This window comes from Chiloscyllium punctatum, chromosome 26 (genome assembly GCF_047496795.1).
Source record: "Chiloscyllium punctatum isolate Juve2018m chromosome 26, sChiPun1.3, whole genome shotgun sequence".
Classification (NCBI taxonomy): Eukaryota; Metazoa; Chordata; class Chondrichthyes; order Orectolobiformes; family Hemiscylliidae; genus Chiloscyllium; species Chiloscyllium punctatum.
In genome coordinates this window covers 71,917,633-72,061,811 of record NC_092764.1, presented here as the reverse complement: position 1 = coordinate 72,061,811, position 144,179 = coordinate 71,917,633, and the positions used below count along the sequence as shown (strand labels likewise).

At 42.1% G+C, this 144,179-nt stretch overlaps 2 protein-coding genes across 17 annotated transcripts in view; one reads left to right on the top strand and one right to left on the bottom strand.

Moving 5' to 3' along the window:
• mtss1lb (MTSS I-BAR domain containing 2b) overlaps positions 1-53,604 on the top strand; it is a 175,356-nt gene extending 121,752 nt beyond the window's left edge. For 8 of the 16 annotated variants that reach the window (XM_072547644.1, XM_072547643.1, XM_072547638.1 and 5 more), the window contains 4 exons: positions 890-1,066; positions 1,904-2,069; positions 7,543-8,349; positions 53,026-53,604. In XM_072547644.1, the coding sequence (XP_072403745.1) occupies positions 890-1,066; positions 1,904-2,069; positions 7,543-8,306 (1,107 nt within the window). In that variant the 3' untranslated portion in view covers positions 8,307-8,349; positions 53,026-53,604. Of the gene's footprint in view, positions 1-889; positions 1,076-1,903; positions 2,070-7,542; positions 8,350-53,025 lie in introns of all 16 variants that reach the window. The other 8 variants (XM_072547633.1, XM_072547631.1, XM_072547636.1 and 5 more) reach the window with 1 other exon arrangement.
• A 21,080-nt stretch (positions 53,605-74,684) lies between these two features.
• Positions 74,685-143,631, bottom strand: il34 (interleukin 34). The gene is made up of 7 exons (XM_072547646.1): positions 143,434-143,631; positions 131,427-131,543; positions 100,079-100,179; positions 99,120-99,197; positions 85,583-85,750; positions 79,286-79,424; positions 74,685-76,172 (listed from the first exon to the last, which is right to left on the bottom strand). Exons 2-7 carry the CDS (start codon positions 131,452-131,454, stop codon positions 76,156-76,158), a joined length of 531 nt encoding a protein of 176 aa, XP_072403747.1. The 5' UTR covers positions 131,455-131,543; positions 143,434-143,631; the 3' UTR covers positions 74,685-76,155.
• Positions 143,632-144,179: the final 548 nt, after the last annotated feature.

Genomic DNA, 144,179 nt, shown 5'->3' with positions numbered 1-144,179 from the left:
AAACCTAAACAGTGGAAACCCATGCTTGATACCAATGTTCACACAACACTGTCCTGGTGCATTTTATTTAAAGGTGTCTTTGAGAGAAAGCAAATAATGGTGGTGTAATGGTAAAAGCAATGGACGACTAATCCAGTGGTCCACATTCTGCTGACATGGGTTAGAATCCCATCTCAGCACATAGTAACATTTAACTTCAATTCATAAACCTGGAATTGAAATCTATTGTCATGTTGGAGATTGTCAAAAACACTGATGTGGTTCACTAGTGTACTTCAGGAAGGAAACCTGCTATTTGGCCTGTATATAACTTCAGAATCACAGTAATGTGGATACTACTTTATCTTCTGAAACAGCCTAGCAAGCCAGTCAGTTTGAGGGCGATTAAGGATGGGGAACAAACTTTGGCCTTGCCAGTGACGTTGACATCTCATGAAAGGATAAAGAACAAAATTATGGGAGTAGGATTCTGGAAAGTGAGGAAAGCCCCAGTCAGTGAAGTCAGTTTGGAAGCTCTGCCACTGAACATGTAGTGGAGGGACAGGGTTGTACTGTGTCCAGAATGGGAGATGTTTGCAAAGGAGAGGGGAGCAGATGAAGGGATATCAGAAGAGAACAGGGATGTTGAAGTAAATGTTTTGGGAAATAGTGAAGAATGATGGATGAGCAGAACCTAGTGTAGGCAAGGACTTGGATGGCGAAGTATTGGTTATGAGATAAAAAAATTTGTGAAGCCAACTTTACATAATCCCAGAATGCTGTTTCTTTAGCCCTCAAAAAGCTGCCTCATTGTGAAATTTCAACCAAACTAAATGCTCGGCTCCCTTTAATATTGCAACCCATTACTTTCTTTTTTTTTATTCACTGGTCACTTCCCTCAACTTTCCAGGACTGGTCAAAACCTGGTCCATATGACCAGCCAATGGTGAACACTTTGCAGAGACGCAAGGAAGCAGTGGAACGCTATCGGGAGGCAGAGACGGTCTCAGGCACAGTGGTCTATGCGGGAATTGGAGTGGATGAGATACAGAGGCCCCGCATGACAGCAGCATCACTTGCTGCTAAGGTACAGTATGTGAGTGTGCCATCCTTACACATTTTCCCAACCCCCTCCTTTGCATCCCCCAGTCACTATCTGCGTGCCAGGTTATGTTCCACATCCAGGTCTTGAGATCCTGCCTTCAAGTCGAGCGAGTATCTCTCTCTCTCTCAATCTGTAATAGGAAAGGCCAGGACTATGACCAGTTATCAAAGTGGTATCACTGAATCTCCAGTACATGATTCAGCGTAAGATGGCATCTGGAAGAGAAAAAGAATGGTGTAGGCCATTCAGCCCCTGGAGTCTGTTCTGTCATTTGGTCAAGTGCCCTTTTCTTAGTGGGTACATGATAAGCCTTTACAGTACCTCTTCCTGTCATTCTTTGTATTGTTTTGCTGGTCCTAGTTTGGTCTTGGAATAAACACAAAGACCTGTTTATCTCACTGCCTCCATTGGTTCCACATGGCAACCTTTACATTGTCCAGTAGCTCTGGTGAAAAGTTATCGCACAGTCAGCAGGCTGATATTTAATGGCAATCTAAAATACAAAAGATGCCCAAAAGCAGGAAATGCACAGACCAATAGTGGGAGATCTTCAATAAAAAGGGAGGGTATTTGAGTTCAACATTGACTGGCTGGTCCCCTCTTCATCCTGACTCAATACATAGAAAAACTGGCAAAGGCCAAACTGACAGAGGAGCAGAAAGTGCCAATACATACGCCTTAGAAATAGGATGAAGGCTGATAATTGGGTAACCTCAGGCAGTGGGTTTCTCTTAATGTTAACTGAATAACTTGGTATTCTCCCTGACAGGGAGAGACATTCTGTTTGTTTGTAGTAAGCATTTGTCATTCTTTTCACAGCACGGGGAGGAAATTTCCACAGCAGCCAGTGATCTAGCCATGGTACTGACTCGTGGGCTCAGCCTGGAACACCAGAAAAGTAGCCGCGACTCTCTGCAGTACTCCAGCGGTTACAGCACCCAAACCACAACTCCGTCCTGCTCTGAAGACACTATTCCTTCCCAAGGTACTTCCATCGGGAGATCTCTCTGTGCTCCCTTTCCAGGTGTTTACCTCTGCACAAGTAACACATTCCGCACTGATCAAGAGACCATAGGTACAGAGAATCAGAAATTTCCCTTTCCATGCTGTATGTCTGACATGCATACTCTCAGTTCCTGCTCTGTCCTGTAACATACCAAAGGGAAATAAGCTTGAATTGTATGATTGAAAGCATTGTAGATTTATTTGTCTTGATACATCACAATCTGGGTATACTGACCTCTGTAATGTTGCGTGATTCTGCTGGTCACACACACAGGGTGGCTTATTATTGTGTTGTACAGTTTTTTTGTTCCAAACCCGTTGTGACTTCAGTCAGCACATGAATGAATCCCTGCTTTAATGAGCACATACGTGTGTTGCAAAAATTTGAAATAATGTAATACGCTTTTAAAAAATATTTTGAAGGAGTTCAGAAAAAGTGCAAGAGTTTATTAATGTATAAAATTGCACAGATGTTTTCATTAGACTTCCCTTCCTTGCTGAGTCTCATCAGTAGCACGTTTTTAACCTGATGATGAGAGATTATGAGATCTTAAAAAAAACAGAACCAGGAGTAAACTATTTGGACCCTCATGCCTCTTCTGCCATTAAGATCGTGGTTCAGCTCATTGTGGCCTTAAATCTACTTTCCTGCATGTCCCCGATAACCCTTGACTTCCTTGACAATCAAACATCTTTCTAACTCAGCTTTGAATAGAGTCAACGGCCAGTGTCCACTGCTGTCTGAAAAGATCTTGTAAGACAGCAAATTCCTCCTCAGCTTCTTCTTGAAGGGAAAGCACTTAACACTACACCCCTGGCTCTGGACTCCCCCACAAAGGGGATATCGTTCAACATCCACCCTGTCCAGTGTTTTCAGAATGTTTAAATTTTTCACACGAACATGAGTAGGAGTCAGCCATTGGGTTGATCTGATCACCAGCCTAAGTCCATGTTTCTGCTTACCCCAAAAAGCCATATGACACCCTCTTTAGCCAAAGATCTAACTTTTAGTAAGGTCACTTCTCGCTAAACGTCCAGAAGCCTTCCCCAACGTACTCATCGTTACCTTTATTTTTAAAATCCCTTCAGCCCAGGAATCACCCAATGAACTTATCCGAATTGCTTCTAATGCAAGTACGGAACAACTTTGATTATCTAAACGAGATGATTCAGGAGTATTTTGTTTGGATAACGTTTTTACGAGACCTTGAGATCTTGTTCAGATAATCTGAAATTCAGATAACCGAGGTTCTTCTGTATTAAGTATATCCCTCCTTGGATAACAAAGCCAGAACAGTATGTAGGACTTCTGGGTATAGACTTAACAATGCCCTGTACAGTTGCATCAAACTTTCCCTACTTTTATATTCTATCTGTTTTGCAATGAAGGCAAATATTTCATTTGCTTTTCTAATTACTTGCTGTAACTTCTTGCCCACTCAATTTGTATCCTTTTAAAGACTTTGTCCTCCTCAGAACGTTTTCTATCAATACTTGTATCTTAGCAAATTCGAATTCTAAAACTAGGGATTGTAAATACAAGATCATTCTTATTAAATTCAAGAGGGGAATAAGAAAATTCTGAACTGAATGAGTTCCTATAATATGAACTTGCTCCATTGTGGTGTGTTGATACAGATATTGCAATAATAAGCCAGAGACACAAGGTAATGCTTTGGGGACACAGATTCAAATTCCACTGTTAAATTGAACTTCATAATTAATAAAAATCTGGAACTGATAGTTTCAGTTACCTTTGTTGAGACTAGTTATCTTCAATTCTCATTTTAAAAAGACCCATCTAACTCATTAGTATTCAAGGTTTACATAAAGATTTGTAGCTCGAGTGCTGCTTGCTGTGGTTGTGGGTATGTTTACTGATTGTTGTGGTTCTGTTCGCTGAGCTGGGAATTTGTGTTGCAGACATTTCATCCCTTGTCTAGGTGACATCCTCAGTGCATGGGTGCCTCCTGTGAAGCGCTTTTGTGATGTTTCCTCCGGTGCCCAAGCACTGAGGATGTCACCTAGACAGGGGATGAAACGTCTGCAACACAAATTCCCAGCTCAGCGAATAGAACCACAATAACGAGCACCCGAGCTACAAATCTTCTCACAAACTGTGGTTACTGAGCTGTGAAGGTGATTTGCAGATGTTTCGTCCTCTGTCAAGGTGACACCTTCAGCACTTTGGAGCCGCCTGAAGCACTGCTGTACTGTCTCTTCTGGAATTTATTTGGTTCTGTTCTTGCTGCATCCGGTTGCTGATTGTAGTGGGCGGTATATTGGGTCTAGGTCTATTTGCTTGTTGATGGAGTCTGTGGATGAGTGCTATGCCTCTAGAAATTCTCTGGCTTTCCTCTGTTTAGCTTGTCCTATGATCGTTGTGTTAGCCCAGTTGAATGTTTGGTCCTTGTCATTTGTGTGTATGGCCACTATGGACAGCTGTTAGTGGCTAGTTGATGTTTGTGGATGTGGATTGCTAGTTGTCTGCCTGTTTCTCCTATTTAGTGTTTTGGGCAGTCTTTGCATGGAATCTTATAAATTACATCTGTGTTGCATATGAGGGGTATAGAGACTTTTGTTCTGGTGAGTTGTTGTCTGAGCGTGGCTATCTGTTCTGAGATGTTTTTTAATATATGGTAGAGTGGTTAGTGTGTTGGGTTGTGGCATGTTCTTGTTGCATTATTTGTCTGTTAGGCAGATGAAGTTGCAGGATATCTGTTCTTGGTGAAGACTCTGGAGAGATGTTCTTCTTCTCTCTGCATGATGGGAGTGATGCAGTGTGTTGTAGCCTTTTTGAACAGGGTCCAAATGCAGCTTCTCTTGTGTGTATTTGGGTGATTGCTGTTGTAGTTTAGGATCTGGTCCATGGTGTGGCTTTCCTGTACACTCCTGTGGTGCATTCACCATTGTGTTCTTTGTACGATCATATCCAGGAATGGGAGTTGATTGTTGGTTTCCTCCTCTCTCGTAAATCTGATACCTGTGAAAATGGTGTTGATAATCCGGTGTGTGTTCTCAATTTCTGTTCTCTTAATAATTACAAAAGTATCATCCACGTATCTGATCCATAGTTTGGGTCAGATTTGTGGGAGGGCTGTTTTTTCTGCTCTTTGCCTCTCTGCTTCTGCAATGAGCCTGGAGATAAGTGAGCACATAGGTGTCCCATTGATCTGTTCATATATTTGGTTATTGATTGTGAAGTGTGTCATCAAGCACAGGTCTAGTAGTTTGAGAATGCAGTCCTTGTTGATAATTGTGTTGTCTTTTCTGTTTGTCCAGGAAATTAGCTATTGTCTCTCTAGCTCGAGTTTTGTCATTTGAAGTGAATAGTGCCGTTACACAAAATGAGACCATTGCTTTGTCCTGGTCTGTTTATATTCTTGATGTTGTCTAGGAATTCCTGTGATGATCCACTGATAAGGTGTTTCCGTTTTTGCTAAGGTTATTTTGCCCGTTGACATGATGGGAGTTCCTGGAAGTGCCACAATGGGTCATCTTTCTTCAGTCTGGACTACTTGGTTTGGTGGATTCTTTACAACCTTACTAAAATGATTTAACATGTCACTTTGTTGCAGCAGTTAGGGATGGGTAACATAATAGCTTCATCAGAAATGACCAGTGTCAGAAAATAATTTTTAAAAATAGCTTAAGTTGATTTCAGAGGTGATTAGTTGAGTACAGGACAGAAAAAGGAACAAAAATGTTTACGGAAGGGATGAGATGAGACCGATGGAAGAGAAGTCTGGACTTGAGTGTGAACAATAACATGGTCCAGAGGGGTTGAATGGCCTGTTACATTGCTTTATATTCTGTGAGATTATAAAGGACCTGGTTGAAATCTTAGTGCATTATGGAGAAAAGAAGGATAGTCTATTCACCCAGTACCTAGTGCCAATGGTGGACTAACTAAAACTTTGAAAAGACAAGATGCAATAATCTAGTGTCTTAATGCTTCTCACAGTTCAACTTGTCTGTAGTCACTTACTGACCAAAATATTCAATATTACCAGTGACTCTTAGTTGGCATATGAGACTGTTGAATTGCCTCCAGTTTAGTAAAGGTACCAGTTTCCTTGCTAGATAATCTGACAAAATGCCAAGTATATGAAAACCAGAGACTATGCTTGATACTTGTAGAACTCTGAGTATGCTCATAGAAAGATCCTCAGATGTAACATGGTTTAGACTTTGTATTTCCATTCTTATTTTCTTGCCCCTTGAGGGTCCATTCTGTGGCACAAATCTGTATGGGCTGGGACTTCCCAGAAATGGTCCAGATATATCAAATATGAAGGAAGACAATAAAAAATAAATGACTGAGGGAATGTTAAGTGATCAATCTCAGTTCAGGATTAATAAGACCACTTGCAATTTCCCTTTCCAGTGTCTACACATCCTTGAACAATATGAGTACCTTATCACTGCCCGTTCACCTAACCCATACATCTTTAGATTGTGGGAGGAAACTGGTGCACCTGGAAGAAACCCACACAGACATGGGGAGAACGTGCAAACTCAGCACAGGCAATGTTAGTTAGCGATAAAAGTAGAGTAATTGGATAGGGGAATGGATTTGGGTGGGATAGTCTTCAGAGGGTCGGTGTGATTTGTTGGGCCAAAGGGCCTGTTTCCACAATGTAAGGATTCTAAGATCCTTAGACTGCAGAGCCAGTTGATGAAAACTGTACCTTCCTGGACTACACAGTTTTCAATGTAACACTCTGCCTGTTGAATGGATCCATTGAGGTTGTAGTGGGCTCTAGTACTCTGTCTATTCCTGGAGAACTCTTGCTGGCTGTGATTTATCAACTTGGGCGAGAGATACTTCTTTTTGCCATAGTGTAGCTTATTAAGATTAAAAGCCTCACTTAGCTTATCCTTAGGGAGTAGGAGAAAGTGAGAACTCCAAATGCTGGAGAGTCAGAGTTGAAAAGTGTGGCGCTGGAAAAGCACAGCAGGTCAGGCAGCATTCGAAAAGCAGCGGAGTCTGCGTTTCAGGCTTAAACCCTTCATCAAGCATGTGGAGGGGAAGTAATTGTGATAGGTCAGTGGGGATTGTGGAGCGGATAGGTGGGTTGAAGACTTCAGGGCAGAGATGACCTGGGAATGCAGTGGGAGAGGAGTGTCCAGTTATGGAACCTGCTGTGCTCTAGTTAGTTAGTAGACCCATTATTAAATGCTCCTCAAAAATACTTGTTCGCCCTGAAAAGGGTAAGTAAAAGACACAACCCTGCAGTCATAGGGATGTACAGCACAGAAGTGGGTGCAACTCATCCAGGCTGACCAGATATCCTAAATTAATCTAGTCCCATTTGCTAGCACTTGGCCCATCTCTCTCTCAACCCTTCCATATTTCTGTATCTGAGCAACAAAAGCTTGCACATTATTAACTGCGAGGGTGCTTGCGGTGACCTGCCTCATGTAATTAACGACGCTTTCCCTCTCCACAGTTTCAGACTACGATTGCTACTCGGTGAACGGCGACGTGGAGGCGGAACACCAGAGCGAGTTCGACCGGTCGTCGACCATCCCGCGGAACAGCGACATCGCGCAGAGCTACCGCAGAATGTTCCAGACCAAGCGGCCGGCCTCCACAGCCGGCCTGCCCTCGGGCGGCAGCACGCAGAACGTCTCCGTCACCCCGGGCGTCGCCACCATTCGGCGCACGCCGTCCACCAAGCCGTCGGTGCGGCGGGCCCTGTCGAACGCGGGCCCCATTCCCATCCGGCCTCCCATCGTGCCGGTGAAGACACCCACCGTGCCCGACGGCCCGGCGAGGGTCGGCAGCGAGGAGTGCGTGTTCTTCGGCGGCGAGGACACGTCGCCGAACGCCTCGGAGTACGCCAGGTCGTCGCCCAAACGGTTGAGCCTGCCGAACGCGGTGTGGGGGGGCGGGGGCGGGGGCGGGGGCGCAGGCGCAGTGGAGGTCTCCGTCTACCCGGCGGGCGCCACGCTCTCGAGCGAGGAGGAGCAGCAGTTGGCCGCCAACCGCCACAGCCTGGTCGAGAAGATCGGCGAGCTCGTGGCCAGCGCCCAGGCTCTGGGCGACGGACAGTTCCCCTTCCCCGCGGTGCCCGACAGCGGAGGCGGCGGCGGCGGCCTCCCCCCGCGCTCTCCCGACGACGCCCCCGAGGACATGCTCACCGCCATCCGCCGAGGGGTGAAGCTCCGGAGGACCGTCACCAACGACAGGTCGGCGCCCAGGATTTTGTGACAGCGAGGGCCCGACTCTTGAGAGCATTGACTGACTCAACCAGGTTGGTTTCCAACGCAGTGCCATGAACTACCTTTTAAACCAAGCAACTGTGGTGTGGTGGAGTGAAACATTTTAAATTAAGATACGGCAGATTTTAAAATGAGTGTACTATTGTTAGTTCTAAAGAGGAATTTAACGTTTCGTTCCTTACAGATATTCTACCGGCCATTTAACGGACTCACCTGTTTCGTGGCATTTTTTTTTGCCTGCCCTCCCCCAGCTTTTTGCGGTATTTGGTGCGAAAACAAAAAAAAATAACGTGCTGTGTGTTAGCTTCACTGAGGTGGTTTGCGCTTGACCTCGGTGTGTGTCAGTCCTCAATGTGTGTCTCTGGCCTCCTCCCCCCAGCCAGGTCCTGTCTCAGCCACAGTAACGAGAGAGAGAAAAAAGATCAGGCTCCCCAGAGCAGTGATAGAGGTTTAGAAGGGTATTTAGAAGGGTATTTAGCCGAGACGAGGGCAAGTCGGAAGGGATTCTTGGTGCATCTTGCTCCTGCTGTGTAGGTGAGTGTTACTTGCTCAAGTCGGGTTGCAGGAAGGGAGTTTTGAATTTGAGACCAAACCATTGGTGGTTATTGCTTCTCCCTCAAGTAACATTCATTTTAAGTTGAGAAGTAAACTCATGACCTAATTATCCGTACTCATTGACACCGAAGCTTCAGGACCTAACTAGTGAAGACGAATTTTGTGGGCTCTCAACTGTCCAGTCGTTCTAGATGATCTGCCATGCATACTTTTGCCACTGTTTCATCAACTGGACTATTTTTGTGACAGAATTGAATGGGTACAGGTCAATAAATAGAATGTTTATCTTTCAAAACACTAATTCGGCTACTTCAGCTGGCAAGTTTAACATCTGTCATTAGAACTGCTAAGGAGTGATAATGCTTTATTGAAAATCCTTGATAAGAGACAAACATAATCTTTGTCAATAATAGTCCAGTTAATTCCCTGTCTACGTTTCACTTTCTGCTGACCTTTTATTTGTAACTTTGAAAAATATATGTGGATAAACACTTCACGAATCACAAAATTAGACTGAAATGTGAGCTCTGTCACCTTTACTGATTCGTCCGGATACAGAGGTCATGAAATGCTACCTTGAAACACAGACCAGGAAACCTGTTGCAAGTCATATCATAGGGAAGGGCCTGAGGAGGGTAATTCAAATTCCTAATCTAGTTTAATCTACCAACCTATCTATGTGGAAGTATGAGAACCTCACCATGTAGACAATGCAATGTGGTGCTGTTTTTGCTAGAGAAATTGCAGTGTGCTCTTAGACAGTCATGGGGCTGTTTATTATATTTGTTTTCCATGAGTTTTTGGAAGGAGAATATGCTGCAGTGATGTCTGGTGATGCTTTCATTTCATTCCCTCAAACTGCTTTCACCACCACTAGTCCCAGCCTTGCAATTATCAATACTTGACGTTAGCATTAATACAGCTGAAAATCCACACTTCTCTCAACCTCATTCACTCTGCAAACACAGCCCAGCTCTAGAAGCACAGAATCTGTAATCGCAGTCTTGGGTCTGTTGCCCTACAGTTTCAAGTTTGCCCACACCCACCTCTACAGAATCCAGTGGACTGTCCTGTGAACCTAGTTGGGTTCCCCTCATTCTCTTAATATGAGAAACAACCTCTACTGAGTTTGTAATGAGATGGGGGAGTGGTGAGAAGCCATCTACAGCCCTATTTGCTATTTTGATTGTTTCTTACCTGGTATTAATTAGACAGTTGCTCAAATATAATTGGAATAAACTAAATAACTGCTGCAAACACAAAGACATTTTATTTTCTTTTTCAAATACATCAACTGATGAGCATATTTCCAAGTCTTCAAACCAATCCACTGAGAACTCCACATGGGTAAAGTTATTATTTACTAAATGGACCTACTGCCCTTGTATGGCCACATAATATGCTTACTTTAATATAAAGTGCTTTGGCACAGATTTATCAGATATACCGGCTGTCCAATCATACATCAGTCCACCAGTGGTTCACATGTTCACCCAGCACACAGTACAGGTAAACACAATCTTTGTCCCAACTCATACAACCAATTGCAGTTCGCCTCATAGATGTCTAGGGCTGTGAGAGAAGAATCCTCCCCACTGAAAATGAATTCACTTGGAAGACTCCAAAATCCTATGAGACACATTATTGTGAGTGTTGATGAGGGAACTCTTCAGAAATATTAATATCTTTTCCACTTTTGGATACTGACTGCAAGGCTTTTAAGTTTCCCATTTATTTCAGAATTCTATTGTTCACTGTTTCCACCTGCATTTGTATTATTGGTGAGTGTGTTGCCTTACTAACTGCAGGAGATACAAAAGGCTGGGAATAACTGTAATGGCAGTAATATTGGAAGATTGTTTAAAATATTGGTTTAAAAACTTGCATTTCTATAATGCCATTTGTGATCTCAGGATTTTTTTGACCTTCCCACCAAGAAGTACTTTTGAAATGTAATCCATTGTTGTAATGTAGGAAATATGGCAGCCAATTTGCACATTGCAAATTAGACAAATGGCCTTTATTGTTGATGCTGGCTAAGGGAACAGTATGGATCAGGATACCAGGAGGACCTTCTTATTCATTCTCTAATCATGTCAGAGGATCTGTTACGTCTGCCAAGATGGGAGATAGAATATCAGTTTAACATCTCTTCCTTTCACTGTCGCTGGGTCAAAATCCTGAAACTCCCTACTGGCACTGTGTTTATGTACCATAAATGGACTGCAGTGGTTCAAGGCGGCAGCTCACCATCCCTTTCTCAAGGGCAATTAGGAATGGGCATAAATGCTGGCCCAACCAGCAATGCTAATGTCTCAGGAATGAATTTAAAACAAAAGTAGAACTTCCCAGAAGTGAAACACTCTCTCAGTAAAGCACTGAAGCACCAGTTGGGTTATGTCTTTGGTGTGGGAGTTGATGCCCGTAGCTCTGGCAATTTGATTTGAATGTATGGACAAACCACACACTCAACAATGCCACTGTTGAACAGTGGGCAAGAAAATGTGCCAGTTACATAGTGTGTGAATACCTTGTATAGCTGTGTTTATGCTTATTTTCTATATTAGCTTCTCAAATTATTATTTAAGGGAAGTGAAGTGTATGTTTATTCATTACAAGTCTATGTATATGCATAGAAAATTGTCTGATTCAGCAGTTACTACATAATTGGTCCTTGTAGGGAAATGGTTTTAATCTTTCATAATATATAAATTCTTAGTAAACAAAATTTATAACTGAATAACTTTTTAGGTTTTTCAAATTCTGCCAATGAACGTTTTGACATTTATCTTTAAAGCAGTATTTTGTGCAAAACTTGAGGTTTGTTTCAATAGTCTCCATTTTTGCTTAAAGCAGTACTTTGAAAACAGACAGCTCCAGCAAGATCCCAGGATTTGGGATCCACTGCATGGTAATGGAGACACTATAAAATCTCTACCTCAAATCTGAATGAAAATGTATATGAATGATGTATAATATGGGCAGAGCTGTTCTTTGCCCTGATGGCCCCTGGAGTCAAAAGCTTTGCTGCCCTTTCCCCTATTTGGGCTGACATTTATCTGAACTATGAAAGGGCCACTGCTGTCACCAGCAATTTTAAGCCCCAGCCAAGGAACCACATGTAGAATGTGAAACATTTTAATTTTAATGTGTCACCAAGAATCTGCAAATGTTCTGTGACATTTAGTGATGTTCCCTAGCATTTGAACAGAATTTTAAAAAAATACCAGAAGACTTTTTGTGCTTTTAAGCAACCCACTGCTTCAGAAAATAACAATTACTATTTAAATATTTTTTAAAAAGCATTCAGCAGAGAGAAAAGGAGTGGATGTAAAGGAAAAATGCCTTTAAAAAGATTTAGTAATTGAGTAGGGCAGGTCTTTATGCTGTTGGGACACTGAAGACTTTTGGGAGCAGGATGAAACCAGTCATATAGAGTCATAGAGATGTACAGCATGGAAACAGACCCTTCAGTCCAACCTGGCACAGAAACAGACCCTTCAGCCCAAATCGTCCATGCCAACCAAATTTTCCAAACTAAACTAGTCCCACCTGAGAAAATAAGGACTGCATTTGCTGGAGATCAGAATCAAGTGTGGCAATGGAAAAGCACAGCTGGTCAGGCAGCATCCAAGGAACAAGAGAATTAACATTTCAAGCAGAAGCTCTTCAACTCTCCTGCTCCTCAGATACTGCCTGACCGGCTATACCTTCCTAGTGCCACTTGCCTGTGTTTGGCCCCTATCCCTCCAAACCTTTCCTCTTCATATACAGGGGAACCTTGATTATCCGAACGAGATGGGCTGGCACTATTTCATTCGGATGATCAATTATTCGTTAAATCGATTAAATGTCTTTCCTCTGGGGCTTGGAATTTTTAAAGTATGCTCCCCATTCAGAAGACTAGTAGCAGCACAAAGCACGCGAACACCCCCAACACCGCCCCTGCCTGCCCCACTCCCCAACCTCGTCGAATACCACCCCACCCGCCCTCGCCCCCTCTCCGGGGCAATTGGACTGTCCACCAACAACAAGATTGCTGCTGCCGCCTTTGTGGTGTAAGTCTCCAAATAGCGTGCGCACGCACACAGCCGCAGCCCCACACACAACTTTTTACTGCAACATTTTGACAGGTTACATGTTTGCCCTGTACAGGACAATGTTGGAGAGATTATCTAGGAAAGGGGGGGTTTAGGGTACACTCCTCTGTAGAACTCCAGGGAAAGTGTGGGGAGAGAGGGAGGGCGGGAGGTCAGTCATTTGGAGACAGTGCTTGTTTAATCACTGTAAACAAAAGACGCGATCACAGTTAGAAACGCGTCTTTGATGTAATGTTTCTGTTGGGACCTCAAAATCTCCTTTTGGATATTCTGATTTTTGAATAATTGGTATTCGTATAATCAAGTTTCCTCTGTACCTATCTAGATGTCTTTTAAATGTTGTAACTGTACCTGCATCTATCACTTCATTGGCTGTTTATTCCATATACAAACCACCCTGTGTGTGGAAAAAGTTGATCCTTAGGTCCCATTTAAATCTTTCTCTTCTCACTTTATAAATATGTCCTCTAGTTTTGAATTTCCTCACCCTAGGGAAAATACCTTTGCTATTCACCTTGCCTAAGCCCCCCATGATTTTATAAAAGTCTATAAGGCCATCCCTCAATGTCCTACACTCTAGTGAAAAAAAGTCCCAGTCTATCCAGCCTCTCCTAACTCAAACCTCCAGTTCTGACAACACCGTAGTAAATCTTTTCTAAATTTGATTGACACCCAAGTATAAAAAGAGTGAAGTAGTTTGATAGAAATTCAGACTTACAGGGTTTATTTACATGCCCTAATTTAGTAGACTATATACAATTACCTCAGTCTTTACAATATTTAATTACCTAGTTTCAGATGTTAGATAACAGTCTAATTTAGCAACAGCAGACAAGTCATGATAGGTCCTTCGCTGAAACTTACTATGAGCTTCCAAACCCATGTTAGCTCACTTTCAAACAACGCATTGTAGTGTTCTAGTTGTGCACTAATTTAAAAAATACATCAGAATGAAAAATAATTGTGAATTAATTTGAAATGGAGTGTACCAATGAAAGCACTTTAGCTCAACAGTGCAGGATTCTACCTATTTTTGTTTGAATAATTTCTCTCAAATGCCATATCTCCCACTGAGTTTAACTGGTGCTATGAAATTTGTGCACACAATCTGCCTCAAATTCAAATCAGGAATGAATGTTTGGAAAATTACCCCTAAGGGAAGTTGAGAGGAAGAACATTGGGACTTTGGAGTGGTATTGAGAAGGGCTGTGTGTGGGTTTGAAACCCCCAGTGTATCTCAGACAGAAGCAGGTACAGGGGTGGCCATTTGAGACATCGTTGAAGAGGGATTATCGAAGAGAGATGGGATTTCTGGCAGTAAGGGAAGAGAGGAGAGTGTCAGGTGGCCAGGGGAATGGGACAAAGAAGGAAAGCAATGTTTGAGATGGATGGAAGAGAATTTGGTTCAGTTGTTACGATATCCTTGTTTATTGTCTTTTTGTTATTCACATTTTGGCAAGATGCATGAAACATAGCCATTGGTTGCAGTATACAGGAAAGGGACAGTGAGACCTGCAGTAGTAAAATAAATGTAAATAAATTTTACCAAAACGATTCCTGTAAAGTTGAGTCCTTTTTTCTCAAAGACGATGTTGTTTCTATTATTTCAGTTTCATTTGAGTTTGTGAATGTGCTTGCTGTTGGATGCAAGCATGCAAAGAAGCAGGGTGGAAGGAAGTGAGATGGTATTAGAGGTTATGTTGAGATAAGCGGGCATGAAGGAGAGACAGAGGTTGCGATAGTAAAAAAGCAAAGTACTGCAGATGCTGGAAATCTGAAACGCTAACACAATCCTGGAGAAAGTCAGTTGGTCTGGCAGCATCTGTGGAAAATGAGAGAGAGTTAACATTTCAAGCCCAGTTCTTCAGAACTGTGGAATGATATCCAGGAGTTGGACATGTGCTCAGAAAAGAGCAAAACGTAATGGCAGCTAGGAAAGAAAAGAGAACTATTTTAGTAACTAATCATCAGGACAAAATCACTTAAGTGATATGGTAAATATTTCATTTGATTAACAAAGGGACTGCAGCAGTTTTTCACCAGATGTTATGGTGTCACATTGCCTTTAATAGAGTTTCCCTTTAGAAAAACTGCTAATTTTCATGAATTGAATAAGCACAATTCTGCTTTTATTCAGGATCACTAACTCTGGATTTATTTGGCCCATTGCACTTTTGGCATTTGAATTGGACATTTGGGTTTTTGTTACATGGGCCTTTAATTTGTTCAAGACATCAAGTTCTCTGAAAACAGTGATTAAGAGGTCAAGCCTCATTATAATATCATGTTATATTGCCTGTGCAGCACTGTTTGTCTGCAAGCAGTTTGCACTGTTGTATTAAATTTGTCTCCTTACTCATCTTGGAGGACAAGTGAGTGTTTAATGGAGCAAATGTTTAAATCTCTTCACCTACTAGTGAGAGTGAATATATGGACAAACATCTTACAGTTGTGTTGAAAATTGAAAAAAATGCACTGAAATAGACAGGAAGAAATACATAAATTTGAACAAAAAGTGTCATTATTTCTCTTTTAAAGATACATCTCCAAGTGGAGGGATGGGAAGATTCATCGCTGTGATCATTATTAGAACACTCCTGTTCAGATATGCTTGTGCTTGGACTGAGCACACAGACAAGTTTTGGGTTAGACTGTGATGTAGCCATGAATAATCCACAGCCACACACTGTTGAGTCTCTTGTGGGCAAAATTGCCATTTAAGGTGAAGTACCCAGAAGGGGTATACACTGTGGCATGTAGATGTCACTGGAAGACGTTAATTGCACATATCTTGAGATGGTTATGGCGAACAGTCTCCATGAACTGCAGCAGTTCAAGTGGTTTAAGGACACCACAATGCTGTAAGGGATGGGGTTCCAGGCTTTTAAAATCAGCAACATTGACGGAACAGCAGTATATTTCCAGGTCAGGTTGGTGAGTAACTTGGAGGGAGCTTGAGGGTAATGGTGTCCCATGTATCTGCTGTCCTCTCCCTCTAGATGGTGGTGTTTGTAGATTTGGAAGATGGGGTCTTGAAGTTCTGCGGTGCATCTTGTAGATGATGTACACAGCTCCTACTGGGCATCAGTGTTGGAGAGTGTGAATGGTTCAGAATGTGGTGCCAATCAAGTGGGATAGTTTGTTGTGGATGGTGTCAAGCTTCTTCAGTTTTCTTGGAGCCACACTCATCCAGTCAAATGAGCATGCTTTTACACTCCTGACTTGTAGAGTGTAGACAGCTTTGTGGAGTCTGGAGGAGAGAAGTTTACTGCAGAACTCCTAACCTGTGACTTGCTTTTTTGGTCACAATATTATACGGCTAGTCCAGTTCAGTTTTTGGACCTCAGTATGTTAGTGAGAATTTCAGTGATATTAATGTTAATGACTATTAAGAGGTGATGGTTAGATTATCTTGTTGGAGATGGTGACTACCCAGCACTTGTGTGGAACGAATGTTACTTAGGAAAGCAGAATAAAACTGAATCAGGTGGTATCACAAGGCAAATACTCCTTTTGGGGGTGAAAGGGGAAAAACAATGAGAGAGCTTTTGGGAGGCTTCCATTCTGCTGGGATCAGAGTTCACATCTCTTTGAGACTTTGGGAAACTACATACAAACCCAAAAAAAGAGTAAAGGGTCAAGCAGAACTTGAACTATCTGAAAATACAAACTTTGAAATATTCTCCTGATCTTTGTCACATCTCTATTTCTTTCTCTCTCCTGTAAGATGCTCCTTCAAACCCCTCTTTGATCAAGCTTTTGTCAGCTGTACTAACATGTTATGCAACTCCATGCCAGTGTTTATCTGATAATCCTACTTAGTAGCCTCTTGGAGCATTTTGCTACATTAAAAGCTGCTATACAAAATAATTATATTGTTGGAAGAAGAGTACCCTTGAGTGTGTTTCTTGAGTTGAGTCCAACAGGCTGAGAATCATATTTGCTGTCCACTTAGAATAATTGAAGAGTTATTTTTGGAACATGCGCTGTTTAGCATATATCTTGGATCATCTTTTCACTCGTCCTGGTTAATCTCTGACTCGATTTCATTAAGAAGAGAATGAACAACTGGGTTTGTAGGTTTTTTTTAAAGCAAAAGTTTCCTTAACCCTTTTCTCCCCCCCCCCCCCCCCCCCCACCTAAGATTACTACTTGTCGGTGTATTTTTGAGATGGGGATCTTTGGGGTTCAGCTGTTGTTTTTGAAGTATGAAAGAAAATTCTGAAAGCATGTCCATTAAGCAAAGGAAAGCAAAATTTGGGAGTAGATGGTTTGTTAAACTAAGCCATATTTAGAAATGAGAGTGAGTTAATTGGGGTTCATTGTGGCAAAGGATTGGAATCAAGTTGGACAGACCTTGCCAGGTGGCAGGCACACAGAGGCGCAAACCTCCTTTCTCACTGCACATTTCTAACCTCCACTCACCCACACCTCCCTCACTTCACTCCTTTGCAATCTCTCTGTGATGTAATCTCAAGCACTGCTCGTTCTGTGTATATAAATATATATATATTAATAAAGAGGGGAAATGATCACAAGTCGTGCAATTTTCTCTTGTTTCTACTTTTTTGTCCAGGCTTTAACAAAGAACTGAAGATTTTATTCTCATCTTGACACCCATGTGTTCACCTTTCCCCACATTCCATTTTTTGTACAGACAAAACAAATTGAGAAACGCTGAAATAATGGTCCTGGTGCTGTTGGTAACTATCATTTAATTTATTTTCAGTGCCTCTTTCCTTCCCTCCCACTTTTCTGTAATGCTATAATTCATGTATGTTTGTTTATTCTTCCACCACCTGAAGCCTCAACCACACTGTGATGTTTCCAGTATTAATAAAGCTGTACTGTTCAAAACTATCAGCCTGCGTCTCTTCTCACCCACTGATGTGCTATTTGCTTTTGTTCCAAATCCTGTTTCCTCTTTCACACTCTTTTTCATATCAGAAAACAACCACTTCTCTGGGATGAGGAAGTGTGCCGACAAGGAAATTCTGAGTCAATGTCTCAGTAACCAAACTTTGTGGAGTTGGTCAGAGCTTGGAGACTCTTTAGTTATTGAGTTTCAACATGTTCATTTTTCAGATTTATTTATTTACCATGTGATTGAATGAACATCTGAAGAATGGGTGGATTGACAGATGTATGTTTTCCCCTGACTCTTCATGAGATGGATCCATTGGCATTTCCTGTGCTAGGTTCAAGTGGAGGAGTTACAGTTATCTTGAGGAATAGTTGGACAGGTTGAATCTGAATCCATTGGAGTTTAGAAGAATGGAGGTAATCTTATTGAAATGTGTAAGATCCAGAAGGAACTTGACAGGGTTGATGCTGAAAAGATGATACCCCTTATGAGAGAGCATAGAACCAAAGGACTCATTAAAAATAAGATGATCTCCCATTTGAGATGAAGGTGGGAAAATGTTTTTTCTTTCAGACTTGAATTTCCCCAGAAAGCAGCTGGCATGGTTAAGGCAGAGATAAGTCTTAAACAAAATCAGAAATTGCTGGAGCAACTCAGCACATGTGGCAGCACCTGTGAATATAGAGTTAACATTATTGAGGAATTGTGGCAAAACTAAACATAATGGGCACTGGGTAAAATCCACTGCAGGTTGGAGTCCTATCTAGCACAAAAAAAGTAGATATAGTTGTTGAAAGTCAATCATCTCAGTCTCAGGGTATTGCTACAGAAGTCCTGAGTATGACGTCTTAGGATTCCTGAAGAAGGGCTCATGCCCGAAACGTCGATTCTCCTGCTCCTTGGATGCTGCCTGACCTGTTGTGCTTTTCCAGCAACACATTTTCAGCTCTGATCTCCAGCATCTGCAGTCCTCACTTTCTCCTATGACGTCTTAGGCCCAACTACCTTCAGCTGTTCCATTAATGACCTTCCTTCCATAATAAACTTGAAAAATGGGAATCATTGTTGATGATTGCACAGTTTTAAGCATGACACACAAGTCAAAATATACTGAAGTGGTCTGTATTCATATGCAGTAAGACCTAGACAATGTTACACTTGAGCAAAGATCTGGTAAGTAACATCTGTCCCACACAAGTGCCAGGCAAAGCCATCAACAAAAAGAGAATGCAAGCCCTGCCCCTTGGTATTAATAGCATTACCATCACTAATTCCCCTATTATCAACATCTTGGAGTTACCATTGACCAGAAACTAAACTAGAACCAAGACATGTAAACGCTGTAGTTCCAGATGGTGCAATGGTAATTAATATCCTGAGGCCCAGGCAAAAGATATGTTGTCATGGGTTTGAATCTCACCATTGCTGCTAGTAAACTTTAGATTCAAGTAATAAATCAGAATATAATGCTAGTCTCAAAAATGGTAATAACAACCATGACAACTATCATTGAATGTTGTAAACGTTCATCTGAGTGAAAGAAATCTGTCATCTTTACCCAGTCTGGCCTACATGTAACTCCAAACTCAAAGCAATGTGGTTGCCTCTTGCTGTCCTTTGAAATGGTTGAGCAACCCACTCAGGAGGATTTAGGGATTGGCAACAAATGTTGGCCTTGTCAGCATCTTTCATTCAGATGAAATAATAAAATAAAAGTGTGGTAAATAACTCATCTACTCTTTTCCAATGCAGTTCATCTACAAGAGACAGGGTAGGAGTGTGATGAAATGCTCTCCACTTGTCTGGATGAGTGCAGACAACACTGAAGCACAATATCTCCCATCACTGGTCAGAATGGACTTGTATGGGCCGAAGGGCCTGTCTCCATGCTGTAAGATTCTATGACTCTCTATGATATAGTCCACTTGATTGGGATCTTCAGTATTCAAACCCTGCACCACTGACCCCCAGTAGTATCAGTGTGTACCATCCACATGGTGCATTGCAATAACTCACCCAGGTTTCTCCAAAAGCACTGTCCAAACACACAACATCTACCTAGAAGAACACTGAGAAAAGAAACAATTTGAAAACATCAGCATGCCTTCACTATTTTCCTCCTTAACAATATTGTGGGTGCTCCTACACCAAATGGACTGCAGTGGTGTTCAGGAAGGCAGCTCACCCTCACCTTCAAAGGCAATTAGGGATGAGAACAAATTTTTAAAAATCAATTAGTATTGACTGGTACTGAGGTGTATCCGTTGGGGCTGACTGTTTCTACTTTAGAAGAATGTGAGGACTGCAGATACTGGAGATCAGAGTCGAGTGTGAGATGCTGGAAAAGCACAGCAGGTCAGGCAGCATCTGAGGAGCAGGAGTATCGATGTTTCAGGCATAAGCTCTTCATCAGGAATCTTGATAAAGGGCTTATGCCTGAAATGTCACTTCTCCTCCTCAGATACTGCCTGACCTGTGCTTTTCCAGCATCTCACACTTGACTCTGTTACTACTGTAGATCCTTTGGGATTGATTGTTACTGGGAATAACTTATTAGCGGTGAATCCATTATACTTGCATTGACACAGGTTTGCCTATGGGGGACACGAACTGGCTATTAGAATCATAGAGATGTACAGCGCGGAAACAGAACCTTCGGTCCAACTTGTCTAGACCGACCAGATATCCCAACCTAATCTAGTTCCACCTGGCCCATATCATCCCAAACCCTTCCTATTGATGTACTCATCCAGATACCTTTTAAATGTTGCGTTGTACCAGCCTCCTCCACTTCCTCCGGCAGCTCATTCCATACATGCACCACACTCTGCATGAACATGTTGCCCCTTAGGTCTCTTTTATATCTTTCCCTTCTCACTCTGAAGCTATGCCCTCTAGTTCTGGACTGGCACACCCCAGGGAAAAGACTTTATCTATTTATCCTATCCATGCCCTTCATTATTTTATAAACCTGTATGAGGTCACCACTTGGCTGCCGATGCTCCAGGGAAAACAGCCCCAGCCTATTCAACCCCTCCCTATAGCTCAAATCCTCCAATCCCGGCAGCATCCTTGTAAATAGTTTCGGAACCCTTTCACGTTTCACAATATCCTTCCGGTAGAAAGGAGACCAGAATTGCATGCAATATTCCAAAAGTGGCCTAACCAATGTTCTGTACAGCCGCAACGTGACCTCCCAACTCCAATACTCAGTACTCTGACCAATAAAGGAAAACAGACTAAACACCAATTCGAGTCATATAGATGTACAGCACAGAAACGGACCCTTCAGTCCATGCCGACCAGATAACCCAACCCAATCTAGTTCCACCTGCCAGCACCCAGCCTATATCCCTCCAAACACTTCCGATTCATATACCCATCCAAATGCCTCTTAAATGTTGCAATTGTACCAGCCTCCACCACTTCCTCTGGCAGCTCATTCCATACACGTACCACCCTCTAGTTCTACGCTCCCCGCCCCCAGGGAAAAGACTTTGTCTATTTATCCAATCCATGCCCCTCAATTTTGTAAACCTCTCTAAAGTCACCCCTCAGCCTCCGACACTCCAGGAAAACAGCCCCAGCCTGTTCAGCCTCTCCCTATAGCTCAAATTCTCCAACACTGGCAACATCCTTGTAAATCTTTTCTGATCCCTTTCAAGTTTCACAACATCTTTCTGATAGGAAGGAAACCAGAATTGCACAAAATATTCCAACAGTGGCCCAACCAATGTCCTGTAAAGCCACAACATGACCTCCCAACTCCTGTACTCGATACTCTGAGCAATAAAGGAAAGCATACCAAACGCCGCCTTCACTATCCTATCTACCTGCGACTCCATTTTCAAGGAGCTATGAACCCGCACTCCAAGGTCTCTTTGTTCAGCAACACTCAGAGGACATTTTACATTGTGTAGAAGCCCTGCTAAGATTTGCTTTCCCAAAATGCAGCACCTTGCATTTATCTGAATTAAACTCCATCTGCCACTTCTCAGCCCCTTGGCCCATCTGATCAAGATCCTGTTGTAATCTGAGGTAACCTTCTTCGCTGACCACTACACCTCCAATTTTGGTGTCATCTGCAAGCTTACTAACTATACCTCTTCTGCTCGCATCCAAATCATTTATATAAATGAAAAATGTAGAGGACCCAGCACTGATCCTTGTGGCTCTCCACTGGTCATCGGGGTTCAGTCTGTAAAACAACCCTCCACTACCACCCTCTGTCTTTTGCCTTTGAGCCAGTTCTGTATCCAAATGGCTAGTTCTCCCTGTATTCTGAGAGGTCTAACCTTGCTAACCAGTCTCCTATGGGGAACCTTGTCGAACGCCTTACTGAAGTCCATATAGATCATATCTACCGCTCTGCCCTCATCAATCCTCTTTGTTACTTCTTCAAAAAACTCAATCAAGTTTATGAGAGATGATTTCCCACGCACAAAGCCATGTTGATTATCCGTAATCAGTCCTTTCCTTTCCAAATACATGTACATCCTGTCCCTCAGGATTCCCTCCAACAACTTGTGCACCACTGATGTCAGGCTCACTGGTCAATAATTCCCTGGCTTGTCCTTACCACCCTTCTTAAACAGTGGCACCACGTTAGCCAACCTCAAGTCTTCCAGCACCTCACCTGTGACTATCGATGATACAGATATCTCAGCAAGAGGCCCAGCAATCACTTCTTTACCTTCCAACAGAGTTCTAGGGTATACCTGATCAGATCCTGGGGATTTATCCACTTTTATGCATTTCAAGACATCCAGCACTTCCTCCTCTGTAATATGGACATTTTTCAAGGTGTCACCATCTACTTCCCTACGTTCTATATATTCCATATCCTTTCCACAGTAAATACTGATGCAAAAAACTCATTTAGTATCTCCCCCATTTTCTGCGGCTCCATACAAAGGCCGCCTTGCTGATCTTTGAGGGGCCCTGTTCTCTCGCTAGTTACCCTTTGGTCCTTAATGTATTTGTAAAAACCCTTTGGATTCTCCTTAAATCTGTTTGCCAAAGCTATCTCATATCCCCTTTTTGCCCTCCTGATTTCCCTCTTAAGTATACTCCGACTGCCTTTATACTCTTCTAAGGATTCACTCGATCTATCCTGTCTATACTTGACATATGCTTCCTTCTTTTTCTTAACCAAACCCTCAATTTCTTTAGTCATCTAGCATTCCTATACCTACCAGCCTTTCCTTTCACCCTAACAGGAATATCTCTGGATTCTTGTTATCTAATTTCTGAAGGCTTCCCATTTTCCAGCCATCCCTTTACCTGCGAGTATCTGCCCCAATCAGCTTTTGAAAGTTCTTGCCTAATACCGTCAAAATTAGCCTTTCTCCAATTTAGAACTTCAATAGAATTATGGTCACTGGCCCCATATTTCTCCCCCACTGACCCTTCAGTCACCTGCCCTGCCTTATTTCCCAAGTTTTGCACCTTCTCTAGTACGTACATCCACATACTGAATCAGAAAATTCTGTTATACACACTTAACAAATTCCTCTCCATCTAAACTCTTAACACTATGGCAGTTCCATTTTATATTTGGAAACTTAAAATCCCCTACCATAACCACCCTATTATTCATACAGATAACTGAGATCTCCTTACAAGTTTGTTTCTCAATTTCCCTCTGACTATTAGGGGGTCTATAATGCAATCCCAAAAAGGTGATCATCCCTTTCTTACTTTTCAATTCCACCCAAATAACTTACCTGGATATATTTCCAGGAATATCCTCCCTCGGTGCAGCTGTAATGCTATCCCTTATCATACTCCCCCTCCTCTCTTGCCTCCCTTTCCATCCTTTCTGTAGCATTTGTATACTGGAACATTAAGCTGCCCATCCCTGAGCCATGTTTCTGTAATAGCTACGATATCCCAATGCAATTTAATTTATTAGCCTTACCTTGTCCCTGCCTGGCCTGACTCCTTGAATCACTTCTGTTCTCAACTGTACCAGCTTCAGATTGATTTCTTTCCTCAATATCTTCCTGGGTCCCCACCCCACCTTACTAGTTTAAATCCTCCCGAGCAGCTCTAGCAAATCTCCCTGCCAGTATATTAGTCCCCTTCCAATTTAGGTGCAATTCGTCCTTCTTGTACAAGTCACTTCTACCCCAAAAAGAGATTCCAATTATCCAAAAATGTGAATCCATCTCCCATACACCAGCTCCTCAGCCATGCATTCATCTGCTCTATCCTCCTATCCCTGCCCTCACTAGCTCGTTGCACTGGGAGTAATCCAAATATTACTACTCTTGAGGACCTTTTTAAATTCCTGCTAACTCTCTGTAATCTCCCTTCAGAATCTCAACCTTTTCCCTTCCTATGTTGTTGGTTTCAATGTGGACAATGCCCTCTAGCTGGGCCCTCTCCCCTGTGAGAACATTCTTCACCCTCTCTGAGACATCCTTGATCCTGGCACCAGGGAAGCAACACACCATTCTGATTTTTCGCTGCTGGCCACAGAAATGTCTGTCTGTACCTCAGACTAGAGAGTCCCCTAACACAATTGATCTCTTTGAACCCAACGTATCCCTCATTGCATTAGAGCCAGTCTCAATACCAGAAACTTGGCTGTTTGTGCTACATTCCCCTGTGAATCGATCACCCCCTATATTTTCCAAAATGGCATACCTGTTTGAAATGGGGATAGCCACAGAAGCCGCATACCTTTCCTATTTTTTCTGGAGTTAACCTATCTATGTGACTGTATCTGCGCCCCCGCCCCGCGCTTCCTATAACTGCCATCCATCACATACTATTGCTGTTGCAAATTCCTCATTGCCTCTAATTGTCTGTAAAACCGATCCATTCAATCTGATAGGCTTCGTAACCAACAGCATTTATTGCAGATATAATCCGCAATAACCCTTAAACTCTCTTTAAACTTCCACATCTGACAAGAAGTGCATATCACTCTATTAAAGGCCATTTTTGCTCCTTCACTGTCTACAGATCCAGACAATAATACCGTCTTATTCCTCTACAAAACACTGCTTAGGTTAAATTAATAGTTATGGCTTATATTTTAAGTTTAATCAAGAGACTTATCTCCAAACACACATAATAAAGAAAGAACCCACTTACTCACTACTACAGACTTTCTGTAGGCCACACTTAAAACAATTCACATATTTGTTTCTGTGATGTGAACTTCGCCCAAACAGTTCCTCCAAGACCAGTTGTGAATTTCACTGTTTGTTAATTTTCCCAGGCACAGTCTGATGTCCAGCGATACATGAATTAAAACAGCAAAAGCAGTAACTGTGCAGGTACACTGTGGTGTCAGTTTCTTTCTCCTGCACTGACCTCTCCATGTGCTTCCTTGTCTGTTCCTCCTCCCTTTTAAAACTGCTGCTGTTTTGACATTTTTTTTCCCAAAGTTTACATGCAACAGCATGTAAAACAGTAATTGCTGCTCCTGGAATTCGAGGAAATCACCCCTAACACCTAAAATACCTCAAAAAAAGGAGCAGCTGTGAAAGCCAGATATTTTTCCCATCCTCCATCTTGGAATACCTAGAATTCAGTTGTTAATGTTAAACTGAGAATGTAATTTTAAAAAAAAGTTTTGTGATTTACATATGAAGGAAGTGAAACTAACATGGTCATTCTAACAGATGAGAGACTTGACAAACAATCAAGGTGTTTTTCAATGTATAATTTAAATTACATCACATTGTAAACTTTTCCTATAAATTCTGTGTCTTACAATTGTGTATTCCACAACGGCATGTGGAGCAGTGCTCCGAAAGCTAGTGCTTCCAATTAAACCTGTTGGACTATAACCTGGTGTTGTGATTTTTTAACTGTTTACAATGACTGTCACATTATTTGCTTTCAAGACATGTAGCAATCATTCAACAGTCCTCAGGTTTTAAAACAGTTGTTTCAGTTAAGTCTACAATCAAAATACAGAAAAATCAAGGCGATCTCTTTACACAAGAATGGAGAAGCATGAACACATTTCCTACTTCACTTCAGATGTGATAGAAACGGGTAAAAAATTCCATCCTTTTAACTTTAACTGCTGTTTAATTAAAAATGATGATCTGCATCTTATCTTCAACCACCAACTTTATCTCCATATCCATCGTTACCACTAGCTATCAAAAATGTTTCAATATCAGATTTATAATTTAGGGGCGGCATGGTGGCTCAGTGGTTAGCACTGCTGCCTCACAGCGCCAGGGACCCGGGTTCAATTTCCGCCTCGGGCAACTGTCTGTATAGTGTTTGCACATTCTCTCCGTGTCTGTGTGGGTTTCCTCCGGGTGCCCCGGTTTCCTCCCACAGTCCAAAGAACTGGTGAATTGGCCATGCTAAATTGCCTGTAGTGTTAGGTGGATTAGTCAGGGGTAAATATGGGGGGGGGGGTTCTCTTCAGAGGGCCAGTGTGGACTTGTTAGGCCGAAGGGCCTGTTTCCACACTGTAGGTAATCTAATCTAATCTAATAATGACTAATTTAGCTAGTATCTACTTCATTTTGTGGGATATAGTTTAACACCTAACTCTTCATGCAAAGAACAATTTATTTCCTAACTTCTCTCCTGAGAATAGCTTGGCTGTGATTTTAAGGTATGTCTCTTTGTCTTTCCAGTAGCGTTCAATGGTTTGATTGATCTATATTTGAGCAGGATTGTCTCTGATCTGTATTCACAGTACTTAATCGCTTAAACCTGTGAGTGGAGCTAGAGAACTTAGATAACACCATGCTGAATGTCCCAGAATCTAGGCTGAGAGCATGTGTGGAAATCCTGTAATTGAAACGATATTTTGAAGTATTGCAAATAAATGTCGACATCACTGCATGCAATCAATCAAATATAATGGAAAATATACAACACTGGCCTCATGTCTAGCCAAATGCAGTATATTGCTCAATCTACTATATTAATTCTTTTCTGAAAATCTCAATTAAATCATCCTCTACCCATTTATATTCTGCGAAATACAAATCTAGTTTATGTAATTTCTTTTCATAATCTACACCATCAAGCCCCGGATTACATCCAAATGAATGTGTGCTGCAAACATCTGGAGACTAATATATCCCTTGAACAGAGTTGTTTGCTAAGCTGTTGCAGAAGACAAGAGTCAACCTCATGGTTGTGGGTCTGAAATCACATATGTGTCAGACCATAAGAATGGTCGGTGTCCTGCCTTAAAATGGATGTTAATGAACCAGATAGGTTTTCATAGCAATTGATAGTAGTTTTGTAGTACAATTATGAAGACTAGCTTTCAATTTGAGATTTAAACGTATTGAATTTAAAATTTCACCAGCTGCCATGTCAGAATCACAGAAGTGTCACAGTGCAGATGCATTCAGCCCATCATATCTACACCAGCTCTCTGAATGAGCATTATGCCTTCGTGTTTATTCTTCTGCCCTCTCTCCAAATCCTTGCATATTGTTTCTATTCAAAAACTTCTCCAATGTTGTCTTGAATGCCTCAATTGAACCTACCTCGTCCACACTTTGAGTTAGTGCATTCTGATCCCAATCCACTCGTCATGTGACAGATTTTTTTCTCATCACATTTGCTGCTTTGGCAAATCACTTTAAATCTGTGTCCTTTAATTATTGATTCTTTTTATGTCTGGGATAGTTGCTCCCAAATCTATTCTATTCAAACCTGTTGGTGCTTTTGAGAACTTCTATTAGATCTCTTCATCATCTTCTCTCCAAGGAGAAGTCCCAATCTGTCCTCATGACTGAAGTTTCCATTGCCTGAAACCGTTCCTGTAAACATCCTTCCAATAGTAAGCTGAAATCTAACAAGTGTTTTGTCTACGTTCTGTGGAATCTCCTTGCTCTTGTAGATTATGTCTTTATTAACAAAACCAAGAACATTATATGCTTTATTAACTGCAGTCTCAATTGTCCTGCCACCTTCAATGATCTGTGCACATATACACTAGGTCCTTCAACATCTGCATCTTCTTTAGAATTGTGCCCTTTATTTTATATTAACTGTATCTGTTCTTTAATACCAAAATGCATCACCTCACACTTCTTTGCATTGAACTTCATCTGCCTACTCCACTAATTTCTCTATGTACTTTTGGAGTTGTATGCTTTCTCCTCCATTCACAATGCTCCGAAGTTTCATATCATTCGTAAATTTTGAAATTGTTCCCTTCATCAAAATACAGATCATTAATATATAATCAGGAATAGCAAGAATCCCAACGCCAACCCTTGGGGAACTCCACTGCAAACCTTCCTCCACCCCATCTAATACCTATTGACCATGACTCTGTTTACTCTCACTCTTAGTCTCAAATTTCTATCGCTATTGTCCGTTTTATCACATGAGCTATAACTTTTCCCACAAGTTTATTGTCTGGCACTGTGTTGAGCACCTTTTGAAAGTCCATATGCACAACATCAACGGTGTTACCCTTTAAGTTAATCAAATACATAGTTGTAGAATCTTGTTCAAATAACGACCAAAATCTGTGAGTGGCAAAAGTAGCCTCTTTTAGTCATCGACCACAGTAGCAGAAGTTTGCGATGCAATAGAATCCTAAAATACTGTTCTTACTCTAAGGTTTTTTTAGACCCATTTTTTCATTTTAAAATTCCATTACTATGGTGTTACATTGTTTTATCTATACTTGCAAAGGTTTGAGGGGTTTCTGTCCCAGGAGACAGGAGATGGGTTATAATGTGTGCTAATTAGACAGAGAGGAATTTCAGTATGTGGATGTACCCACTGAAGAAGGTGCAAAACTTGATCTGGTCAAGAAATAAGGTGGGGCAAGTGACTCAGGTATCAGTGGGGGCGCATTTGGGGCCAACAACCATAATTCTATTAGTTTTAAGATAGTGATTGAAAAGGATAGACAGGATCTAAAAGTTAAACTTCTAAATTGGAGGAAGACCAATTTTGGTGGTATTAGGCAAGAACTTTCAAAAAGGTTGATTGGGGGAAGATGTTTGCAGGCAAAGGGTGGGTGGAAAATAGGAAGCCTTCAAAAAAATGAAATAACGAGAGTCCAGAGACAGTATCATCCTGTTAGGGTGAAAGGCAAGGCTGGTAGATGTAGGAAATGCTGGTTGACTGGAGAAAATGATGTTTTGGTTTAAAAAAAACAAGGAAGCATATGTCAGGTATCAACAGCAGAGATCAAGTACATCTTTTGGTGAGTATAAAGGCAATAAGAGTATACTTAAGAGGGAAATCAGGAGGGTAGAAAGGGGACCTGCGATAACTTTGGCAAATAGAGTTAAGGAGAAAGGGTAACTAGAGAGAGAATAGGACCCTTCAAAGATCAGCAAGGCAGTGTATGTGTGGAACCACAGAAGATGGGGGAGATAGTGTTTACTGTGAAGGAGGACATGGAAGAGACAGAAAGTGGGGAAATAGATGAAGACATCTTTAAAAATATCCATATTACAGAGAAGGTAGTGCTGGATGTACTAAAATGCATAAAGGAGGATAAATCCCCAAGACCTAAACAGGTGTACCCTAAAACTCTGTGGGAAGCTAGGGAAGTGATTGCTGGGTCCCTTGCTGAGATATTTATATCATCGATAGTTACTGGTGCCTGAAGACCGTAGGTTGGCTAACACGGTGCTACTATTTAACAAAGGTGATAAGGAAAAGCCAGGGTTCTAAACAAGGATCACCAGACCCAAAACATTAACTCTGATCTCTCTTCACAATTGCTGCCAGACCTGTTGAGCTTTTCCGGTAAATTCTGTTCTCGTTTCTGATTTACAGCATTCACATTTCTTTCCGTTTTTACTTGTCATAAGTCATTACTTGTCATATTTATCCCTATTTTAATTTCTACCTCTTTTTCCATCCAGAGCACTCTGGATTTGTTTGCCCTACTTTCCTCATTTAAGGGAATTTACCTTGACTGCACCCAAACCATCTCCTCATTGAAGGTAGCCCATTTTTCAGATATCTTTTTTTCTCCTGTCAAAATCTTTTGTTCCAGTCTGTCCAGCATAGCTCTGCTCTTGCCCTTTTGCACCTGTCCTTGTGTCATTGTCATTTGAGTGCACCCATTATCTCTATTTTTCACTGTATAATTAATTTCCTAAACAGGTAAATGGTTTGCCATTAGTTCTAGGATTTTAAGTCTCCCATGTGGAACCTAATCACATGCCTTCTGAAAGTTCTTATAAACAATATCCATGGATTTCTCACTTGCTACTTCCACAAGGTATTCAATTAGATTCTGTGAACGTGACCTATCTTTTAAAACTTATATCACTTCTCTTTCTGATCAGCTCTAAGCACTATTGGCCCTCAGACTTTGAATGATAGATTTTAATGATCTCCCCACAACAATTATTAGACTAACAGGTCTATAATTGCTTCAATTTCTCCCTCACCTTAAAAAAATAGTGGAGTTACATTTATAATTTTCCAATCTCAAAAGTGACCCTTCCTCATGCAAGAGCACTTGGAAGATTACATTTAATACATATTCAATTTCCATACTTACTTTAAAACATTGGTCCCCCATCTGTTTTTAAAAGGGTAAATTTATTATCCTTGACAACTCTCTCTTTTTAATATTATTGTACAAATCTTCTTATATTAAAGTCCCTCAAGTTTATTTTCATCTTCTGCACATTGTATTATCTTTCTTTGCTGTGCTATGTATTTTGCCCAGATCACTAGATAACTAGATAGTGATCCTAGATCACTAAGGTCTAACAAGAAATGATGCAGGGCTCGACCTAAGTTTGGAGAACAAGCCAGACAGATGGTTGAGGTGGCAGTGGGGAAACATTTCATTTCATTTCAGTGACCATAAAATATCATTAAAATTTGTTAAGGAGAAGGAAAAAAATGATCTGCCAAAAAGAGCTTTGGATTGGTGGAAGGCAGATTTCAGTAAAATAAAGCAGGATCTGACCAAATAGTGATAAAATAGTGGTGGGTAAAATTAAGGAGAATCTCAAGCTATTGTATAAGTATGTTAAGGGAAAGAGGATGACCAGGGACAGTAGGCCCATTAGAGATGAAGGGAGCAATCTGTGTTTAGAGTGGAGGATATTGGTGGTTGTTAAATAAATACTTCACTCTTCATTTGAGAGAAAGAGGATGTTGGAACAAAACTCAGAGTGGGACTGTGAAGTTCTTTAGCAGATTGACATAGGGACTGAGGAGATATTGGAGGTTTTGACAGGCTTAAAAGTGGACGGATCCCCTTGTCCAGATGGTGGTATCCCAGGCTATTGTGGGAGGTGAAGGAGGAAATTACAGAGGCTCTGACCTAAATTGTTAAACTTTTCTCTGCCCACAGGGGAGATGCCAAAGTACTGGAGAACAGCTAATGTGGTTCCACTTTTCAAGATGAGTGGTAGGGATAAACTAGGGAATTATAGACTGATGAGTCTCAAATCTGTGGTAGGGAATTATTGGAAAAAGTTCTGAAGAAGAGAAATATTCACCCCTTGGAGAAGCAAGGTTTGATCAGGTATAATCAGCATGGCTTTGTTAAAGATAGGTCATGCCTCCCGAATTTGATTTTGATATCATGAAGGTGATCAGGAACAAAGATGAGGGTTGTGCAGTTTATGTGGATTTCAGCAAAGCCTTTGATAAGATTCCACTTTTGTTCATCTATAATCTTATTCAATATTATTTTGACCAGTTTGCACTTGTCAGTCTCTATTTAATCCCATTACAGTTAACTTTGCTAAAACTTTGAATCTCAATTGTGTTAAACTTCTAGTTGTCAAATTCAACATTGAATTATTACAGAGAATGTAAAAATTTGCACACTAGAAGAGATATTGACAATGTTACTACTGTAGAACCACAGTCCACAGTAAAGCCGCTTTTACATAAACGAGCATTACAGTCAGAAAGCGAAGATAACACATAAGGGTGTAGGAGTTGCTAGTTGTGTACGCATGTAACACTATCTAGCAGTAGACAAGCAATTAAAGAGAATGTGGTTGCAGGACTAAGTTAGATGTTTGGAGCAAGAGGGAGTCCAATTTGCAACCCTTTGCACCATATGGATTACTCAGCTACATTATATAAATAAAGTTTGTTCCAAACACTAAGGCTTCTTGTGTGTTGACTCTTAAAGTTTGATGCAGAGGAAAAGATGTTGTCAACAATCACGTGGAATGGTGCCAGGAGAGTTGCCAACACAGTGCCATTTTCAGATATAGTTAAAGCTATTTTCACAATCATCATTTGTCCCTCACGATCTGCAGTTCAAGTGTATCAATGTTTTATCCATTTCTCTGTGGACACTCAAGAAGCTCAATACATTCAGAGCAAAGCAGTCCACTTGATCAACTTTGTTAATGGTTCTCCTATATTCAGAACACAGCAAGATACCCAGTCAAATTTATTATCAGCTTAAAATATCAACTAAGAAAAATTTCAAATCATTGAAGGATCTTAGTCAGCTTTACCCCCCATTGGTCTGGATCCAGAAATGAAATGTCCTTTCACCCAGGATTGTTCAAACTAGCAAAGTTATCTACAGGTAGCATATAGCAGAAACATTTTTTAAAAATTTACCAATATCAATACTTAGAATGGGATTGCAACTTTTTATTATGGCTTATAAATATTAACTGTAAGAATCAATTCTAAATTGCATTATAAGAATGAATACTGTCATAGAATATCAAAGGTAGTTTAAATATGATTGATCTACCTTAATGTTCAAATTTATCTTAAAAACAACTGGCTTATTCAATCAAATAAGATTTAAGGAAAACTATAATCACAATTCAGTATAATTTTACACTGCCTTTGCGTTAAATTTTAAATAAAGGGAGTTCTTTTAGAATTCAACTCTTTGGGCCCTATGATGGCTGCTCACTTTTTTTCTTGTGTTGCAGCATTTCCATGGGCTTTCATTGTCCATTGTATGACTACAAAAATATGTCTTTATCATTTTGCTTATACTGGTTCATGAATTCTTATGGTTCAACTAGTCTTCTTGTCTGGCTTCTGTCAGGTATTTGTCTACGCTTCAAGGTTCCTAAAAGTCTTGTGCCTTTCTGTATGGTGTTTTTTCCGCAGGTTTTGTGGCATTTATTCAAGTACCAAATATAGTGTATCTTATTCAAAGTAATTTTTTTTAACTTAATTTAATCTGAACCAGACTGGAACTAATGTCCTTGGGGGAATTTTTGCGACTGCTGTTGGGGAGGTTTTAAATTTAATGTGGCAGGGGGCTGGGAACCAGAAGAGAAGACAAGTAGACAACGAGGTGGAAACTGGACACTGTAAGAATCATGAAGATAGCATTAATAAGGGGAAGAGTAGGCAGAGAGCAGATGAATGCAGAAGAACTGGTGGCCTGAAGTGCATATACTTTAATGCAAGAAGTATAGTGGGTAAGGCCAGATAAACTTAGGGCTTGAATCAGTGCCTGGAAGTATAATGTTATTGCAATCGCAGAGACTTGGTTCAAGGAAGGGCATGATTGGCAACTAAGTGTTCCGGGATATAGATGCTTCAGACAGGACAGGGAGGGAAGTAAAAGGGGGGGGAGGAGTTGCATTGGTAGTCAGGGATGATATTACGACTGTGCTAAAGAGGACACTATGGAGGACGAGTAGTGAGGCATTATGGGTGGGGCTGAGAAATAAGGGTGCAGTTACATTGTTGGGACTGTATTACAGGCCTCCCAACAGTAAGCGTGGGGTAGAAGAACAAATAGGTAAACAGATTATGGAAAGATTTAGAGGCAACAGGGTGGTGGTGATGGGTGATTTTAATTTTCCCAGCATTAACTGGGAAACTTAGTGTCAGAGGTCTGGATAGGGCAAAATTTGCAAGAAGCGTCCAGGAGAGTTTTCTAGAGCAGTATGTCAATAGTCCGACGAGGGAAGGGGCCATGTTGGACCTGGAGCCAGGACAGGTGGTAGAAATTGTGGTGGGGCATTTCTTTGGGAACAGTGACCACAATTCTGTAAGTTTTAGAATACTCGTAGTCAAAGATGAGAGTGATTCTAAGGGAAGAGTACTAAACTGGGCCAAGGCCAGTTATATCAAAATTAGACAGGAGCTGGGAAATGTTGATTGGACACAGCTATTTGAAGGGAAGTCCACATTTGATACGTGGGTGGCTTTCAAAGATAGTGCAGGATAGGCATGTCCCTTTGAAAGCAAAGGATAGGAAAGGCAAGGTTCGTGAACCATGGATAACAGGAGAAATTGTATGACTAGCCAAGAAGAAAAGGGAAGCGTACATAAGGTCCATGAAGCTAAGAACAGACAGGCCCTGGAGGAATATCAGAAGAGTAGGACCAGTCTTAATCGGGGAATCAAGTGGGTAAAAGAGGTCATGAAATAACTTTAGTGAGCAGAATTCAGGAGAATCCCAAAACCTTTTATTATATAAGAAGCAAGCGGGTAACTAGAGAAAGGATTGGTCCACGAAAGAATAATGAAGGAAGGCTGTGTGTCGAACCTGACAGAATGGGTGAGATTCTGAATGATTACTTTGCATCATTGTTCACTGAGGAGAGGGACATGATGAATGCTGAGACTAGAGATAGAAGTTTGATTACTCTGGATCATGTTGACATAAGCAGGGAAGATGTGTTGGCTAGGCTAGAGGTTATTAAGGTGGACAAATCTCTAGGACTGGATGGGATCTATCCCAGGTTGCTGAGGGAGGCGCGAGAGGAAATAGCTGGAGCCCTGACAGCATCAATCAACCCCACCGCCCCGTGGCCAAACATTTCAACTCCCCCTCCTGCTCTGCCGAGGATGTGCAGGTCCAGGGCCGCCTCCACTGCCACTCCCTCACCACCCAACACCTGGAGGAAGAATGCCTCATCTTCTGCCTCAGAACACTTCAACCTCAGGGCATCAATGTGGTCTTCACCAGTTTCCTCATTCCCCCTTCCCCCATCTTACCCCACTTCCAACCTGCCAGCTCAGCACCATTCTCATGACCTGTCCTACCTGCCAATCTTCCTTCCCACCTATCCGCTCCACCCTCCTCTCCAACCTATCACCTTCATCCCCACTTCCATCCACCGATTGTACTCTCAACCACCTTCTCCCCAGTCCACCCCGTCCCATTTATATCTCCACACCGGAGGCTCCCTGCCTCATTCCTGATGAAGGGCTTTTGCCCAAAACGTTGATTTTCCTGCTCCTCAGATGCTGCCTGACCTGCTGTGCTTTTCCAGCACCATTCTAGATCTTTGTAGCATCCTTAAACATAGGTGAGGTACTGGAGAGTTGCTCATGTTGTCCCCCTGTACAAGAAGAGTAGTAGGGATATCCCTGGTAACTACAGACCAGTGAGCCTGACGTCAGTGGTGGGAAAGTTGCTGGAGAAGGTACTGAGGGATAACGTATTTACATTTGGAAAAGAATGGGCTTATCAGTGATCGGCAACATGGTTTTGTGCTGGAGAGATTGTGCCTTACCAACTTAATAGAGTTCTTTGAGGAAGTGACCAAGTTGATAGATGAAGGAAGGGCTGTTGATGTCATATACATGGACTTTAGTAAGGCGTTTGGTAAGGTTTCCCATGGTAAACTAATGGGCAAAAGTAAAGTCACATAGTGTGCAGAGTGTTCTAGCGAGGTGGATAAAGAACTGGTTGAGCAACAGGAAACAGGGAGTAGTAGTTGAAGGGAGTTTCTTGAAATGGAGAAAGTGACCAGTGATGTTCCACAGGCCACTGTTGTTTGTGATATACATAAATGGAAGAGGGCACTGTTAGTATGATCAGCAGATTTGCACATAACACGAAGATTGGTGGAGTAGCAGTAAGCATAGGGGACTGTCAAAGAATACAGGAGAATATAGATAGACTGGAGAGTTGTGCGGAGAAGTGGCAGATAGAGTTCAATCCAGGTAAATGTGAGGTGATGCATTTTGGGAAGTCTAATTCTAGAGTGAATTATGCACTAAATGCAAGAGCCTTGGGGAAAAAAGTTGATGAGCAGAGAGATCTGGGAGTTCAGGTCCATTGTACCCTGAAGGTTGCAGCACAGGTAGATAGAGTGGTCAAGAAGGCATATGGTATGCTTGCCTTCATTGGACAGGGTATTGAGTATAAGAGCTGGCAGGTCATGTTAAAATTGTTAAAACAGCATTGGTTTGGCCGCATTTAGAATATTGCGGTCAGTCTTGTCGCCGCATTACCAAAGATGTGGACGCTTTGGAGAGGGTGCAGGGAAGGTTTATGAGGATGTTGCCTGGTATGGAAGGGGCTAGATATGAAGAGAGGTTGAGTAGGTCGGGTTCCTTTTCATTAGAAAAAAGGAAATTGAAGGGGGACCTGACTGAGGTCTACAAAATCATGAAGGGTATAGACAGGATAGATAGAGATAAGGTTTTACCCAGGGTGAAGGATTCAATAATGAGAGGTCATGCTTTAAAGGTAGGAGGTGAAAAGTTTAAGGGTGATACACGTGGGGAGTACTTTACACACAGGGTGGTAGGTGCCAGGAATACATTGCCAGCAGAGGTGATAGAGGCAGGCATGGTAGATTTGTTTAAGATGCGTCTGGACAGATGCATGAGTAGGTGGGGAGCAGAGGGATACAGATGCTTAGGAATTGGGCTACAGGTTTAGACAGTGGATTTGGGTTGGCTCAGGCTTGAAGGACCGAAGGGCCTGTTCCTGGGCAGTAAATTTTCTTTGTTTTTTTTGTTCTTTTTCATGCTTTATTTTCATGAAATTGATCAAATTGGTGACTCCCTTTATAGCATTTTATCCACAATAAACATTAACCACAGGATTCATGCAATACTTTGATTTATTTCTCCAGTTGTTATCACATATCCAACGTTTCCAGGACTAAATTAAAGATCATACTCACGAGAAAACAGAAATTTGAAAATCGATTTAGTTGCTGATGTCTTTATCTCAGCCATAGGCTGAGCTGAGATAGATAAGTGGCCTGAGGTATAGTCAGAGAGATGGTTTTACTTTTATTTGTTCATGGGATGTGGGTGTCTCGAGTGGGGACCAGCATTTATTACCTCTCCTTAGTTGCCCTTCAGAAGGCATTGGTGATCTGCCTTCATAAACCACTGCAGTCCTTGTGGTGTTGGGACACCCACAGTGCTTCTCAGAAGGGAGTTCCGCAACTTTAACAGTGAAGGAATGGTTAGGAGAATGATATATGAGTGAAGTGTAAAATTTAGGAAGATTCTAGCATATAGGGCTAATGACATGTTTGAAAGCTCTCAGATTGAAGCAAAGGGATTGCAGATATTCAATAGAGGCCTGAATCAATGTATGTGCTGGTATGTGGACAAGGCTGTGTAGCAGAGGTGGGGGGAAAAGGAAAACTGTGGAAGGATTTGTAGATGAGGCTAACCAATGAAAATCCCAACAGGCAGGCAGGACCTGAAAAAGGCTTTACCAGGAGCCGAGCAGAGGAGGAGAGTGTGAGGAGGATCAGGAGAAAACAAAGGTCTGACCTGTGGAGTATTTTTTCAATTCCAGATTCCCAGATGGCATCAGCAGGGCTTGGAAGAGGATGGTGGCTTTGGCAGTAGAGTTAGGAGTCTGGGCGCTGAACTCAGTGGCAGCAGCAAGTCAGCCATTGGCAACAGCAATGGTGGGCCTGGTACAGGCTGCATGGCTGCAAGGTAGCAGTTAACTCCAGGCCCATGACAAGTTGGGGAAGCCCATGGAGTGCCAGTAGAGGTAATGTTTGTGGTGAGCCACAACAAGAAGTAAATGTGAAGATGAACACTTGTTTTATTTTTTGGCTTTATATGCTTGTGTTTCAAAATGGCACCAGATAGTGGCTACACTAAACAAAACTTTTCACTGCATTTGTAATACACATGATGATAAATTAATCTAAGTTGATGCATTGGAAGCAGGTATGCAATAGCGATGTCTTGAAAAGTGTCCATATTACGGAGATGGTGGTGCTGGACATCTCAAAATGCGTAAAGGTGGATAAGTCCCTGGAACCTGAACAAGTGTATCCTAGAACTTTGTGGCAAGCTAGGAAAATGATTGTTGGGTTCTTCGCTGAGATAGCCATGGGTAAGGTGCCAGATAACAAGAGGTTGGCTAATGTGGTACTATTATTTAAGAAAGGTGGTAAGGAAAAGCCAGAGAACTATAGACTGGTTAGCCTGACATCAGTGGTGGGAAAGTTCTTGGAGGGGATTCTGAGGGACTGGATTTACAAATATTGTAAGTGGCAAGGACTGATTGGGGATAGTCAACATGGCTTTGTGTGTAAGTTTTTTGAAGAAGTGACAAAAAGGATTGAAGGAGGCAGAGCAGTGGACATAGTCTATATGGATTTCAGTAAGGTGTTTGACGAGGTTCCTCACAGTAGTCTGGGAGAAAGGGTTAGATCACAAAGATAAGAGGGAGAGCTACCTATTTGGATGCATAACTGGCTAAAAGTTAGGACACACACACACACACTCTCTCTCTCTATCTCTATATCTCTCACACATAGGTGTATAGGGTGAATTTGCACATTTGTATTTACAGATATGTTCTATTTTGTTCAAAAAACACACAATCTGTAGGCAATCAATCCATGTGACATTTTATAAATTCTTACTTTGGAAAGAGAACCAGTCTGATTCAAAACTGGAATACATACAGACTCTAATGCACTGAGCTGAGATGTCACTTTTTTTAAATAAAACCTTAAGTTATCTCAGGAATGTGACTTGAAAGAAGTTCTGGGATTTACAGATTAATGAATCAAAACCCGCAACCCAATTTAAAAGATGGAAGACTTAACAGCAATCTAGGTTTGTTCAATATGTTACATCAGTTGTATGATCTTTTGCTGTAACTTCTGTGCCCTATTATCCTGTTCCACTAGTTACCTGACAAAGAAGTAGCATGCCGAAAGCTTGTACTTCCAAATAAACATGTTAGACTATAGCCTGGTGTTATATGATTTTATTAGGTGAGGAGACAGGATGGCAGTGGAGAGTTGGTTTTTTCAGACTGGAGGCCTGTGACTAGTGGTGTGCCACAAGGATCATTGCTGGGTCCACTGTTTTATGTCATTTATATAAATGATCTGGATGTGAATATAGGAGGTATAGGGTTAGTAGGTATGCAAGTGGCACCAGAATTGGTAGTGCAGTGGACAGCAAAGGAGGTTACTTCAGAGTACAACAAGGTCTTGATAAAATGGGCCAATGAGTGGCAGATGGAGTGTAATTTAGATAAATGTGAGGTATTGCATTTTGGTAGGGTAAATCAGGATGGACGTATGCACTTGAAAGTGGAGAGTGTTGCCAAACAAAGAGACCTTGGAGTGCAGGTTCTTAGTTCCTTGAAAGTGGAATTTCAGGTAGACAAGGTAGTGAAAGTGTTTAGTATGCTTGCCTTTATTGGGAGGTCATGAAGTGGCTGCGGCTGTGGCTGTGGCTGTGGCTGTGTAGGACATTGGTTAGGCCACTTTTAGTGGTGGCCACTTTTAGCATATTGCATTCAAGTCTGGTCACCCAATTACCGGATAGATTACTTACAGTGTGGAAACAGGCCCTTCGGCCCAACAAGTCCACACCGACCCTCCGAAGAGCAACCCTCCCAGACCCACTCCCTTACATTTACCCATTCACCTAACACTGTGGGCAATTTAACATGGCCAATTCACCTAACCTGCACATTTTTGGACTGTGGGAGGAAACTGGAGCATTCGGAGGAAACCCACGCAGACACAGGGAGAATGTGCAAACTCCACATTTGCCTTAGGCGGGAATTTAACCCGGGTCTCTGGTGCTGTGAGGCAGCAGTGCTAACCACTGTGCCGCCCACTGTGAAACTTTGAAGGGTTTAGAAAAGATTTACAAGGATGTTGCCAGATTTGAACTATAGGGAGAGGCTGAATAGGCTAAGGCTATTTTCTCTGGAGCGGAGGCAGAGGGGTGACTTTAGGGAAGTTTGTAAAGTCATGAGGGATATGGATAGGGCGAATAGTCTCTGTCTCTCCCATCCCCCACCCCCCGCCCCGGTAGTGGAGTTGAAAACTAAAGGGCATAGTTTAAGGTGAGAAGGGAAAGATCAAAAAGGGACCTAAGGGGCAACTCTTTCACGCAGAGGATGGAATGAACTGCCAGAAGAAGTGGTGGAGGCTAGTATAATAACAATCTTTAAAGCCACCTGGATGAGTACATGAATAGGAAAGGTTGAGAGAGATATGGGCCAAATGCTGGCAAATGGGACTAGATTAATTTAGAATAAATGGTCAGCATTGAAAAGTTGGACCAAAAGGTCTATCTCTGTGCTGTACATCTATGACTCTAAGGCTACTGTAGAGATGATCATTTGAGAAAAACTGAGAAACAGGATGAAGGCAATGAAGTTTTAGTAATAAATCAAATCAAATAAAAATTTTGACTATCACATGAACAGAGATACAGAGAAGTATTGTTTTGCATGCTATCCAGGGAAATCATACCATACATAAGTACATCAGAGTAATGCAGCTGGTGATAGGAAACCTTAATAGGAGCTGCTTGACCCTGCTCCATTATTCACTACAAATGCGGTTGATCTTCTGTCTCAACTCTATTTCCTTTCCACTGTCCATATTCCCTTGATTTCCTCAGGGTTCAAACATCTGTCTCCTTGTTGTGAAACATCCACAATCTTCAGAATGGAGAACTGTAAGGATTAACAACAATTTAACTGAAGAGAGTTCCTCACCTCAGTCTTAAATGATCATCTTGTTACCCTGAAATCGTGCACCATGTTCAAATCTTCCCAGCCATGGAAAACTAACCTCTCAGTGTCAGGTCAATCAAACCTCTTCAAAACTTTGTTTCATTGAGATCAGTTCTCATTCTTCTAATCTGCGGAGAATACAGGCCCAATTTACATAACGTGTCATTCCCAGGGACCAATCACTGTATTGCTTCCAATGTATCTATATCTTTTCTTTGGATATGGAGACTAAGTTTACGCAAATGATTCCACTCATGTTCTTACCACATCCAGATAAACTGCAGCAAGACATTCTGGTTCTTGTATTCCAATCCTCTTGCCACGAAGGCCAACAATGCCTTTTGCATTATGTTATTATTTAAGCATTTATATGGACTTTATTTACTGATGCTCAATTACCTTTGAGCTCCCCATCTTGCCCATTCTGTTTGTCTTTAACCCAAATCCCCTCACCTTACTCGACCTCTCCTTTATAGTTTAAGACCCTATCCACAGGTCTTATTGTGGAATTTACCCAGTCTGATCCCAGCTCAGTTATGAGAATCCATCCCATCTTGTTTCCCCACTACTGGCACCAGTGCACAATGAATTGAAACCCATTCTTCCCTCCCCCCCTTTAAGGCATATTTTTATGTTTGTAATCTGTTTGATCCTATGTTAATTAATATCTGACTCATGTCACAATCCAGGGATTATAACGTTAGAGGAGGACTGGATTTCAAATTTCCCTGGAAGGGGAAGGTGATTCTAAAGTTTGAACGAGAAGTGAAGTTAGTTGTCTCCCACTGCTACAATAGCAATGAGTGATTTTCTCCACTAATAGATCATGCTATCAACCCTAACCTGTGGTGATGCAGCAACCAATTGGAATCAACTTCCTAACTAATCAACACCTTTTTTTGATGCAATATACATTGAAATTTGATGTTCTTCTGATTCTATCCTGATGAATGCAAGGCAAAAAGCTTCAACAACATGTCTGTTTCTCAGCAATACTCAAACTTTGTACTGCCGAGCAACTATGAGTATGCAATAGTTAAATATGGATATGAAGTTTTGGATAAGAGTTTCAGCAGCAGTGAGAGTTAAATGGAGATGTCTGGTGCTCCAGAAGGGAAATTCAGGGGAACCTCGATTATCCGAAAACCAATTATCTGAAAATCGGATTATTTGAAGGCGATCTCGAGGTCCCAACAGAAACATTACATCAAAAACGTGTGTCCGACACTGATCGCATCTTTTGTTTAGAGTGATTAAAAGTGCTGCCAAGAACTCCCTGGACTGATGGGAGCACTGGCTCGGTCTCTAAATGACTGACCTCCCACCTCTCTCTCGCTCTTCCCACACTTTCCCTGGAGTTCTACACAGGGAAATCCTCCCCCACCCCCACCCTTCCCTAGATAAATCTGTTTAACACTGTCCTGTACAGGGCAGAGGTGGAACCTGTCAAAAATTTACAAGGGATTGCACACGCACACTATGCTGCTGCTAGTCTCCTGAAGGGGGAGCAGACATAATGGAATAGTCCGAGCCCCAGAGGAAAGGCACTGACTCGATTAACAGAATAATCAATTATCCGAATGAAATAGTGCTGCCCATCTCATTCGAATAATCGAGGTTTCCCCTGTAGATGGTTTGACAATGACTAGGTCTTTGCAGCAGCACTTCCAGACAGTCAATCTGAAAAACATCCCCATCAAGGTCAATCTGATGCAGCTGGGAAGGGAGGGATGGAATTAAAGCCTAAAAGATGGAGACCAAGGAGGGTGCTTTCAGCTCAGTGAGCCAGTAAATTGGAGCAAAGTCATTTAGAGGTTAACTTTAGACAAATAGCTGGGCAGCAAAGTGGGAGACCTGGAATTAAGCTGAGTAGCATTTGTGTGGGTGAGTGTATATAAAATATGTTCAACATCATGTCCATCAGTGAATCTGCCAAGAAATGGAAATTTTCAAATGGTATAAACGTCAAGCCTTCTGAAGTAAGGAAATAGGAGGAGGTGCATTACAAGAGATATTCTGGTTGCACTAAACCAAGTAGGCAATGTGAGGAGTAATGAACATCTTGGGAGTACTGTTTCAATACCTTCTGGCAGTTTTTAATGCAAATTTTATCTAAGATAGAAAGTAGGTAATGTTCATTAGTGATGTGATATTGGCTGTAGAAGGAAATTAAGTGAATAGGTAGACTCTGACATTGGCTATGTAAGTGAATAAATTGATGTGTAATATTTGTTATACAGTGGAGTACATAAGGTTAATACTTGTGGTGAGTGTGATAGGTGGTTCATGCCTCCCAGGCCTGAAGCACTCCATGACAGTGACTGCTGCCCCCTAATGCTGATGCGTGGCTATCAGGATCCATGATTGGACTGTCCTGCTTAAGCTTCTTAACTCTGGAACTGACCACAATGCTTATCTGAGCAACACCAAATAAGAGAGTGTAGCTCATACAGAGGAAGACTGTGGTAAGGTACATGGCAACATTAATAAACTTGCAGATTAGTCACACAGGGGTGTGGGTCACTGGCCAGGCCAGCATTTATTGCCCATCCCTAATTGCTCAGAGGGCAGTTAAGAGTCAACCACATTGCTGTGGGTGTGGAGTCATATATAAGCCAGACCAGGTAAGGATGGTAGTTTCCTTTCCTAAACGACATTAGTGAACAAGATGAGTTTTTCCAACAATCAGCAATGGCTTCATGGTTATCAGTAGACTCCTAATTCCAGATTTTGTGACTTCAAATTCCACCTTCTGCCATATCTCCAGAACATTATTCAGGTCTCTGGATTGATGGTCTAAAGAGAATGCCACTAGGCCATTGCCTCCCCTATAATAAGTAAATAAATAGAGGCAGATGCACATTTTGGAAAGTAATTGTGCTTTAAGAACAAAAGGGATCTGTAACTACAGATACACAAGTTAATAGGAATAGTAAATAAGAGTAAAGGGTTAATGCTCAAAGATGTAACATTCCCCTATGTCAACCTTGTTATAGGTGATCATATGACATACTCCGGAGAGAATGCTTCAGTGTCAAAATTCATGCTAAGTCTCAATGTACATTGTTCACAAAACAATGAATTAAAAGGAAACTTTACACAGACCTTTAACTTGACCAGTCTCTATTAAGTCTCACCAAGAACCCAGCCTCATCTTGGTCCCATCATAACAAGAGACTATATTTCAAGACAGATGGAGTTAAAAAGTTGAAATTTGTTTTGAACTTTGCTTAAACCACACTTGGAACATTATGATCAGTTTTGGTCTCTGCATTATTGAAAGTATAGTGTTGGTTTCAAGTTATAATTTAAACTCAAATTCAAATATTTATTTGCTTACTTGACACTTTAACCATTAAGACATCAGGAGGCAGTCTGGTGAGGTAACTAAGCAAATCTTACCTAGGTTGTAAAGTAATCCATGTCAAAATAAAGCAATGACTTTGCAAGCATTCTATGGTTCTTACCTTCCAGATCAGCTTAGCTTGCAAGGTCATTGACATCTCTTAACTCCCTCCAGCACATTTGGAGTCTTCTGCACCGTAGGCTATTGCACAAAATACAGAGTTTCAGGATTGAAGGTAATTTAGCGGTTTGGATCAGAAATTGGCTAGCTGAAAGAAGACAGAGGGTGGTGGGAAATGTTCACCCTGGAGCTCAATTACCAGCGGTGTGCCCGCAAGGATCTGTTTTGGGGCCACTACTATTTGTCATTTTTATAAATGATCGAGATGTGGGCGTAGAAGGATGGGTTAGTAAATTTGCGGATGACACTAAGGTCGGCGGAGTTGTGGATAGTGCCAAAGGATGTTGTGGGTAACAGAGGGACATAGATAAGATGCAGAGCTGGGCTGAGAAGTGGCAAATGGAGTGTAATGTGGAAAAGTGTGAGGTAGTTCACACTTCCAAAGAAGAAGTACTTTGGAATGCAGAGTACTTGGCTAATGGTAAAAGTCTTGGCAGTGAAGATGAACAGAGAGATCTCAGTGTCCAGGTGCATAAGTCCCTGAAAGTTAAGAAGGCATATGGTATGTTGGTGTTCATTGGTAGGGGGAATTGAGTTTTGGAGCCACAAGGTCATGCTTCAGATGTACAAGACATTGGTAAGGCCACACCTGGAGTATTGTGTGCAGTTCTGGTCACTGTGTTAGTGGAAGCTTTGGAAAGGGTTCAAAGGGGATATACTAGAATGTTGCTTGGTATGGAAGGAAGGTCTTATGAGGAAAGGCTGAGGGAACTGAGGTTGTTTTCTTTGGAAAGAAGAAGGTTGAGAGGTGACTTAATCAAGATGTATAAGACAATCAGAGGGTTAGATCAGGTGGACAGTGAGTTCTTCGGATAGTGAAGGTTAACATGAGGGGACATAGCTTTAAATTGAAGGGTGATAGATTTAGGACAGATATCAGGGTAATTTCTTTACTCAGAGTAGTAGGGGCTTCGAATGGCCTGCTTGCAACAGCAGTAGACTCGCTGATATTAAGGGCATTTAAATGGCCATTGGACATACATATGGATAATAATGGAACAGTGTAGGTTAAATGGGCATCAGATTAATTTCACAGGTCGGCACAACATTGAGGGCTGAACAGCCTGCACTGCGCTGCAACGGTCTACGTTCTATGTTCTATGCTTCCAATTAGATAGTAGACCGTACTAACTTCAGTTTCAAATTTGGCCCATGCTTTGTCACTGAAATCTGCTGCTTAAATTCTTTCTCAGCCACAAGTCACATGATTAATTATGTCAGTATGTTCTAATTGGCCTGGGTTTCGCAAAGCTTATTTCATATTGGTTAAGGGATATATGATCAGTCTCTCGGCAGCATTTAAAGGTGATGGACATAAACTAATACCACCTTTCAAGATCTCCTATTTGTTCCTTAAGCTGTCAATAATCCATAGATCCATCCTTTTCATTATCGTTTGGAGATGCCGGTGTTGGACTGGAGTGTACAAAGTTAAAAATCACACAACACCAGGCTATAATCCAACAGGTTTATTTGGAAGCACTAGCTTTCAGAGCGCTGCTCCATCAGGTGGTTGTGGAGTACAAGATCGTTGGACAAAGAATTTATGGCAAAAGTTTACAGTGTGATGTATTGAAATTATATATTGAAAAAGACCTGGATTGTTTGTTAAGTGTCTCACCTTTTAGAAAGGCCATACTAGTTCCAGTTCTTTCATATGTAAATTCCAGACTTTTTTAGAAATTACATTCTCAAATTAACTTTAACAATAGGTGCAGTGTCGACCCAGTTAATGCATGAGGTGCCCTGTGTGAGGCTGTCTGTGTCCCAGTGCATACAAGGTATATTGACATTTTCTTCCTCTGGACCCATGGTGAGGAGTCACTGAAACAACTACACAATGATATCAATCAGTTTCATTCCACCATCAAACACACCATGGACTACTCTCTACTATCTGTCTCATTCTTGGACACATGCATCTCCATCAAGGATGAGCACCTCAGAACCTCATTCTACCACAAATCCACGGATAACCTCACAATGCTACACTTCTCTAGCTTCCACCAGAAATATATTAAAACAGCCATCCCCTGCAGACAACCCTACACATACACAGGATCTGTTCAGATGAGGAAGAACGTGACAGGCACTTGGAAGTACTCAAGGATGCCCTCATAAGAACTGGGTACGATGCTCAATTCATCGACCGCCAGTTCCGAATTGCCACAGCAAGAAACCATAATGACCTACTCAGGAGACAGACACGAGCTACAACCAATAGGATACCCGTTGTTGTCCAGTACTTCCCAGGAGCCGAAAAGCTATGTCTGTTCTTCGCAGCCTGCAACACATTATCAATGAGGATGAGCATCTCACCAAGACCTTCCCCACGCCTTCACTTTTCGCCTTTAAACAACCACCAAACCTCAAACAGATCATTGTTCACAGCAAACTGCCCTGCTTTCAGGACAATATGATACAACCTTGTCACAGTAGATGCTGCAAGGCATGTCAGTGTCGACATGGATACCACCATTACACATGGGGACACCTCCTACCATATACATGGCAGTCACTCATGTGACTCAGCCAACGTGTCTGTCTCATATGCTGCAGGCAAGGATGTCCTGAGGCATGGTACAATGGTGAGACAGAGCAGAGGCTACAGTAACGGATGAATGGACAACAATCAATAGACAAGAGTGTTCCCTCCCAGTTGGGGAATACTTCGTTTCACCATCCTCCACAGTGGACTTCGGGACAGGCAACAATACAAAGTGGCTGAGCAAAGGTTGATAGCCAAGTTTAGTACCCATGTGGATGGCCTTGACCGGGACCTTGGGTTCATGTCATACCACAGGTGACCCGACTGCACCTCTCACCCACACACACGCGCACACACACACTCTGTCTCTCACATGCACACACACTCTCACATACACACACGCACACTCTCACAGACTTATACCCCTTTGTACTCACACACATACACATAAATGCACTCTCTCATAGACACTTATACCCTCCAGCGTGCGCACACATGCACGTACATTTGTGGGGTGAATTTGTACTTGCAGAATTACATTTTATTTTGCTCAGAAAACTGTATTAATCCACGTAAGATTCTGTAAATGTCTTTTTTAGATTAGAATCAGTCTGAATATTTGGGCACAGACAGCCTTACACAGGGCACCTCACACCTTCAATGCATTATCAAGGCCAACATGGCACTTATTATTAAAGTTCTCTTGGGAATGTAACTTTAAAAAAGTTCTGGGATTTACATATGAAAAAACTGATACCAATATGCCCATTCTAAAAGATGAGAGACTTAACAAACAATCCAGGTCTGTTTCAATATATAATTTCAGTTACATCACACCGTAAGCGTTTGCTATAAATTCTGTGTCCTACGATCTTATACTCCATAACCACCTGATGAAGGAGCAGCGCTCCAAAAGCTAGTGCTTCCAAATAAACCTGTTGGGCTATAACCTGGTGTTGTGTGATTTTCATCACGATATGTTTTTGTGGCCTTTATGACATCTAGCTAAGTTAAGTGGATATTGTATGCTTTCTTTTTTACCTATTTATTTTGAGTAGGGCAATGTTTTCTGTCAAGTACCCATGATTGATAGTCTTGAACATATTGTCTCAATTTTCACTTAATTGGGAAGAGTCCCTCATTAAATCAAATGCATTATCAGCAAAGTCTTATCTTAGAGTCCACCAGCTATGTGATATGTTTTGCCCTGTTGTTGTGGATGCTTGAATCAAAGGATATAGGGGAAAAGTTATTTATAACTCCAAAACTACAGTATTAGAGTCATTCAGCATGGAAACAGACCCTTTAGTCCAACCAGTCCATGCCGACCATAGTCCTTCTACCCAAGCTTGGTCCATAACCCTCCAAACATTTCTTATTCATGTACTTACATTGTAACTATACCTGCATCCACAACTTCCTCTGGAAATTCATTCCACACACGAACCACTCTCCGTGCAAAGAAATTGCCCCTCATGTCTTGTTAAAATCTTTCTCCTCTCACTTTAAAAATACCCCACCCTAGGAATTGACACCTGCCAAACACCTTATCTATACCCCTCATGATTTCATAAACCTCTATAAAGTCACCTTTCAACCTCCTATGTATAAGTGAAAAAAGTCCCAGCCTATCCAGCCTCTTCTTATAACTCAAAGCCTCCATTCCTGGCAACCTCCTGGTAAATCTCTTCTGAAACCTCTATAGCTTAATAATATCCTTCCAAAACAGGGCAACCAGGACGGGACACAGTACTCTAGTAGAGGCCTCATCGATGTCATAGAGTCAAAGAGATGTACGGCATGGAAACAAATCCTTTGGTCCAACTCGTCCATGTCGACCAAATATCCTAACCCAATATGTTCCCACCTGCTAGCACCTGGCCCATATCCCTCCAAACCGTGCCTATTCATATATCCATCCAGATGCCTTTTAAATGCTGCAATTGTACCAGCCTCCACCACTTCCTCTGGCAGTTCAACCCATACAGACACCACCCTCTGTGTGAAAAAGTTGCCCCTTAGATCTCTTTTATATCTTTCTCCTCTCATCCTAAACTTATAACCTCTAGTTCTGGACTCCTCCATCCCAGGGAAAAGACTTTGTCTATTTATCTTATCCATGCCCCTCATGATTTTATAAACTTGTATAAAGTCACCCATCAGCCTCCGATGCTCCAGGGAAAACAACCCCAGCCTACTCAACCTCTCCCTATTGCTCAAATCCTCCAACCTTGGCAACATCCTTGTAAATCTTTTCTGAACCCTTTCAAGTTTCACAACATGCTTCCAATCAGAAGGAGACCAGAGTTGCATGCAATATTCCAAATGTGGCCTAACCAATGTACCTCCCAGCTCTTCTACTCAAAGGTCTGAGCAATAAAGACAAGCGTGCTAAATACCTTCATAACCACCCTATCTAAATGTGATCCAAACATCAATGAATTACGTACTTGAACCCCTAGTCTATCTGTCTCCCCTAGGTCTCTCAACACTACCAACCCTGTATGATAACATTACCAACGATGTATGATAAAGTAATACGTAAGTTATACAGAATGTGTATAATGAGTAAGATATCTTTATACATTGTCATGTGATGATCTATGTCTTTAAGAGGTGTATTTTGTCCTTTTTTTTGAAGAGAGACTTTGAGCTATATGTGCTAAATTGTCTATTCAAAGCTGATAATGTAAACATCTTGTGAGGTCTTGGGGTTTGTTTTAAAATTGGGACAATTGAGCAGCATGAATGGGTGGAGTCAGGCTCCCACTGCATCAGGGGTGTTAGTTTAGCTTTCATTATTTTCTGGGCTTTTGAAGCCAGTTGTGGAAGCTGATACAGCTAAAAACCTGGGTTCTATCCCTTTCTCTCTCTCCCCCAGAATTTTCTCTTGGTATACTTTCCTCCTGAACTGGAAAAACACTGCATGTGAGATCATCTATTTTATTGAGTTTGTCAAGGGTGCATTTAGGGGATGTTTTTATATTGGAATGTTTGCTCTTTAGTAGTTCAATACTCTATTATTCTATTACGTTTTCCAGTAGAGTTAAGTTATGCCAATTCTTTTTTTGTTTATCTTTTAATTGCAGGGTAAGAATGAAGTGTGTTTTGCTAAAAGTGGAGTAGTGTAACCAATCGAATTACATCTGGAACACAGCACCTTACACTTGCCTTTAAATTAGATAAAAGTGAAGGTCAAAGCTAGGGTCTGATCCATAACTGTCAATACTTAATCTTGAGTAAATAAGTTTTGATTGATTATACAGTTATGAACTTAAACACATTGGTGCAAAGTTAACAAAGGATTTAACAATCAGGAGGATGTAAAACTTCCCTTATTTAGTCTTGAAGATTACATATTCTTGAAATCTGGCTCTGGGAAATAGAAATTAACTAGGCAAGGGCCTCAGGCATTTATTTATAACTTTGAAACACGCGAGTGCGTTATCTTCATTCTGTTCACAATCACATGGTACATTAATTTGCCATGTGAGGGTAATCAGAATCATATGACATTAGAGTACTAAAATCTAAAAAGTTATAGTTAATCAGAATAATATAATAGACTAATCAATTAATATATTTTGCCTGAGTTTATATAAAATAAATTAATCATAAAATGTCAATTTCCTTTCTAGTCCTACAATATAGTGCTATTGGGAAGATGTTTAGGTTAGATTCCCTACAGTGTGGAAACAGGCCCTTCAGCCCAACCAGTCCACACTGACCCTTCGAAGAGTAACCCACCCAGACCCATTTCCCTCTGACCAATGTACCTAACACCATGGGCAATTTGGCATCACCAATCCACCTGACCTGCACATCTTTGGATTGTGGCAGGAAACCATGCAGACATGGAGAGAATGTGCAAACGCTACACAGACAGTTGCCCAAGCTTGGAATTGAACCCAGGTCCCTAGCCCTATGAGTCTGGAGTGCTAACCGCTGAGCCACCGTGCCGCCCAGGCATGTAAATTGTTTGCTAGGATGATCCCAGAACCGATAGGCTTTTTCAGGAAAGGTTGAGTAAGCTGGATAGGGCTTTTTCTCTTATAAAAGAGAAGACGAAAGACTAATCTCTTCATAGAACTTCTAGTTCTAACAGGGTTATGTTAAATTATTGCACAAAGCTCAGAAAGGCACTGTATCTTAAGGCAGCTAAATTACATTATGATATATGTGAGATATTGTGTTATGAGATATTGTGGTATCTTTATTAACTCACAAGCTCGCTTTATTCATTAATACTGGATTCCTGTTCATTCATTCATAACCCTTTATTAACCCATTATTCACAATAACACGGTTTCATTCATCCATTCATAAAACCACGCCATAAAAATGGTATTAGAATTATACAGTCCTCATCGCTTTCACTGCTACAGTCCCTCTGTTTCCCAAGGGCAACAGCTTTGTCTTCCTGAATCCCTTCCTGGATGTCTCAGGTGGTCAGGTACAAATTTTGTGTGGGCTTGGGAACCGGGGAAGAAACTGACAGCACTGTTATCTCATCCTTCAGTTAGTTGTTCCCTTTGTCAAGTTCCTGATTTTTAAGGTGAACTGTTTCCTGTTTGGATCATTCTTTCTGCAGCTGTTCACGCACTGCTTTTAATTGTTGTTTAAGTTGGGTTACTGCATGATCATGGGCTGAATGGGACATGACTTCATTTCTCTGGTGAATTTGTCACATTAATGCAAGGGACCATTTAATCCTGACTTTACTTTTTTGTCAAGTAGTTTTTTTCCCCAGACCCATTTCATGTCAACTAGGGTCCACTGTCTTTGGGGCACATCATACTTCTGGCCAATTTTGATTAGGGTCTCCCCTAACGAGAACTTCAACTCAAGGTAGTTCTGCAGCTGTCGCAGCATTTTTTCCTCAGTTATGTCAAGAGGGCTAACCTGCCTCTGGATGTTGTAGGCAGTTTCTCAGGGTCACTCAGGATGACCGTCACTCATGCGTCATGGCCAATTCCCTGCTGTGGGTAATTCCCTGCTGTAGACTATGTTAGCTAATCTGAGGTCTAGATGCAAGGGATTCAAAATGAAATATCCAACTCACAAAAGGTTCAGGATCGCGATCAGGACTAGATTACGACTCTAAGAAGAAAGCTTCTTACCCTTGTAGAACCGTCAGTGGCCGGTTGGCTAGATGCCGTCCATAGCGATCCAGCCGACTACGCCAAGTTGTGGGATTGTATTAAATAATGACCAGAATCAATGAGTGGTGAAAATAGCCTCTTTTATTCATGATTTGGAGATGCCAGTGTTGGATTGGGGTGTACAAACTTAAAAATCACACAACACCAGGTTATAGTCCAACAGGTTTACTTGGAAGCACTAGCTTTCGGAGTACTGCTCCTTCATCAGGTGGTTGTGAAGTATAAGATCTTAAGACACAGAATTTATAGCAAAAGTTTACAGTGTGAGGTAACTGAAATTATACATTGAAAAATACCTTGATTGTTTGCTAGGTCTCTCATCTTTTAGAATGAACATGTTGGTTTCAGTTCTTTCATATGTAAATCGCTGTTACATATGAAAGTTACAATCTCAAGTGAACTTTAACAATTGGTGTCATGTCAGCCCACATAATGCATTGAAGGTGTGAGCTGCCCTCTGTGAGACTGTCTGTGCCACAATGGTCAGACTGATTCTAATCTAAAAGATGGATTTACAGAATCTTACATGGATTCATGCAGTTTTTGAGCAATATAAAATGTAATTCTGCAAGTACAAATTCACCCCACAAACTTATATGTGTATGTGTGCATGCGGGTGTGTGTTTGGGGGTTGGCTACGAGTGTCTGTGAGAGAGTGACTGTGTTTGTGTAAAGGGCTATAAAGTCTGTGAGAGGGTACATGCTAGAGTATGTGAGTGTATGGGTCTGTAGGAGTGTGTGTAGGAGTGTCTGTCTATGTGTGTGCGTCTGTCTGTGTGCACATCTGTCTGTATGTGTGTATAGTGCAATGGGGTCACCTGTAGGTGACATGAGCCCAAGGTCCCAGTTGAGCCCATCCCCATGGGTACCTAACTTGGCTATCAGCCTCTGCTCGGCCACTTTTCGTTGTAGCCTGTCCCAAAGTTCCACCTTGGAGGACAGTCACCTGAAGGTCTGAGGTCGAATGTCCCAGCTCCGACTGGAAGGGAACACTCCTGTCTGTTGTCCATTCATCCATTGCTGTTATCTCTGCTTGGTCTTGCTACTGTACCATGCCTCAGGGCATCCTTGCCTGCAGCGTATGAGATAGACAACGTTGGCTGAGTCGCACGAGTACCTGCCACGTACAAGATGGGAGGCGTCCCTACGCGTAATGGTGGTATACTGTGTTGACACTCTGACACGTCTTGCAGCATCTAGCGTGACAAGGTTGGATGGCATCATCCTGAAAGCTGGGCAGTTTGCTCAAATCGTGATCTGTTTGAGGTTTGGTGGTTGTTTAAAGTTGAGAAGTGGAGGCGTGAGGAAGTTCTTGGCGAGATGCTCATCCTCATTAATAATGTGTTGCAGGCTGCGAAGAACATGGCGTAGTTTTTCGGCTCCTGGGAAGTACTGGACAACAAAGAGTACACTTTGGACAGGCAACAACGAAAAGTGATGGCCAAGTTCAGTACCCATGGGTATGGCCTCAACCGGGACCTTGGGTTCATGTCATACTACAGGTGACCACATTGCATTGTGTATGTATACACACACACACACAGACTCCGACAGACACACGGTCACGCAGACCCTCTCTTAAAAGCTCACATATACATTCCCACATTCTCACATGCACCCTCTCACAGACTTATACCCGTTTGCACTCACAGTCACACACATACACACACTCTCTCACAGACACTCCTAACCCATGTGCCCTATGAAACAGCAATTTACATATGAAAGAACTGAAACCAACATGTTCATTCTAAAAGATGAGAGACATAATAAACAATCAAAGTATTTTTCCATGTATAATTTCAGTTACATCACACTGTAAACTTTTGCTATAAATTCTATGTCTTATGATCTTATACTCCACAACCACCTGAAGAAGGAGCAGCGCTCTGAAAGCAAGTGCTTCCAAATAAACTTGTTGGACTATAATATTAATGTGTGTGTGATTTTTATTCAGCAATCACAGCCCAAGTTTGAGGTAGCAATAGAATCCCAAAATACATTTCTTACACATGTTAAAATTCCATTACTATGGTGTTACATTTTTTTATCCAGAGTACACAAAGGTTTGAGAGGCTTCTGTCCTGGAAGACAGGAGATGGGTTAAAATGTGTTAAATGCTGACTGCTAGTTCAGATGGGATTAAGAGTGCCTGTCTGGTCTGCGTACATAATTAGGAGGTGGTAGTCCTTTTGTCTTTTAAGTTGATAAATGTTAGTAAAAAAACAGGCCTATATGCTCTAAATAAATTAGAAATTGTACCTGCACTTAATAAAAGAATAAAGGATATTAAACTCATTACTGCAGCTGGGTTGTGAGATTTATTTATTATTTGCCAGTATGGGTGTCATTCATTCATGCAATTTCATGGAAGCACTGTTTGTCAGTTTTTTAAAGTGATAATGGCCCAGTTAAAAGGTATTTAGCAGGTATTTATTAATTGGGGGAGCTATTCAGGTCTGGGAGATGGTTAGTAGGAGCTAATTAATATTATAATGTTTCGTGGACACTTGATGGGGGTGGTACTATTCTGTATGTTACACTTATTCAGAGGTAAACACTGCTGGTAGCAAGGGCTGATAAGGTGTGAAAATGAGGTAATGAGTATGAAAGGGTTGTTTTAAATTTGGGTAGTAAAATATACTACAGAACCATGGTTTTATGAATGAATGAATGACACCAGGTTACAGTAAATAATGGGTTAGTAAAAGGTTATGAATGAATGAACAGGAACCTGGTATTAATGAATATAGCAAGCTGGTGAGTGAGCAAATAAGGATACATAATGCTTTATTATAAAAGATCTCCATTCTACCCTCAGTTAAATCAATTAATCAGCTATGTATGTCATGTAACAGTACCATAAATAGATATAGAACTCAAACTTTACTTAAGGGATATTATGTCTATGCCCATAGTTGGTGATATTAATCAACCTCAAAGAGTCTGCGTCAACAAGAATCCAGATTGTATGGTATTTGTTGCATGAACTAATACATACCAAATCATAGAATCTGTACAGTGTGGATGCAGGTCATTCGGCCCATCGAGTCCACCTGACCCTCCGAAGAGCATCCCACCCAGATCCACTCCCCCTATGCTAGTATTTCCTATGGCTAATCCACCTAGCCTGTACATCCCTGGACATTATTGGCAATTTAGCATAGTCAATCCACCTAACCTGCATATCTTTGGACTATGGGAGCAAACCAGAGCACTCAGAGGAAACTCACGGAGACAGGGAAAGAATGCGCAAACCCCACACAGACAGCAGCACGAGGGTGGAATCAAACCCAGGTTCCTGGTGCTGAGAGGCAGCAGTGCTAACCATAGAGTCACTAGGCTGCCTCAAAAGCGGCACATGGAGTCCAGAAATGTACAGCATGGAAACAGACCCTTCAGTCCAAATTGCCCATGCTGACCAGATATCCTAAATTAATCTAGTCCCATTTGCCAGCACTTGGCCAGTATCCCTCTTAACCCATCCAGGTGCTTTTTAAATGTTATAATAATACCACCTTCCACCACTTCCTCTGGCAGCTCATTCTGCATGAAAATGTTGCCCCTTAGGTCCCTTTTAGAGCTTTCCTCTCTCACCTTAAACCCATGCCTTCTGGTTCTGGACTCCGTCACCCCAGGGAAAGGACACTATTATTTACCCTATCCATGCCCCTCATGATTTTATAAACCTCTATAAGGTCACCTCTCAGTCTTCAACAATCCAGAGAAAACAGCCCCAGCCTATTCAGCCTCTCCGTACAGCTCAAACCCTCCAACTCTGGCAACATCCTTGTAAATTTCACCGAGATGTGCGCGGGAGGAGCGGAGGGCTGCTGAAAAGGTGAGTAAAACTGTTTAAAATACTTACCTCAGGCATCAGGGCCTCCATTTGTCGAGAGGTGCAAGGGGGGAGTGGAGGACTGGTGGGACGGTGTGTTAAAAAAAAAACAAAATTTTTTGAACAGAGTGGCGAGGAGAGAGGCCGGAGAGAAACGAGGGCTGCCAGGAAGTTTTTAAGTGGGTGAGATCTAAACCCGACACCCTACACCATAGGGCCTCTCTCCCAGCCACTTCCTCTCACCTTACTAAGAGTCTGTAAACTCGGTAAGTTTTCAGGTTTCCTTATTTTTTGAACTTTTCTCCTCTTCCTTTATTAAGTCCTGTGCGGGCTTTGAGAGTAGTGGGGTATGGATGTTAGGGCAGTTGCATGTTCCTCCTGCAGAATGTGGCAGGTGAGAGACACAACACATGTCACTGCCAACCACATCTGCGGGAAGTGCACCCAACTCCAGCTCCTCAAAAACAGAGTTAGGGAACTGGAGCTGGATGAACTACGGATCATCCGGGATGCTGAGGGAGAAATTGAGAGGATGTACAGGGAAGTGGTCACTCCTCAGACACAGGATAAGGACAGTTGGATTACAGTCGGGGAGGAAAGGGAACCCACAAATGGGGCAGGGATTCCCCTGTGACCACTCCCCTTAGCAATAAGTATACCGTTTTGGATACTGCTGGTGGGTATGACCTACCGGGGGAAGCCATAGTTGTCAGGTCTGTGGCTCAGAAGGGAAGGGGGGAGAGTAGAAAAGCGCTAGTGGTAGGGGACTCAATAATTGGACAGATTGACAGGAGATTTTGTGGTCTCCCGGAAGGTATGTTGCCTCCCTGGTGCCAGGGTCCAGGATGTCGCCGATCGGGTTTACAGGATTCTGAAGGGGAAGGGTGAGCAGCCAGAAATCGTGGTACATCTGGCACCAATGATATAGCCAGGAAAGGGATTGAGGATCTGAAAAGTGACTACGGAGAGCTAGGTTGGAAACTGAAGAGCAGGACGAGTAGAGTAGTGATCTCAGGTTTGCTACGGGTGCCATGAGATAGCGAGGCGAGGAACAGTCAGCGAATGCAGTTTAACATGTGGCTGAGAGGCTGATACAGGAGGGAGGGCTTCAGATACCTAGATCATTGGGATGCCTTCTGGGGAAGGTGGGACCCGTACATGAAGGAGGAGTTGCACCTGAACAGGAGGAGCACAAATGTCCTGGGTGGGAGATTTGCTTGTGTGGTTCTGGAGGGTTTAAACTAGTTTGGCAAGGGGGTGGGAATCAGAGCCACATGTCTCAGAGAGGGGCAGTTGTAGACGGGACAGTGACAGGATGCATGAATCTATCGGGAAGATTTCTCCCTTGATGAAACAAAGGGTTAAAGTGTATCTGCTTTAACGCAAGGAGTGTCAGAAATAAGAGTGATGAACTTAGAGCATGGATCAGTACTTGGGGCTGTGATGTTGTGGCCTTAATGGAGATGTGGATTTCACAGGGGCAGGAATGGTTGCTAGATGTTCCAGGGTTTAGGACGTTTAAAAAGAACAGGGAGGGTGGAAAAAGAGGGGTGTAGTATTGCTAATCAGAGAGTGCATCACAGCTACAGAAACAAAGGTTGTTGAGGAAGGTTTGTCTACTGAGTCAGTATGGATGGAAGCTAGGAACAACAAGGGAGCAGCCACCTCCTTGGGGGTTTTCCACAGACCCCCTAATAGCAGTAGCGAGATTGAAGAACCCATACGCCAGCAGATTTTGGAAAAATGCACATGTAGCAGGGTTGTTGTTATGGGTGATTTCAACTTTCCCAGTGTCGACTGGAACCTCCTTAGTGCAGATGGTTTGGATGGAGCTGTTTTTATCAGGTGTGTTCAGAAGGGTTTCCTTACTCAGTATGTTGATAGACCGACGAGGGGAGTGGCCATGTTGGATTTGGTGCTCGACAGTGAGCCAGGACAAATGTCAGATCTCACGATGGGAGAGCACTTTGGTGAAAGTGATCACAACTGCCTCACATTTACCATAGCCGAGGAGAGGAAAATGAGCAGTTACCAAGGGAAAATATTTAAATGGGCCAAGGAAATTATGATGATATCAGACAGGAGTTGGGAGCAATTGTTCCACAGAAAGGATACAGCAGACATGTGGAGACTGATTAAGGAGCAGTTGCGAGTGATGCACAAATTTGTTCCTCTGAGACAGGTAAGGGGGTAAGATTAAGGAATCTTGGATGACGAGAACAGAGGAGCTTCTCGTTAAAAGGAAGAAGGCAGCTTACATAAGGTGGATGAAACAAGGATCTAGCACAGCTTGAGAGGATTACAGGCTTGCTAGAAAATAGCTCAGAAATGGACTGAGGAGAACCAGGAGGGGGCACGAGAAAGGCTTGGCAGGAACAATTAGGGAGAACCCAAAGGCGTTATACGTGAGGAATAAGAGAATGATCAGGGAGAAGGTAGGGCCGATCAGGGATACCATAGGGAACTTGTGAATGGAGTCTGATCAGATGGGGGAAGCCCTAAATGAGTTTTTTGCTTCGGTCTTCATTAAGGAAAGGGACCTTGTGAATGGAAACTTTGAGGAGCTTTGATCCAGGCTTGAACAGATCAAGATTGATGAAGTTGATGTGCTGGAAATTTTGGTAAACAATAAGATTGATAAGTCCCCAGGGCCAGACCAGATTTATCCTAGGCTGCTCCGGGAAGCGAGAAAGGAGGTTGCTAAGCCGCTGGCGAAGATCTTTGCTTCCTCACTCTCCAAGGAAGTCGTACAGGAGGATCAGAAGGAGGCAAATGTTGTTCCTCTTTTCAAGAAGGGTAATATGAAAATCCCTGGCAATTACAGACCAGTCAGTCTTATGTCTGTGGTCAGCAAGGTTTTGGAAAGAATTCTGAGGGTTAGGATTTATGACTATTTGGAAAAGCATTGTGTGATTCAAGGCAGTCAGCATGGCTTTGTGAAGGGCAGGTCATGCCTCACAAATCTTATTGAGTTCTTTGAGGAGGTGACAAGACAGGTCGACGAAGGTTGAGCAGTGGATGTGGTGTATGTGGACTTCAGCAAGGCATTTAATAAGGTTCCCCATGGTAAGCTCATTCATAAATTCAGGAGGTATGGGATACAGGGAGATTTGGCTGTCTGGATTCAGAAGTGGTTGGCTGACAGAAGACAGAGAGTGGTTGTAGATGGAAAGTATTCTGCCTGGAGGTCAGTGTTGATTAATGTCCTGTGCTGCTCTTTGTAGTTTTTATAAATGACTTGGATGAGGAGGTTGAGGGGTGAGTTAGGAAATTTGCAGATGAAACAAAGGTTGGAGGTGCCGTTGATAGTATCCAGGGCTATTACAGACTGTAGCGTGATATAGACAGGATGCAGAGCTGGGCTGAGAAATGGCAGGTGGAGTTCAACCTGGATAAATGCAAAGTGATGCATTTTGGAAGGTCAAACTGAAATGCTGAATATAGAATTAAAGACAGAATTCTAGGCAGTATGGAGGATCAGAGGGGATCTTGGTTTCAAGTACATAGCACCCTCAAAGTTGCCACCCAAGTGGATAGGGTTGTTAAGAAAGCATATGGTGTTTTGGCTTTCGTTAACAGTGGGATCGAGCTTAAGAGCCGCAAGGTTTTGCTACAAGTTCCTGGTGAGACCACACTTGGAATATTTTGTCCAGTTCTGGTCGCCTCAGTATAGGAAAGATACAGAGGCTTTGGAGAGGGTGTAAAGAAGGTTTACCAGCATGCTACCTGGACTAGAGGGCTTGCCCTATGAAGAGAGGTTGACTAAGCTCAGACTTTTCTCTCTGTAGAGAAGGAATAAGAAAGGTGACCTGATCGAGGTATACAAGGTAATGAGAAGCATGGATAGAGTCAATAGCCAGAGACTTTTCCCCAGGGCAGGATTGACTGGCACGAGGGGTCATAGTTTTAAGATATTAGGAGAAAGGTATAGAGGGGACGTCAGAGGTAGGTTCTTTATGCAGAGAGTTGTGAATGCATGGAATGCGTTGCCAGCGGTGGTGATAGAAGCAGATTCATTAGGGACATTTAAGCAACTGCTGGACATGCACATGGATAGCAGTGAATTGAAGGGTGCGTAGGTTAAGTTATTTTATTTTAAATTAGGATTAATCCTCGGCACAACATCGTGGGCCAAAGGGCCTGTTCTGTGCTGTAATTTTCTATGTTCTTTTTTCTAAATCTTTTCTGAAAACCACTGAATAAAGAGATCTTGGAATGCAGGTTCATAGTTCCTTGAAAGTGGAGTCGCAGGTCGATAGGATAGTGAAGAAGTTGTTGGTATGCTTTCCTTTATTGGTCAGTGTATTGACTATAGGAGTTGGGAGGTGATATTGCAACTGTACAGGACATTGGTTAAACCACTTTTTGAATATTGTGTGCAATTCTTTTCTCCCTCTTATCGGAAGGATGCTGTGAAACTTGAAAGAGTTCAGTGGCTGTACAGGACATTAGTTAGATCACTTTTGGAATATTGTGTGCAATTCTGATCTCCCTCCTACTGGAAGGATATTGTGATGGAAGTACTCAGATCATATCAACCTGGTAGCATGTTTTATCCTCAGGAAACCACATTGATTCTTTCAGGCAGACCTAGAGTATGTGTTTCCTCTTGCAGGGGAAACTAGAACCAGAGGTCATAAATATAAGATAGTCAATAAAATCCTGAAAATCCAAGCTGAAACTGTTTGCCAGGATATATAGGTATTTGCTTCCCAATTTAATGCCTCAGACTTTCTTTTCCCCAAAAATGTGATATTGGGTTGGAGGTTTATGAATTTTGTTTTAGATTCTAAAAAAGTGGACTGAGAGTAGTGTGGATCTTGCAGCTGCTCCTGAGATTCAGGCTTATTTCTAGATTTACTTGTACATTTACATGATTAAGAATATGTGGAGGGATATGGACCAAGAGCAGGGAGGTGGGTTTAGTTTAGTTTGGGATTATGGTCAGCATGGACTGGTAGGACTGTAGGGCCTGTTTCCATGCTGTATGAGTCTGAACCTATGAGTAGGAGGGCTTCGGCTGTTGAGTTAAATGGATTAATAATGGATAATCAATGTATTTCAATTCTTAATGTAGAATAATGATATTTAATGTAATAGGGTCATGACTATTAATTGATTTTTAAAAATATTAATGTATAAGCATCCTGATTATTGAAACAATGGACAGCTCAATGGACTGCATCAATTTGACAGCAAAATGAATCATATAATTAAATAAATTAAAACTTGATTATTAATATAATAGGCTGTTGATTATTTGTGCAATATGGTCCATAATATGGACCAGACCAAACCCCCTCAAAAAGATAGTCTAGACCCTAACCTTTTACTATTTTAAAGGTAAATGTAAGATCTTGCCTTCCAGATGCAATTCACTTGGTCAAAGTACTGGATTTAAAGCAAAACACATTTTGATCATCCGCTATAGTTAAAATACAACAAAGGAAAGAAGAAATTGGAATCTGTTGGAAAACTTAACAGAACAAAAGATACAGTAACTATTATTAATTATCTGTTCCAATAGAGCAACATCTGATAAACACACCCTTGGAAAAGGCAAATTCAAAAAAACAGATTGTCTCACATGCAGTTCTCCAATCCTAGAGGAAAGAACATCAAAAGACAACTCTGATAGAGAGAGAACTCTAGCTTTCAGCTCTAATTGAGAGAGGGAAGAAGCAACTATCACTTCTTCAAGACCCCCCAAGCAACTGCTGAAAGTTAAACCCAAAATCCCTGGTTCAATGTGTGGGAGCTTCACCACATCCATTCAGGCTGTTCCAACTTTTAAAAAATATATACAAGGCTTTACAAGTTATTTATCTTCTTAGGCTGTTTGGTGCCTATCCCTCAATCTCTCTCTAAAAGTAACCAGGACAAAACACACCTCATAAAGCTATAATATTATCATATTCATTTGTATAGATTTTTGATTCCATGAAAATGAAACAAAAAAAAAGGTATCAGGAAGCAAAATGATGCAGTCAGTTCCCACTATGGTAGTACCAAAATATTAGTTCCTTGGAAAGGAGACAATCTGTAGCAGCTGATGCCATCACAGGAAGTGACTCTCAGTTGCAGGAACATCCCAATGTCCTTGACCTTGATTTCTCTCTTCCTTGTTTTCTTCATCCTTTTTCTTCAGGCCTGAAGCACCCAGGTCCCCTCCTGCTCCTACTACCTATTCAGGCCCCCATCACACAGCAGCACTGCGATGAACACGAAAGTGGATTCTGACTCCAAAGTCAAATGGCAACATAAATCCTCATCATGAAATGGGATCATTATTTTAACATTCATAGAAAAGCAGAGTGTGACCTAGGCCTTGTTGTAACTGAGCTGTCCCATTGCATGGAGGTTTCTATGGCTATAAAGACATATAAAAAAGCCATTCATTTTCTCAAGCAAACAACAAAGAAACTGTTGACTGGTAACAGCTCCAATACTTTAATGTGCAACATAATGTATTTGTACACGAACTGAAGATATTAGACCAGCCAAGGGTCTGATTGTCTGCAGATTCTTGGAACAGTTTCTTACTTGGCCTTGCAGCCAGCACGATGCCTTAAACAGCAATTGGCCTGCTCCTCTTGGCTTGCAGCTGCTGATATACAGTTTATCAGAAACCAGAGTTGTATCCATTAACATTGCAGCTAAGGAAAGAGTGATAACCCTGTCACAATATGGGGTGAACAATCACTGGCTGCAAATGGAAAACACTTTGGCTGTCAACAAGCCACCACCAACTCCTCCCTATCATTTCCATCTTGAGGCACTCTCATAATTCCTGACCTCCCTCAGCCTGGTCTACCTCTCTCGACATGACTGCTGAGGCTATGAAGCTATCAGGCCTCTTTGCTTGAAAAGCAAGTAATATCACCAAGTCATTCCTGCTGCATTGTAAATCTATAGAATTCTCTACCCTACAGTGTTGCAAATGCTCCATCATTGAATGCATTTAAGGCTGGCATAGACAGATTTTGGTTTTTTTGGGATAAGGGGGAGAGTGAAAATGTGGAATTGAGGTTAAATACACATTTCTTATGATTTTTTGGGACCCTCACTTGGACTGACATCAAAGTCCCAACTCATGGTAAAGCTTTACCCCATGTGTTCATTTCTGTTGCCCATATATACTTATCACGTATTAATGACAGAGATTTCACAATACAGAGATCCCCATTGTATTAGTGAATTTTCATATCTTTATTGGCCATTGGCTTTCCCAAGATAACTAAATGATTGGTGGCAGCTGGATCTAACTTGACGGATATAGGAGTTAGGAGGTCATGTTACAGCTGTACAGGATATTGATTAGGCTACTTTTGAAATATAATGTGCAGGTTCTGGTTTCCCTCCTATCGGAAGGATGTTGTGAAACTTGAAAGGGTTCAGAAAAGATTTACAATGATGTTGCCAGGGTTGGAGAATTTGACCTATCGGGAGAGGCTGAATAGGGTAGGGCTGTTTTCCCTGGAGCATCGGAGGCTGAGGGTGACCTTACAGAGGTTTATAAAATCATGAGGGGCATAGATAGGATAAATAGACAAGGTCTTTTCCCTGGAGTGGGCAACGAGGGAGCATAGCTTTAGGGTGAGAGGGGAAAAGTTTAAAAGGGACATAAGGAGCAACATTTTCACACAGAGGATATGGAACTAGCTGCCAGAGGAAGTGATAGAGGCTGGTACAATTGCAACATTTAAAAGGCATTTGGATGGGTATATGAATAGGAAGGGTTTAGCGGGATATGGGCCAAGTGCCGACAAATGGGACTAGATTAGGTTAGGATATCTGGTCTGCAAGGATGAGTTGGACCAAAGGTTCTGTTTCCGGGCTGTACATCTCTATGACTCTGTTCTTTTTGTAAACTGTCAGTAATAGTCAAAACTTTGGCTGATTTTTTCCTCCTGGAGCATTGTCATTGGCACAAGTACAACTGAGAGGAGAAATCAAAATCTCACGGAGAAGAGCTAAATCATTTGATAGATGGGGGAAACAAATGATTGGACCGCTGAGGAAGCCCAGAACACACAAGACTAACAGCGCGAATTAACATAAGCAGAGAGTTTACATTCAAAGCTATCAAGCATGGCTGGGTGCAGAGAGCCCTTTCCTCTGTGTCAGAAGGTTGACAGCTCCAGCCTTGCTCCAGAGATCTAAGCACACAATCCTGCCTGGAACTCCAGACTGGTACAGAGCGAGGACAGTAAAGAGGTGCCTTCTTCCAGAAGGGGCACTACACTGAGGTCCTATCCATCCTCTCTGGTGAATGTATAAGATCCCCGGCACTATTTCAAATAGCTGAAAATGGGTATATGAATAGGAAGGGTTTAGAGGGATATTGGCCAAGTGCTGGCAAATGGGACTAGATTGAGTTGGGATATCTGGTTCGCATGGACGAGTTGGACCGTAGGATCTGTTTCTATGCTGTACTTCTCTATGACTCTGGATAGGGAATCAAGAAGGTAAGGGCATAAATGTCAAATTGTATTAAGCTGTTCAGGAGTGATGTCAGCATGAACTTTGTGATTTGAAAGGCAGTGAAGATCTGGAGCCCTTTCTCTCAAGAAAGTTGTATTTGTCATGCAGTTAAAATATTCAAGATTAAGGTTGACAAGTTTTGGTTTATATTCCAGAAATATAACAGCAGTCACATTGTGATAAGCTTGAAATCAATCTAATTGAGTGATGGATCAGGCTCAAAGGCCTAAATGGTCTCCTATGCTCTTATTTTCCAGTGTTAAATCAGGGGAGCATTTTAATCAGAAATATTTCCGTTAGCTTTACCATTGATCTCAATTGAACTTAAATGTACTGCAGGATATTATGTCTATCCATCATGTTGTGTTTTATTATGCATATTAATCCTTAAACTTGGCAGCTTTTCACAAGCAACAGTCTAACAAGAATTTGTAACCAGTAGTTTCAGCTTGCATGCTGTGATGGAGAAACAAATTCAAAACAAGACAGTAATAACCCAGCTGAAATAGTAACAGTTAACTAGGAACCCAAAGCTAAATTTGTTATTGTACATCTGGGCTTATGAGACAATAACTAAATGGGCAATATTTCCTAAAGTTGTGCATGGATGGAGGGCATCAAGCCAACTTCAGATGACAACTTAAGCATCAGACCAATTCATTGCCTGTGCATAGCCTCAGGTTTTGATGTTCTAACTCTGCAGTCCACCACAGAACGTTGATAATTCCATGAGATGGTGAATCATAGAATCTTAAAGCATACAATATAGAAGGCAAATATGTGTATGGAATTCTAAGTTAGTTGCTGTTTGACCTCCAAAGAGACAGCAGGGCTACAGGCAGAGTTGACAGCCTGCCACAGACCATCCATCTCTGTCTCCAAGTTGCTACCTGGAAAAAAACCTAAACTTTGCCTGTGAGAAGGAAAACTACTGGGCCCAGCTCACCAATAAACTATTATTTGACACTGTCCTCCAGGAAGTTGTAATTGGCATGAAATGTTTTTTAATATTTCTGGAATCAGAACTTGTAAATTACCTATCCTGTCTTAATTAATTTCCTGAGTCCTTGTTTGTGTGTGTCAAGTAGTTCCTCTGCATCCTCTGTTTTGTGAATAAACTCTGACCTTGATTTCATTTTAAAGGAAATTGCTGTGTGTTTTTTAAAAATTTGGGGAACAAATTTGGCCTGCCTCACTAAAGGGCAGGAATAAACAAGGAAAGTACTTAATCAAACAAAGCCTCACTGTCTTGGGTTTAAGAGAGGAAAAGCGATCAGAATTTAAATTCACCCCCATACTATGTGACACATTGTCATGTTAAGAATCCTCATGGAACACTTCCCCATTGCCTGAATGAGTGCCACTCCACAACAATGCACAAGAAGCTCAACACCATCCAGTACAAAGAAGTCCCATTTGATTGACAACACATTCTTCACCTTTAACATTCACTCCCCGCACTCCAGCTGCACAGATGTATACTATGTACTAGATGCACTGCAGAAATTCACCAAGGTTCCTTTGACAGTATGTTCCAAGCCCATGATATCTACCATCTTGAAGATACATCGGAACATCAGTCCCTGCAACCTCTTGTCAAAGTAGTATACCATCCTGAATTGAAACTATATCATTACTCTTCTGTTGCTGGGCCAAACTCCTGAAATTCTGTCCCTAATATTACTGTGAGTGTATTTATACCACATGCACTGCAGAAGTTCAAGAAGACAGCTCATCGCCACCTTCTTAAAGATGATTAGGAATAGGCAATAAATGCTAGTCTTGACTGTGATGCTTACATTCATGCTAATGATAATGAACCATAATCCACAAGGACTTGTGGCATCTCTCTCCATTTAAGAAGATGATTATGTATAATTGAGGGGATCGCTACAAAAATGTGAAGCAAAATGAGGAGGCAGGGCCCCGATGAACTATTCCTTTGGTGATTGAATCTACACTTCTGGCTTTATTCTGCAGCACAGACTAGTCATCTAGCCAATGAGCTAACTGGCATTCATGATGAAGTAAAGTATATTGGGCATGTAGTAGTGCTTCGAACTACATAGCCTAACCTCAGTTCCCCACGGCAGACAGCATTGTAATTGTAGCACCATGGTCTGTAGCTTTCAGCATTGAAGAATGCACCATGGTTCCTGCAGATAATGGCCCATGGCATTACCTGTCCTCAGGGTTCGAGGTGAGTCTGTGTAGCCCTCTGTACCTCCATATTTACACTCATATGTATTTTCTCTGGGTTTCCAAAGCAACTAAAAAACTTGTAGGAAACTGAAAACAAACTGGTCTCGATCAGTTAGGAAGAGACTTATAGCACAGTTTGTGGCCGGGAGTAGCAATAGAGTAACTTCAGTAACCCACCTCCCCCCAAACTCTAATTGTGCCTAAAGATCTCTGCCTCACAATGATGAACCTCTATCTCCATACTACCCCCAGTCTGATCTCTTACCTCTTACACACTATGATTCAGTGCTAACATGATTTCCTTCCCTCCCCCACCCTCACATTCCACTACCCCCCACCCCACTATTATCCACAAGCGCACTTTCAGGTTGACCACAATCCTGCCACTGTTCATTGTCTCTTCCCCCACCCCTGCATTGAAAATAAATCCCCATCCGACAATCTTACAATATATCTGTTTCCCTCCCTCACTCTCTCTCTCTCTCTCTCTCTCTCTCTCTCTCTATACTTTCAATGTAAATATATTCCCGACTATTAAAACTGATACCTGAGTTTATGATGGAGTCACAATGTTCCAATTTTAATAATCAGAAAGTAAATGATTACCAGAAAAATCCAGTTTGTTACAATAGAATTAAGGCAATTTGTCAATAAAATCTCTTTGTTAATGATTTCCATCTGGAAGTCGTTTTAGGATTATTATTGGAAAGATTTCCTGATACATAATTCCATGTGTGCTTCTTAGCATTCCATTTTCATATTTCTCTTTGATCTGGTTTCTATTGCTTGTGTAAATGCTTCTTCCTTTATAGGATTACCATTCTCAGGGGTCAGGACAGGTTTTGACAATCCCGTTTAAAAAAGTGTCCATAAATCTTTGTTTGGTCAGAGTTCTCAGGACAAGTCATAGAGTCATAGATATGTACAGTACGGAAACAGACAAGTCCATTTTCCCCCACAAAGAGGGAAAGAGTGAAAACGTGAGGAAGAAAGTGTTGAGGGGAACTTGTGTAGGACCTGAACTTGTGGCTTGGAACCACAGCAACCAACAACAAGAGCAAAGGATGAGGGAGAGAATTCCTGGATGAAGTGCCATCAGATAACCCAGATTTCTGACCCAGAGTGTGACAGTTCCAGACTCACTCCAGAGACTTGAGTACAGAATCATGGCTGGCCCATCCTCATGGAATGCTGCACTAGCAGAGATGCTGTCTTTCAGATATGTTACACAGGCCCTATCCACCTTCTTTGGTGATGTAGATGACCCCATGAAATTGATCAAGAAAAAGAGCAGAGCTGTTCTGGACAATCAACCAATATAAGATTAAAATAGATTGCCTGGTCATGATCAAATGGTTGCTTGTGGGATCTCACTGTGCATAAATGAGCTGCCATATTTTGTATTAAAGAACAATGACAGCAGTTAAAGAGTATTTGGCAGGAAGGCACTTTGATATTATATGAACGATATTATAGAGAAAAACACTTGGTTTCTGCTATTAAGATGGCGGCAGAGTAAGACCCTCCAGCCAGAGCTCCTCTGCTTGCTAGCTCCTTTTCCTTCTTTTTTCCCCTCATTGCAGTTTTTCTCCCCCCATGCCCTAACTTTGTAAAGTAAACTTCTTAAAGTACCATACCTGGAGGGAATGGAGAATGGAATCCGAGATCAGTTCAGGAGATGAGTCCCAGCAGGAGCAGAGTGAGCAAGAGCCAAGTCCCAGAAGCGAATCACGGCCGGAGCAGGAGCAGGAGCAGAGCGTGTATGGGCTGAGCTGTGAGCTGAGTCACGGCCAGAATGGGTGCAGAGTGATCCAGGGCTAGCTGGGGAACAAGTCCTGGAAGCAAGTCCGGGACAGAGGCCAGCGCTTCTGAAGCCCAATGGGCATGGACTCAGTGAAAAAAGACTACAACTTGAGTACTTTAAAAATACTTTTTATTCCCATTCTGGACTTTTAAACTGTATTCCATACTAGACTTTTTTTTTACTATTTCAATTCTGTGACAATACATAAAGTATCTGTACCTAAAATATTGCTAAGAGGCAACATTATAAACTTTTCATTACACTCATTCAAGTGCACGTGACAATAAAGACTATTCGATTCTACTCTATAAATTGATCTAAACAATATAATCCTGTATTTATACCACTCGTTCAAAAGTATTCTCACTGATTATATGAAAAGGTTACATTTCTGTTGGATTTCTTTTAGTTGGACTCAACCCAGTTGGACAGTTTATCTCATATTGATATTGGGTGGAAAGGCATGGTGAAAGAGAGAGAGAAGAGTGCAAGAGAGAAACTAAGTGAAACCACAAAAAACATTTGAGAGTGAAGGAGAGAGAAAGAGAAAAAAACAGAGGATTTGGGCTAGATATGAAGGGAGGCAGTATACTGTAACCCACTCCTCCGGACACACCCACTTCTCATTCTGTTGTATAATCCAGTTGAATAATTTAATAATAAATTTGATTCAGACTAAGAATTCCACACCACCTCCCATTTACTGGCATTGTTTCAAGTTAACAAATAAAATGTGGAATGTTTCCAGATAGCATTTTTCTGCTCTTGGCTGGTGTTATTTCAGACAGGACACATTGCTTTCTCACAGATACAGAAGGTTTGTTTGCATTGCAAAGTTGGAACTGGAAAGATGAGGCAATAACTGACCAAATTCCAATTCTCAGGCTGTACGGACATGTCACATCTGCCCTCCACAATGTGCATCAGGATAATTGCCCTGATATCCTCAGCTAATGAGGGAAAATTGGGCAGATTTCCAGTACCCCAGTGTCACCTGATGATTTATTTTTTGTGTGATGTTCACAAGAACATGACTGGGCTCAATTGTGAGACCCTCCACACTTGGGATAGTTGGCCAGCTCATACATGAATAGTGACCACTTGGTCTCATGGAACTGAAGCAGGTAAAGAAAGGAGAGGGAAACAAAACTCAGGAGAGACCATCTGATGAAGAGTCACTGGACCCAAAACATTAACTCTGCTTTCTTCCCACAGATGCTGCCAGAGCAGTGAGTTTCGTCTGCAATTTCTGTTTTTGTCTCAGGAGACAAACATGGGAAATTGGTTGGCTTGGAAGTGGTTACTGGCCACAGAAGGGAAGGATGGGAAACTGTTGGTGTAGTGACAGTCCCCATTCCTATCTTGAACAGCCTGTAAAGGAGATAGACTTGTCAAACAAGAAGGAAAAGAAGGGCAAAAGCCAAAGGGCAAATTTACATCTTCCCATCAGACTCTTTCAGAAACCCTTACAGTGGCACAGACTGACCCTAGTAATAAGCCATAATTTTACCAGAGGAGAGCAAAACAACGGAGAACGCAATATGTGAAGCATCTGGCATGTAACAAAAGAACATTTTACACTGAGCCACACAGCCATTAATCATCCAGATTTCAGCCTGCTAGGCAGGCAGAGGAGGTGAAAGAATCAGCCTCTTTCTCTCAAGGAGAGGAGGTGAAGAGAGGGGAGTGAAATTGAAACCCGCTGTACTCCCAGAGGAATAGACAGCAGGATCGAGTGAATCCCTAGAAGAGTATAAAGACAGGAGGAGTATAGATTCCCTATAGCATAGAAACACGCCCTTCAGCCCAACAAATCCACACCGACCCTCCAAACAGTAATCCACCCAGACTCATTTCCCTACATTTACCTCTGACTAATGCATTGAAAACTAGGGTAATTTAGCATGGCCAATTCATCTGACCTGCACATCTTTTGGAATGAGGGAGGAAACCAGAGCAGCCGGAGGAAACCCACACTGACACGGGGAGAATGATGCAAACTCCACACAGTCGCCCAAGGCCAGAATCGAACCTGACTCCCTGGTGCTGTGAGGCAGCAGTGCTAACCAATACTTAAGAGGGAAATCAGGAGAGCAAAGAGGGCTAAAATGGTGTCACTATTTAAGAAAGGTGGTGAGGAAAAGCCAGGAATCTATAGACTAATGAGCTTGACAGTGGTGGGCAAGTTGTTAGAGGGAATCCAGATGGACAGGATTTACAAGTATTTGGAAAGGCAGGGACTGATTAGGGATAGTCCACATGGATAATCATGTCTTACTAACTTGAGTTTTTTGAAAAAGTAACTAAGTTGATTGACGAAGGCAGAGCAGTGCCTATATGGACTTCAGTAACATGTTCAACAACGTTCCTCATGGTAGACTGGTTAGCAAGGTTAGATTACATGGAACACATGGAGAACTAGACATTTGGATACTGAACTGACTCGAAGGTAGAAGACAGAGGGTGATGGTGGAGGGTTGCCTTTCAGACTGGAAGCCTGTGACCAGTGGTGGTGCGAGGTCCACTGCTTTTTGTCATTTATATGAATAATTTGGATGTGAACATAAGGGTTATGGTTAGTAGATTTGCAGATGACATCAAAATTGGGGATGTAGTGGGCAGCAAAGAAGGTTACCTCAAAGTACAATGGGATCTCGATCAGCTGGACCAAGGAGTGGCAGATGGAGTTTAACTTAGATAAATACAATGAGCTGCATTTTGGAAAGTCAAATTAGGGCAGGACTTATACACTTAATGGTTAAGTCTCAGGGAGTATTGCTGAACAAAGAGACTTGGAGTGCAGATTCATAGTTCCTTGAAAGTAGGATCTCACATAGATAGGATAGTGAAGAAGGCATTTAGTATGCTTTCCTTTATTGGTCAGAGGATTGAGTATAGGAATTGGGAGGTCATGTTGTGGCTATAAAGGACATTGGTTAGCCATCTATTGGAATGCTACATGCAATTCTGGTTTCCCTCCTATAGGAAGGATGTTGTGAACATGAAAGGGTTCAGAAAAGATTTACAAGGATGTTGCCAGGATTGGAAGGTGTGAGTTATAGGGAGAGACTGAATAGACTGAGACTATTTTCCCAGAAGTGTCAGAGACTGAGCAGTGACCTTATGGAGCTTTATAAAATCATGAATCCCCTGGAGTGGGGAATCAAAAATTAGAGAACGTAGAGTTACGATGAGAGGGGATGAATTTAAAAGGGACCTATGGGGCAACTTTTTCATGCAGAGCATGGTACATGTATGGAGCTAGCTGCCAGAGGAAATGATGGAGGCTGGTATAATTACAACATTTAAAAGGCATCTGGATGGGTATAGGAATAGGAAGCGTTTAGAGGGATATGGGCAAATGCTGGCAAATGGGAATTGATTTATTTATGATATCTGGTCGGCATGGACAAATTGGACCAAAGGGTCTGTTCCCATGCTGTACATCTCTATGAGAACCAACCATTGGTGAGTTTAACTTGTGGTTCACCACACTTCAGGCAAGGGCAAGGTAGAAAAGACAGGGCCTCCCTGTTGATTTCAGCTGATACAGGAATTGAACCTGTAAGAGTCAGTTCAAGTTCCTGCTTCTAATATCCTCCAAGTCTCCATGGCATATTTGATATTGAGTATGCGCATGGCCCATTTACAACCAATACTTATTATTTTAGTTTGTACTTGAAGAGTGGATTTTCCATGGTTCCAGCTCACTAACCAGCATTTTAAAAATTCCTCTCATTACATTCAATCCCTCGTAGCATCAATCGTTCTTTTCTCTATAGCCTCCACCAATACTACAACTGTACGAGATATCAGTTTACATCGAAGTCTTGCAGCTTGTGTTTCCCCATGGTGCCCATGTTTTCTCACTCCTAAACTTTTGAATCCCTTCACTGCTTCCCTTTCTTCTGTTAAGTCACTTCTTAAAGCATCTCTCTTTAAACAAGCTTTTAACTACAGATCTTTGTGTTTCTGTCTATGGTTTGTATTAGTGTTTGGGTGATTCCACTTTTCAGTGTTTAGCAACATTACAAACTATTACTTTTGTTGCTGAGTTAGATGTGTCCGAACCTGAACCCTCCACTTCAGCAACCGAGGGAGCGAATGTTTCAACCACCATAAGGGTTAAAGAGCAAGGTTCGTTGTTCAGACCGCATGTTAAAACGATTGTGTTAAAACTGAATGTGGAGTTTCTGCTGAGAGACATTAATCGAGTTAATCTGCACATCAGGGATTCATCATGCAAAATCAACCCATTTGGTTTCAATAACTTTGAAAATTGGGAGATGTTGCACCGACAATTAAAGAACGATTATGTCGGCTGCTATTTGTGTTTTGAATGACTAGTCAGCAGTCTTTGTATCCTGGGCTTTGTGAGGTGGCAGTGTGTGGGGGTGGGGCAGGGATAGACTGATGTCACCTCAACTAAGAGGGCTGAATAAAATCGCTAGCATTTATAAGTCTGGATTCACTCCCTGAGTTTCTGGAAAACAATTTTTTATCAATGGCAACATTTGGTGCCTTCACTTCAACAGTTCCTTCTGTGCAGAAACTCCATGTAGTATGGGAGGAGGTTCTTTGGCTCATGCCAGTGGGCTAGCTGTTTGCTAGAGCATTCTGCTGGCCCATTTCTCTCCCCTTAACTCTTTATCTTCCAATGCTTCAATTATTTATGCAATTTTATCTTTAAAAATTTTAAAAATATCTGCATCACCACACACCACACACTGTTGTGAAATATTCTACATTCCAAAAATTCTCTGCTGAAAAACTCACACTCAACTTCTCTCCTCAACCACAATGTCAACTCAAATATGATCCTCAATGAATGACTGTTGAATCAGGGGACTGAGGGCTGGCATTTCTCAGATCTATGGTGACAAATTTGGCAGGTGGACAGTTGTCATTATTGTCTAAATGCCACATCGTGTGGCGTAGGTGACCATGATCTGCCAAATTTTGCAATCTAGCAACAGTGAATTAGCTTGGGGTTGAACTTCCAGTTCATGGACTGTACTGAGGGAGATGTTGCACAAATTATGCTAACTACAGTCACTCTGTTATCTTATAAGAATTGTTTGCACTGACCATATTTGACCAGAGAACAAGCATATAAAGTGATTTCCTGCTGCTTTACTTGTGTGTGCAAAACTTGAAAAATATAAGGTCGACCAGATTGGCAGAAAAATTAGAAAAGCAAAATACTATTTAACTGGAGACATTGCAAAGTACTGCAGTTCAGAGGGATTTGGGTGTCCTAATAAATGAATCTCAAAATGTTAACATGTCTGTTCAGGAAGAAGATGGAAGACAAATGGAATGTTGACCTCTATTCACTGGTAGGTGGCATATAAAAGCAATGAATTCATGCTGCAACTATACTGTGCTTTGGGAAGGCTACACCTGGAGTGCAAGTTGATATACTTGCACTGATTGGAAGCAGTTCAGAGAAGGTTTATTGGGTTGATTCATGGGATGAAGGTTTTTTTAAAAGAAATGTTTGATCAGGTTGGAGTCGAGGAGAATGAGAGGATTTCCTAGTGGATATATTAGATTCTGAGAGGTATTGACAGGGTGGATGCTGCAAGCTTGTTTCCCCTCTTGGGGAATCAGAACTAAGAGGGGACAGTTTCAAAGTATCTCCCATTTAAGACAAGATGAAGAGGAATTTCTTCTCTCAGAAAGAGTCTTTAGTCTTTGAAAGTTTTACCCCAGTGAGCAGGAGAACGTAAGGATTGCAGATGTTGGAGATCAGAGTCGAGAGTGTATTGCTGGGAAAGCACAGCAGATCAGGCAGCATCCGAGGAGCAGGCGAATTGACGTTTCAGGCACTACCCCTTCATCAGGAATAAGGCTTGTGGGCCGGCTGCGAAATAAATGGGAGGGAAGTGAGGTTGGGGGGTTAGGAGGGGAATGTAGCTGAGAAAGTGATAGGTGAATGAAGGTGAGGGAGAAGGTGATAGGTCAGAGGGGTGATAGGTCAGAGGGGAGACTGATGGACAGGTCAGAAGACTGGTGCCGAGTTGGAGGCTTGGGACTAGGATAAAGTGGGGGAGGGGAAATGCGGAAACTGTTGAAATCCACATTTATTCTGTGTAGTTACAGGGTCTCAAGGCCCAATATGAGGCATTCTTCCTGCAGGCGTCGGGTGGTAACGGTTTGGCGGTGGAGGTGGCCCAGGCCCTGCTTGTCCTTGACAGAATGGGAAGGGGATTTGAAGTGTTCAGCTATGAGGCAGTGGGGTTGGTAGGTGCGGGTGTTCCAGAGATGTTCTCTGAAACGATCCACAAGAAGGTGTCCAGTCTCCCCAATGTAGAGGAGACCACATCGGGTATAACGATGCAGTAGATGACATTGGTAGAGTTACAGGTAAATTTCTGATGAAGGTGGAAGGATCCACTGGGGCTTCAGATGGAGGTGAGGTGTCTGGAGTGGGCGCAGATTTTGCACTTCCTGCAGTGGCAGGGAAAGGTGCAGGAGTGGGATGTGTGGATCTGATGAGGGAGTCGCGGATGGAATGGTCTGTCTGGAACACTGATAGGGGTGGGGAGGGAATATATCTTTGGTGGTTGGGTCCGTTTGGAGTGAGCAGTATGGGCTATCCCATTGAATATATTCAAGATTAAGTTACAAACTTAATCTGTAATTAAGTTAGATAGACAAGGTTTATGGGGCCAGGCAGGAAAGAGGAGTTAAAGTCACAATTGGATCAACCATATTCTTACTGACTGGTAATGCAGGCTCAAGGGGCCAAATGACCTACACACTTGCTTCTATTTCTTATGGTCATAGGTAACCATACGGCTAGTTTTCTCCAGTAAACCTCTTCGCTAGTGACCATCCAGTCATCCTATGGGACAGGTTCATTGATAGACCCTATGCGTAAACGTCCATCCAGCCATTTCACAGGAGTCAGCAGAGTATGCTATTAGAGTGGGTCTAACTCAGTACGCCATGGACAAGTGTTTCCTTGAGGTAGTATCTAGTCATAATTTTTCCTCTTGATCTGCACCTCAGATTGAAGTCACAGCTACAAAGTTTAATAGAGAATGGAATAGACCAAAAGTATTCAAACATTTATTATTGAGTGTTTTGCCTGACCACCCTATACAAGTAGGAAGAAGAATAATTAATGAAATTTTTTTAGGTCAGTTAAACATGCACACATTATTTCCTGGTCTCTGATGCCCGAGGCAAAACCTTTACGGTAGAAGTTGTAATGAGAGAGGAGTGATACAAATTTGATATCCTTATCACCATAAGATTAAACTATTTCCATGGAATTTCCTGGTTATGTGTTTAAACTTGTTGGAGGCAGTTGGGAGGGGTGGAGGCATAATAGAGATCAGTGCTGAAGAATGAATAATAAAAATAACTTCAATGCATTGTCTGATTTGTTTTTGTACCTATTCCTTAGAGATAGTTACTTCAAGTGATTGACTGTTTCCTCCATGTTGTAGCTTCTCTCCCAATAAATGATTGGGCAGGAGGGTCCTTTTTAATAAAGAGCTGCTTCATTATATGGTTGTCTTGCACTTGTCTGATCCAAGTTTTCAACATTATCCCCTCTTGGAGACAGATGCATTTCACATCCTCATTGCTTTCTTCCTTACATTGTGCACTGTAAAGATTTCAGCCACAATATGCAGCCAGATTTTTTTTGTTCTAGTTAATAATGGATATTTGGTTGGGTTTGGATGTGGTGTCGGGGGGGGTGGTTATGGTGCAGAGTCAAAGATTTCCAGCTCAATGTTCCTGGGTTATGGAAAGACATTAGCATGGACACTATCCAGATTGAACTCTCAGTAAATGGGTGCAGGAATGGGAGTAAACAGAATGGGGTGGGGGCAAAACAGGAAAAAAGGCTTCACTGAAGTCAATTACAACACGCACAGTCATGTCAGAGAGAAGTGATTAAATAGCAAGCCGGTGGCCATTGTCTGCAGGTATGCTTCAATGAGGTCCATTCTAATCCTCCAGCCAGTGGCAAGTGCATTCTACATCTCAACGCAGATGAACTGGATGAGAATGGGTGATACTGTTCCAGATGCTTCCAGTCACAAGGAAGGAGGCGCATGCACGTGGAGAAGTGGGTATTGTTGTTAGCAACAGGCGATGATGATGAAATCATTCACCATGAGTACACTGGTGATCAAGTTCTCCAGTTACCTGTAAGAATGGACCACAGCAAAGACAACCTGATCAGCAGGCAGCAAGAATTCAATTCAAATCACAGACAGTATCAAGGTCCCAGTGCTTTCAAAATGTCAACAAAATCTACTAAACAGAAAAACCCTCGAATCCACATGTTATGAACTAGGCCAGACCCCTCAAAACATTTCAAGAAGGTAGTTCAGGCCTTAACTTTGCTAGTTCTTTTAAGCAGGCGTAATGTGACTATTCCAGGAGAGATCAGCTAGTCAAATCACTTGATTATACATAAATTCTGTTTTGTTTAAAAGATTACTGAATGAAACACAAACAGAAAACAGAAGACTGAATAGCTTAACCTCTCTGGAAACCCAACACACCATCCCAATTTAATGGTGCTGTTCCAAATTCTTGCAACAATCCCCATAAACACCCCTTGGCACAAAAGGAAAGATCAAATATAAGTTCTTACAGGATAGAAGTCAGAGAGAGAGAGTACCAGCCTGAACCTGCTTCTTTGGGTCCAGCAGCCTTTTTTTTTTAGCACTACTGCAAAAAACATCCAAACCAGAGAAAAGCTGAGCTGGTAGATCTGGCCAAATCCCTTTTGTTGTACAAGTTCTTTTTTAAAACTTGAAAGCCTTCTGCCTGAGGCAGTCTCTGTTAGCTACTATTAACTTGGCCCAAAAACACTTCACCTCCAGACTTTTTGGAGGCTGTGAATTTTACAACCACTCTGAAAAAGAAGCCAAGGACAGCATAACCTTGTTAAAGGTGTAGTGTTGTTACACACAATATGGCTGCAAGCTGCACCTTCTCTTTGTTTATTCATTGCCAGCAGTGGTTTATTTGGTAGCGCTTCCACCTCAGAGCACCACTCCAGACACTCAAACACTGCAACTGGGCTGATATACCAGTGGAGTACTGAGGAAGTGCTGCACTGTGAGTGGGTGTCAACTTTCAGATGAGAATGCCTGACCTCTCAAAGAATGTAAACAATCTCATGGTACTATTTTGAAGAAGATGAGGCAAGTAATACTGGTGTCCTGGTTGTTATTATTATTCCCTCACCCAACATTGCTGCGTGGGTTTCCTCTGGGTACTCCGGTTTCCTCCCACAGTCCAAAGATGTGTAGGTTGGGTGAATTGGCTATGCTAAATTGCCCATTGTGTTCAGGGATGTACAGGAAAGGTGCATCAGTTATTGGAAATGTAGAGTAATAGGGTAGAGGAATGTGTCTGGCTGGGATACTCTTTAGAGGGCTTGTCTGGCCTTGTTGGGCCAAGTGGCCTGCTTCCACGCTATTGGGATTCTATTCCATGAAATGATCAGGTGTTTATCATAAGGCTATTTGTGGGCGCTTGCCGTGCACAGTTGGCTGGTTTGGTTCCTTCATTAAAATGGAGACTATATTTGAAGGGTAAAGAAAGGTGGTTATCCTGAGATCATAAAAATTGCTTTATAAATGCAATAGTGCTTTTTAACAATGTATTTGACTTCAGGTTTCTGTTCCCAGTTTGGTGTCAATATCCTGGATTTGCATGGAGTTTGGTGGAGGGTGAATGAAAAACTAGCTAACATTCCCATACCTGCTTCTTATGGAATATAAATAAAAATCCAAACAACTGCAAATGTTGGAAATCAGAAACAAAAACAGAAATTGCTGGGAAACTCTTGCAGCATCTAGGGAGAGAAAGCAGAGTTAATGTTTAAGGTCCAGTCACTCTTCTTCAGAACTGAATTTTCCCAGCAACTTCTATGTTTATTTCTTATGGAATATCACCTGCTGATCATGACTTATATGGACTTCAGGCACATCAGTAGCACCTCCAGTCTCCTGGGAATTTGGGCAATGGATTAATGGACCCAACAGGATTTATTGTATTAAAATGTAAAAAAATTCCAGTTCCTGTAAGAGTGTGAATTTGTATGGATCTATTTCAATAAGGAAGGAATAGGTTTGACCACGAAGCTCCCCACAGTTGAGCACCTTCATACCTTCCAGTCGTTCATGACTTGGATTTCCCAAGGTGCACAATACTACAGGATGCACCCCACTCCCACACTTTGAGTTTCTGAATACTTGGCTTTGGAAGTTTGCTACACATCTAAAGATGTGCAGGTCATGTGAATTGGCCATGCTAAATTGCTCGTAGTGTTAGGTGCATCAGTCAGTGGGAAATGCGTCTGGGTGGGTTACTCTTCAGAGGGTCGGTGTGGACTGGTTGGGCCAAAGGGCCTGTTTCCACACTGTAGGGAATCTAATCTAATCTAATCTATCATCTTTGCAAGTCTGCTGGTACGCATCATGGTTCAAATGCTTCCTTCTGCACCATAACAATTCTGTAATTCTGAAATACCACAAAAAAATGCATCAAGGACCATGTCCTCGCGCAAGATCCTATTGCCAGAAATTAATCTAACATGGAATTATCTTATTAAAGTCCCTCACTCCCCCGCTTTTACATGGAACTTACAGCCAGAAACAGGCATTTTGACCCAAAAGGCTCCATGCTTATGTGTATTTTGCAAACCAGCCATCTCCTACTAATCCCTGAACCTGCTCTGTAGTTCACCTGATCTGAATTTCATATCCTATTCTTCACTCTCTTGTGCACATAGCTAGCTTAAAAGGGTGTTTATGAAATTTGACACAACTATTCAATGAGTTGGCAAGTTGCACATTTAATACTTGCTGGGTAAAGCAGATTGTCCTGAATTCTCTATTGAATTTATTGGCAACCACCATATATTTTTGACCCTCTTAGTTTTGGTCCACCCCACATATGAAAGCATCTTCTTCATGTTTATTCTATTAAACCCCTTCCTAATAATAAAGACCTCTATCAAGCAGCCTCTTAGCATTTTCATTTATTGAGAAGGGAGCACCAGCCTGTTCAACCTTTCTGGTAGGTATTATCTCTCAGTTCTGCTTTCATCCTTGTGAATTCTTTTTCAGTGTCAGTTTATTAGCAGGAAGACCAGAACTGGATACTGAATTCCAAGTGTGGTTAAACAACAACCTGTGTGGGTTTTCAATTTTAAACACTTGGTCTCCATTTTCAGTCTTTTGAACAATAATTTTCACAAGTTAAAATGTTGGATTGAGGATAATTGCGTCACTACTTACAGTGGAAGAGTTGCTTCATGACCCGATAACAGTTATCAAATAAAGCCTTGGGCCTAATGGACTTGTTCTTACTTTGCTCATCCATGTCACTTATACGGTATAGTATTTCCTCCACTCGCTCATCTTCAATATCATCAACCTCAACATTCAATAGAAAAGACAAGGAAAGATTCACCAAACAGCAGCAGTGAAATTGAACAATATTTAAACCACACTTAAACATTGTTTTAATTTTGTTTTTTTCTCTCTCGTTGGTTTTCCAATCAAATTTACTCTTCATCACTTTTACCAGGTGATGACACATAACAATCAGATTTCAGACAAATTGGCGCCTCTTTCAATGTGCAACTGGATTTCACACTGGCACCAGCAGCAACTCCCTAACATCAGGCCCTAACGATGTGACCCATGGAGTAGTGGGACTAGATTAACAGTCCAGCCTTAGTGGTAATTAATTTACCAGCAAACTTAGCATTAAGTTCTCAAGCTCAATTTATTATTAATTTTTATTTACTAACCAGATATGTAATTATCTACATCTGGACTCCAGATGTAGCTTGTGGCTAATGTATTGGACAATACTAATGTAAACACCCAGTTCTCTTATCTTTGCAGAGTCACACACCATCAACATTCTGGAATTCCTCACAGTGGAAGACAGCAGAAGCGTACCAGAACTTCGAGAGCGTCAAAGGGCAGAGGTGAGTGTAATGGCCTTGACAGAGGAGAAAGTGCTAGGGAAACCGATAGGTCTGAAGGTGGTTAAATCACCCAGACCAGATAGACCTGAAGGAGATAACTGAGGAGATTGTGGAGGCATTGATAGTGATCGTTCAGGAATTACTGTAGTCAGGGAGGGTTGTGGAAGATTGGAAAATGGCTAATGTATAATCCCTATTTAAGAAGGGGGAGAGAGAGAGACAGACAGAAGACAGGAAATTGTCGGCCAGATAGATTGACCTCTGTTGTTGGTAAGGTTGAAAATCCATTATTGTGGATGTGATTGTAAGTACTTGGAAGGGCATGGTAAAATAATGCTGAGTCAGGTTTTGTCAAGGGGAGGGCATGTCTGAGAAATCTATTAGAATTCTTTGAGGAGATAACAAGCAAGTTAAACAAAGGCAAGCCAATGCTCGTGACTTATTTTGACTTCCAGAAAGCCTTTGACAAAGTGCCATGCAAGAGGTTGCTAAATAAGAGCCCATGGTGTTCGGGGCAAAGTGCTGGCAAAGTGTGGGAATAAAGGAGACTTTTTCAGGATGGCAGCTAGTGACTTTTGGAATTTGACAGGAATCTGTGACGGGATCACAACTATTCACTTTATTGATTAACGATCTGGATGAAGGCACTGTGGACACTGTTAAGTTTTCAGATGACACAAAGATAGGTGGAGGAGAGGTAGTATTGAGGAAGTGGCAAAAGGCTCTGGACAGGCTAGGTGAGTGGGTAAAGAAGTGGTTGGTGGAATACAACACGGAAACATGTGAGGTTATGTACTTTGGTAAGAAGGATAGAGGGGTGGACTATTTTCTAAACAGGAAAAGCCTTTGGAAAGGTGAAGCAGAAATGGACTTGGGAGTCCTGGTTCAGAATTCTCTTAAGGTTAACATGCAGGTTCAGCTGGCAAATAGGAAGACAAATGCAATGTTAGTGTTCATTTCAAATGGGCTAGAATACAAGTGCAGAAATGTACTGTTGAGGTTGGGTAAGGCACTCTTCAGACTGCATTTGGGATATTGAGAGTGGTTTTGGGCCCTGTATCGAAGGGAAAATGTGTTGGCATTGGAGGGGGCCCAGGGGAAGTTTATAAGAATGATCCTAGGTTGAAGAGCTTGACATGTAAAGAGTTGTTGAGGACTCTGGGTCTGTACTCGATGAAGTTTAGAAAGATATTGGGGGGGGGGGGGGGGGGGGAATCTCATTGAAATTTCCAGAACACTGAGAAGCTTGGATAGAGTGAATATGGAGAAGAAGTTTCCAATAGTAGGAAAGACTAGGACCAGAGAGCACAGCCTCAGAGTAAAAGGATGACCCTTTAGAACTTAGATGAGAAGGAATTTCTTCAGCCAGAGGATGGTTAATCTGTGGAAGTCATTGCCACAGAGGGCTGTGAAGGCCAAGTCATTGAACGTATTTAAGTCAGAGATAGGCAGGTTTTTGATTAGTAAAGGGGATCAAGGAAGAAGGCAGGAAAATGGTTTGTGAAGCATATCAGCTATGATCGAATGACAGAGCAGACTGGATAGGCCGAATTGCCTAAGTCTGCTCTTATATCTTATGATCTTGTTGCCTTATGGACCAGGGCCTTAACTTGACTTGGTCGTGTAAATGCAGTGACTACTAAAACACACTGTGGCCTATGATGAATGGATCACCCTCACACTTCTCAAACCCTTCTCCCACCTTCAAGCCAGGAAATTGTTGGAATGCTCTCCATTTTCTCTGGTGCTCAAGATTCTTGAGACTATCATGGAAAGCAACCTGAATGATTTTATAAATACTTTTTTTTTAGTCATCAAATGTGGATAGTGCTGGTAAGGCCTGTATTTGTAGCTCATCCATAACTGCCCTTGGGAAGATGCTTATTGTGGTAGAAATTAGATTTATGTAAATTATGATGACGTAACTGATGGCATGACTCAAACATCAGAAATGACATCAGTCTAGAATGAGTATGTGAAGTCAGAGGCCTTAGACACTAAAGAGCTGTATTTGACAACTTACCATGTACAGATATAATTAAAGCAGCATTACAATGCATAAGGGCTTGAAAGGTCTTATTAACAGGTAAGGAGAAGACAGCCTTAGGGTCAGTTTATTTTCAGATATAGTCAGTCTCACACCAGTATCTCAATGCAGAGGTAACAGTATTGGCTTAAAACACAAGACAAACCATTGGTGAGCCACCTTCTTGAACCGCTACAATCTTTGAGTTTCATGGGCATCCACAGTGCTGTTAGGAAGGGAGTTCCTGGATTATAACCCAGTTATAGTGAAGAAAGGCAACATATTTAAAGTCAGGATAATGCATGACTTGGAGGTGAACTTGCAAGTAGTAGTGTTCTGAAACATCTTTGCTTTTCTCCTTCTGGATGGTTCAGATTGCAGATTTGGAAAGTGCTATTGAAGGTGCATTGGTGAGTTGGTGCAGTGAAGGGGATCCCTAAACATCCAACTTACGAATGCTTGTAGTTATGAATGCAATCCCATTGTTGTGGTTTTAAAGACCCATCATATGAGCATTCCTTGTACTTACGAGCAGCTCCTTTTCACTGTGTTCTGACTTGAGTACAATTTGACTTGCAAACAGCTATGAGAACAGAACCGTAGTTGGTACACACTGTTGCCACTGTGTGTCAGTAGTGGATGTTGAAAGTGATGGTTGGAATATCAATCAGATTGCTTTGTCCTGGATGGTGTCAAGCTTTTTGAGTGTTTTTGGAGCTGCACCCATCCAGACAAGTGCGACATATTCAATTGCCCTCCTGACCTTGTGTCTTGTAGATGATGATGAACGGGCACTGGGGAGCTAGAAAGTAAGTTACTTGCTGCAGAATTCCCAGACCTGCCCTCCTTACCACAGTATTTATGTGGCTGATTAATGTAATTTCTGGTCAATGGTAACCTCCCATGATGTTAATAGTGGGGAAATTCAGCAATAGTGACACTAGATTAGATTATTTACAGTGTGGAAACAGGCCCTTCGGCCCAACAAGTCCACACCGACCCTCCAAAGAGCAACCCACCCAGACTCATTCCCCTACACCTAACACTATGGGCAATTTAGCATGGCCAATTCACCTAACCTGCACATCTTTGGGCTGTGGGAGGAAACCAGAGCACCCAGAGGAAACCCACACAGACACGGAGAGAATGTGCAAACTACACACAGACAGTTGCCCGAGGTGGGAATTGAACACGGGTCTCTGGCGCTGTGAGGCAGCAGTGCTAACCACTGTTCCACCCGAATCAGTTTGTCAACAGTTGATGGTTAAGTTCTGTACTGTTCGACATGGTCATTGCATGGCATTGGATGGCACAATTATTCCTTAGCAGTTTTCCACCCAAACCTAGGTGTTGTCCATGTCTTGCTGCATATGGGTATGGATTGCTTCAATATCTAAGTTATTGCCAATAGTTCTGAATATTGTGCAATCCTAAGCAACATCCCCATTGCTGGCTTATGATGTTGCCACCCCACCCATTAGCTTAAACATCCACTCCCTTCATCATCAGCATACCATGGTTGCAGTGTGAGTGGCCTATGAAACACACTATATTAACATGCTAAGGCTTCTTGTGTGGCATGTACAAAACTGACAATGCAAAAACATCAAAAACAACAAGGGATCAACAATTGCCAGTCACACATCATCTTGACTTGGAGCTTTATCATGACCAAGTCAAAATCCTGGAATTCACTCCTTCAAACCCCCAAAGGTGTACCAAAACTGCAACAATTCAAGAAAATGGTCACCACTATCTTCTCAAGGGCAATTAGGAATGGACAATAAAGAGTTAACTAGCAAGATCTATATTCTGAAAATTAATTGCTCACGTCAGAAATTTCCATCAGTACAGTCCTCAGTCATGCATCCACTGATATAAAATGGGTGCCCAAATCTGAAAGGCAACAGATTTGGAGCAGTATTTTTTTGTGACAAGGTATATTGGACAAGGTCTGCATTGACAGAGATATCGATATTTATGTATAATGTATAAATATACAATTTCAGTCTTTACACATAAAGCTACAGTCATGAACAATAAGAGTTTGTTTTATATAGGCAAAAGGAAGTCATGTATACATTGTGCATTTATATTTGGGGAATAAAGGGGTTGCTAACAGTGCCAATCCCTGCCTGCCTAGTCTGAGAGCTAAGATTGACTGTTCTTGCAGCAGTCCCATACCAACCCATGGCCTAAACACTCATCATTTTAATATGCTGTATAAACTGGTGTTCTTTTTCTTCCATCCTAACCCTGAAGAAGAGCTTCAACTTCAAGTTGGTACCATTTTGTTAAGTTTAATCTACCATATTCAACCTTATTGAGAGTTTTCACACATGCATGAATTTCCTTTCTTAATACTATCCCCTCGTGACCTCCAAGATTTCCATTAACTCACACACCACCTTATAGATTTTCCAATTAAAACACCCTCCCATGAAATATCCTGCCATTCTCAGGAGCCCATTTAAATATGGATGTAGAAGTAGGCAGAGAGGGGGAGTGCTGGAAAAGCACAGCAGGTCAGGGAGCATCCGAAAAGCGGGAGAATTGACATTTCAGGCATAAGGCCTTCATCAGCAATGAATGATGAAGGGTTAATGCCTGAAACGTTGATTCTTCTGCTCCTTGGATGCTGCCTGACCTACTGTGCTTTTACAGCACTACACTCTTGACTCTGAGCTCCAGTATCTGCAGTCCTCGCTTTCTCCTGCGGAAGTAGGCCATTTGGCCTTTCAAGTCTGTCCTGCCATTCTTTGAGATTATGGCCGATCTAATAATCCTCAACACAACTCTCTTGCCTTTATCGCTTAAACCTTGATTTCCTTATTGCCAGTTAGCTCAACTGACTGGATGGTTTGTTTGCAGTGATGAGTGACACCATCAATGCAGGTTTAATTCCTGCATAGCTGAGGTCACCACGTAGGTCCCATTCCCTCAAATTTCTCCCTTACCGGAGGTAAAGTGACTTTCAGCCTATGGAATTATGGTAGCATTCACTTTCTTTTCATTTGATTTCTAATCTGCATTTTACAGCAACTTGCACTCACTTAGAGCCCTTAGTATATTAAATCATGCCATGATGCTTCACTGGTGCATTCTCAAAATTCCTAGGACACTGTGCAACTTCAAGAGATATTAGGTCAGATGATCAAAGCAAGATTAAGAGGCATCTTAAAGGAGACAGGAGGTGGAGAGGGATGTAGTTTACGGAGAAAGCTTCAGAGTGTACAGCCTGGGTATCTTCAGGCATGGCTGCCAAATGTGCAGTGATTAAACTAGTGAATAGGTGAGAGGCCAGAATTGGAGGATTGCAGAGATTTTAGAGAGTTGTGGCTAGCCTGGACAATATTACAGCAAGACAATGGAAAGAGTAATATACACAGATAAACATATTAAATTTGAGACATTGTCAGACCACAAGGGCAATGGGTCAGCTAGACTTGGTGCAAGTTGGAAGATGTGAAGCAAACATTTTGACAGAAGATATGAGATGCTGATCCCTTTGTGTAAGTACATAGTGCAGATTATCAGAGGAAACTCTTTTACTTGCTAGGTGAGACTTACCATTTCTTCCATATCCATCCTCAAATAAGTAAACAAAGTGGAGATGCCCTCCACATAAGCTCTGGATGGGTGCCTTTGTGGGAGGACTTCAAGGACTGTCTCTAGGACTTGAGAATTGATATAAACCCATAACAATTTCAGGTCCTTTTCAGTGAAACTTCTTTTTTGCTGTATCGGGTGAAAGAAGAAAGACATTATGTTGGAGATAAATGGATAGTATCAGTGTTGACCTTCTTATTCACCCTAATTTCTGAATAATCTCACACATATACATACACATACTTCATTGTGTTGTTTCTTGGGACATTTTTTGTGTCTGACAGATCAAATGCAGGGTTTGGGACAAGCCAACGCTTCTGGGAGGTTAAAGCAAAAGATACTGGTTCTCCTCTCTCTGGTTTCTGTTTGGAACACCTGGGATGTCTTGGGTAGACTCACTGACACCAATCTCCTTGTTGGAATTAATCTAGGCTACTGATACCATGGGGGGAGGATGCCCACCTCATGTCTTTGGCAGAAGGTAGGCTAGATCTTATTCAAACAGATCATGTTCATTGCATTCTACTTAATGGTAATTACTTAATAGTAAGTACTTAATATGTGGTTACATTACATCTGAGATACATGATAGTCTCTTGAAACAGGCAGAACTTAAGAATAAGATCACATGACAGCTACTAAAACACTCTTACACAGCATTGGTAACAAACAGGATTGAACACTGGTTAGCTCCTCCGAGGAACAGTCCTTTATATCCTGATGGGCAGAATTTATCTTATGTCAGCTGCTAACTTTATACTTTATACAATATTGTCCTCAAGGCTCAACTATTCTTACTCATGAAAATAACTGTCAGGTGGGAGGAAAGACCTGGAATTCTCATGTTGATATTACAAGTTGGGAAAGCACCTTCGACCTTGCTGGAAAATTCAGTCCGATGAGGAAGATTTTGTAACCAAAATTCCAAGCTATGGGATGAACATGCACACCTCATTTGTTGCCTCTACAATACAAATGAAGGATCAACGGTAAATGGGAAGTAATGTGGCTCAGTAGTGGTGTCCCTGCCTCTGAACCAGCAATTCCAGGTTCAAGGCCCTGCACCAGGATTTGTTAACAACAAGAGTGCTCATGTCACAGGCAGAAAGATGGTAATCAAATTGAAAAACCTTCCACTGGTCCCCAAGGTAGAAAAAAAAAGAATGAGTGTGAAGATAGAAAAAGGGGCAACCCTTTATTTGAAGCACTGTTTAGAATCACAGAGTGGCCAGCTTAAAGGGTTAAATGGCACCGATTCGAGGTGGTGCCTACATGCTAGGTTTATCAGCTCTGATGGCCAGGAGGAAGCTACTATAGCTTGATTTCACTGATATGTTATATTTCAGGGCCCAACTGGAGGAATTCCAATAGGTTCAACCAACCATGCTCCTCCCTAAAACTACATCATATTTCATTTATTTTCAAGGATGAAGAGATCCAACAGCCAAGAAGGCAGAGTGGTTTAGTGGTTGGGGTAGCACGGTGCCTCAGTGGTTAGCACTGCTGCCTCACAGTGCCAGGGACCTGGGTTCAATTCCAGCCTCAGGCGACTGTCTGTGTGGAGTTTGCACATTCTCCCCTTTGTCTACGTGGGTTTCCTCTGGGTGCTCTGGTTTCTTCCCACAGTCTAAAGAAGAGAAAGGCTACAGTAGTGAGTATAGTGGATTCTTTCTTGATTATATGTTTTTGGAGATAAGTCTCTTGATTAAACTTAAAATATAAGCCATAACTATTAATTTAACCTGGGGCAGTGTTTGTAGAGGAATAAGACGGTGTTATTTTCTGGGTCTGTAGATTGTGAAGGAGCAAAAATGGCCTTTGCAGTGATATGTACTTCTTATCAGATGAAGGAGGTTAAAGAGAGTTTAAGGGTTACTGTGGATTATATCTGCCATAAATGCTGTTGGATGCGAATCTTATCAGATTGAGTGGATCGGTTGGAGAGACAGATAGAAGCGATGAGGAATTTGCAACAGCAACAGTATGTGATGGATGGCAGTTATAGAAAGGGGGGGACCCTCAGATACAGTCACATAGATGGGTTAACTCCAGGAAGGGTAAGAGAGATAGGTAGCTAGTGCAGGAGTCTTTTGTGGATATACCCATTTTAAACAGGTATGCTGTTTTGGAAAATGTAGGGGGTGATGGATTCTCAGGGGAACGTAGTACAAACAGCCAGGTTTCTGGTATTGAGACTGGCTCTAATGCAATGAGGGGTACATCGGCTTCCAAGAGATCAATTGTGTTAGGGGATTCTGTAGTCCGAGGTACAGACAGAAGGTTCTGTGGCCAGCAGAGAAAAAGCAAAATGGTGTGTTGTTTCCCTGGTGCCAGGATCAAGGATGTCTCAGAGAGGGTGCAGAATGTTCTCAAGGGGGAGAGGGGCCAATAGGAGGTAATTGTCCACATTGGAACCAACGACAGTGGAAAGGAAAAGGTTGAGATTCTGAAGGGAGATTACAGAGAGTTAGGCAGAAATTTAAAAAGGAGGTCCTCAAGGGTAGCAATATCTGGTAGTACCCAGTGCTATGAGCTAGTGAGGGCAGGAATAGGAGGATAGAGCAGATGAATGCATGGTTGAGGAGCTGGTGTATGGGAAAAGGATTCACATTTTTGGATCATTGGAATTTCTTTTGGGGTAGAAGTGACCTATACAAGAAGGACGGATTGCACCTAAATTGGAAGGGGACTAATATACTGGCAGGGAAATTTGTTAGAACTGCTTGGGAGGATTTAAACTAGTAAGGTGAGGGGGTGGGACCCAGGGAGATATTGAAGATAGAGATTGATCTGAGACGGGTACAGTGGTGAACAGAAGTGAGTCAAACAGTCAGGGCAGGCAGGGACAAGGTAGGACTAATAAATGAAACTGCATTTATTTCAATGCAAGGGCCCAATAGGGAAGGCAGATGAACTCAGGGCATGGTTAGGAACATGGGACTAGGATATCATAGCAATTACAGAAACATGGCCCAGGATTGGGCAGGACTGGCAGCTTAATGTTCCAGGATACAAATGCGACAGGAAGGATAGAAAGGGAGGCAAGAGAGGAGGGTGAGTGGTATTTTTGATAAGGGATAGCATTACAGCTGTGCTGAGGGAGGATATTCCCAGAAATACATCCAGGGATGTTATTTGGGTGGAACTGAGAAATAAGAAAGGGATGATCACCTTATTGGGATTGTATTATAGACCCCCCAGTAGTCAGAGGGAAATTGAGAAACAAACTTGTAAGGAGATCTCAGCTATCTGTAAGAATAATAGGGTATTTATGGTAGGGGATTTTAACTTTCCAAACATCGACTGGGAGTGCCATAGTGTTAAAGGTTTAGATGGAGAGGAATTTCTTGAGTGCATACAAGACAATTTTCTGATTCAGTATGTGAATGTACCTACTAGAGAAAGTGCAAAACTTGACCTACTCTTGGGAAATAAGGCAGGACAGGTGACTGAGGTGTCAGTGGAGGAGCACTTTGGGACCAGCGACCATTATTCTATTAGTTTTAAAATAATGATGGAAAAGGATAGACCAGATCTAAAAGTTGAAGTTCTAAATTGCAAAAAGGCCAATTTTGATGGTATTAGGCAAGTACTTTCGAAAGCTGATTGGAGGCAGATGTTCACAGGTAAAGGGACGGCTGGAAAATGGGAAGCCTTCAGAAATGAGATAACAAGAATCCAGAGAAAGTATATTCCTGTCAGGGTGAAAGGGAAGGCTGGTAGGTATAGGGAATGCTGGATGACTAAAGAAATTGAGGGTTTGGTTAAGAAAAAGAAGGAAGCATATGTCAGGAATCATATGACAGGATAGATCGAGTGAATCCTTGGAAGAGTATAAAGGCAGTAGGAGTATACTTAAGAGGGAAATCAGGAGGGCAAAACGGGGACATGAGATAGCTTTGGCAAATAGAATTAAGGAGAATCCAAAAGGGTTTTTACAAATATATTAAGGACAAAAGGGTAACTAGGGAGAGAATAGGGCCCCTCAAAGATCAGCAAGGCGGCCTTTGTGTGGAGCCACAGACAATGGGGGAAGATACTAAATGAATATTTTGCATCAGTATTTACTGTGGAAAAGGATATGGAAGATATAGACTGTAGGGAAGTAGATGGTGACATCTTGCAAAATGTCCAGATTACAGAGGAGGAAGTCCTGGATGTCTTGAAACAGTTAAAGGTGGATAAATCCCCAGGACCTGATCAGGTGTACCCGAGAACTCAGTGGGAAGCTAGAGAAGTGATTGCTGGGCCTCTTGCTGAGATATTTTTATCATCGATAGTCACAGGTGAGGTGCCAGAGGACTGGAGATTGGCAAATGTGGTGCCACTGTTTAAGAAGGGTGGTAAAGACAAGCCAGGGAACTATAGACCATTGAGCCTGACCTCAGTGGTGGGCAAGTTGTTGGAGGGAATCCTGAGGGACAGGATGTACATGTATTTGGAAAGGCAAGGACTGATTAGGGATAGTCAACATGGGAAATCATGTCTCACAAACTTGATTGAGTTTTTTGAAGAAGTAACAAAGGTTGATGAGGGCAGAGCAGTAGATGTGATCTATATGGACTTCAGTAAGGCGTTCGACAAGGTTCCCCATGGGAGACTGATTAGCAAGGTTAGATTTCATGGAATACAGGGAGAACTAGCCATTTGGATACAGAACTGGCTCAAAGGTAGAAGACAGAGGGTGGTGGTGGAGGGTTGTTTTTCAGACTGGAGGCCTGTGACCAGTGGAGTGCCACAAGGATCGATGTTGGGCCCTTTACGTTTTGTCATTTACATAAATGATTTGGATGCGAGCATATGAGGTACACTTAGTAAGTTTGCAGATGACACCAAAATTGGAGGTATAGTGGACAGTGAAGAGGGTTACCTCAGATTACAACAGGATCTGGACCAGATGGGCCAATGGGCTGAGAAGTGGCAGATGGAGTTTAATTCAGATAAATGTAAGGTGCTGCATTTTGGGAAAGCAACTCTTAGCAGGTTTTATACACTTCATGGTAAGGTCCTAGGGAGTGTTGCTGAACAAAGAGACCTTGGAGTGCAGGTTCATAGCTCCTGGAAAGTGGAGTCGCAGGTAGATAGGATAGTGAAGAAGGCATTTAGTGTGTTTTCCTTTATTGGTCAGAGTAATGAGTACAGGAGTTGGGAGGTCATGTTGCGGCTGTACAGGACATTGGTTAGGCCACTGTTGGAATATTGCGTGCAATTCTGGTCTCCTTCCTATCGGAAAGATGTTGTGAAACTTGAAAGGGCTCAGAAAAGATTTACAAGGATGTTGCCAGGGTTAGAGGATCTGAGCTACAGGGAGCAGCTGAACAGGCTGTGGCTGTTTTCCCTGGACTGTTGGAGGCTGAGGGGTGACCTTATAGAGGTTGACAAAATTATGAAGGGCATGGATAGGATAAATAGGCAAACTCTTTTCCCTGGGGTCAGGGAGTCCAGAACTAGAGGGCATAGGTTTAGGGCGAGAGGGGAAAGATATAAAAGAGACCTAAGGGGCAACTTTTTCACGCAGACGTATACGTGTACGGAATGAGCTGCCAGAGGATGTGGTGGAGGCTGGCACAATTGCAACATTTAAGAGGCATTTGGATGGGTATATGATTAGGAAGGGTTTGGAGCGATATGGGTCAGGTGCTGGCAGGTGGGACTAGATTGGGTTGGGATATCTGGTCTGCATGGACGGGTTGGATTGAAGGGTCTGTTTCCATGCTGTACATCTCTATGACTCTATGGGCAGGTTAGGTGAATTGGCTATGCTGAATTGCCCATAGTGTTCAGGCATGTGTAAGTTAGGCGCATTAGTCAGGGGTAAATATTGGATGGGGGAAATGGGTCTGGGTGAGTTACTCTGCAGAGGGTCAGTGTGGACTTGTCGGGCTGAAGTGCCCGTTTCCACACTGCAGGACTTTTAAGATTCTCGGAAGGTCAGTGGCTGTTGACAAACTCCCAATAAGTTATTGCCTTAAAAGTGGAGACTCTGGCCAAGAAGGACTGACCTCTAATGCTTATATTTCTATCACACCTTTCATGTCAAAACTGCTCAGAGTGCTTCAGACATTGATTACTTTCTGTCGTGATTGTTGTTATGGCAGTTACAGTGTGGAAGTTCCTCACAGAGCTGGCTAATCACATGCTATTATCCCCCCAGCCAAGGAACATCAGGTTCAGGTGAGATGTCAGTGTCAGTGGTGCGGGCTGGCACATCGGGAGCTCTCCCTTCATTTGTCGGCCGCTAGGTGATGGGTGTGGGGAGGGATGTCAGTCAGGCAGTGGTGGTCCAACTCCTGGTAGTTCTACAAGCTAAAGCCGACAGTGAGCAATGGAGTGCTGTTGTCTAACCTTTGTGATCCTAGCTCGGGTGCTGCCAATCTATAAAAGCCTCCACTAGGTAGGAGGGTACGTGTATTATTCTGCTAGAGACTCAGTGATACTTCAGGTGGCAGAGCTCCAAGGCCAAAGCACCAATTAAGGTTGCAGAGTCAGTGTGCAGGGTTGTGAATGGGACGAGCCACTGAAATCAGTTCAAATTCCAAAGTTTGCTAAGGACAGATTCACTGATGTTCCCACCCTGACTGCATCTTCAAGTGATACCAAAGTATCTGGAGTATGAGACCAAAACAGGGTGAGTGTTAAGCTATGAAATTACCACCCCCAGGCCCTGGTGACCATTATGATTCAAACATATAGCAATCGCAAATAAATTAATTGGACATCTAAACGAACAACCCAAACACTCTTGGATAATATTCATTTTCAGCATATAGACATCATTACAGAGACTAGAATTTATTGACAATTTTTTTTTAAATAGTCATGGGCATCACTGGCTGCATTGCATTTCTTGCCCATCCCTAGTTGCCCTTGAGAAGGTGCTGGTGAGCTGTCTTCTTGAACCACCGCAGTCCACATGCTGTATGTCGACCCACAATGCCTTTAGAGAGGAAGCTCTGTAATATTAACACTAAAGGAATGACAATATATTTCTAAGTCAGGATGGTGAGTGGCTTGGTGGGGAACTTCTGCTGCCCTTGTTCTTCTAAATGAGAGTGGTTGTGGGTTTAAGAAGATGCTGTCTAAGGATCTTTGGTGAATTACTGCAGTGCATCTTGTAGATAGTACACACTGCTGGCACTGAGCATTGGTGGAGGAGGGCTGAGATGTTTGTGAATGTGGTACCAATCAAGAAGGCTGTATTGAGACTTCATGGAGTCCGCAGTCAATGTTGAGGACTCCCAGGGCAACTCCCTCCCAACAGTAAACCACTGTTCTGCCACCTCTGCTGGGTCTGTCCTGCCAGTCGGAGGACAAATTCATGGATAGTGATGGTGGTGTCTGGGGCATTGTCTGTCAAGTATATTCCATGAGTGTCAGAATTAACATTCTTGATAAAGAGCTTATGCTCGAAAGGTCAACTCTCCTGCTCCTCGGATGCTGCCTGACGGGCTGTGCTTTTCCAGCACCGCACCTTTTGACTGATCTCTAGCATCTGCAGTCCTCACTTTCTCTAAATTCCATGAGTATGATTATGTCAGGCTGTTGGTTGACTAGTCTGTGAGACAACTCTCCTGGTTTTGGCATTAGCACCCACATATTAGTGAGGAGGACTTTGCAGGGGCACCAGGGCTGTTTCTGCCGTTGTCTTAGCCAGTGCCTAGGTTGATGCCAGGTGGTCTGTCTGGTTTCATTTCTTTGTTGAAACTTTGTAGCAGTTCATACAAATGAGGGGCTTGCTAGGCCATTTCAGAGAACAGTACAAAGTGACCTACAGTGCTGTGGGTCTGGAATCAGGTGAAGAAGGCAAATTTCCTTCCCTAAAGGACATTAGCATTACACCACCACCTCTCCTAATGTCACTGGATAAGTAATCAAGAAGCTCAGATTAATGTTCTGGACACAATGGTTTCAAATCAAATTTCAGGTGGGGAAAATGTGAATTCAATAAAAGTCTATCATTTTAAAAATAAAATTGGCCTAATTGCAACCATGTCAATTGTCATAAAAACATATCTGGTTCACAAATGTTCTTCAGGGAAGGAAATCTGCCATCTTTACCCGGTCTGGCGTATTGGTGATTGACTTTTAACTGCCTCCTGAGCAATTAGGGATGATCAATAAATGCTGGCCTAGCCAAAGACATCCACATCACATGAATGAATAAAGACAAAAATAAATACTTAAGAAAGCACTTCACCAACATACTTCCCCTTTAGTGGTTTGATGCAACTGAGTGGCTTGTTCAGCATTTCAGAGGACAGTTAAAAAAGTAAACCACATGTTTGTCACTGGCCCAACTGGATATAGGTGGTAGATTTCCCTCCTTAAAAAACATCAGGGAACGAGATGGGCTTTTACAATAACTCTGTATTTTCATGATCATTATTACTGATGCCAGCTTATTAATCCCAACTGAATTTAAAATCCTCCAGCTGCCAGTGGAATTTGATTTCATGACTGGAACATTAATCCAAGCCTCTAAATTTCTTGTCCAGTAATATCTTACCGATTTACAATGTCACTACACACAAGTGTGCAGAAGAATTTGTAGTGAAGGCTTTATTTAAAAAAAAGAAATACTTTTAAACAGGAACAGAGAGAATATGAAAACAAAGCCATAATACATATGTAAACTTTCTCGGTGTCACTTTGCTGACCTCTTCAATATAAAATGTCACCCTATGTCCAGCACTGGGTGCATTCTTTGGTATTAAATTTGCAAATTCAAAACTAATTTTCTTCTCCATAAATTTTCTTTTATTTTGACAGATTTGCTTGTCATTATTTGCTGTCACCCATCCAGCTCCCCTCCCATTTAACAAATTCATTGCCAAACATGGAGATGAGAATTGTTTTACATGAAATTGTTATTAACTGAAAGAGTTTTGGGAGAGATTGATGGGAACTGTCCCCAAACCTCCCCCGCAGTAATGAACAGCTTGTACACGTGAGCATTTCCACAGGCAGTTGAGGAGAAACAGTCCCTTAGTTCACATACACAGTAAAGTAGCTATTGTGACTGGTCCCCAAACCACATTGCCTGATCCCCAATGGTTCACCAGTAAGTGTCAAGGGTGAGAACAACATCATCATGGCCAATTCAGACCTACTGAAAACTCAGAAACATACAACCTAGGACAGAATGAGAGAAACAACTTGGGACAGAGTGAAAGGAACACAAACTGGGAGAAAAAGACAAATCGGTACAGAGGGAGAAAAGCTGGCTGTGATGGACGGTTCTATAACCCAGTTGGCACTTCTTCCATTCGTTAACTGTCCCAGCTTCTGACCCTCCTGCTCGTAGACCCTCCCAAACTAGCCTCCCCCCTAATCCTCTGCTTGCTGCCTCTCTAGCTCATGGCTTTACCCTGAAATCCTGCAACTTGAAGCTGCTGGAATTCTTTCAGCTGCTTTCTGCCTCTTGCCATTGGGCGCGCCTCACCCTGGAAAAGAAAGATGGAAGTGGTGAAAGGGAGAGAGATGGTGATTGGGAGGGTCAGCAAGCAGGAGGTTGGTGAACAGGAGAGGTTGCCAGCAGGGGCTCATTCAGTGAGAAGGTTGATGGGTCATAGGGTCAGTGAACAGAAGTAGGCCATTTGGCCTTTTGAGCCTGCTGCATCTTTCAATAGGTTCATGGCTGATCTGATTTTAGCCTCAACTCTGCATTCCTGCATATCCCTGATAATCTTTCATCCCATTGGTCATCAAGAGTTAATCTACCTCTGCCTTAAAAATATTTAATGATTCTGCATCCCTTGCTTTTTGAGGAAAGGAATTCCAAAGACTCAAAACTCTCAGACAAAGAAATATTTCCTCACCTCTTATTTAAACGGGTGAACCTTTCATATTAAACAATAACACTCAGTTCTAGATTCTCCTACAACAGGAAACATCCTTTCCACATCCATCTACGTCATTCCCCTCATTTTCAAATAAATCACCTCTAATTCATCTGAACTCTAGAGAATATAAGCCTAGCATGTCTAGCCTTTCCTCATAAGGCAGTCTGCTCATTCCAGGAATTAGCCTAGTAAACCTTCTCTAAACTGGGAGGTTTAGAGAACATCTATAACATCTTTTCATAAGTACAGTGACCAGTATTGTACATAATACTCCAGATGCAGTCTCAACAATACCCTGTATATCTGAAGCATAACCTCCCTACTCTTACATTCAGTTCCCCCTGTGATAAAACATAATATTCTATTGGCCTTTTGATGACTTGTGTGCCTGTTTGCTAACCTTCTATGATTCATGCACTAGGACACCCAGATCTCTCTGCATCTCGGAGCTCTGCAAACCTCTCAATTTTGATAATATGCTATTTTATTCTTTCTGCCAAAATAGATAATTTCACATTTTCACACTTTATAGTCCATTTGTTCAATCTTTGCCCACTCACTTATCTAAATTCTTTTGTAGCTTCCTTAGGTCCTCTTTACAAACAAGCAACATGAATTCGACGGGGACAACACTACCAGTATAGGGCAAGCAAAACAGAGAACAGCCAGGGAATTCCTAGAGGCATGGCACTCATCCACAGACTCTATCAACAAACACATCGACCTGGACCTAATATACCGGCCACTACAGTGGACAGCTCGAACTGACAACCGGAAGCGGCAGAGACAGGCCACTATAAATGCCAGAGGAAACATCACAGAAGCGCTTCACAGGAGGCTCCCAAGCACTGAGGATGTCACCTAGACAGGGGACGAAACGTTTGCAAGACAAATTCCCAGCTCGGCGAACAAAACCACAACAATCCTGCTTTCTATTTATATGTTTAGGTTTCTTTAGGTTGGTGATGTCATTTCCTGTGGTGATGTTATTTCCTGTGGTGAAGTCACTTCCTGTTCCTTTTCTCAGAGGGTGGTAGATGGGGTCTAACTCGATGTGTTTGTTGATAGAGTTACGGTTGGAATGCCATGCTTCTAGGAATTCTCGTGCATATCTTTGTTTGGCTTGTCCTAGGATGGATGTATTGTCCCAGTCAAAGTGGTGTCCTTCCTCATCCATATGTGAGGATACTCGTGAGAGTGGGTCATGTCTTTTTGTGGTTAGTTAGTATTCATGTATCCTGGTGGCTAGTTTTCTGTTTGTCCAATGTCGTGTTTGTCACAGTCCTTTCACGGTATTTTGTAAATGACATTAGTTTTGCTCATTGTCTGTAGAGGGTCTTTCAAGTTCATTAGCTGCTGTTTTAGTGTGTTGGTGGGTTTGTGGGCTACTATCCCCTTTAGCTACGCACAAGATATTTCTTCAAAGAACTCTGATAAATCAAAGTTAAAATCACACAACACCAGGTTATAGTCCAATAGGTTTATTTGCAAGCACTAGCTTTCAGAGCACTGCTCCATCATCAGATGAAGGAGTAGCGCTCTGAAAGCTAGTGCTTTAGAATAAGCCTGTTCGACAATAACCTGGGTGTTGTGAGATTTTTAACATTGCCCACTCCAGTTCAACACCGGCTCCTCCACATTATGGCATCCAATAAAACAATTAGACATGATTTTCCTTTCACAAAATCACATTTGCTTGGTCTGATAACTTTGAACTTAAAGTGCTTTGTTATAACATTAATAATAACTACTAATAATTTCCCTATGAAGAATGCTTTCTGTTTCCTCCCCTTTTGAATGAAGCAGTTACATGAGCTATTTGCCATTCTGTGGACCCCACAAGATTGAGGATGCCCTAGAGGTCAGAATTAGAATTGTAAGACTGAGAGTGTACAGAGATGGGGGTGGGGGATTTGAAAAGAAACATGGACTTTTTAAGATTGAGACTTTGTTTAAAATAGTGGCCTATGTAGGTTAGTGAGCACAAGGATGATGGATTAATGGCATTAGATGCAACTGTCACCATAGTTAAGAAAACAAAAGGACTCTGGCAGCAGAGTTCTGGTTAAGCACTAATCTATGGAGATTAGAATTCAGGTGGCCAACTAGGGATGCATTTGTATGATCAAACCTGGAGGTAAGATAGGAGGGTTGCAAGGCTTAGCAAATGTTGCCCATCCTTAATTGCCCTTGAATTGAGTGACTTGCAAAGAGCTGGGAGTCACATGTAAGCCAGCAGATTTTCTCCCCTAAAGCACATGAATAAACCAGATAAGTATTTTACAGCAATCAATGATAGTTTCCTGGTCGCCATCATTGAAACTAGCTTTCAATTCTAGATTTTCTTTAAAAGTGAATTTAAATTCCACTGGATTTGACCACTAGAGCTCTGGTCTGGGCCTCTGGATTATTATAGTTCAGTGTCATTACCATCACACACAGTCCTCTCACATTCTGTGTCACAATAGGAAATGCATTGAATAATGCACCCTCAGTAATGCTCCACTGGAAATAATAGGTTAGTGGTATATGGAGTAGAAGTGTGGTTAGTTGGGAAAGGAAGATATAACACTGCTCTTTCAAGTGTCTCTCAGTCCAATTCTTGGAATTCCTTCTCAAACAGCACTGTGGGTCAACTGCAGTGGTTCAAGACAGTTGATCACCACCTTCTCAAAAGGAAACTCAGGATGGGCAATAAATATAGTGCAGCCAGCAATGCCCACATCCCATGCCTGAATGTTATGAATTATTCAAGATTCAATAACTGTGTTATGGACAAACTTGTAACCATTTACATGTGACATTCTCCGTCCACAAAGCAGGTTTCATGTATTGTCGGTGACAAATTAAATACTGTACCTAGGAAATTAATTTGCAACAGGAAACATCCTTTCCACATCCACCCATGTCAGTCCCCTCATGTTTCAATTAAGTCACTTCCAATTCTTCTAAACTCCAGAGGATACAGGCCTAGCCTGCATCACACAACTTTCCTTTGTGAGGTAGCTTTAGATTTAATGGAGCTATGATGACTATTGAAAATATTGATGAATTCTTCCAATTCTACTTCTGTGCAAATTCAAATCTCCCCATGGCAGAGAGGGCAAGCTCCTCTCAAGCAAACACAGAATGCTGGAGAAACTCAACAGGTCTGGCAGCATCTGTGGAGGAGAATTGAAGATATCATTTTGGACTCAGGAATGGGTGATTAGTTGGTAAAGTAAGATATGGGAAGTGTCACCACTGGGTACCATTGCGAACTATTCATCCTTTCAGGAACACAGCAAAGCAAGGAGACCCTGGCTTTGGAGGAGGCAGTGGTGTGGTTGGAGAGTCACGTGACTCATAACCCACAATACCAGGCTCAAACACCACCACAACAGATGGGAAAATTTGAATTCAATGAAAAGCTAGTCAAATGGTGACCATGAAACTGTTGATTGTCATAAAAATCTCTGGTTTACTAATCATACCTCAATGAGGTCCGGCCTATATGTGACTCCAGACCCACAGAAACATGATTGACCTTGAATTGTTTTTCGGCTAATGTGGGGTGGGCATTAAATACTGGCCTAGTCAGCAACCTCCTCATCCCATGAGCAAATCTAAAAGAAAAGAATGAAGACGAAAAAAAAACTTGATACATTCAAACCTACCATGCGTGTAACATTTATTGTTCTATAAATATCTTCATAGTGAACTTTCACAGCATAGTTAACTGGAAAGTAATCCTTCTGTAAATAAAACAGAACCGATCATTAAAACTTTCATGCAAGTGCTTCATTTTATTTCTAGATTTTTCTATACACTACGCCAATACCCCAAGACCTAAATCTTTCACCTCAGCCCAACCTCCATCTGCAAACTAGGCACTCGATTGAAAAGGAAGCTCCTTGGTTGCTTCAGACTAATATCCAAATATGTCGATACAACATGGAGCATGTGTTCTGGGAGCTGTGCTTCTTGTCACAGATCAGGGAATTCAAGACTCATTCCAAATTTATAGAATTTCAAACAGCCAATTTATATCCATGCAAATCTTGCCTCTGTGCAAAGAACCAGGGGATGGGATTCATGAACATCTCACCTCTTCGAGAGAAGGACTAATGCTGGTCTGAAGAAATAAGCCTGCTTTTGAATTGAGATGGCTGGCATGTATGAATTTGGATTCAGTAAACTCCTTCTTTCACTCTCACCCTCATTGGTCAGACTGGATAAGAAGAAATGAAGTAATCCTTGCATTCCCACTTGCCCCTAACCAATCCACCAAAGCTGGAAAATCCACTTACCCAGGTGACAGCAGTTCAGGACTAAATTCTGCTCTGATATCCCTCTGATATCATTTAAAGACTGAAATCTTTAAATGACCCACCAGCACAAGATAAAGGTGGACACGAGGATAGGTCTGGGAAGGCTGTGAAATGACAGAACCATGACCCTGGCAGTAAACACCATCAAGGGATCAGGACAAGAATCAGGAAGGTGTTTGGGGAAAGGATATGTAATTCTATGGGAGGCCTATGAATGTGACCATTCCCCCAGCGGAAAGATTTCAAGTCTAAAACGTTGGGGGCTTTGACCCCATGTACGTAAGAACTTGCAAAGCATCACTTACCAAATATCTGACCCGCAGACCATACTGTAGTTCACTATTTAACTCCAACAAATGGACACACTGTGAGTACACAACAGCAAGAACTCCAAGCAGACTGAAATCTACAGGAAATGAAAAATTGAACAATTACCTAAATTCTGTTGAAACTCAGCATCAAATAATAGTCAAACTGATACAACGACTAACTCAATTAACTGAAACACTAGGCACTGTTGTAACCTGACAGATCCCAGCCCTTTCTCTCACTTTCCAATTGTGATGTCTGGTTGTAGTTTGAACAATGAATGTTTCTCCCCTGTCATTTCATCACTACTTCTTGATCCCCTGATAACATTTCTGTCCTAATCTGCTGCAATGTTCCAGTGAAGCCCAGTGCTGGCTGGAGGGACAGCACCTTATTTTTCTTTTTGCACACTTTACAGCACCCAGAATGCAACACTGAGCTCAATAACTTCACATCAAAAGGTTATTCTGCATTTTGTTTTTTTTCCCCTTCTGCTGACATCAGGTTTTTATATTTTTTGCCTCATTAAGAGCTCACTATTATTCTACAACTAGCACCTACTTTGGATCGGTCACTTCACCTACTAAATTACCACTATTTACCTTTTATTCCACTTTGTTTTTTTATTTTATTCCACAACACCCTTGGTATCTAATCTCTCTCACCCTCTAACATTTCCTCCGGTTCCATTTATCCTTTCCGCATTTTCAACAGCAGAGAGCCCCTCACATTAGTTCTAAGAGGAGTCATAGTGGACTTGAAACATCAACACTGATTTTCTCCGACAGATTCTGGCAGACCTGCTAAGTTCTGCAGCATTTTCTCATCTTATTTCTATTACTTTGCTTGGCCGATTCATCCAAATATTTATTATTGAACATAAAGTTTATTCTTCACTAATTAGCTTCTATTTCCTCTGGTTCTCATTTATGTTGTAGTAATATTCAGTTTATTTTAGCTTGGCTCAAAATGTTACATTAGTCAAAAAGGTAACCTTTCAACCTCTGCCGTTCTGGTCTGTAAATCCATGTTTGAGTTGGAGGTGAATCTCAGAATCTGGTTACTGGTGAATGGAGGTAAGTGACCTCATGTTTTCTCTTTTTATTCATGTACCCTGAGACTTTGACTTATTTTTGCCAAGATTGCCAGTTTTGTCCTGGAGACTGATTATACACAGGAGGGTGATAATACTTGCCACTTGCAGTTTCAACAACACTCAAGAAGCATGACACCATCCAGGACAAAGCAGCCCACTTGATTGGCACCACATCCACTATCTTCAGCATTTAGTCCCTCCCACAGCACTGCAAAGTAGAGGCGTGTGTACTATCTACAAGATGACCACCTAAATTCACCAAACCACCTCTAGCAGCACCTTCAAAAGCCTGCGACTACTACCATCTATAAAGCCAAGGGCAGCAGATACAGAGAAAAAATACAGCGCAGTATAGGCCCTTTGGCCCTCGATGTTGCGCCGATCCAAGCCCACCTAACCTGCACTAGCCCACTATCCTCCATATGCCTATCCAATGCCCGTTTAAATGCCCATAAAGAGGGAAAGTCCACCACTGCTACTGGCAGGGCATTCCATGAACTCACGACTCGATGAGTAAAGAATCTACCCCTAACATCTGTCCTATACCTACCATCCTTAATTTAAAGCTATGCCCCCTCATAATAGCTGACTCCATACGTGGAAAAAGGTTCTCATGGTCAACCCTATCTAAACCCCTAATCATCTTGTACACCTCTATCAAGTCACCCCTAAACCTTCTTTTCTCCAATGAAAACAGCCCCAAGTGCCTCAGCCTTTCCTCATACGATCTCCCTACCATACCAGGTAACATCCTGGGAAACCTCCTCTGCACCCGTTCCAGTGCCTCCACATCCTTCCTATAGCATGGCGACCAAAACTGCACACAATACTCCAGATGCAGCCGCACCAGAGTCTTATACAACTGCAACATGACCTCAGGACTCCGGAACTCAATTCCTCTAAGCCAGTACGCCACATGCCTTCTTCACAGCACTATTTACCTGGGTGGCAACTTTCAGAGATCTGTGTACATGGACACCAAAATCCCTCTGTTCATTCACACTACCAAGTATCCGACCATTAGCCCAGTACCCCATCTTCATCACTTCACACTTACCTACATTGAACTCCATTTGCCACCTTTCTGCCCAGCTCTGCAGCTTATCTATATCCTGCTGTAACCTGCCACATCCTTCCTCACTGTCAACAACTCCACCGACTTTCGTATCATCTGCAAACTTGCTCACCCAACCTTCTAGCCCCTCCTCCAGGTCATTTATAAAAATGACCAACAGCAATGGTCCCAAAACAGATCCTTGTGGAACACTGCTAGTAACTGCACTCCAAGATGAACCTTTACCATCAACTACTACCCTGTCTTCTTCCAGCCAGCCAATTCCTAATCCAAACCTCCAACTCCCCCTCAATGCCATACCTCCGTATTTTTTGCAGTAGCCTACCATGGGGAACCTTATCAAATGCCTTACTAAAATCCATATACACCACATCTACCGCTTTACCCTCGTCCACCTCCTTAGTCACCTTCTCAAAGAATTCAATAAGGTGGAATCGTAACCTGCAAGTCCCCCTCCAAACCATACAACATCCAGACTTGGAACTATTACGCTGTTCCTTCAGCGTCACTGAGTCCAAGTCCTTGAACTCCCTCCCTAACAGCAGTTTAAGAAGGCAGCTCACATTACCCTCATCTTACAAGGAACTAGAAATTGACAATAAATGCAAGTAATAAATCCTGTGAATTAATAATAAAAAAAAGATGCCATGAACGGAATACCTCTATTGTAAGTGTCCTGCAGGCAGCATGAATTTAAGATACATTTTACAAAAACTGCAGCAAACAATCCTAGGAGTGAAATCAAAGGCACATCAAAAGAAAGGGTTTTTTTCAGTTTTTATGAGCATTTATTTGCCAAATTATCGGAGATCCGTGAAAGGCTGTTTGATTGCATGAGTCAATTAGATGCAGGCCATGTGATGAATTAAAATTTTAGGAGTATGTCCAAATCAGTGCTGGAGATCTAGACTGATTTCTTGGTCTCTGACCCAGAAAACTGGGCACACAGCTACCTTGGCTGTAGGGACTGCTGGGGCTGCTGGGGCCAACCAGAATTAGGCTTGTTGGACATCACACCCCTGCTATGTCCTACAGAGCTGTACCAAGATTTGATGGTGTGCTGGAGGCAGTGGGTTGTATATCCGCAACATTAGGCTTTAAAATGCAAGATGGCCATCACAGTAGAAAACAGATTTCTGCAAGTATTGCAATTTTTACAGTTATAGAATCCCTATAGTGGGGAAAGTGGTTTTGTGACAATAGCAGAGTACTTTGAACAGAAGGAAAATCCAAAAGATTTTACAACCTCTTAAAGTTTGTTTGATCTTTCCCAAATCACTTAATCCCATTCAGAGGTTTTGCTGAAAAGTCTGTGGCCAAAACACACTGTTCACTCCTTGTGAAGTGGTTTTGAGACATGGATTATTAAGTTAAGTGATTCAAATGAGTTCTTTATTCTGAAACTTCTTTTTGCTGATGTATGGCATTATAATTTTATGCTGGTTTCGACCTTATTTTACAGTCATTTTAGAAATTTCTTCAGGAGTCAATGATGGAAATAATTGCTAAAGGTTATTGGCTGTTCAAAAATTAGCTGTATATCAGGTATATTTTCTTTGGAACAAACGGAGACTATTTGGATGGAAAAGTACTAATGTAATCCCTGGCTTGCCATAGTCATGTGATCTCAGCATGAGGCAGGCAGCAATCATACAGTTTAAGACAGACATAACACAAATCAGACAATTGAACTTAAAGAAAGTGTAATGTTAGGATGCAGCTGAGATAGAGTGATGAAGAGGTGGATAGAAGCACACCAACTGTTACAAAGCGTATTCCATCCTAAATGTCTCTGAAGAACAGAAAAGCAGAAATTTTGAAAGCTTTGAAGGCAAACTTTGAACCTAAATTGACTTGATACACGTGAATAGTTTGTGTTCCATATAAGAACTAAATGTGAAAAAAGTGCAGGTTGATAGATATGTGACTGTATTAATACAGCTCACAGAATCCTTTGAATTTGAGCACTTGAAAGCTAATCTCATTGATAATAGAATTATTGTGGCAAAAGAGATCCTACTGTGATATGTTGACCAAGAGAAGAAAACTGACTTGCAAAGTAGTTATAAATATGTAGGCAAAAGCGAGGACTGCAGATGCTGGAAATCAGAGTCTATACTAGAGCGGTGCTGGAAAAGCACAGTAGGTCAAGCAGCATTCGAGGAGCAGAAAACAAAAGACATTTCGGCAAAAGCCCTTCATCAGGAACGTCGATTTTTCTGCTCCTCGGATGCAGCCTGACCTGCTGTGCTTTTCCAACACCACTTTAATCTAGTTATAAATATGTGCAGAATCTGAGCTTATAAACCAATAACACATATATGGAAAAGTAATGTCTTGTGCGCTATGTACCCAGACCTATTATTATTTTAATCCTAACCTTAATTAATTAGGAGCCCAGACCAATCCGTTGTGTTGAAAAACAGGCAAGTTGTTTCAAGCTCAACAATGTGGAGAAAAGCAACAAGTATCACTGAAACAAAAAGAAAATATATATGAATAGGAAGGGTTTAGAGGGATATGGGCCAGGTGCTGGCAGGTGGAACTAGATTGGATTGGGATATCTGGTCGGCATGGACGGGTTGGACATGCTGTACATCTCTATGACTCTAATACATGTTGAATGTAGGGTAAACAGTGTTTTAACTACAAGGAGCTAAATATTTTGCATACAAAGTGTTTCACTGGGCAGAAAATAAATAAGCCCATAAAAACCATAGTGACTATTGCTACAGAAATTTCAGGCAATGATTCTGATAAATCAAGTGTGGCCAAGAGAGAGACTGGACAAAGATTCTGCCAATTCAGTCTACACCTTACAGCAGGTTGGCAACATCAAATATAACGGAGAAAATAGTGTAAATATTGCAAAGACGACAAGAGAATTAATATATCAAACTAAAATGAAGTGCCAGATGGACACTGGTGCTTCCTCGAACACTATGAGCTTCACAGACCTACTCTAAAAAAAGTGATGCTCACCTCGAGAGGACAAATTAGTCTGACAACTGAAAGATGACACAGACAGAGTTAAAGCCACTCGTCTCAGCAGAAGTAAGTTGACAGCTCAGACACTAAATGTACTAGAAGAGATATACAGTGTTTCACAGGCCACACTGACTGACAAACACACAATGAAACAGTGCGTGGTAGAAAGGATCCAAATGCAGGAATACAAAACAAACTCATGCCAAGCTCAAAATGCAAAGACCGCTTTACTGGATACAACTAAAAAGAAAGAGGTTCTCTGGCAATAGTGGGAATCAGCTGGAAAGATTTGGAAACAAAACTAGTGAGTGCATCATTCCATCTTGCCATTGGAGGAAAAGCTGACAAGGAGAACACTACCTAGAACAACGAACGAAACTATTCGCTATTCATAGAATAGTTGTTGGCATTCTGGGTAACTTGAGTAATTCTCATCATAAAATGATAGTGTATGCAAATTTATTTCATGGCAATGAGTGTAATATTGTGAAATTGTACTAATATGCTTCCCAGCTTGCTGTAATGATGTGACATTTGCAAAATGCACTCCTGCAGATAACCATCTTACACCCAGTTCAATAAAATCACTGTACTAACCAGACTATTGTCTTGTGAACTAGTAACAGAAGCTGAAGTGTAGCTGACATGAGAGATGTAGATTGTGTGACAGGAAGCCCTTATTGCCCTTGATCACAACCAGGAACTATGGAATATAAGAATGTAAGAAATAGGAGCTGGAGTACATCTCTTGGCCCTTAAGCCTACCCTACATTCAACAAATCATGGTTGTTCTGTGCCAGGCCTCAACTCATATTTAAAGTTAACTCAGCATAGCTGTTATCTTACATTTCAAAAATCTATCCACCTCTTCAAATACACAGATCAACCTAGCTCTCAATGTCAGCAAAACCAAAGGCACTCATTTTTGACTTTCGACGGGATGTTACACATGCCCCCCTACTCATTAACAGCACAGAGGTGGAACAAGTGGAGTGTCAAGCTCCTGGGAGTGGTCATCCACAACAAGCTTTCTTCATGTGGACGCACTGGTTACAAAGGCCCAACAACATCTCTTCTTCCTCAGATAGCTGAGGAAATTTGGCATGACGGCGAATACCCTTGCCAACTTTTATAGGTGCGCTATTGAGAGCATTCTGTCTGGGCGTATGGCAACTTTATCATTCAAGATCGGAGACGGTTACAGAGAGTGGTGAACTCGGCCTGGACAATCACAAAGGCCAACCTCCCATCTATAGAATCCATCTACCAGGCCCGCTGTCAAAGGCCGCCAGCATTCTCAAAGATTCATCCCACCCTGGCAAGGTTTTCCACAACATCTACCATCAGGGAGAAGGTACAGAAGTCTGAACACATGTGCCAGCTGGTTTCGTAACAGTTTCTACCCTACTGTTGTTAGAATACTGAATGGACTCTCAAACTCTTAACATTCACCTGTACCGGTGTTTTCATTTTTGCCGCTGTTTATCTATTATTTACTTATCTATGCAACTTAACTATGTGATCTGTTGGTATTGCTCGCAAGACAAAGCTTTTCACTGTGCCTTGGTACACATGACAATAAATTCAATTCAATACTTAGTGATCCAGCCTCCACCACTCTCTGGGAGAAGAAATTCCTCTGCATCGGTTTTAAAAAAGAGTGCTCCCTCATTCTGTAACTTTGTCCTCAAGTTCAAAATTTTCCCACCAGTAGAAACCCTTCAATATCAACCCTGTGAAGCCCCTCAGAATCTTCTATGTTTCAATAAGATCACTCCTCACTCCTCTAAACTCTAATGAATAAAGGTCTAATCTGTTTAGAATAGGAGGCAAGAGGAACAGCACCACCACACTTTGACTCTCCCTCTCCAGCATCTGCAGTCCTCACTTTCTCCTAAGCACTTGAAGAGCCATAACCTACAGGGCTACTGACCCAGAGTTGGAATTATTTATTGTTATTATTTCTTTTTATTATTATTGAACTATTGAGCAAGACAAAACTCAATAGATTGCCAGAGACTAACAATATCATGTGATATAGAGATTTTATGGCAGTGGTTTTGAGGTAGATGATCAACAGAGCAAGCTGGACAGATTAAACAGCCTTCCCTTCTTCCTGTGTTCCAATGAAAGTGAGACTAGGCTGGCTGGACTGGATATATCTCGGTTTGTGCAACACGATGGACCAAACAGCCTTCACCCATGCTGTAAATTTCTATGACCCTCTGAATTATATAGTCAGTGCCTGACAGAAATCCAGCTAGAGAAAGATCACTTTCACATTGCTGCTGGCAGGATCTTGCTAGGTAAAACTTACTGCCACATTTTTACATTTGAGGAAGTGACTAAACCTGGAAAAAAAGTATTTGTTGGCTGTTCAAACACACTGGAATGCCTGGAGGTCGTGAAATGGGAGTTTTCTTTTTCCTTCTGTCTAGTTTGGCTGACCTCCCAGACTATTTAAACTTTGTATCCATGGGCATCTGATGAGGCTTCAATCTGTCCACTGCCTATCAAGTTTTCCTCAAATGGGCTTGAAAAGGTATCAAAACTCTATCCATCCCAGTGTAGTTTCCGAGAATTATAATATATTTTCAAAAAAAACAGTCACCGTAGTTCAGGAGTCCACCTCAGAAATCCCAGGACCGCACAGGAGAAAAGAATTTGGACCCAGCCCAAGGACTTTACAATAGTGAAGGCCTGACTTATGTTTAAGTTGTATTTTCAGGAGTTTTTCCTGGTTTTATACAGTAGCATGTGCCATGGAATTTATTCACCTTCCAAATAGTGCCTTGCTGGACAATAAAGAGCAGGCAGCTGAGATTTATGTCTGGAAAAGCTGGTGTGTCCAGATGTGGTCAGGTCTTATGTCTTACAAAGCTCTGCCTCAGCACTTTTGGTTCCAGACAGAGTTTGCAGTGAAAGAACTGTAGCTGAAGCTGAACCCAAACACTGCTTTCAGGGATTGGATTTCAGGAATGGTGCACCCTGACAACATCCTCCCCTACCCTGACAAATAGGACAATCTGGAAACTGTCCCCCTCAGTGGGATACTCAACAATTAAGGGTGAGACCCTCACGTTCAAGGCTGGGGATTGTGTAGTCCCAACAGTGCTACATTCAGGTGGTGGTCACTGCTGGGATTACAGGCACTTGATCTGGAGCCCAGACTGGGACACTGGTTGGCAATCCCCAGAACATGGGATGTGAGAGAGGGGTGAAGGTGCAAGTTAGATATGGCAAGAAGGGGAGTGTAGGAGCAAAGAGTCAAAGGGAGCATATGACGTGGATGGCCTACAAGGGAAGCTCCCCCTTGCCTGACACTAGTTAACCCAGTGGAAAATGCCAGGCTTCCACTTGGCATGCAACTCCTCAAGTAAAATAGTGGCAGAGGTGGGATGAACCACGTACATAACCATTAAGGATCTCAATGGGTGACTCACATAATGCCTTGAGCACCCATTCAATAATATGGAAGTCAGGTCAGGGAGCATTTTGCAAGCCACTTTGCCTTCTAAAATCTGACAAGATTAAAAACTCCAGTCCTGTTTCTACAATGCCTTCTCACTGTGGTTACTACTTCGAGTCTTAAATATAATTCATGCTCAACGATTCTGGCCCCTCACCATCTCCTCTCTGGCAGAGTGCCCAACATTCATTGTTAATAATCTTATAGTCTTGATGCAAGATGTTGGTAGAGGAGTGCGGTTGCAGTTCGAGTTATTTGCACCAGGCTCATATCAAACAAGAAACATTAAAAGTGAGGAGCACGGTGGCTCACAGCACCAGGGACCTGGGGCTCAATTCCAGCCTTGAGTGACTGTCTATGTGGAGTTTGCACATTCTCCCCATGTTTGGGCATTCCAGTTTCCTCCCAAATCCCAAAGACGTGCAGATTAGGTGAATTGATTATACTAAATTGCCCATAGTGCTCAAGGATGTGTAGGTTAGGTGCATTAGTCAGGGGTAAATATGGTGTAATAGGGTAGGGGAAATGGGTCTGGGTGGCTTACTCTTCGGAGGAATTGTTGGGCCAAATGGCCTGTTTCCACAGCGTAGGGATTCTATGATGGCTAAATAAGTGGCCAGAATCTGATGCGGGCAGAAAACTTTCAGAGACGGGTCTGGTAGACATATAGTGGCAGACTTTACTCACTGGCTGTAATCACAGTTCTTATGCATGCCAAAACAGTTTTAAAAGACTCCTACCATTATTTGGATAGCTGCATGGTTGACTATAAAAATATTCTGGCCAATTCAGCACACCCAAATACAGACTGGATGGAGACATACCCAAAGCTGACCTAATCTGTAAGAAGACTCCAAAAAGCCTGTATGGGAATTCATCACTTAACAATAAAGTTGATGTTTTGGCTGAACTGCTTCCTGTGGGTCTCAGGGGCTGGAGTCTGAAGGTATCTCCAAGTCTAATGTGAACTCAGTTCAGCAAATATTCACCCCAGGATTTTCCTATTTGCATTTAAAGTGAGATGAGGAGCAATTTTCATGGTGTCAAGTCCATCACTGCAATGAACAAATTTTCTCACAATATTCTGCTTTCCTGGCCATTAAATATGCAACAGATGTTGCATGTATTTCCCAGGAAATTGTGTAGCTGAAAAGATAAATAGACAAAGTCTTTTCCCTGGGATGGGAGAGTCCAGAACTACAGGACATAGGTTTAGGGTGAGAGGGAAAAGATATAACAAGGAGCTAAGGGGCAAATTTCATGCAGCGGGTGGTGCATGTTTGGAATGCAATACTGGAGGAAGTGGTTGAGGCTGGTACAATTACAGCATTTAAAAGATATCTGGATGGATTTGTGAATGGGAAGTGTTTAAAGGGAAAAGGGCCAAATGCTGGCAAATGGAACTAGATTAGGTTAGGATATCTGGTCAGCATAGATGAGTTGAACCGAAGGGTCTGTTTCCATACTGTACATCTCTATGACTAAGTGATGCACAAGTCAGAAGAAAAGGATTTGGCAGCATATGGTTAGCACGGCTGCCTCAGCATGAGGGACCTGGGTTTGATTCCTCTGGGCGACTGTGTGGAGTTTGCACATTTTCCCTGTGTCTGCATGGGTTCCCTCCAGGTGCTCTGGTTTTCTCCCACACAGTTCAAAGATGAGCAGGTTGGGTGGATTAGCCATGCTCAACATTAGGGTGGTGCTGGAAAAGCACAGCAGGTCAGACAGCATCAGAGGAGCAGGAAAAAAAAATAAATTAAATCGACATTTCAGGCCAAAGCCGGAATGAGGCCATGCTAAATTGCGCATAATGTCAAGGGATGTTCAGGCGAGGAGTGTAAGCCATGGGAAATGCAGGGCTACAGAGATAGGGTAGGAAGGTGAATTTGGGTGGGATACCTTTGAGGGTCAGTGTGTACTCAATGGGCCAAATGGCCTGCCCCCACTTTCATGGGATTCCATGATTCTAAAAAGTGTACGCCACTGCGGGATCTTCCAGCTTACACATCTATGTGCTTTAAAGTCCAGCAACACACATTTGCAAGGAACTACCTCATAAATCTGCGGTGCCTGACCACTCAATGTCACAGAAGAAAGGCAAGCTAGCTCTCCATTCCAAGACAGTGATCCAGAGATGCTGGTTGAGAGTGGTAGTTTTCATGCTGACCACTAATGGAGGGTACACCAACCAACCCAGTAGCCTGGATAGAAATCATACCTCTAGCCAGTGAGGCAACCTGAATGAAAAGGGATGCCCAAGAATGTCACAAGAAGGTCAATGATCTTCTATGCTCCACACCAGTAAGTTCCACCATCTTCTCTCTGCTACCCGACAATTGAGGTTAACCATTTAGTCTACACTGTCATGACACAAGCATCTCACCAAGACTCGTGGACTACAACTATCTGTATTGCATGCATCTTGTACACTCAAGAACTCACACTCGCCTCATTCTCCCAAACTACTAACCCTTCATGCCCTTTGTACTTCTTACTCACTCATGGAGACAACTCATCACCTTTCCTGCTTGTTCACGGTATCTAACTGCTCTTGCATCCCCTTTCATTATACTCAATCCCTCCCTGATTTGATTCAATTTGATCCAATCCAATCTAATCCCATCCTAGGAAAAACTAGCCAAACCTCCCAGACTTGCTGTCTCCATGACTAGGCTACCTGTGATCCCTGCACTCGGTCTGCAGGATTATCGATGGTCAACCTGCTGTAGTATAGTTGTTTGAGCCCCTTGACTGAGTGTGCTGGTATCCCCTGCCTGACTATAGTCCTCCTTCAACCCAACAAGACATTTCCTCTGACTGTCACAGATTGTCATTTACTTGAAGCACGTGGTGTTTACCAGATAAACTGTTTAACATCAGAGCAGCTGCAGTTTCAATGTGGTATAGTGCTGCACAACATGACCATCCCCTGTCTGATTGACTTTTCAGCCCTACCCAGAGTGGCACAGAACTGCCTGACTCTCCATCTGCACTGAACAGCAAGCTAAACCACAGAGGCAGGCTGCATGCAATGTGATGCTAAAGTCAGTGAACATTAAGAAAGCAATCTAAGAGCTGAAATCTGTGTGTGCCCCTGTCCCTGCAGTAGCATCCTATGTAGATGCAGGAGATTCACGGCTATCCCAACACTCAGTGAAAGCAAGAAGCATGCAAGTCTTAAAATGTCCGTCAGCTCTAAAGTGGTGTTGGAGGCCTAAAATGTAGTCCAAAATGGTTCGAAAGCAGGTATGATAATGTGATGAGCTGGTGGTTTTCTGATCCAGAATTGGATGGGTGAATAGTCGAGGAGGATTGGGGCCTCAGAGTGAACAGAGGTATTATTGTAAATAACAAGTTTATACGATGACCCGATGAAGGTGAACATATTATAGGCCTTCTTGACAACCTTATTTACTAATGTTGCCATTTTCAGGGAACTGTGGATCTGGACTTAGATTTCTCTGTATGTTGATGCTACTAATTGTTTTGCTATTTACTGTATACTTCCCTCCTGAATTAGATCGTCCAAAGTGCCTTACTTCGCATTTGTCTGGATTAAACTCCATCTGCCATTTCTCTGCCCAAGTCTCTAGCCTATCTATATCCTGTTGTATCCTCTGGCAATCCTCCTCACTACCCGCAGCTCTCCCAATTTTGTCATCTGCAAACTTACTAATCAGGCCACCGACATGCCAGCACAGATCCTTGCTGAACACCAATGGTCACAGTTCTCCAATCTGAAAACCACCTTTCACTGCTACTCTCAGTTTATGACGAAGGCAGTTCTGTGTCCACCTTACCAGCTCACTGTGGATCCCATGTGACTTAACTTGTGTATCAGTCTGCCATGTCAAAGGCTTTGCTAAAGTCCATATAGACAAAACCTACCACCCTACCCTCAATCTTTATTACTTCTTTTAAAACCTCAGTCAAGTTTAAGGCATGAATTTCCCTGCACATAGCCATATTGCCTTTTGCTAATAAAACCATATTTCCCCAAATGTGAGTGAATCCTATCCCGAAGAATCTTCTCCGATAATTTCCCTACCCTTCACATAAAGCCCACCGGCCTGAAATTTCCCAGATTTTCCCTGTTGCCCTTCCCATCTGTCTATGACTCAGAAACAATGGTATTCTCTGAACATTGCAACATCCCTCTTTCTGTATCAGGTGTCAGAGGAACAGGTTTTGTTATTATGCATTCTACGTCATTCAGGCTAGAGAACATATTCAGCAGAACCAGTTGCATGATTCACAGAATTTAGGGGTCAGCTCTGTGTCAACAGCTTCTATGCATTCATCCTTGGCAGTTGGAGCTGTCACGTTGCAATATCTTGGATGAAGCACCATAAGCTTCAATTTGCTATGACTGCCCCTGAATCCCCTCAGTCAGCTTCTCACCCCTACCTCTTCACCTCTCCCCTCCTCCCCCATTCCAGAAACTATAGCTCAAAAATCAAGGCTGACACATCCAGTGCATAGAGAGGGAATGCTGTTTTCTTAAGTGGACATAACATTTCCCATGCCACCATTCAAAGAACAAGACGTTTGGCCACAATAAATACCACAAAAATAGGTTCTGATCATTATCACATTGCTGCTTTCCTATGTTAAACATTGACTACACTTCAAAAATATTTCTTGAGCTATAAGGCACTTTGACATCCTAAGTTTGAGAGAGATACTATATAAATGTAATGCTTTTAACATTAGAATTTAGCAGGACAGGAAAATCTCATGAGACCAAATAAAACCTATCTTTCCCAGGAATTAGCCCCACCATGCTTTCACTTGTGTTGTTATTCACTCCTTTCTCTGTAAATTTTCATCCGTAGCCACACGCCCTCGCTATTTCTAAAAGCACATCCTCCAAGATATCTGCATTCCTACAAAAAATTTTGACCTCGTGTATTCCTACTTTCCTTTGATCTATTATTAGCAGACATTCTTTCAATTTCCTAGGCCTTATGAAAAAAATCTATTCTTTGTATTGATAGCACAATTGTAGCAGATTGAAACATTTGAGCACAGGATGTTCCACTTTTGATTTGATTCTGGCTGTGGTGCAGTGGTTGTGTCCTTACCCCTAGTCCAGGAGACCTGGGTTCAAGTCCCACCTGCTCCAGTAGAGTGTAATAACACCTCTGAACAGGTTGATTAGGAAAATATGTTAAATTAAAATAATAAAATTGGGACACTGTGGGACAGTATCAGTCATTGAAAACAATTTAAGGCTCACCTGAACAGTATATAGTCAGTCAGTCTCAATCAGAGCCAGTGTCAAAAGAGAAAACTAAACCAGGTGTCTCCATACACCTAAAGTACTACTATTACTCTGAGGTGCTGGGGCCACATTGAAATTCCAGGAACTATTTGATTGCTGAGAATTGAGGCTTGATGTAGCTGGAGGGTCTGCAGTGGGGGCAGTGCCAACATAGTGAAACTAGCTGACTGCAAATGAATTAGAATTGTGTCATGATCAGTTTCTGGAATTCAGCCATGAGAATCCAGAGGCACCCAGTCTTTTCCCTTCCTCTTTCTCTCTCCCTCCTCTCTAGGAAAAGATATCAAACACAGAGGAGGTAAGCAGTCTTTGAGGCAGTCCAGGTTGGAGCAGCTATTAACAAAATTCAAAGACTTAATCGTTAAAATCTTGAAATCCTTTGTGCAACAGAAAACTTTCAATGAGATTTAGTTACTCAGTGTCACTAATGTGTTGGTGAGTTACTAAGAAATCTGTGGTGATATATCTTGACTACATCTCTTATTTAAATGTCCTTTGAGTGTGTTCGAACCACAGATTGCCCGTTAACCCATATTTACCTTTTGTTAATTCTGGATGACAGAATGTAACTCGTCATAGATAGTTTGCTTTGCTGATCTTGCATGGCAAAATTAATTTTGAGTTCTCAAAACTTGTTGAAAACATTACATGGAATCTCATGTTTTTAGTTTCTTGGGAGGCATCTAGGATGTCAAACTTTTTCTGCTTTAAACTATCAATCTTTCTGTTCTCTAGCCAGATTGTAGTAGAAGTTTGGCATCAAAGATCATAACAGCCCTAAGCACATGGTTGTGTTTCCTAAACTTCTTCCTCTCTCCTCCTTTAAACAATGTCTTAAAACCCAATTCTTTGACCAAGCTTTTAGTAATCTGTCCTCATATCTTCTGTTGTCAGGCCATCATCCGCTAATGGTAACTGTTACGCTCTCCTGGGTGACCACTACCTAACTGATTATTTGACACTTTTTAAATTTTTAATTCTAATACCTCCTTATGTGGTTTGATACAAAGTTTTGTTCGACAACACTGATGGATCAAAAACTTGGATCAGTTGTCAGTTATCATCTGAAACATTAACTCAGTTGTCACTCAACAGATATGCCAGACCTGCTGAGTTACTCTAGTACTCTGTATTTTAGTTCAAAGTTCCAGCAAGTGCAGAGTTTTACATTTGCATGGTTAGTATTGTGAGGTTTTAACCAGGATAAAGGTGCTACATAAATACAAATATTTGTAGTTCCTTATCATTGCCATTTTTAAGGTTCGAGCAAAAAGTTTTGAGTTGATTGGATCTAAAGGACTTTTGGGAAATCATCCAGTGAGAGTGTCTGCTTTTAAACAAATCTTCCTGTAGCTTTCCAATATTAGCTGTGCATTGATACTTAACATCCAAGTGCAGTTTCAGGCAAATTTTCAATTATACTTCAATGACCATACCTTGTTGCTAATGCTTTAACAAAATTGTTGGTTGCAATATATGTTAGTTTGAGTTGGTGAGCATTGGGTGAATGGAGTGTGGGGAAGAAGCAAACCTATAATTTGAAAGAATTACACATGGGCTAGGATGTATGTGAGATCCTTGTCCAACTCCCTCACCAGTGGAGTTAAAAAAATGCTCCCTTCTGTATTCCAACAAAAAGTGGAACCAAATAATGTAATATCACCATAAGTTCAGCAGAAAGTCAATCTGAATATACATCCATCCCTCTTTTGCCATTCATGCTCTCTGCTTCATTTTGTGCTACCTATACACTATATTGGTCTCTGGTATCTCAAGCTGTGGGTCTCTATTCACACACTGTCTCTGAAATGGTGTCGTCCTTACCTCCATGGACGAGTACATATATTTATTCATAGTATTGGGTGGCACGGTGGCTCAGTGCTAGAGACCCGGGTTCAATTCCCGCCTTGGGCAACGGTCTGTGTGAAGTTTGCACATTCTCTCCACGTCTGTGTGGGTTTCCTCCGGGTGCTCCAGTTTCCTCCCACAGTCCAAAGATGTGCAGGTTAGATGAATTGGACATGCTAAATTGCCCGTAGTGTTAGGTGGATTAGTCAGGGGTAAATATAGGGGGGTGGGTTTCTCTTCAGAGGGTCAGTGTGGACTTGTTGGGCCGAAGGGCCCGTTTCCACACTGTAGGTAATCTAATCTATAAACGGGAACATAGGAGGTTGAGGGGCGATCTGATAGAAGTTTACAAGATTGTGAATGACATGGAAGAGTGGAAAGTCTGAGGCTTTTTCCCCCCACAGTGGAGGGGTCAATTACTAGGGGACATGGATTCAAGGTGCAGGGTGGGGGAGATGTTTAAAAGTGATGTGTGAGGCAAGTTTTTCCACACAAAAAAAAAAGGTGTGGTGAGTGCTTGGCATGCACTGCCAGAGGTGGTGGTGGAATCAGACGCAACAGCAGCATTCAAGAAGCACCTGGACAAATACATGAATAGGAAGGAAATAGAGGGATAAGGATCCTGTAAGTGAAGGCAGTTTTCTGGTATAGTGTTTAAAACTTCTCTCTTCACATGTTCATTCTAGATGGTGTCTTCTCTGTTACTTATGTTAGAGTCATAACATCATGATTTACATGAATCTATTACACTGCATTTCTACCTTCCATTTCCACTATCTGTTCATCTGGTACTGTGTAACATTCCTGATTACATGTTGATGAAAAATGTAAATAACCTGCTGAACAAAACTAACAAAGCAATTAATGATTTTTTTTTAAAAAAAGTAATGAATAAAACTGATTCCCAAGTGCCACAGAGCTAATTAAAAGAACATTATTTGTTATCTAATTTAAAAAGCAAAGCTAGATTAGTCCGTAACTTCTGGACATAAGAGATGGGGGAAGGGACTACGCCAGAGCTAAGGAGCTGTGATTAACTAACACGACCTACTGTAATGGTGCACAGTCCGTGCTAGTCTTGGTAGAATTCATCTGGAAGTAGGGGTCTGAAGTAGGTTGCTTTTCAGCATTAGCTTTCCTCAAATTTCAGCCTTGTTTTGTAGCTAGGCTGTTTGGAGAGGAAAGAGAAAGGTCACAGCGTATGGGTGTGTTCCCACTCTGAACAGTGCGTGACTGTGTGTGCGCGCAAGTGTCTGTGTGTCTGCCTTTTCGACTCACTCAGTCTCAGGGATCACTCACACTCTTCCTGTCTACGTGCTAACACTCAGATACTCTCATTTTCACACCATACCAGTCAGGAACAGGAGAGCTAGGCTTGGTGCCAGCGCATCACACCACCAAGAGGGAGTGGATTGGGAAGGGCCTCCTGGAAATAGGGACGAGCACCAAGCAATTCACCTTACTTTTATGCTCCAGCAGTGTCCACCCAGGCTGGAAGTGGAGAAAGCTCCAATAGCACAATCACCGATAATTCCTGACACAGGGTGCATGAAAGGAAACACTGGGGAATCTGGTGCATCTTACTCAGGCAATCATTGTTGCTTAGAGAGTTATCTACTTACTTCCAAGACAGTGGTGGCAGCGGCAGGAAAGTAAGTATTCTGGCTCTGTGCCTGTATACTCCTGCATTCTTTGTTAATTTTGTTTCTTTTCTTCATTTCTCTTTTGCATCAAAATTCACCCTTTCTATGGCTTTGTGGAGGAAGGCAATTGCGAGGGTCTGCTGAGATGGCAGCAGCATGGTGGATCAGCATGTCCACTCATGGCCATATTGGTAGCAAAGGCTGGTCCATTCCTGCAGCAGTTTCAGCAGTGAAGACATGGCAGTTCTGATTTGTTCCTTGTAGCTATGGCAGCAATGTGGCAGCTTTGGGTGGTGACTGAAGTAGTAAACGGCTTGAGTGACAATTGCAGCAACTTAGTGGGTCCAGTCTGTCTCTCCTTACTATGGCAGCAATATGGCCAGCTGTTTCAGTGTTGGCTTCAGCAGTGGCGGCCTGATGGATCTGGTCCGGAAACCTTTGCTTTGGCAGCCTCAGGGGTGGCTTCGGGGACTGCGTCCTTAGCCACTCCTTTAATCCAGGAGCCATGGAGAGAATAAAAGATTAACTTTGTCCTGATTCTGACTCAATTTAAAAAAAATATAATTTCTATAATTAAAATGGCACTGAATTGTGGAGACATATATACATCTCACTATATTGTCATAAAAATAAGGGACAATAAATTGTTATTCCATTCTAGACAATCATGATGGTCTAATTGGTTGCTTTGGATACTGGCCATTTAGATTAACAGATTACTCAACAAATGAGCACTCTCCAACGTCACCCCTCAACCGAATGTGGGAGCCAGTGATCAGCACTGCCTCCACATCATTCCTAACCCCGGTGCCACTGATGGCTGAGAGAGAAGGTAGAGGTCAGAAAATAATAGGAGTACAAGAGGTTTAGTTGACAGTGGGGTTCCCAAACCTGCTGATTTCAGTGGGAGCCTGTCAAAGAAGGTGATTCATCTCCCAGGCTCCTGCTAACTCCTCCAGAGAAATATCTGTTGCATTATCAATTTGCACATTGAACGTGCAAATCAGCTTAAGGCAGTGGAAATGGTTTTTGCTCAGGTGAGAGGCAAATCAGGAGGGAACACAGGGAACAGGAATAGGAGTAGGCCATTCAGCACCTCAAACCATTTAGTAAGATCATGATCATTTTCCCTGGCAATGTCATTTTCCAGTAATGAAGGTCAAGAGTGTTTGAGAAAAGAGCTAGAACCTGGATCAGACCTCAAGTGGACAGATCATCATGTGACCAAACCTCCAGACATGCCTCTATGCTAATTCAGTGATTTACACCTCCCCAAAGAGAGGAGCAATTAACTCCTTCAACCCACCTACCATAGCAGGCTTTTACAAATTTACCCTTCCAAGCAGCATCAGAGATTTCTGTCCAGGTAAATTAATGCCCCTCTAAAATAGGTTGGCTGTGATAAATGTCACATGTGGAACATTCGTGGGCAGAACGGTGGCACAGTGGTTAGCACTGCTGCCTCACAGCACCAGAGACCCGGGTGCAGGCGACTGACTGTGTGGAGTTTGCACATTCTCCCAGTGTCTGCATGGGTTTCCTCCAGGTGCTCTGGTTTCCTTCCACAGTCCAAAAGTGTGCAGGTTAGGTGAATTGCCCATGCTAAATTGCCCACAGTGTTAGGTGCAGGGGTAAATGTAGGGGAATGGGTCTGGGTGGACTTGCTGGGCCAAGTTTCTCCACACTAAGTAATCTAATCTAAAAAAAACTAACCTAATATCTACAGGCAAGCCATCAGCTGACATCTGTTTCTTTGCTGGTTTTATTTTAAAAATCACATTCTTACTGGGCTGCTCAAATTAGATTCAGGAGGAAAGCAAATTCTATCGGAGTGCTGTAATCTAACACTGGGACCTGTGCTCCATCTATAACAGTGTAGCCTTCTGTGCAGAGAAGGCAGGAGACTGCTCTCTGCTTAAGACCACGTGTAGCATCAGCCTGATACCAGCTGGCTAAGAAGCTGAATTTATTATGACTCTCCATATTGCTTAGAAAACCTCTATCATGACTGACATCCAATGGTTACATGAGGTAATTGTGGGTTATGTGGGTAAATAAATGTGAGAATTATTTGGCATCCACAGTATCAAGCTAAATGATCAGCTCATATTTTTAACCTCTTAAACGGTCCTGACTTGCCCGGACAAATCCCTTCCCTCTTCAAACCACAATCAGCAATTTAAGCTGTGACCTCACCATCACCTCAGAAAACAGCCTGAATTTTATTGCAGTCTTCAGGACCCCAACATCAGAGCGAAAAGTGGGACATCAGAAATAGGAACAAGATAGTCCCTCGAACCTGCTCTGCTTTTCAATGCAGTTGGAACTGATCTTCTACCTTAATCTCCACTTTTCCATGTACCTCCAATGTTATATAAAGAAATAGAGAAAGAACAGTACTGCACAGTACCAGGCCCTTCAGCCCACAATGAATGCACCCATACATGCCTTTCTAAAAGAAAAACCTTGTGCCTCTATGTGGTCTATATCCTTCTATTCTTTGCCTACTCATGAATCTATTAAATGTTGGTGTTACCTCCTCTTGCAGTGCATTCCAAGCACTCGCCACCCTCTGTAAAAACTTCTCACATCTCAGTCATACAGCACGGAAACAGACCCTTCGGTCTAACTGGTCCATGCTGACCAAATTTCCCAAACTAAACTAGTCTATTTTCCTGCATTTGGCCCATATCCCGTAAAACCTTTCCTATTTGAGAACCCGTTTAAATGTCTTTTAAACATTGTAACTGTACTGCATCTACCACTCCCTCTGGCAGTTCATTCCACCCTGTGTGAGAAAGTGTTGCCCCTCAAGTACCTTTTAAATCTTTCTCCTGTCACCTTAAAATCATGCTCTCTAATTTTAAACTCCCCTATTCTGGAGGAAAGACTTTTGCTATTCACTTTATCTATGCCCTCATGATTTATAAATCTCCATAGGGTCACCCTTCAACCTCACACACTCCAGTTAACAGAGTTCCAGCCTCTTATAACTCAAACCCTCCAGCCCTGGTAAATCTTTTCTGCAACTTCTCCAATTTAGTAAAATCCTTCCTAAAGCAGGGTAACCAGAACTACACACTGTACCCAAAAGCCGCACTCACCAACGTCCTGTACAACCACAACATGACATTCCAACTCCTATACTCAATGGTCTGAGCAATGAAGACAAGCGTGTCAAGTGCCTTCTTTACCACCCTGTCTACCTGTGATGCCATTTTCCAGGAACTATGTACCTGAACCTTTAGGTCTCTATTTGACAATACTCCCCAGGGCCCTATCATTAACTGTGTAAGTCCTGCCCTTATGAGCTAAAATGAACATTAAATTAAGCTCCATCTGCCACTCCTCGGCCCATTGGCCCAATTGATCAAGATCCTTTTGTAATCTAAGAAAGCCTTCTTCACTGTCTACTATAATCACCAACTTTTGGTGTCATCTGCAAACTGATTAACCATGCTTCCTATAAAAATATATAATATTAAATGACAAATAACAGTGGACCTAACACCAATCCCCCTTTGAAACATTACTAGTTACAGGCCTCCAGTTTGAAAAACAACCATCCACCACCACCCAGTCTCCTACCAGCAAGCCAATTTTGTATCCAATTAGCAAGGTCTATCTTAAACTATTTGCCTTAATAATTGACATTTCTACTCTGAGAAAAAGACTAACTATCCATTCTCTCCATGCTACTTATAAAACTTTGTAAACTTCTGTCAGGTTACCCCTCATTCTTTGATGTTCAAGTGGAAACAAACTAAGTTTGTCCAATCTCTCATCATAGTTAATGCCCTCCAAACCAGGTAACGTCCTGGTAAACTGTTTGTGTCCTCTCCAAAGCCTCCTCATCCTTCTGGTAATGTGATGAGATACGGCCTAACTAGGGTCCATATAGCTGCAATATAGACTTGCCAATTTTTATATTCTACACCTGGACCAATGAAGGCAAGCATGCTAGATGCCTTCTTGACCACCTTTTCTACTTGTGTTGCAATACTTCAAGGAAGTGTGGACATGTATGGCTTGATCCCTCTGCAAGTTGATACTTCTAAGGGTTCTGCTATATACTGTATATTTCCTTCTTCTATTAGACCTTCCAAAATGCATCACATCGCAGTTGTCCAGATTAAACTCCACCTGCCATTTCTCCTTGCAGATCTCCTGCCTATCTATATCCTGCTTTATCCTCTGACAATCTTCCTCACTATCTGCAGCTGCCCTAGTTTTTGTGTTGTCCACAAAATTACTAACCATGTCACCTGCATTCACCACTAAACTTTAATATATTACAAACAGGGGTCCCTGCACTAATTTCTGCAGAATACCACTGCCTTCAGATCTCCTTTCCAATGCTTCTGTCTTCTACATTAAGCCACTTTTGTATTCACCTTAACAGCTCACTCAGATTCCATGTGACTTAATTGTCTGTATCAGCCTACCATGAGGGACCTTGTCAAAGGCCCTGCTAAAAGTACAAATGCACATTTATCACCTTATCCACAAATCATATTTGTCATTTCTTTAAAAAAAATTCAATCAAGTTTGAGACACAATCTTCATCACAGAAAGCCATGCTGCCTATTGCTAATAAGTCCATATTTTTCCAAATGTGAGTAAATCCTATCCCTAAAGATTCTTCTTCAATAATTTCCCTACTACTGATAGAAGACTCATTGATGGAATTTCCTGCATTTTCCCTGTTGCCTTTATTAAACAAAAAGAACATCAGCTATTCTCTAGTTCTCTGGGACCTCTCCATTGACTAAAGAGGATACAAAGATTTCACACAAGGCCCCAGGAATTTCCTCACATGCCTCAATCATAATCCTGGGATGGATCCTATCAGGTTCTGGGGACTTGTCTACCTTCATGCTTTGAAACATGCTTTTTATGTTGATATGCCCCAGAATATCAACATATCAATCCTGAGACTCATCATCCACCATGTCCCTCTCCATTGTGAATACATGTTTTGATGTCCAGTAACTCAGTGATTAGCACTTCTGCTTCACAGCACCAGGGACCTGGATTCGATTTCAGTCTTAGATGACTGTCTGTTGGAAGTTTGCTTGTTCTCCTCATGTCTTATGTGGATTTCCTTCGGTGCTCCAGTTTCCTCCCACAGTTCTGGGATATGCAGGTTAGGTGGATTGGTCATGCTAAATTGCCACGTAGTATTCAGAGATGTGCAGGCTAGATGGCTAAATATGGGTTATGGGGATAGGATGGGATGCTCTGCATAGGGTTGGTGCAGACTAGATGGGCTGAATTGCCTCAAACTGTATTGTAGGGATTCTATAATGTAAAGTATTCATTAGGACCTTCCCCACATCCTCTGGTTCCATGCATAAATTCCCATTTTAGCTCCCCTAATTCCTTGTTTGAGTTTTTTCTGCTATCTTTGTATTTTTGAGGGCTCTGTCTGTCTTCAGTTTCCTAAGTATGTCTCCTTTCTCTTTTTTACTAAGCTGTCAATTTCTCTTGTCATCCATGGTTCCCAAACCTTGCTATTCTTATCTTTCATTTTCAAAGAAAGATGCTGATCTTAAACTCTAAACAACTGACCTGTGGAAGATTCCCACATGCCAGATGTGGATTTACAAACAGCTGTCTCCAGTCTACATTCCTCAGTGCCTGCCTAACATTGTGGTAGTTAGCCTTCCCCCAGTTCAGTACTTTCATCTGAGGACTACTCTTGCCTTTATCCATAAGTAACTTAAAACTTACACAATTATGGTCACTATTCCTCCATTAAACTTTGATCACCAAGCTGAGCTCATTCCCCAATACCAGGGCTAGTATGGCCTCCTTCCTGGTTGAATTATTTACATATTGCTTCAAAAAAAAAAAGTGTTGTGGACACACATAATAAACTTCCACCTCATATCCCTGATCACTAACACAACCCCTTTGGGGCAACCCTGTGGCTAAGTGGTTAGCACTGCTGCCTTGCAGCACTGGGGACCCAGGTTCGATTCTAGCCTTGGGTGACCATCTTGTGTGGAGTTTGCACAGTTTCCTCCCACAGTCCAAAAAAACGTGCAGGTTAGGTGAATTGGCCATGTTAAATTGCCTGTAGTGTTAGGTGCAGGCGTAAATGTAGGGGAATGGGTCTGGGTGGGTGTGCTTCGGCAGGTCGGTGTGGACTTATTGGGCCGAAGGGCCTGTTTCCACACTAAGTAATCTAATATTTCACATCCTCTCTCCCTCACCTGAAACATCCAAATCCTGGAATGTTATGGTGCCAGTCTTGTCCTCCCTCAATCAAGTCTCTATGATAGGTACAACATCATAGTTATATATATTAAGCCAAGCTCTAAGTCCATCTGCCCTACCTGTCATGTGCACTTCAGACTGTCAATCTCACCTTCCTTAGTAAGCTTTCACTGTCTATTCTTCCTCTTAGTCTTTATGATCTTAGTCTCAGACTCCCTCTCAGTCATTTCACTTCCTGACCTAGTGCTCTGGTGCCTGTCCCCTTGCCATACAAGCTTAAACTCTCCTCAGTGGCACAATCAAACCTCTCTGCCAGGATATTGTGCCACTCCAGTTTAATTGCAAACTGTCTTTCTTGTTTATGTCCCACCTGCTCTGGATGACATACTAATGATCCACAATGTCTGAAGCTCTCCTTCCTATACTAGCTCTTTAGCCACATATTTAACTGTATTATCTTTCTAGTCCTAGCCTCACTGGATACAGGGAGTAACCCTGAGATTACAACCCTAGGAGGTCCTGTTTTTCATTTAATTTCTTACATAACTGAATTCCCTTTGCAAGACCTCATCTTTCTTTCTCCTTTTCATTGGTACCAAAGTGGCCCACAACCCTTGGTTGCTCACCCACCTCTTTCAGAATATCCCACGCCTGCTCAGAGACATCCTTGACCCTGGCACCAAGGAGGCAGCACGCTATCCTGTGTCTCACTTGCAGCCACAGAAATGCTACCTGGTGTTCCTGACAGTAGAATGCCCTATCACCACTGCTCACTTACACTTCGACCAAACCTGCTGCACAACAGTGCCACTGATCTGGCTGCTGCTGGTTTCCCACCTCCCCCCCCTCAGAGACCAACCCCTCTTCAATACCATTAAAAACAGTATACCTCTTTTTGACAGGAATGGCCTGCACTACCTGTCTACGTTTACTCATCCTCCTGGTGGCCACCCAACTCTGAAGCCCTTACTGGTGGTGTCACCAGCTCACTAAACATGCTATCCACAACATTCCCAACCTCATGGATGACTCCATAGTGAGCCCATCCACATTTCCAAGTGCTTCATGCAGCAAAATCAGGAGTCACAGCTGAACACACCACCTGTATATAGTCATCATGTTCCAGGGTTCCTGTCCCTATTCACATTCAATCTTCTCTAAATTTTTGTTAGCGCAGTATAAGGGTGCAGTTAGTGAGCCTGCACTCTAACTCTCCACATCTCCTGGCACTCCATAATTTTCATGGAGTTGGGCCAACTCCTCCACGAGCCGTGGTTTGTGGACCTCAGAAGTCAGGAACCATGTCAGCTCTGATATTCCATGCTCTTTCACCCAGTATGTCTTATGAACAGAACCAATAACCCGCTAGGAGATTGGTTAGCAATGTAGAGTGATGTCAACAATGTTGGTTTAATTCCTACACCAGTTAAAACTACTGTGAAGGACTCTCCTTTCAAGTCTCTCCCTTCACCTGAGATCTGCTGACCCTCACGTTAAACCACCAATCGATCATCTCTCTCTCTCTGCTGATGAGAGTCTGGTAAGACCATGGTGACTTCACTTTTATAGTAATAATGCAACACCTGAGAAAAAGAACATCCATTCATTATTGTTTAGAATAAAAATTAAGTTGCTGCAACTGTGTAAATGTGTCAGACAAAATGACTGAAGTGTCAATAATAGAAGTTAAGCACTTCACACCTCTTGATACTAGGCTAATAAACAAACAGTCAGTCATTGAGGAAAAACAAACAACTTATTGTGATAACATAAATATTACCAATTAAGCATTCATTGACAGTTTAGACATATCACGTGGTAGAAGGATAATTCTGCAGGAATCTTGTTTTCACAACTGAACATAATTTCTGATTTTGATTTTTGCCTTGCTTTTGCGACGTCTCTGCCATGGCTGCCTAGGATTTTACCTCTTTCCCAGCCCCACCCCCCCCCCCCCCCCCCCCCCCCCAACCCACCCACCCAACCTCCAGCTCCTAGCTTCTAACCCACAACTTAGAGGCCAGTAAAATTTTGACCCACCCTCCCCCTTATCAGCTACACGCCATATCATGGGAATTTGAAAAATAAAAAATTCTTCATGGAGAAGGAATATTTTCTCTTTAATCCTCAAAACTGCCTTGAACCTGTGGAACAGGCAGATGTGATTTTGGGATTAATATTTCAAAAAACCTGCAGCTTCAGAGTATCCATCCTGATCATGAGCAGAGTATGGATCAACACTAGATCAGCTCACTAAATGTGCTATCCATGACATTCCCAGCCTCATAGATGCTCCATAGTGAGTCCATCCGCAGTTCCAGGACTGAGCTGTGGAATGTGGGAGTTACCTATGAGATTCCAGTGATTGGATTTGTTAGGCTATTCCCAAATGGACTTCCACATGTTTATCAGGTGTCCAGTGGAATGGCTCAGATGCTTGACAGCTCCTGGGTCCATCCCTCAATTAGAACTTCCCATTTTTGTTTTGTAAGGATAAGATCCTGTAACTGCAATATGAGTGTTTGCCTGAAGATAACAGTATAGGAAATAGGAACTGGAATGGGCCATTCAGCCCATCAGACCTACTGTACCATTCAACTAGATTATGGCTGATCTTCTACTTTAAAGCCATTTTCCTGCATTATTCTCACTTCGTAGCTAGAAACCTAGTCAAGATGGCCTTAAACATACTCTGACTGAGCCTTCACAGCCCTCTGGGGTGGGGGGGGGGGGGGGTTGGAATTGCAAAGCTTTTGCTTTGCAAAGGGATAACATCCTTTGTGCATCCACCCTGAGCCCCTCGAAAGATACTGCATGTTTCAACTCTCATTCTTCTAAAAAGTCTACTAAAGTAACAGTCCCCTCAATCTCTCCTCAAAAGAACAACCCCAACATCTCAGGGTGCAGATATTGCTTGTTTCTTCAGAGATGCACCAATGTCATTAAAAAATGAAGGAAGCAATGAATTTTAAACCATTTACAACTTCCCCACATTATGTCCATTTTCTGGAAGGATGGTCAAGGAAAATTGGCACTATGGTGTGACATTTATCGCAATAGAATGTCCTGATGGTCACTGTTGCAAATATTTAACCAACGTAAGGAGTCACATTTTCACTTAGAATCATAGAGATGTACAGCACGGAAACAGACCCTGCAGTCCAACTTGTCCTTGTCAACTAGATGTCCCAACCAATTTAGTCCCACCTGCCAGCACCTGACCAATATCCTTCCAAACCTTTCCTATTCATATACCCATCCAAATGCCTTTTAAAATGTTGCAATTGTACTAGCCTCCACCACTTCCTCTGGTAGCTCATTCCATACATGTAGCACTCTGAAAATGTTGCCCCTTTCGGTCTCTTTTACAAACTTTCCCCTGCCATCCTAAACCTATGCCCTCAAGTTCTTGACCCCCCTACCCCAGGGAAAATACTTTCTCTATTTATCCTATCCATGCACCTCATGATTTTATATACCTCTATAAAAGGTCACCCCTCAGCCTGATGCTCCAGGGAAAACAGCCCCAGCCTATTCAACCTCTCCCTATAGCTCAAATCCTCCAGCCCTGGTAACATCCTTGTAAATCTTTTCTGAACCTTCCAAGTTTCAAACATCCTTCCAATAAGAATATTCTAAAAGTGGCCTAACCAATGTCCTGTACAGTCGCAACATGACCTCCCAACTCCTGTACTCAATACTCCAACCAATAAAAGGAAAACACACTAAATGCCTTCTTCACTATCCTATCTACCTGCGACTCCACTTTCAAGGAGCTATGAACCTGCACTCCAAGGTCTCTTTGTTCAGCAACACTCCCTAGGACCTTACCATTAAGTATATAAGTCCTGCTAAGATTTGCTTTCCCAAAATACAGCACCTCGCATTTATCTAAATTAAACTCCATCTGCCACCCCTCAGCCCATTGGCCCATCTGATCGAGATCCCATTGTACACTTGGAGCAGGAACCAGAGATGGGGGCTTGTTACATATTATAATCCCACATGTTGACATGACATGGTCCCCACTAACACAAGCTGCCCATATTGCCAGATGGGAATTGCAATTGATGCAGGAACCAGATCTTATTGGGGTTCATTAATTGAAAATAATTGACCACAACTAGCTGCCCACTAGGAAGCATTGGATAGCAAGTCCTGAAGAAGGGCTGATGCCAAAAACGTCGATTATCCTGTTCCTTGGATGCTGCCTGACCTGCTGCGCTTTTCCAGCAACACATGTTCAACTCTGATCTCCAGCATCTGCAGTCCTCACTTTCCCCTAGCAAGTTAAATCCCAAGTTGCCTTTACTAGCAGTCGCTCAAGATCAAGGTGGTGATCTGGCACTGTGGAAGGATTCAAAAAATGAAGTCTGTCATGTAACAGGATTGTTGCACAATACTATTTGTCCTTTTCTTTCACTTTATATGTAAAGTGTTGACACATGCAGGCAAGCCAGGGTAACCCGCAGCCGTTGCGAGAGACTCATAAGCCATTCAGTTGTCAGAGACCATCTGCAACCTGCCAGACAGATTGTTCTGCATTGCTGGATTCTGTTTGAAAAGTGGTAATTTTGCTCTTGAATAGCTTAAGTGACCCACTTTGTGTGTTCTGGCTCCGTTTTTGAATCCTTCCACAGCACAGAGGCTGATACCAAGTTGCATGCCCACCAACTTCCAGCCCTTTAAAAGTCTCAGCCAAGAAAACTAACTGAACATTTCACATTGGCTCCTTCCACTTACCCAATCCAATCTTTCGAGCTATCCAGTCCTGCCAGCTTCTGCTCCACGAGTTTGTGAATGGCTCAATTAACCTGCTGAGCGGTTTGCTCAAGCTAGTTGTCACTCTTCAGACAACTGTTCCACATTTCCCCTTTACAAGCCTGAACCTGGGAGCTCTTTTCATTATCCCAATTATTACCATACATACATTCTGCAAACAAAACATGTCAGACAATGCTGAAGTATCCTATAGCACTGCAGATGCTGGAGATCAGAGTCTAGATTAGAGTAATGCTAGAAAAGCACAGCAGGTCAGGCAGCATCTTAGGGCTGATGAAGGGCTTTTGCCCAAAACATCGGCCAATTTTCCTGCTCCTCGGATGCTGCCTGACCTGCTGTGCTTTTCCAGCACCACTCTAATCTAGACTCTGAAGTAACCCATAACCCATGGTTAATGCGTGATCAGCTTTCATAAGAAACATACTAGTATTGGAAAGGGTGAGGACAAAGCTCTCGGAGGGAAATCAATCTTGGAAAGTCATAAAATCATAACTGCAGCTGCAGGTCATTCACCCCCATCATGTCTGTGCCAGGACATTGTGTAAACTTAAACTTCTAACTATTTGGCTGATAATTAATGGAAAGAAGCCAAGTCTTCACTATTCTTGCAGGCAGCCTTCTTTATTTGAAAAAAAAACTCTTTCTTGGATGAAGACAACTGCTTGGCTCAGTGTTTGCAGTCTGACAATGTGGCACTTATTTTCAGAGTGCAGCCCAACACTGGTTGTCCCCCTGTGTGCTGGAGGCTGCTCCAGTGGTGTCCTTGAGTTGGTTTTCAAACACAGCATCAATTCTAAACGGCTTGCTGTGGTTTCTCATTCTGATGACGGTGCTGAAATGCAGTGAACTCCCTCAGCAATTGAAACACACGGCATGATTTTTATCAGAAAAGTCTCCTTGCACAGGATGAAAATTCCAGATCGTCTGGGGTAGCACAGCTGAAGAGCTGGAACGGAGTTTCAAATCCAGCTCCTCACAGCTGAGTTGTGAGAAGTCTCAAAGCTATGGATTGAGAGATTTTTTTTTTAAAAAAAAGAAAAGCCTTAATTAAATCTTCTCCTGCACTCCAAAATCAAATTAGGCGTTCATCTGATTGAGAAACATTCTGATTCCCCTTTATTGAGTTTGAGCCTTGACATCATCGCCAAATAATTACAAAGAATTGCAAAAAGGATGAAAAATAAAATGCTTGTTTTCACGATCAGCATCAGACTTGACGTCTTATTTAAATGATTGCAGCACTGCGGTGACCAGTGCTGTGACCAGCACTGCTAGCTAAATGCCTCCATCCCAGCAGGGCAGCACAGCAGCATGTACGACAAGCATGTATTTCTGGCTAGTGTAGAGCTAAAGAAAACTTGTTCCTCTTAACTCAGATTGGAAAGAAGTTGCTGCTAATGTTTCTGCAGCAGTTGGCCATAAGGAGAAGGACCCCAAACAGAGAACCAGGGCCACAAGGAAGGGGGCCACCTAGGTTCTCCATTGCAGTACTTTGTTACCTGATCAGAGCAGAAAGACCATGGCTAAGTTTTTTAAATTTGGAATCGGGAAACCGAAGTCAGCATAAAGTGAGTTTCGAACTTGTACTTCATCAGAAGTATATTTAGGTGACACAACTCATTCCTGGGATGTGGACGTCACTGGCTGGGCCAGCATTTATTGCCCATCCCTAGTTCCCCTTAAGATGGTGGTGAGCTGCCTTTTGAACTGCTGCAGTCCAGGTGGTGATGTAGGTAAACCCATAATATCATTAGGGAGGAAATTCTGGGATTGTGACCCAGTGACAGTGAAGGAACAACGATATGTGTCCAAGTCAGGATGGTCAGTGTCTTGGAGGCAAACTTGCAGATGGTGACGTACCTGCTGCCCTTGTCCTTCTCAATGGAAGTGGTCTTGGGTTTGGAACACCCAGTAATGAACACCAACCTTAATGCACACCTTAGGTGATAACTCTCCACCCTTCCCCAGTAGAGTTATTTTGAATGTGTATTAATATATGTCTGTATAGCAAAATAACAGCTTATAACACCAACAGCTTGCATTTATATAGCACCTTAATGCAGTTAGGTAAGAACATTATCAGACAAAATCTGCCAAGGTTTAAAAGGAGACATTAGGTCAGATGAACAAAGGGTTTGATCACAAAGGGCCACTAGACCCGAAACGTTAAGACTGATTTCTCTCCACAGATGTTTCCAGACCTGCTAAGATTTTCCAGCAATTTCCACTTTTGTTTCAGATTTCCAGCATCTGCAGTTCTTTTGGTTTTCTTGTTTAATCGGGAAGACTGAATTTAAGGAGCTCCACATGGAGGGTGTTGTATGTGCGTCTGAAAGCATTAATACTGATGGTGTGCTGTAAGCCCCACCATTGTAATAATGCCACGAGGACAGATGGGAGGGTAACTAAAGATCTTGAAACAGTCAGACCTAAGCCTAGCTCTTCCTGACAGTCTCTGTAACAATGCATACTGTACATTGTAACATTTAAATAGTTGCAGAAATGCAATAAACCATCTGTTGTTTACTATAAGATACACATCTAGTTAGACTAAAAGGTGGCCATCTTCATATACAGTAGACTAAACACGCCCTGGAGAAAAAAAATGTACTTGGAAAGGTGCTGGTGGCAATAGTCAACAGACAAAAGAGGCAGAGGTTTAGGGAATGGATTCCAGAGCTTAGGCTGTAGGCAATAGAAGACATGAAAGCCAACAGTGCAGCAATTAAAACTGTGCATGCTTAGGAGACCAAAATTAAGAGAACACATCTCAAAGCATCGCAGGCTTGGTGGATGAGATCACAGACAGGGAGCTATGAAGGCATTTAAAAGTAAGCACGCAATGCTTGTGCTGGTTAAGGTCACAATCTTCACAATTTGTTACTAAAAGTTGAGTCAAAACCATTTGCTCATGGGAATTAAAACATATCTACTCACAGATAACTCTATTGGAGTGCCTCAGCATTTTTGGTGTTGTAAGTGCAGCTCCCAATGGCTGGGTTTGTTATGACATTGAATGAGGTGATGACAATCATTCATTCCAACCTTCTCCATCTGCACAGAGACAAAAACAGTGAGGTCAGACTCAATTCACATTGTTTCCACTGATAACACAGTTGGATATTAGAGCTGGAGAATGGAAAAACTAATTCACCTCAGAATGCCAAGGTAAATACAGCACAAGTTAGATATAGTAAAGCAATGCACTGTCCCACACTCCTAATGTAAGTACCGGCAGGTTATATATGGAGAAGGGGAGGCCTGCAGATGCTGGAGATCAGAGTCAAAGAGTGTGGTGCTGGAAAAGCACAGCTGGTCAGGCAGCATCTGAGGAGCAGGAGAGTCGATGTTTTGGACATAAGCCCCTCTTCAGGAGTAAACCTCCCAGAGCAGCTGCACAGTGATAGATACAGAATCAAGTTCCCTCTGCCCTTTTAATTTGTAAATAAAGCTCTCTCTATTCTTTTAGCAGAAAGTAAAGGTCCCTCAATACTGTCCCCCATTAAACTCTTCAAGGAAAAGGTACAACAGGAGGTTAGGTAGAGAGTAAAGCATTCTGTACTTGTTTAAATTGCACAGGATTAGACACAGAATAAAGCTCCTGCGAAAGGATTAGATAAAGGGGAATGCTCCCTGTACAGTTTCCTGAGTAGTTAAATATATAGAATAATTAATTATGCCAAGTTATCTGACTGGTCTGCAGCAAACGCAGCATACAGTAGCCTGTGGAAGCTATTCCAATCCTGGACAAACATCTAAACTCAATGTCATGGACTCAGTTGTTCAGTTGGAGGTGAGCATTGTGGGCCATCAGGAAAAAAAGGGGGAGTTACCTAGTCACACTGATCCTGGAGGCAATAATACTGCCCAGGTTGAGATGGTACAAGTCTGCCTCATGATCAGGATGGTGTGATTGAGGGTCAGAGTGGTTCCCAGGTTCCATGCTGGAGGAGGATCAGCCTTTGCCCACATCCACTGTTACAAAGGACCTTCCTGCCACTGAATAAGCAAACTGACAATGGCATCCTTTTATAAGAGGCCATACAATAGGAGGAGTGAAAGGGAAAATGGGGCTGTTCAGGAACAGTATAGTCAGTACTGTGCAGCCAGACAAAGACTACCCATGGCTAAGAACATCTCACTCCTGGAGAAGATTTTGCAGTTGGAGGAGGATATTCAGTTGCCATGGTCCATAGCTAGACTGAGAAATGAAATTCTGTTCTATTTGAGTAGATAAAGCCCAAGTTAAAAATCAGAACCACAAAAGTATCTGGGGCGGTACAGTGGCTTCATGGTTCACGCTGGCACTCGGGTTTGTTTCCAGCCTCGGGTCACTGTGTGGAGTTTGCATATTCTCCCCTTGTCTCCCCAGGTGAATCCGATTTTCTCCTACAGTTCAAAGATTTGCAAATTAGGTGAGTAGGCCATGCTAAATTGCTCATAGTATCCAAGAATGTGCAGGCTAGGTAGATTAGCCATAAGAAATGCAGGGTTACAGGGATAGGATAGCAGGATGGGTCTGAGTGGGATGCTCTTCAAGAGGGTCTGTGTGGACTCAATGGGCCAAATAGAATACCTACTGTGTGAAAGCATCTATGACAACTATAAATCATATGCAAATAGCACCAGACAAATCAGAGATTTCATTATGTGGTTCAATGAACTGTGTAGGAGATGGGGGTTTCAATTCATGGGGTCCAATACCTGTGAAGAGAGGAAGCTCTTGGTCCATTTAAAACTAGGCTGAGATTATCCTGGGTGAATTGAATAACCAGGGATCTGAACAAGGCTTTGAATAAAAATGCCAGATGAAGAGTTTACTGATTGGGGTTAATCGTTCAAGTATAGAGAAGAATTAGAAATCTAAAGGGAAAGTTCAAGGCCACAGAGGAGTGTAGGATGTTGGAAAAACTTGAGCTGAGAGTGAAAGGGAAGGTAAAGATGTGTAATTGTTGTATTGCATCAATAAGAAATCAGGGAAAATGGTAAAAGTTAAAATGGGCTGGATTTGTTCCAAACACAGAAGCCAGATGAGTGTATTTTAATTGTTCATGGGATTCAGGCATCATTGATGATGTCAGCATTTATTATCCCTTCACTATTGCTCAGAGAGCAATTGAGGGTTAACTGCATTGCTGGGGGTCTGGAGTTACATGTAGGCCACACCAGGTAAGGATAACAGCTTCTTTCCCTAAAAGGATGTTAGTGGACCAGCCAGGCTTTTGTGAACTGGTCATGATTATGTGTTTGCCATTAGCAACAGCTTTTTTATTTCATATTTTTACAGGCAGAGTCAGGCAAATTTATAATGGGGCATAGAGAAATGGAGGCAAAAAGATGGTAACAAATTACCTTGATCTGTTTTCACTGAGCAAGATACAAGAAATCTCTCAGAACTAGAGTTCCAAGTGGCTAAGGGGAATGAGAGTTGAAAGAATTTAACACAAGTAAGAAATTTATACCGGAGAAATTAATGAGACTGAAAGTTGATAAATCCCACAGCCTGACAGTCAGGGTGTTAAAGGAGGTGGCTGTAGAGATGGTCTTCCAAATTTCCATACATTCTGAAATGACTCCTGCAGATTGGAAGGTAGCAGATGTCACCCCACTATTTTAGAAGGCAGCAGAGAAAATATGGAACTACAGGCCCATCAGCCTTACATCAGCAATAGGGAAAATGTTAGAATGTACTAAAGGATGGGATAATGGACACTTAGTTGATCATAATCTGATTAAGCATAGTCAGCATTGATTTGTGAATGGGAAATCACGTTTAATGAACTTGGAGTTTATTTGATAATGTTAAAACAAAATTGATAAAGAACAGCTGCTCAACATAGTATTCTTATATTTTCAGAAAACACTTTGTAAAGTCCCCTACAAGAGAGTGCGTTAGAAAATTTATAGCACGTGGTAGGAGAGAATGTACTGCATGGATTAATGTTTGGCTCCAGACAGAAAACGTGACTATTGGAATACTGCAAGGATCAGTACTTAGCCCCACCTGTTCACATGTTATCAATGTGAAAGAAGTGGGGACCAAATGTAATATTTTCAAAATTTGCAGATGATAAAGTTAAGTGGAAATATGCATTGTGAGTAAGATGTTAAGTGACTTCAGGAGGATTTGGACAGGTTGAGGGAATAGGCAGATGAAATATAATGTTATTTTGTCCACTTTGATAGGAGAAACAGATGTGCGAAGTATTTTTCAAATGGTATGAGATTAGAAAGTTCAGATGTACAGGGGTAGCCTTGTTGATAGGTGACTGAAGATTAATATGCAAACACAGCAAGCTATTGGAATGTTAGCCTTTATCACAAGAGGATTTAAGTAGAGAGGTTGTGAAGTCTTGCTTTGATTGTATAGGAGCTGGAAGTTAGACTGCACTGGGATGCAGTTCTGGTCTCCTTACCTCAGGAGAGATGCCATTACCATAGAGGGATACTACAACCATAGAGGGATGCAACAAAAATTAATCAGATTTGGTCTTGGATGCTAGGTCAGTGCTATGAAAAAAAAAATTGGCAAACTGGGTCTGTACTCCCTATCACTCTGCTTTCAATCTTCTTGGTAACCCCGTCAGAAAACTCAAATCAAATTTGAGAGACAAGATTTCCCATGCACAAAACCATGCTGACTGTCCCTAATGAGTCCTTGCCTTTCCAAATGCATGTAAATCCTATCTTTCAGAATCCCCTCCAACAACTGGACCACTACTAATCAGACTCAGCAGTCTGTAGCTCCTTGCCTTTTCTTTAGTATTTCTTAAACAATGGCACAACATTAGCAACCCTGAAGTCTTCTGGCACCTCACCTGTGGCTATAGATGATACAAATCTCTGCAAGGGGCCCTGCAATGTCTTCCTTAGCTTCCACAATGTTCTGGGATACACTTGATCAGGCCCAAGTGATTTATCTACCTTAATGAGTTTCAAGACCTCTAGCAACTGGTCTTCTGTAATGATGTTGTATAAGTATAGGTTGCTCAGAGGAATTAATTTATGAAGAAACTACTTAGATATTGAGGGATAGGATCTATTTACATTTGGAAGAAAATGGGCTTATCAGTGATTAACAGCATGGTCTTGTGCAGGGAAGGTCATGTCTTACCAACTTACTAGAATTCTGAGGAAGCGACAAAGTTGATTGATGAGGGAAGGACTGTAGATCTCATGTACATGGACTTCAGTGAAGTGTTGATAAGGTTCCCCATGGTAGGCTGATGGGGAAAGTGAAGTCGCATGGGGTCCAGGGTGTTCTAGCTAGATGGATAGAAAACTGGCTGGACTAGAGTAGTAGTGGAAGGGAGTTTCTCAAAAATGGAGAATTGTGACCAGTCGTGTTCCACAGGGATCCATGCTAAGACTACTGTCGTTTGTGATACACACAAATGATCTGGAGGGGTGTATAGGTGGTCTGATTTGCAAGTTTGCAAATGACAGTAAGATTGGTGGAGTAGCAGATAGCAAAAGGGGCTGTCAGAAAATGCAGCAGAATATAGATAGATTGGAGAGTTAGGTGGAGAAATAGCATATGAAGTCCAATCCAGGCACATGTGAGGGGATGTATTTTAGAAGATCCAATTCTACAGCAAACTGGACAGTAAATGGAAAAGCCCTAGGCAAAATGGATGTATAGAGAGATCTGGGTGTTCAGGTCCATTGTACCCTGAAAGTGGCAACGCAGGTTGATAGAGTGGTCAAGAAGCCATACGACATGCTTTCCTTATCAGACGGGGTATTGAGTACAAGAGTTGGCAAGTCATGTTTTAGTTGTATAGGACTTTGGTTCAGCCGCATTTGGAATACTGTGTACAGTTCTGGTCACCATATTACCAAAAGGATGTGGATGTTTTGGAGTGGGGGGGGGGGGGTGGGGTGCAGGGGCAGGAAGGTGCAGAGGTGGGTTCACCGATGAAGTTGCCTAGTATGGAGGACACTAGCTTTGAAGAGAAATTGAATATATTAGGATTATTTTTGTTAGAAAGACAAAGTTTGAGAGGGGACCTGATTGAGGTTTACAAACTCACGAGAGGCCTAGACATGGTGGAGATAGTAAGAAGCTTCCCCCCCCCCCCCCCCCGACTCCCCCCTAAGAGTGGGGGATTCAATTACTAGGGTTCATGAATTCAAGGTGAGAGGGGAAAGTTTAAGGTAAATATGTTGTGAAAGTTCTTTTACACAGAGGGTAGTGGGTGCCTGGAACACGTTGCCAGTGGAGGTGGCGTCTTTGATGTAGGAGAGTGGCTACGTTTTATGGATGTGTTTTGTCTGCTTGTTTGGGTTTGTTGCTGAGACAAAACACGTCCATAAAATGTAGCCACTCTCCCCTACATCAAAGACATCTTGGAAATGACTGCCAGACTACTCAGACCCCTTGGCATCATGGTAGCCCACAAACCCACCAACACACTAAAACAGCAGCTAATGAACTTGAAAGACCCTATATAGACAACAAGCAAAACTAGTGTAATTTACAAAATACTGTGCAAGAACTGTAACAAACATTACATTGGGCAAACAGGCAGAAAACTAGCGACCAGGATACATGAACATCAACTAGCCACAAAACAACATGACCCTCTCTCACTAGTATCCTTAAATACAGATAAGGAAGGACAGCACTTCGACTGGGACAGCACATCCATCCTAGGACAAGCCAAACAGAGACACACGAGAATTCTTGGAAGCATGGCATTCCAACCGAAACTATCAACAAACACATCGAGTTAGACCCTATCTACCATCCCCTGAGAAAGAACAGAAAATGACATCAGTCCAAAGAAATCCAAAACATAAATAGAAAACAGGAATCAGCAATGCTTCACCCAGGGGCCCACTGAAAATGTTTCGTCACCCTACTAGGTAACATCTGGAAATGAACCTTCCAGAACAGTGAGCAAACGTACAACCAGAACCTCAACCTGAGCTACAAATCTTCTCAAACTCACTAAGCTGTCCTATATCTGGCTTCCCAGAGAATCTTAGGATAAATTCCATCCATCCCAGGGACTTATCTATTTTCATATTTTCCAGAATTGCCAACACCACCTCCTTGTGAACCTCAATTGCATCTCATCTAGTAGCCTGTATCTCAGTATTCTCCTTGACAACATTGTCTTTTTCTAGTGTGATTACTGACAGAAAATATTCATTTAGCACTTCCCCTCTCTCCTCGGACTCCACACACAACTTCCCACTGCTATCCTTGATTGGCCCTAACCTTTCTCTAGTCATTCTTTTTTTCTGATATTCCTTTAGGGTTTTCCTTGATCCTATCTGCCAACAACTTCTCATGTTCCCTCCTGGTTCTTCTTAGGTCTGTCTTTAGGTCTTTCCTGGCTAACCTGCAACTCTGAAGTGTCCTAACTGAGCCTTCGTGTCTCACCCTAACATAGGCTTTCTTCTTACTCTTGACAAGAATTTCAACTTAGAGTCATAGAGATGTACAGCACAGAAACAGACCCTTTTGTCCAACTCATCCATGCTGACCAGATATCACAACCCAACCTCAACTTTAGTAAACCACGGCTCCCTCGCTCGACCACTTCCTTCCTGCCTGACAGGTACATACTTCTCAAGGACACAGGAGCTGTTCCTTGAATAAGCTCCACATCCCTTGCAGTTTCCTTCCGCATTCTAAATCTTGCCTAATCGCATAATAATTGCCCTTCCCCCCAGCTATAACTCTTGCCCTGCGGTATATACCTTTCCATCACTAAAAAGTAAACATAATCGAATTGTGGTCACTATCACCAAAGTGCTCACCTACTTCCAAATCTTGCACTTGGCCGGGTTCATTTCCCAGTACCAAATTCAACAGGGTGACCTCTCCTTTCCTGCTTCTAATGTCAGCCCATGTTTCCTCAGTAGAGAAGTCCTCAAACGTCCTTTCTGCCACTGTAATACTGTCCTTACTAATAATGCCAAACATTTCTGTCCCTGCTCTATCCACGTCTCCAAAATGGCCACACTATCAAAGTCCCAGATACCAACTCATGCTGCAAGTTCACCCACCTTATTCCAGATGCTCCTGGTGTTGAAGTAGACACATTTCAAACCATCTCCTGCTTGCCAATGAAATCTTGCAACCTTGAAACCTCATTTCTGAGCTCACTACGCTCAATGTCCCGGACACTGGAACTACAATTTAGGTTCCCTCCCCCCTGCTGAATTAGTTTAAACCCTCCCAAAGAGCACTAGTAAATTTCTCCTCCCAGGATATTGGTGCCACTCTGGTTCAGATGTAGAGCATCCTGTTTGGAGATAATAATAATAATAATAATAATCCAACCTAATCCAGAATGAGCACCCAATTATCCAGGTATCCGAAAACCTTCTTCTTGCACCATCCCTGTAGCCATATGTTCAACTCCTCTTTCCCCCTAATCCTCTCCTCACTAGCACATGGCACAGGCAACAAACTAGAGATAACAACTGTTTATTCTGCACTAGATTTCCACACTAGCTCCCTGAATCTCTGCCTTTAATCCCTATCCCTTTTCCTACCTATGTCATTAATGCCATAGGTAGACCACAATTTGGCGCTGCACTCCCCCTCTCCTTCAAGGATCCGAAAACACAATCCAAAACATCACAAACCCCTAGCATCTGGGAGGCAACACACAAACCGAGTGTATCTCTTGTTCCCACAGAACCTCCTATCTGTCCCTCTAACTATGGAGTCCCCAGTGACGAATGCTCTGCTCATCTTCCCCCTTCCCTTCTGAGGAACAGGGACAGACTCTGTGCCAGAGACCTGTACCCCATGGCTTACCTGTGGTAAGTTGTCCCCTCCAACAGTATCCAAAATAATATAGTTGTTATTGAGGAGAATGGCCACAGGGCTGCCTGCACTGCCTGCCGGTTCCCTTTCCATTGCCTGACTGTAATGCATCTTTTCTTGCACCTGAGGTGTGACTACCTCCCTGTAACTCCTCTGAATAATTCACTCAACCTCCCGAATAATCCAAAGTTCATCCAATTCCAGCTCCTGTTCCCTAACACGATTTTTGAGAAAGTAGAATTGGATGCATTTCCCACAGATGCAGTCAACAGGGACACTTCCCACATTCTGCAGGAGGAACATTCAACTACTCTAGCCGCCATTCCCACTATTCTAAATTCCCAAAGAGACTGTAGAAAAGTAAAGAATAAAGAAAAACTAGTTACCTTATTAATCCAGTGCACAGGACCTTTTTTTGGTTACAGGAGGAGGATGGATGGGAGACACTACCTAATAGTGTTTCGGGTAACACAGCTACCCAAATATATTACTTCACATACTCAGCAGTCCCATCTCTGCTCCTGCTCAGCGTGCGCTCTGTCTATTCACAAGGTAAGTTTTTAAAGCAATGACTCACCTTCCTGGCAGCTACCGGTCATTGTTCCCACTATTGCTGCTGTTAAAACAAAAATGGAGGGTCCCGACGCTCAAGACAAGGTTTTTTTCCTCTGATACTATTAGGCAGTTTAACATTAGATATTTAGAGGTACATGTATTAAATTGAAGTAACTGTGGAGAAAGTTTACCTTCTTATAGTCTGGACAAAAATAAAATTGATAAAATGAACCTCAAAGCACCAGTTCATAGTTTGCATCTTAGACTGTTTGCTGCAATGTATGGTGGGATCAACTGCAGCAATTTAGAACATGTGCAATGAGATAGGTCTGCTAATAATCTTATAGAAAAGGATCCTCTGAGGAAGAGTAATTATAACATTGTGGATTTTGGTTTAAGTGTGATATAAATTCATAATTAATTAAGAATGTATGAAGTTGGCAAAGAGGTGAGGTTGTTAGAGGATATTGGGAAATTAAATTAAAGAGATTTAATTTGATTAAAAGATGACTGTCAAAAAATAATGTTAAACATTTCATAATTTATGAACAGGCATAATTCAGCTTTTACAAACAAAAGCTGGTTCAACTTAAATAGATAAGACCTGCTGAGATTGTAGCTATTGTATAATAAACTCTTCAGAGATGTTATTACACAGCTTTGGAGCGAATGGGACTTGAATATTAGCCTCCTGGCCAAGTGATATAGACACTACCACTGCATCACAAAAGCCAGCACCCTTCCATCCATACACAACCCCAAGATACTATTGTAAATGGTTAATGTGACTACTTTCCATTATCATTGGTAAGGGGTATAAGATCATAAGACGACTAGGGGATGATTCTCTACAGCCCTCTCAAAATTATACCTGTTATTTCATGTTGTGATTTATCTTTATATGACTTCATATTTATTGTGTTAGATTTCATCTGCCATTTGTCTACCCATTCCTCCAGCTTATCGATAGCCTCTTGAAGTCAATCCTCTGCATTGATCACAATCTGCCAAGTTTAGTCTCACTTGTAAAAGTTTGCAAATGTCCAAATTCACTAAAAATCTGTGTCATTAATGTAGATCAAGAAAGAATCCTAAATCTGGGGACTTCGTACTGACTATGAACCCCATTATAAACCTTACTCCAGTCCCAAAACAAGTTGTCACCACTGCTATCTAATTCCTGTCACTTAGACAACTTCATAACTCATGTTTGCTATTTACTTAAAGGGACTTTAATTTTTCAAAGAAGCTGATTATGTAGCACTTTAGCAAACCCCTTTGGAAGTCCATATACACCACATCAAGCACATGACCCTCATCAACCCTTCTTATCTCTTCAAAAACCTCAGTTAAGTTGGTTAAACACAATTTGAACAAACCCATGTTACATTTCTCTAAATTTGTCCCTTCTCACCACCAGGGTTAAACGAGTGGCTTATAATTGATTTTAAGTTCTTAAGATATTGGAGCAGAATTAGGTCATTCGGTCCATCAAGTCTGCTCTGCCATTCGATCATGGCTGATATGCTCCTCACCCCCATTTTCCTGCCTTCTCCCCATATCCCTTCAACCCATTACCAATTAAAAATCTGTCGCACTCCTCTTTGAAATTACTGACTATCCCAGCATCCACTTAGGGGTAGCAAATTCCACAGATTGACAAAGCTTTGGCAGAAATAGTTTCTTCTCAGCTCGGTTTTAAATTTGCTACCCCTTAAGATCTCTGGGCTTAACTTAATAAGAATTTTGAACAAGATTGCAACATTTGCAATTTAGTTCTGGATTAAACTTCAAAAGCATATCCCAGAATGAAGTTTATTATTGAATGCTGACTGTTTAAGCATATTAAATGGAAATTATGAACAAATCACATTTATAAATACTTTTGTAGCAATTGCAAGAGTATCTATTTAAGGAATTCTCAGTTGATTTAAATTATGAAAATATCCCTTTTGTTGAAATAAATGGAATGTGTTAGAACTGTTCAAGCAGCTTTTAGAGGTTATAGCATAGAATAGAATCCCTACACCATTGAAGCAAGCCATCCAGCCCATTAAGACCACACCACTCCTCCAAATAACACTCCACTCAGACCTACCCAGTCACTGTAACTCCACACTTTCCATGGCTAACCCACCTAACCTGCTCATCCCTGGTCACCATGGTTAATTTAGCATGGCTAATCCACTTAATCTGCACACCTTTGGACTATAGGAGGAGAAAACTAGAGCACTGAGAGGAAACACATCCTGATTGGGGAGAATGTACAACCCCCACACTGATAATTGCCTAAGGGTGGAATTGTACTTGGCTCCCTGGCACTGTGAGACAGCAGTTCTAACCACTGAACCACCATGCCTCATGTCCTAGCCAATTCACTACTGAAGTGCTAACTATTTGCTATTAGGAAACATGAGAGTCAATTTACACACAGCCAAACTCTACAATCAGCAAAGAAATAAATGACTGGATAATCTGTCTGAATTGCTTCAATTCAAGGATAAATTTGGGCAGCTTCTTGTCTGTAAAAGTTAGGTTAAAACCCACAACTGTCTGACCCAGCTGTCAAGAGTGCCACTCTTGAGCCAAAGTTACCATAAAGCAAACTACCTTTAAAGGGAAAAAAAAAGTTATTTGACAAACATCAATTTTTAAAACGTCATAAGCTGAACATGTTGCCTTGCTGTAATAAAAGTTAAAATATGGCAACTTTCTAGAACATGCTTGGATTATCTTCTGTCTTCAATATTATTTTGATATAGTTATAGACTCACCACACACCAAGCAGTAAACAGTCAATTTATTGTATTCATCCAAAATATATAGGCAAAGTCAGATTGAAAAAAAGGCATTTCTCAGCTTTGGTATTCATAAGGGGATTGTGAAATGGTAATGGTTTGTCTAGCTTGGCAGCATCTGGGGAAGGGCTAACTAAGTACAGTAAACTGATTGCCCCGCTCTTTGTGGTGGGGATAGCTGCTACATACTGTACACTATCAGCTCTGTCCTCGCCTGAGGCACGACACTGCCACGCTGCGGAAGTTTAATGCAGGTAAACCCGTCTCATCACTTTCTGAATTAAAATGCCAAGTCACTATAAATATGTAATTTGAAACACGCACCTCAGAACCGGATAGGGCTGAGAAAAATCAGTGACAACGATCCTGTAACAATAAATCAAACTTTCCAATTCTGCTGAGGAACCACTGACTCTTTCACATATTCCGTCATTCCATGTTCCAGAATTTAATTATCTCGCTGGAACCAACTTGATGCAAAAAGTAACAGCGCATTTTATTGCCTTTTAAGTAGAAATTTCTGATTTGGAAATTGTTGAATTAGGTTTCAAAGATAAAACGGAAATCCAAAACTCTTTGGAACAATATTTTCCAAAGTCTTTCAGGTGGTGTCTTTTTAAATTGCACAGACTCCCATAATAAATGGATAGGAGACGAAAGTACATTTTTTCAAGTTATCCTGCCCCACTGGATAAAAAAAGCCCTGTTTTCCCTCTGGTTTGATATTGCTCTGACATGCAACTTAGAAGTTCCGACTGCATAAATAAAAACAAAAGAATCGCGCCGTACTGTGCGATTGTACCTAATCAGGTTGCGAACCATTTCAAAAAAGTGCTCCATCCAACGATGCTGTCCTTATTCTTTCGTTCAAATAACTTGTTGATTTCGAAAAAGAATGTTTATCAGACTTCAGTTTTGCAACTCCGGTGCACAGCGTGCCTGCATCACTTTGCAAGCTGTCTGTTTTAAGCTGCAGAGATTACTGGACAGCGCTCTTGCTCCTGGGACCGTCACTTTTTATCTGGTCTGCTCTACTGGAATTGCAGGTTACAAGGCTCACTGCTCTCCTGGTCACGTGCATCCCACTAATACCATCCCCGGGGCTACTGGGCATGCGCTGCCGCACGGTACGCCGGGAATTGTAGTCCAGAGCCCCGAGAGCTCACTGTCCTTGCGTTGAGTTGCCCCCCTTCCGGCCAAGGTCGTCAATGTGGCAATAAGATGCTGCCAATTTGGAAGCCGGGCTTGTCAGGTCTGCTTCTTCCTCAGGTGATCCTTCTCCCTCATTCCAAAAATTAAGCATGTGTCTCTGTAAAAGAAACTTTCACGATCTTAGGATCTTCCAAAGTGGTATGCTGACTAATGCGGTACTTTTGAATTCTTACCATTATTGTAAGAGTCAGTCTGTGTACAGCAAGGTCCCATCAACAGCAATGAGGTAATGACAGATAATATATTCTTTTTCTGATGGCTGAGTTGACCAGGACATCAGGGAGAAGTTCCTTGCTTTTCTTCAGATAGTGCCATGGGATCTTGTAACTCCTTCAA

Bases quoted from the DNA above. Each gene is read 5' to 3' on its own strand.
- il34 (XM_072547646.1), bottom strand. From the start codon at position 131,454: ATGCTGAGGCACTCCAATAGAGTTATCT. The intron at 99,198-100,078 runs GTAAGTGATGCT...TTTTATTTACAG, and splicing joins GTCTGCGGGTCAGATATTTG to AAGGATTACTTTCCAGTTAA. The intron at 85,751-99,119 runs GTAGGTTTGAAT...CACCCGATACAG, and splicing joins CAATAAATGTTACACGCATG to CAAAAAAGAAGTTTCACTGA.